The 133,653-nt window shown below is 36.7% G+C and overlaps 4 protein-coding genes and 4 long non-coding RNA genes across 16 annotated transcripts; 2 read left to right on the top strand and 6 right to left on the bottom strand.

Moving 5' to 3' along the window:
- The first annotated feature begins 47,169 nt into the window (after positions 1-47,169).
- On the top strand, positions 47,170-48,102 carry LOC113296226. Of its 2 annotated transcripts, none has more exons than XR_003333003.1 (2): positions 47,170-47,432; positions 47,577-48,102. It is a non-coding gene; the product is annotated as an uncharacterized LOC113296226 (long non-coding RNA). The 2 variants fall into 2 exon arrangements; XR_003333002.1 differs by having other exon boundaries at positions 47,170-47,462.
- Positions 48,048-51,344, bottom strand: LOC113296225. Of its 5 annotated transcripts, XR_003332999.1 has the most exons (7): positions 50,874-51,344; positions 50,579-50,757; positions 49,901-50,104; positions 48,980-49,106; positions 48,617-48,741; positions 48,389-48,456; positions 48,048-48,268 (listed from the first exon to the last, which is right to left on the bottom strand). It is a non-coding gene; the product is annotated as an uncharacterized LOC113296225 (long non-coding RNA). The 5 variants fall into 5 exon arrangements; XR_003332997.1 differs by having other exon boundaries at positions 50,579-51,344; XR_003332998.1 differs by having other exon boundaries at positions 48,980-49,073; positions 50,579-51,344.
- Positions 51,345-70,197: 18,853 nt separating this feature from the next.
- Positions 70,198-72,436, top strand: LOC113296217. The gene is made up of 2 exons (XM_026544540.1): positions 70,198-70,943; positions 71,654-72,436. Exons 1-2 carry the CDS (start codon positions 70,342-70,344, stop codon positions 72,306-72,308), a joined length of 1,257 nt encoding a protein of 418 aa, XP_026400325.1. The 5' UTR covers positions 70,198-70,341; the 3' UTR covers positions 72,309-72,436.
- Positions 72,437-72,478: 42 nt separating this feature from the next.
- LOC113296218 (leucine-rich repeat extensin-like protein 2) lies at positions 72,479-73,984 on the bottom strand. Its single transcript, XM_026544541.1, has one exon. It carries the CDS (start codon positions 73,982-73,984, stop codon positions 72,875-72,877), a length of 1,110 nt encoding a protein of 369 aa, XP_026400326.1. The 3' UTR covers positions 72,479-72,874.
- A 5,279-nt stretch (positions 73,985-79,263) lies between these two features.
- LOC113300622 lies at positions 79,264-81,643 on the bottom strand. 3 transcript variants are annotated; one of them, XR_003335852.1, is made up of 9 exons: positions 81,494-81,643; positions 80,941-81,070; positions 80,643-80,768; positions 80,465-80,547; positions 80,249-80,371; positions 80,063-80,141; positions 79,842-79,939; positions 79,649-79,711; positions 79,264-79,545 (listed from the first exon to the last, which is right to left on the bottom strand). It is a non-coding gene; the product is annotated as an uncharacterized LOC113300622 (long non-coding RNA). The 3 variants fall into 3 exon arrangements; XR_003335854.1 differs by lacking the exon at positions 79,842-79,939; XR_003335853.1 differs by lacking the exon at positions 79,264-79,545 and having other exon boundaries at positions 79,648-79,711.
- A 3,057-nt stretch (positions 81,644-84,700) lies between these two features.
- Positions 84,701-87,867, bottom strand: LOC113300543. Its single transcript, XR_003335829.1, has 3 exons — positions 87,662-87,867; positions 85,526-86,006; positions 84,701-84,918 (listed from the first exon to the last, which is right to left on the bottom strand). It is a non-coding gene; the product is annotated as an uncharacterized LOC113300543 (long non-coding RNA).
- A 3,235-nt stretch (positions 87,868-91,102) lies between these two features.
- On the bottom strand, positions 91,103-92,184 carry LOC113300542 (protein YLS3-like). Its single transcript, XM_026549750.1, has 3 exons — positions 91,801-92,184; positions 91,612-91,707; positions 91,103-91,334 (listed from the first exon to the last, which is right to left on the bottom strand). The coding sequence occupies exons 1-3, from the start codon at positions 92,129-92,131 to the stop codon at positions 91,213-91,215; spliced, it is 549 nt and encodes a 182-aa protein (XP_026405535.1). The 5' UTR covers positions 92,132-92,184; the 3' UTR covers positions 91,103-91,212.
- Positions 92,185-94,459: 2,275 nt separating this feature from the next.
- On the bottom strand, positions 94,460-97,696 carry LOC113296198 (putative F-box protein At3g10430). Of its 2 annotated transcripts, none has more exons than XM_026544524.1 (2): positions 96,352-97,696; positions 94,460-94,755 (listed from the first exon to the last, which is right to left on the bottom strand). In XM_026544524.1, the coding sequence occupies exon 1, from the start codon at positions 97,594-97,596 to the stop codon at positions 96,526-96,528; it is 1,071 nt and encodes a 356-aa protein (XP_026400309.1). In that variant the 5' UTR covers positions 97,597-97,696; the 3' UTR covers positions 94,460-94,755; positions 96,352-96,525. The 2 variants fall into 2 exon arrangements, with proteins under 2 accessions (XP_026400309.1, XP_026400310.1); XM_026544525.1 differs by lacking the exon at positions 94,460-94,755 and adding an exon at positions 94,764-95,704.
- Between the last annotated feature and the right edge of the window lie 35,957 nt (positions 97,697-133,653).

Below are 133,653 nucleotides of genomic sequence, written 5' to 3'. Positions count from 1 at the left end.
TAGTTACTAGATTTCTAAATTGGATGACATTTTGTTATATTTTTTTATTTTATATTTTTTACTTATCCTATGAGTGACGTACCGGGGGTTTGGCTCTGCTAGTCGGGTTGAAATTGACCCGTTAGAGGGTAAATTCTCTGGTCCGTCACAGCTATGGTCTTTTTCAAACGGTGAGCTGCTGATCGTTACTGGAGAGGACAAACTGTTACACGACCCCAAAAATGATAGTTTCAGATTCTTAGAAATTTGTAATGGTAAGCCTGGTAGCAATTGTGGACTTAGCGCAACGCTGAATTATGTAGAGAGCTTAGTTTCACCCAACTACAGCTAGCTAGGGTGCTTTCTCTTTTTTACTGTTTTATATTATTAAGTACCACGATTTTCAGCTACATTTAGTTCATGGTAAAATGTAGCTTTAATCCCCAGCTGTCTGATAAAAAAAAATGTAGCTTTAATTTATTTATGTCAGTTCTCTTTAATGCTTGCTCGTGATACTCATAATAAAGAACATGCTGGTAAAGAACATGATGGTTTGGGTGTTTGTAACCTGAAACTGATGAACATGTGCATGCTTGCAAAATGGTGTTGGAGATTTGGCATTGAAAAGAATAAACTTTGGCATAAATTATTTGAATATGGTGTTGAATTCTCTAGTAGGATACCAGGTAAACCTTCTTGCACTCATGGAGTTTCATGTTGGAAAACTATTACTGAATGTGCTAATCTTATCGATAATAATTCTTCAATTTTCATTCACTCTGGCGAAAATACTTCTTTCTGGAATGATACTTGGATAGGAGATGATTCACTAGCTGCCTTATTCCGTTGTCTTTACAAGTTATCTAGAGACAAAAACATAAGAATTTCTGACATGATTACTCAAGATGGCAGCTGGAAGTTTAACTTTAAAAGAAATCTTTCTGGTGTTGAAGCAAATATGGTTGCCGAGCTTTTTCTAATTATTGGTGACTCTCCTCCTGCTCTAGATGACCTCCCTGATACAAGAAGATGGTCTCTGCACAATTCAGGTGTTTTCTCTGTCAAGTCTTTATACTCAAAATTGGTCGCAGTTTCAGGTATCTCTAATTTCCCTTTTGATTTCATTTAGAAACCTGCTGTTCCACCAAAAATCAACTTTTTAGTCTGGTGTTTAGTGCGTGGCACGCTGAACACCACTGATAATCTTCAAAAGAAAGGGATTGATATGCATAACTGCTGCATTCTCCGTGGTGATGATATTGAGACTCAAGAACACTTATTCTTGCACTGCAAAGTAGCATACAATGTTTGGTCTATGGTCTTGCCTAGCACAAGTTGGTCTTGGGTACTTCCTGCTAATAAAAATATGCTAGCTAATAGTTGGCATCACATGAGTTTCTCAAACTCTGGTAACTTCATCTGGAATCTAATTCCTACAGCAGTCATTTCCACCCTTTGGAATGAAAAAAATTGTAGAATCTCCGAGGAGAAACACACTTCCAAAACAGACCATGATCTAGGTATTGAGGTTAAAACTCAAATTTTAGCTTGGGCAAATGCTGCTGGTAAGAGAGTGCATCTAAATTTCTCTGCTCAATCCTCAATAATTGGGATGCTATTTTTATGCAATCTTCTATTTTTTTCCTTCTTTTCTCTACCTCTGGTAGATTGTATATCTTTTGTATATTCCTTATCTCAATAATATCTTCTCTTCTGATCAAAGAAATACTCATAATAACAATTGATTTGTTATACTATTTAGAACATTCTATCCCCCCCCCCCTCCCCTGAGTAAACTCATCTTGCGGGCCTTATCCTTGAGGTCCAGCCCAGTCCCAATTTGTTTTTGCGGACATGCTTATAGGCTCCAACTTCTGACCCTATCCATCACCAGATTTTCATCTTACCGGTATAGGAGTCGAACTCTGACATTTTACGCACGGAAATTTAGTTAACCATAATATAAACCTCTGGGCATGGGAAAATGCCTCGGTATTGAAAAAACCCAAACAGAACAAATGTTTTCCTGACTTCCTCCCTGTTGTTGTCCAGCATACCGGAAGAGATTCAGGTACACATCTTTCTCAAGTTACCAGTTAATTCTATCCAAATCTGTAGGCGTGTATGTAAGATTTGGTGTTCACTACTCTGTTGCCATTACGTTATTAAGATTCACATTAATCATGGTATTCGTAACCATAGGCTCATGCTTCAATCTGCCAGACGAAAAATGTACAAGTATATATGTTTCGTTTAGTAGATTATGCAATGTTATCCGCAATTTCGACATCATCTAGCAGAACATGCACATGTGTTGGAGATATTCCAATGGGTTATGATCATATCCGAGATTTGTTGAGAAATTCTCAAATGCTGGGTACTTGTAGTGGTCTGGTTTGCATGGCTTTAAATTCGACCAAGGGTACTTCTATTTCAGAAAATATCGTTATTCAGAACCCAACAACCGGTGAATGCAAGGAAATGGGACTTCTATTTACCACAAACCTTTGCCGCTCTAGTCCATATGGGTTTTGTTACGACTGCATTCTCGATGATTACAAGTTGGTGAGAATCATTGACTGTAAGGATTATTATCAAGTTGATGTTTATACACTAGGCTCTAGGTTTCGTGTTTTTTATCATGGGATTGTTGGAGGAATTATTTCTGCGTTTTTAGTGAATAATTGTCCGTTGAAACCACTATGCTCTTTCACAAACGGTGAGTTGCTAATATACTGGAGATGACAAACTGTTATATGACCCGAAGAAAAATAGTTTCAGATTCTTAGAAATCCGCAACGGTAACTCTGCTATTAATTGCGGACGGAGCGTACCATGAATTATGTGGAGAGCTTGGTTTCACCCAACTAGGGTGCTTTATTTGGGAAATACACAGACATGGGGAACATAAAGATTGAGAAAAAGGTAATTCATCTTATTTACTTGCTTATATATCTTTTGTGCTGTTTTAGGTTGGTATTTCCTTTCTAAAAAAATAAATTTGTCTTCTTATTTGGGTATGTTAGAAAAATAGGCTCGTTTCCGTATTTGGAAAGTCAAATGTTATGATTTTACTAGTATGTTCGTAGAGGGACCATTTCTCTCTCTCCGTTTTCTCTCTTAATATTAAAGGGGATCACTTCGCTCTCATTTCTCTTATATCAAATGAGTGGGGACTAAGGATAGATTAGAAAAAAACATGAAAAAAATGGTTATAATGACTGATTTTTTTTAATTTTTGTGAAACAACGATTCTATACAGACAACGATTTTAGATAAGTGGAAAACCGCCACTCACAAAATTTGTGGGGCCCACCACCCCAAAAGCAAACAGGGGATCCCATTAGTGTTTTGGATGAGCGAGTTGTTTTGCGATTGTTCAAAATGGCGATTCATAAATAATTTTTGTTTGTGAAAACCAAACAAGCCTATTTTGTAGAAACGGAGGGAGTAGTAGGGGATTCAGCTATTTTTTGTTCTTGGCAGGAAGTAACCTTGATAGAATCATGTAACTTCTCTTTTAAAATCAACGTTTCGAGTTCTTGCTAGTGCTACGCATAATAGTAATTGTTTTGTTACACTACATAGAACATTTTCACCAGAAAATAAATCTTACTTCACTAATAAGGAGACTACAATCATGGACCGGACACACTTTTCTTTTCTACCTTTTGATACTGGATATATAGTGAGGCCGTTCCCTTGGGTAAAATCATCTCACCGGACTCGTCCCTGAGCACGTGCGGCAGTCCAATACTCGCGAGGGGTTGTGAGATTTTCATCTTACTGGTTGGAGTCAAACACTCTTTATTTTGAGTCCAACACTCGTCGTTTTATGCCTCAATATTGAAAACACCCCAACAAAAAAAAAAACAATATGTTTTCCTGCAAAACCATTTCATTCAGTTAGAAGTCAATTTAACCAACTAAATGTTTTGCTCCTACATGGATTAAGAACTCTTGTCATTCGCAGGCACTAGAAAAGTCATCGTTAACACTACAGGTCCGGTAGACCACTACTGAGCTTGTTCTTTCCATTGATCTGTATTTTTGTGAAGAGGGAGTTTTAAGCTTAAGTTTAGGAGCAACAACAACGTCATTGCATTAGTTTTGGTGTACCCCAACACGGTCTATCATCACTTGTAGCATCCATACTGCTAAAGTTACCCTGAATTGCTAGGTATAGCAACTAAAAATAACAAAATTTTCCGCAATAACCACAGTGTGAAATGATAGCCTAAATGTGACATATTTTCCATCCCAACAGAGTTCTTGCCACTTATTGATAGTGGAAAATATAGTTCTTGGGCTTCGGGGCCAAGCTCAAGCTGAATTGTAGACCCGTCCCTGGTTATAATGACACAAAGTTAATATATCCAAAAACTACTGTATATAATTGAGAGACCCAAAACCTTGTTGCCAAAAAGAAAAAACAAAAAGAACACCGAGGCATTAAAAAGAAAAAGAAAAACACCAAGACATTACCATTTGTAGAAATTTACGTTTAATCCCGAATTAGTTGGGCTTTAGACACTCTAGTCCTGTGTCCTCAAGCCTAGAACTAGGAGGTCCAAATTTACCAAATGTAGAACAAGTTAATCCCTTTCCAAACGATTCAGTCCAAAATGTATTTTTTAGATAACAAAAGGAACCCTCGTACAAAATCTACAGTAGTTTGTTCCTAGCTAATTCATTTCTTCTCTCTTCTCGTTTCTGAAAAGAATTAGGTTTCGTTGACGGAGAAACCTAAAAGCAAATCTCACTAAGTTTTGATGTAAATTAGCGGAGTTAGAATTCGTAAATTGAGTCTAAGAAAACGTAAATCGATTCAATCTCCATCTTCAAAACCAAAATCTGAGTATCAATGCCTGAATCCGACATCATCGACATCTGTTCTTGAAGAATTAGCTGAAACTGTGTGGAAGAGAAAATAAATCACCAACAACAATTGCAACAAAAATGTTTAGGCACAACAATTACTGATAGAATCGATATTTTCTCTTCGTCTTCATCTTCATCATCGATTAGGTTTTCTGCTACTAATCTTTTTAATGGAAATGATTGTCGACGGATTTGTGAGATGACATATAAAGAAAGGTAAACGACGAGCATATCTTGTTGATACATTAGCTCTTGTAATTATTCCTTCGAATTTTGATTTTCTTCATATGATTTTTTATTTCTTTTGTATATTTTAGGGTTTGAGATTCGGTAGGTTTGGATACTTTAGTCCTTATGCAAATTAAATATTTGTGTTATTTGTGATTAGGAATTAGGGAAACAACCTTCAAGGAAATTGGTTGATGAAGCTACACACAGGAATTAGCGTCATTCTGAGGAAGGCAAGTGAGATGATGATGATAAGTTCGATTCTATGGAGCTCTCTGTATCAACACCACATCTTTCATAAATACTCAAATAGACCTTAATCTCGTACTCAAATTTGAAGGTGGTAGGCTTTTAAGGATGTAAGAAAATAAGAGCAAAGAGTAAGCCTACTTGTTAACCGCAAGTGCACGGTGTCGATTGTAGCTTGTGCAAATACGGGTCGAATCCACAGGGACTAGGGTGTGAGTTGAAGTTTCCTAAGCTAATTCTCTAAGCAGTGAACTAACTAAACAAGGATATGAAAACTCACAGAATTAAACAAGACACTAACAGGACATGAAACAACAAATATTGAACAAACTAAACAGTGATGGATTTTTGGATGAAAGTGAGTTTTGGAAACTAGGGATTGAATTCCCCTCTTCACCTAAGCTAAGTCCTCCAACTATGTTCTTATCCCTTGTTAGTTATTAGTGAGCTTCTAGGCTCACTGATTAACTAGATGACAGTTGCGGTTCAAAGCCGGCTGTTCATCTAAGGGTTGGTCTAGAAAGATTACTAAGAACACTAAGATGAATCTAATCCTAGTAGTAGTTGGGGCTCTCACACTGCAACTACCCGCAGAGAAGCTTGCTTAGTGTTTTAACAACCTAAAAGGATATTCAATCCTAGACAGTTCAAGCACAACAATATCAGAGCATGGATGGGACAAATACAATTGAAATTTACAAAATAATTTAAACTAAGAACTAACCCTTGAGGCACTGGCTATTCCAGTCCTCTTGGGTGAAGCACTGGCTAGCCCAGGCATATCTTTTACACACACCTACAACATCTATTTATAGTTACAAGCACTCAATTAGGGTTACAATAATTTTCCCCCAAATCAGAGAAATTAGGGTTACTGATTTACCTAATTTGATGGAATGATAACTACTCCGTGCGTCGACCCATTCTTCTTCTGACTCTCCTGCTCCTCTCCATGCCTTCCAATTGCGTTTCTAACTCGACCTATTCTATTGATTTCTTACCTAGGGTTTCAGAGAGAAATCAGGGAAGAAATCGAGAGAATAGATGGCTAGAAGTTTAGGGGAATGATGGGTTTCGGTGAGGGATAGCCATGATGTCTTTTGGTGGTTGATTGTGGTGGTTGAGGCAGTGGAGTTGGCGGAGTTGGTGGTGAAGGTGAGGCTGTTGCAGACGGAGTGGAGAAGATGGAGGTGGAGTCGATGGAATTAGGGATAGGGGTATGTTTGGTTCTGCGGGTATAGGTGTTAGGTGTTTGGGTGTTGAGCGGTTGCATCAAGTCTCGATGATTCGCGAAGCTGAGCCGTGGGATGCGGAAATGATAGATTGATCTAACGGCTACAAGTGAAAAGGCTGGTATCGACCGTCGGATGCCTGATACAACGAAACTGACGGCTCAAGATGGAGTTAGGTGTTGTAGTGTTAGACAGGAGCTTCAGACTTTGATGTACTGGCGATGATGCGACCATTGGATTCAGATGTGATCCAATCTGACGGCTGACGAAGGAGACGGGTATGGATGTTGGAAATGGGTTTGGGTAACGGTTTTGGGCCTTGGGTATGCCAAGACCATATCTTCTTTAAGAACAATTCTTCCTCTTCAAGCCCAGTTCTAGCCTTTTGGTCTTGCGCACAACATTCTTCGCGGCTTCCTTGTGTGATTCCTCTTGGATTCCACCACTTTTCTGCTCTTTTTGCTCCGTAATTCATCCAAACTTTATTTACAACCTAAAAATGCAAAATTAATTAAAAAAAGTATTTATTCTTGAAAACAATGAAAATACAGAATATGGGATAAAATGGAGAATTAGAGCACAAAAGATGAGTTAATTGCCAACAAAAAGATATAGAAATATGCACTTTTTAGCACTCATCAAATACCCCCAAACCTGAATTTTACTTGTCCTCAAGTAAAACAAAACTAAGGAAATCCTACCTATACCACTGTCGATGGTCTCTCGAATGCATTTAGCGTATGCACTAAGCCTTTTAAACCACTAAGTGTCCCTAGTGGATGAGTTGAATTCTCGTGAAGGTTTGCTTAGAACGTACCTACAAAGTTCTAGGACAAAATATAAGCTCAGATTCCATGAAATGTGACATGTGCAAGACAGTAGAAGCTCACAGCAAAATGGAGATGTCAATCTAGCTATCAAAGGCACAATCCTAGCACTGATAACAAATAAAGACATGTGATAAGAGTGTAAAGTGTATCTACACATGTTTCTAGAATGACCTGAAGTTATGACTACTAATCACCAAGAGATAGTTTTTAGGCTAAGAACCGAATTCTAAGCCAAGCTAGCTGTCCGGCTTTACGAGAATTGTGAATGTTCACCCAATGAGTTGGTGATATTTCAGTTTACCCGCATTATACATCGATGGCTGCACCCTCCTTTCTTATTACAAGACTATTTACAACAAAAAGATGACTCTTTACATGACTCTTATTTACATTGATTACTCTCTTTTATTTTTGGAAAAAGAGAGAACTATTGTCTTTAACATGACAAAACATGGAATAAATAAATACTTGATTTTTTTTTATTTTTTTCTGATATTTTTTTGATTTTTCTGAATTTTTCTGATTTTTCTGATTTTTTTTTTTTTTGAAGAAATAACTTTGATCTTTACAACATAGTGACACTTTTGATACATGAACAAAAATAAAAACATAATTACATGACTCTTAGCAAGAGGTGGCCCTTATCGAATGCATCCGGTCAAATTCTATGGTTGCTTTTCTTAACGTATCCTCCAACTTCTATCCCAGCCAACCAAAGAACAAGCTAGTCAAGTCTCATTCAGTATTCTAAAGTGATTGGCAATCTAACTTCCTATCAAACACCTTGAAGATCGAGGCTATACATGTATTGGTAGATTGTGCGTGTGCAAGTTTCTTATCACATGTGAATTGTGCTAGAATCAGGGTGCCTAAATATCTAGACTAAGAATCCTTATGTTTACATACATGCACAAGAGTCAACATTTCAAGGTAAATGAGCTCCATTTTTATGATTTTTTTTTATTATTTTTTTTTTCAAAAAGAAAGAGTTCTTTTTCAATTATTGCATGCTATCGTGGTATCTACTCTTTACCCCCAAACCTAAACTAAACATTGTCCTCAATGTTTCAAAAGATGAACAAAATTGTAATACAACATACGAAGAGGATCATGCTGAGTAGAGAAAAAGGAAAGAGATTACCCAATTTGACGGCGAAAGCAAGATTAGAACTCCGTTATTCAAGGCTAGAATCCAACATTTTTTAGCCGAGATCATATTGGATTAGCACAATATATACAAAAGAAACAAAAGATTTATCTAGAATATTATCTACTGGATTATATACAAGAAAATTCACCATACACTAACAATCTAAAGAGTTGAGGATCAACCCAAAAGACGGAGTGTAGACATTTCAACAGCTTCACACAATAATAATAGGAAAGAAATGCAAGTGAGGCTGTGAAACAAAATGAGCTACCCCCAAACCTGGATTTTTCAACAGATATAATTTTGGGTACAAAATCTCGCAGTTTTGGGGGTTCATCATGCCCAAGGTCTAGCTCGAAATGAACTTTGCTAGGGACGGGCAAACATGCTAATTCCAACTGTGGCTCCTCAAAGATATTATACTTAGATGCAAAATAGTCCAAAAGGACTTGGGAAGCACACAGTTCCAAACCTAGGTTGGGCATTCTCAGAAAAATTGGTTTGACAATATCGGTACAAACCAAATCTAGGTTGGGTGGAAGGCCATCAGATTGTGACTTATGTAGGACGATAGGCACATCATTATTAATCACATCAACATCTCCTAAGTCTTCTACAAGTGTCACAACATGCTCACCATGCTCACACAAATCAGAATCATCAACATCATCAAAAGAATTATTCTCATTCATCGGCAAATCAGTGGAAACATCACAACGTGACCCAGGTAGAGAATCAAACACAACAATTATATTTTCATGCATATTAGTGTCAATAGAAGATTCTATATTACCTAAGTCATCTTCATAGGACAGATGCACATGCTCAAAATCAGTATCAACATCACATGTATATGGAATACTAGAAGAAACATCATTCATGAAGGTCGAGGCAGAGAAGCCTAATGTATTTGAACCCAAAGGTTCCATAACATTTTCAGTATAGACATGTTCTTCTAACATAACATCATAATCATCATCATCATCATGATAGGGATTTTGCAATCTAGGATAATTTTCAATCCTAAGGTCGGAGCTATCACAAGAATAAAACTCTAACTCATGGGGGTGACTCATACCATGTGGTGTTGTCCCTGTTTCCCTAACAGATTCCCATTGATGGGTTTTCTCTGCAATCTCAGCTAAAAATTTCCATGCATCATCCACAGATTTATCAAGAAATTTACCATTACACATAGACTCAACCATGGTTCGAGATTTAAAGTCTAGTCCCTCATAGAGGATGACGACAAGTCTCCACTTCTCAAATCCATGGTGCGGACATTCGCTCAACAAATCATTAAAACGTTCAAAATAGTGAAAAACATTTTCCTCATCCAATTGGACAAAACAATTGATACTTTGACGAATAGCGATGGTCCTATGATGTGGAAAGAATTTTTTGAAAAATAGATCTGTGAGTTGGTCCCAAGTGTTGATTGATTGTGGTCTCAAACCGTAAAACCATGTTTTGGCCCTTTCCTTTAGAGAAAATGTAAACAAACGCAATTTCAGAGAGTCTTCGGACATATGATCAGGTTGCATAGTCCGACAAATTTGTTCAAACTCTCTTACATGAGTATAGGGGTTCTCAGAATCGAACCCTCAAAATATAGGAAGTATTTGTATCATGCTTGCATTTATTTTAAAAGGGTTATTGGTTTGAGGTAAGACAATACATGATAATGGAATATTTATTGTGGGATACATGTATTCATGGAGAGCACGAGGTTGGCCCATATTGAAAAGACACAAAGCCCACTATTTGGTTTTTTATGGGAAAATTTTGGTTTTGATGGGAATGAAAAACATTTGGTTTTTATGGGTTTTGAAAACTCCTTTTGGTTTTAATGGGATGAGGCCCAGCTAACTGGTTCAAATTTTTTGTGGGACAAGCCCAGCGAACGGCCTAGAGATTTGAGTACACGGCCCAACTAACGAGTTCAGCGAACCAAGCCCAGGTATGCACGAGGCCCAGCTGGGTATTTGATTTTTGGGCTCTCAGTTAGCCAAAATACGAGGCCCACTTGGGCTTAAAAACGTTTTTCAAATTTTTGTTGGGTCAAGCCCACAGTTCAGTTCAAATTACAAACCCAATAGAAAATGGAAGCCACAATTTGGGTTCTCTTAATGGGTTTAGGCTTACTCTTTAAGCACAGCCCAGCTGCTCTGATTTTGGTTGCACATCCCAGTTGGGCTTGGTTCTCAGCAACAAGCTCAGACCAACAACTCAACAACAGAAGAAGGAAAACAGCAGCAGCACCATAGGCTGGCTGTAGCAATGGCCCAAGCACCAGCAGCAGCAGGAAGAAGTAGCAGCAGCAGCAGGGAGAAGAAGAAAGTAGCAGCACAGCTGCAGCAACAACAGCAAGAGCACCAGAGGCTCAGCACCAATTAGTAGCAGCACCAGCAGCAGCACAGGCTCAGCAGTACCTGTCACTCAACCAAGTTCTTAGTTCCATAAGTTTCAATAACTTGAGAGCAAGATATGCAACTGCTACAAGATAAACATGGCCGGAGATGCTTGCACTACACAGCAGGTTACAGAGCTACTAAGATGCAAGAAAACAGATGATGCAGGATGAATATGCAAATGAAAGATGAAAATGCTCCTAAGTTATGCAAATTATGCAATGATATGCAAGTATGACATGACAGTATGCAATGCATCTAAGTTACACTAAGTTACACTACACAGCAGCTAAGTTACACAAAAAAAAAACAAAACAACAAAGTAAGATAAAAAGAACAACAACCACACAACGCCAAGTCCCCGGCAGCGGCGCCAAAAACTTGGTAGGCTTTTAAGGATGTAAGAAAATAAGAGCAAAGAGGAAGCCTACTTGTTAACCGCAAGTGCACGGTGTCGATTGTAGCTTGTGAAAATACGGGTCGAATCCACAGGGACTAGGGTGTGAGTTGAAGTTTCCTAAGATAATTCTCTAAGCAGTGAACTAACTAAACAAGGATATGAAAACTAACAGAATTAAACAAGACACTAACAGGACATGAAACAACAAATATTGAACAAACTAAACAGTGACGGATTTTTGGATGAAAGTGAGTTTTGGAAACTAGGGATTGAATTCCCCTCTTCACCTAAGCTAAGTCCTCCAACTATGTTCTTATCCCTTGTTAGTTATCAGTGAGCTTCTAGGCTCACTGATTAACTAGATGACAGTTTCGGTTCAAAGCCGGCTGTTCATCTAAGGGTTGGTCTAGAAATATTACTAAGAACACTAAGATGAATCTAATCCTAGTAGTAGTTGGGGCTCTCACACTGCAACTACCCGCAGAGAAGCTTGCTTAGTGTTTTAACAACCTAAAAGGATATTCAATCCTAGACAGTTCAAGCACAACAAGATCAGAGCATGGATGGGACAAATACAATTGAAATTTACAAAATAATTTAAACTAAGAACTAACCCTTGAGGCACTGGCTATTCCAGTCCTCTTGGGTGAAGCACTGGCTAGCCCAGGCATATCTTTTACACACACCTACAACATCTATTTATAGTTACAAGCACTCAATTAGGGTTACAATAATTTTCCCCCAAATCAGAGAAATTAGGGTTACTGATTTACCTAATTTGATGGAATGATAACTACTCCATGCGTCGACCCATTATTCTTATGACTCTCCTGCTCCTCTTCATGCCTTCCAATTGCGTTTTTAACTCGACCTATTCTATTGATTTCTTACCTAGGGTTTCAGAGAGAAATCAGGGAAGAAATCGAGAGAATAGATGGCTAGAAGTTTAGGGGAATGATGGGTTTCGGTGAGGGATAGCCATGATGGCTTTTGGTGGTTGATTGTGGTGGTTGAGGCAGTGGAGTTGGCGGAGTTGGTGGTGAAGGTGAGGCTGTTACAGACGGAGTGGAGAAGATGGAGGTGGAGTCGATGGAATTAGGGATAGGGGTGTGTTTGGTTCTGCGGGTATAGGTGTTAGGTGTTTGGGTGTTGAGCGGTTGCATCAAGTCTCGATGATTCGCGAAGCTGAGCCGTGGGATGCGGAAATGATAGATTGATCTAACGGCTACAAGTGAAGAGGCTGGTATCGACCGTCGGATGCCTGATACAACGAAACTGACGGCTCAAGATGGAGTTAGGTGTTGTAGTGTTAGACAGGAGCTTCAGACTTTGATGTACTGGCGATGTTGCGACCATTGGATTCAGATGTGATCCAATCTGACGGCTGACGAAGGAGACGGGTATGGATATTGGAAATGGGCTTGGGTAAGGGTTTTGGGCCTTGGGTATGCCAAGCCCATATCTTCTTTAAGAACAATTCTTCCTCTTCAAGCCCAGTTCTAGCCTTTTGGTCTTGCGCACAACATTCTTCGCGGCTTCCTTGTGTGATCCCTCTTGGCTTCCACCACTTTTCTGCTCTTTTTGCTCCGTAATTCATCCAAACTTTATTTACAACCTAAAAATGCAAAATTAATTAAGAAAAGTATTTATTCTTGAAAACAATGAAAATACAGAATATGGGATAAAATGGAGAATTAGAGCACAAAAGATGAGTTAATTGCCAACAAAAAGATATAGAAATATGCACTTTTTAGCACTCATAAGAATGGTTAGTTCAATTCCTAGCTAGTTCTTCTTGATTGAAATGTTAAGAAATCGTCGTTGTATTTATATATTTTTTTCTTGATTTCGATATTTTAGTATTAGAAATCTGGTTGTACCCCTAATTGTTCTTCTTGATTGAAATCTTAAGACGTTTAGACATCGATTCAGAGGTCCATCTTTGAAAACCCTTGGTTGTTATATTTTTAGGTTTTGATTTTACGGTTCACTTCTTATTTGTGTAATGCTAATAATCTGTATTATCATTTGATATTCAGGTAATTCAATAGCAATGCTAGTTCCTCTACAGCAGTGATAGAGAAGTGGGTCTATGTTGATTACGTAAGAGCTCACACTCATGATGTCAGAGCCTTGACGATAGCAGTTCCTAGTGACAGCAATGGTTTGTTTCACTGATGCTCTGTTTTCTCTTGTAATGTGTTGAATAGGGTGAAACTTTACCGATCAAAAAAAAAGAATAAGATGAAACTTTGATCTCCTTAATTCTTTAAGAGTCGTCAGTTAATTCACCAAATTTGACCCACACGATATTTGTCCTTCACCACAAAGAGTGCGCATGCAATTGGTACAAAATACACTCATTGATGATGCTTTTATGATATTAGCTAAGAAATCCAACTCCTTGGATGTTTCACTTGTTCACTGGCTCTAAAACTAGTGAAAGCAAATCGTTGACCAATTAACTTCGTTGCTTATTCTCTTGTGCAGATAAAAGGAGATTCACTTGAAATGGTAGAGTACGATGGAATGAAAACTTTAATTGATGCTCTCGAGAAGGGTGTCGGGCATCGAAAAGGAAAATTGATATTTGGTTTCCAAGGTTTTTTTCAGCTCATTTTTATTTAATGATAAAACTTGGACTGTTCGCCAGATATACATCTGAAGTCCAACTAAAAATTTCTTGTTCCTGCTCATGTTTCTACGTGTTACCGAATGTGCAGATAGCATGTCCAAAGAACTGGCATGTGGTGAGCTAGATGATGTTGGAATGGGAGGTGTCAGTGAAAGTAAATTTATAATTGAGCATTGCGGAAGTAAAAATAGTGGCCTAACTGGGCTCTTCAAAGGTCTTCACCTGAATAGTCCTCCATTTTATTGATGATTGTCTTCATCTGTTAGTTTATGTGACTACCTTTAATTGATTTCCAAAGGTTACTAATGCTTCTTTTCTGGTTCAGGTGTTCTCTCCACATTCGAGATTTATAAAGTACAAGGATCCTTATTCCTGGTGGCACTTCCCAAGTATATCATTACAAAATTCATTTATAAAACAGGTAGATGTCAAACTTTTGTCCAAGTTGATTGAGTTGGCAATGTTGATACCTTTCTTATAGATCCAAATACATGATTTGTTTCAATTTTTATATTTTTAATTATGGTGACATTTATCATTTTTTATTTAAATGGGTAATTAGTTGGAGACGTCTGATTTTTCCAGAATACTTGAGGTGATTAAGGTTGATCTCAACACTCTGTCATTTTCATCCTTATTGTTTTCTTTTTTCTGAATTTTTAATGCGCGCATGTTTTATTTTTAATGTATACATAATACATGTTGATTTTCAATGTGCGCATATTTATACACCAGTTGATGTTTATGTGCACATAGGTGTACACCAGTTGGTCATTAATTTGTACATAATCATACAACCTTAAATATTATTGTTTTATTTGATGCTGACAGGGGCCCTAGTATTATTTTTCGCATGGAATTTATTAGTCGGTCAGTTTTTTAATTATTGATGTTAATCATAAAGTGACGGAATGAGTTTTCATCCTCTTGTTCAGGTGGAGGATCATAGGAAAGCAACAAAATTATCATCAATAAAATCCGTTGTTGGAGCATTTCATTTGGGTGGAACTTCTTAGAGATATTTGAAGAGTCCTTACTGTACTCTTTTAGATCTACCATCTCAATACCAAATATTGTATTCTTATCATGTGCTTTGAAATTATGATCTTAGTAATTAAATATTCTGAACTAACACGAGCTGTGAGAAAATAAGAAATTAAAACTACTGGAACCTGTATCATCTCACGTTGGATTCTCAAATGATTTTTTTGTTGTCATTTTGTAGCGATTCGTTTCACTTCCAGCTCATAGATAGAAGCTCATATATATATATATATATTCCTTAATTTGTCAACTCACCCAAGATGCTCACCAATACTTACAAGGAAATGTAGACACATGTTGCATGGAAGACTATTAACGCTGGAATGTGTCTAGTCTCTATATTCTCTATCTTGCGTGGTTCATTCTGTAGGCAGTACACTCTATCACTTAGGATGTCGAGTAGTAGATGTCATTTTTGTTCTTTCTAACTTTCCTCTCAAATTTACATCTTGTCAGCATAAACAATCGATGTGTGTTGCGTATGTGTACATAGTTGTACATATGCTGAATGATAATGTGTACATGATTATACACATATTTATTGTCAATGTGTACATAGTTGTACACCTGTTTATTGTTAATCTCTACATAGTTGATATACTGTCATCAATGGTACTCATTATTAACAACAAATGATGCTTACTAGGGGTTGCCATATTCCAGCCGTATGTTTCCTTTTACCTTTTGGACATGATATCTTACATCATAAGATACATGAGAAAATCAGACCGTGGATAAGGTTTGAAGTAACAAAAGGAAAAGGACAGTGTGGTTGTGATCAGGTTTTCGATGTCATCCGGAAACAAAACAGTCCATCCCAAATGTTGAAGCTGCTTGAACTGATTGCAAAGATGAAGCTGAAATGGTTGTCAAAAATTTATGGAGGACATTTCTCTTAGTAAAATATTACAGGTACAAATGACCATGGCATGACATCCCCTGATCATTATTTCTTTCTTGTCCTTTTTTAATCATCATGCTTAGCTAAAAGTACAACTGGGACAAGATGATATGTCGCACTTAAGTTTCATTTTGGCATTTCCTGTCTCTTTTATAGTTTCATTATATTTTAGTAGCAACATTTTACGTTATGATATTGAGATTGTGAATGAATGATCATGTAATAGGTAACCATGTATTAGTAATGTACTGTTCGTAGAACAAGCATTTGAAAATTTGAATGTTGGATGTTAATTTAGGAGGTATAAGATTAATAAGTTGTCAGGACACATCAAGGTGTACTTGATTGTACACTTGTTCATGGTGATGACTTAGGAGAGGAAATGACTTGTTCATTCATATAGGATGTGAACATTATTGTACACCGCAATTTCACTTGGTGATGAATGGAGAAATCAAATTATAATCTTCATTTTGGATTATGAATGTTATATTTTGTTAGTTTTTTGTAAATGTGTACATTTTTGTACACTGGTATGCTCGGTGATGAATGGATCCTTAGATTTATAGGTGTGTACATAGTTGTACACCATTGTGATATCTCAACAATATATGACATATTTTGTGGGGTGGGTGTTAGATTTTTGTAGATATGTACATAGTTGTACACTATTCTCATGTGTACACAGTTTTACACCATTTTGGATACGGAGTTGAGTTAATTAGTTAGTATAGGAAAACCTGAGAAATGTCATGTGTACCCTATTTGGCAGCAGTACACCTTGTATGAAGTTGACTGTGTACTCCTAGTTTCCGAACGTGTAGATTTTCTTTTCTTCTTTCCTTTTTTTTTCTTCCTGTTCTTGTTGTTTTATGCTTATTACTTCTACTTTTGATTTTTTTCTTCCCTTCAGATTATGCTCTGGAAGGAAGTGAAGGCACACCATTGCAGGTATATTAAATGTTCCTACTGTCTAGTAAGAAGATACATAAATTTTCAACTCTACTTAAGGATCCTTGTTGGTCACTAGATCATTTGACATGGATGGCTATTGATCTTTACCCACATCTATCATTCCTGAGTTTTCTTTTTTGTTTATCAAAGGTGGATTCCATCATAAGAAGATTAAGTTTCCTACGGAGTACCCATTCAAACCACCAGGCATCAGGTATTATTTAAGAACAACGCAAGCATAGGAAAAAACATGCCATAAGGGAGGAGAGATTACCTCAGGTAAGACGATGCATTTAGTTCTATTTAACTTCTTACCTACCTAATAATAGTTATTCTTATTTTTTATCATTTTTTTTCAATGGCTTAGTTGTACACATGTCGATTCTTAATGTGTGCATAATTGTACACGTCGATTTTTAATGTGTACGTAATTGTACACGTCAATTGTGTACATAATTGAATGATCTCATATAGACTGATCTGACCATATTCGACATCAGAAACTTTCATTTATGGACATTAGAAACTGCTAGTTTTGTCAAATCGAGTCAGTTCTACTTCTTTGTTTGCCACTCAAGTTTGCTTCCATAATAGTTAAGAGTATAATGTGAACCACTCTCACACTTCTTTTCTTGTACTCTTTTTTTATTGCAGAGCACTGTTTTCATACATTTCTCGTACAACTTTTAATACGCATACATGGAAATGAAAAATGATGTCACACTCTTTTTTTAGGTATATTTTGTCACATCCTTGATGAATCAGGTAGTCGTGCTTATCATGTCACGAAGTGTAAGACAATTCATTAGGTGGGATGGGAAATTGCAACCTCCAATCCAAGAGATGCATTTAATGTAGTTTTTTTGTATGTGTACAGGATATGTGTTGACAACTTCCTACTCAAGAATGATAAATTTTTGCATGAAAATGAATGGAGATGCCACCACATCTTTATGGGTAAACACTGTTGTACTTGTTTGTATAACTAAATGGATATGTTTAGTTTTAATCAGCTATACTTACTTGTTTGTATAACTAAATGGATATGTTTAGTTTTAATCACCTAGACTAAGTCTAGAATGATCTTTATACTGCATGTTTTATAAGGGTGTACATATTGGTGCAAATGTGGAATTCTCATGAAAAAGTAGGCTTGTGTGTGGTTATGAATGGTCAGTTTTATGCATGTTTTGCAGGGGGTGTACACATTGGTGCACCAATGTATTTTCCATGTAAAAGTAGGTTTTTGTGTGGATATGGAGGATCGATTTTAGGCATGTTTCACATGGGTGAACATATTGGTGCACTAATTTAATTCTCGTGATAAAGTAGGTTTGTGTGGGTTTATGAATGATCGATTTCATGCATTTTTTTTGTAGGTGTGTACAAAGTAGTGCATGTGAAAAAATGACTCCATAAGCTTATATAAATTTTGTGTATGTTTACTTTTTTGTAAACATTAGATAGGATAAAGAAAATTATTTTTTTTATAATTATAGTCATATGGGTACTCTTTTCGCAGGTCCCAGAAAGAGCATTAGTGGTGCTTAAGATGGACGATTCTAATTGTATGTGTTGTACAAACTGGTGTACCTTGTCTTGTCTTTGGATTTTTTGGATTTTTGTAGATGTGTATATGTTTGTACACCAGTGTAAATTAAGATTTAAAAAGAAAATAAGAATTATATAGTCATATGGGTACTCTTTTTATAGCTCTCGGAAAGAGCTTTCCGAATATATAAAGTTTGCGAATTTTGGACAAACGGTTCAAAAAATGAATTGTTTTTTAATTATTTTTATATATTTAAAATGGTTGACATCATCATAAATCATTTTGGATTAAACTGTAAATATTTGGACTAAATTGCAAATCATCAAGGTTATATGTGTATTTTCCATATTTTAAATAACTGTTGGATTAAATTGTACCTAGTTGAATGGGTGTGGACTAACTAGTATATTTGGATGTGATTTTGGACTAAACCGTATTTTTCCCTTACCTTTTTGTTGTAAATGTAACTCAAAATCTTTTTTGCAAACGTAACATGAAACCAGTCATATATTGTGATAGTTGCACGATTCTTACGACTCAAACTCTATCATAGTGACCTGCGCCCCGTGATTGGATTTTTTTTTTGTGATCAAAGCCAGCCTTGTTGCCAAAAAAGTTCCCTCGTGAGCCAAAACATTTCCTTTTGTAAGGAGACCCAAAATATACCATGGGTTCCTACACTTTGCACCTCAACACCATCTGACACGGACATATATGTACCCAAAACCCAGATCCAGATCCGAATAACTAGTGTAAAAGACCTACCCATCTCACTATGCTTGAAGAGGAGGAAAAAGAAGCAGCGACAGAAGAAGAGATGTCTTCGTTGTCAAGCCTTCCGGAAGAGATTCAGGTACACATCTTTCTTAGATTATCAGTAAGTCTATCCAAAGTTGTAGGCGTGTATGTAAGATTTGGTCTTCACTACTCTGTAGCCATTACTTTATTAAGACTCACATTGTATTAGGAGAATATATATATCTTTCTAGATTTAGGAATTTGATATATATAGGTAAACAGAGTTATTCTAGGAAAAGAATTCCTTGAGAGTCAAGGCAATGCCGACTATTTTAACCTATGTAAATAGTTTGAGATTAATGAGAAAAGGGACATACGATCCTATTAAGAATTCAACATGGCCTCAGAGCCTGGTTTCAACCTAAATTTTTAAAGCTTCTTTTCAGCCGAAAAAAAAACATAAACCCTAAAACTAGTTTTGAGTAATGGCAAACGTCAAACATGACGAAGAAAGATCTAGTTTATCACCTAGGATCAAGTGATGGTCCGGGTATTATTATTACCCCGATCATATTGAAGGGAACTAATTATGATGAATGGGATAGAGCCATTGGAAGATCTTTGAAAGCAAAGCATAAGTTTGGCTTTGTTGATGGAACCGTGAAGAAACCTACTGGAGATGTTGATCAGGTGGAGGAATGGAGTGATGTACATTCTATAATTGGTTCATGGATTACCAATACTTTAAATTCTTCTATCCGATCAACACTGGGAGATTATGATGATGCAAGTACTCTCTGGACACACTTGAAGAATAGATTTTGTGTTGCCAACTCAAATATTTTCTGAGTGAGTGCAGGCAAGGAAAATCTGAACCTGTAGTTGTGTACTTTGGAAGGCTTAATAAAATATGGGATAAATTGATCACATATATGAAGACACCACGATGTAGTTGTGTCCTGTGTACTTGTGATATTGCAACACAAGTCACTACTTTAAGAGAAGCAGATTATCTTCATTATTTTTTAATTGGTTTAGACAATATGTATGGCTCGATTCGTGAACAATTATTGGCAAGAGATCCATTGCTAACGATTGATGCTGCATACCAAGCTGTAGTGAATGCTGAGCGCTTGAGAATAGGAGAGGTCTCATTTTCTAAAGAAGGACAAGATAATGTGATGGCTTTTAAGGTTCAACCTTTCCGAAAAGGAAATACTGGTAATTCTGTTACTAGTTTAAATGTGTTTAACCACTGTCAGCAATAAGGACATACAAAAGATGGTTGTTTTGAAATAATTGGACACCCTTACTGGTGGGGAGATAGACCACGAGGTGGGTTTGTCTCTAGTAGAGGATCTGGCAGAAGTAACAGGGATGATGGTAGAAATAATTCTGGTCGTGGTGGTTTTGCATACAGAAGAGGTGGAAGAGGAAATAGCAACACCAATCCTTTCCGTGCAAATAACTTGAGTATGTCAACCAGTCAACAGTCAAATACAAGTGCAGGACCTGCAGATGGAGTTGGATTAGTTGGAGTGACAGCAACTCAACTTCAACAAGTACTTGAATTTTTAAATTCAAACAAATCGAAAATAAAATTACAAGGTAAGAAGAATCGTGGCTCTTGGATTGTGGATACAGGGGCAACAAATCATGTCACATGTAATTTCGATGACATGATAGAAGTGAAGAAAATTAGAAATTTTTCTGTTGGTCTACCAGATGGAAAGACAACGATCTTTGATAAAATCGGAACCATTATTCTTCCTGGTGGTTTAAGGCTTGATAATGTCCTTTATGTGCCTCAGTTAAATTGTAACTTGATCTCAGTCACTCAGATGATTGATGAATCTCTTTGTGTTGTGAAGTTTACTAACAAATTATGTGTTATACAGGACCTGTGGACGAGGAAGGTGATTGGAGTGGGTGAGAGACAAGATTGACTATATTTCTTCCGTGGTGTTCCTCCATTTAAAGTGTTAGCAGTTAGTAGGGATTCATGCGAACTGTGGCATCAACGAATGGGACATCCTTCAGAGAAAGTGTTGCAGAAAATACCAGTTGTGAGTGGTTCTTGTAGGAACAATAATAAAGCTTGTGATATATGTCCTCGAGCAGAATATCGTAGGAGTAGTTTTCCTTTAAGTCAGAATAAAGATGGTAGTTTATTTGAATTGGTTCATTTGGATTTATGGGGGCCTTACAAGACACCTTCATCTTATGGAGCTCACTACTTCTTGAAAATAGTAGATGATTTTTCAAGAGGTGTTTGGATTTATTTGATGAAAAATAAAACAGAAGTTGAATCAATGTTTCCTAACTTTATTGCTCTTATTAAATGTCAATTTGAAAAGGAAATCAAATGTGTTAGAAGTGATAATGGAACGGAATTTAATTCTTTGCGTGAGTATTTTAAGTCTAATGGTATAATATTTGAGACATATTGTGTTGGTACACCTCAACAGAATGGAATAGTTGAGAGAAAACATCAACATATTATGAATGTGGCGAGAGCATTAACTTGCCAATAAAATTTTGGGGAGAGTGTGCATTAATTGCAGCATACTTAATTAATAGAACACCCAAACCTTTACTTGGGAATAAGACACCATATGAGATTATGTTTGGAAAATTGCCTCCATATGATCAGTTGCTTGTGTTTGGGTGCTTGTGTTATGTGCATAATCAAAACAGCAAAGGTGACAAATTTGCTAGTAAGGGAAGAAGATGTGTGTTTCTTGGATATCCATTTGGAAAAAAAGCATAGCAAGTGTATGATTTGGACACACACCAATTCTTAGTGTCCAGAGATGTGGATTTTTATGAACTGGAGTTCCCATATGTTGATATAAAAGATGAACAACTTCCCAATAATGCTACAACAAGTAATGAAGCATGTTGGAGTGATGATGAGGATGTGGAGGAGTTACCGTTAGCTAGAAGTGTAACTGAACTTCCAGAAAGTGGTGAAGATATACATGACAGCTCTTCACGACCAATAGAAAGAATAGAAGAAAATAGAAAAGAACATATAGAGGAGAAAGAACAAGATATTGTATCAGATTCTAATGGTGACAGTGAATGCAGTACACTAACAGAGACAGTGGTAGATAACAATGTCAATGAGATGGGTAAGGGACAACGTAAGAAAATTCCTTCGACAAGACTCAGAGGTTTTGTGACGCATACAGTTCGATAAAATAGTTCATCTTCTCCTAAATCTGCACAATCATCTACCTTAGGTACACCTTATCCTTTAACATATTATGTTAGTTGTGATCGTTTTTCCGCTGTGCATAGCAAATATCTTGCGGCAGTTACTGTAGAAAATCACCCAAAGAGTTTTAAAGAAGCTATGAAACATCCAGGTTGGCGAACAGCTATGGATAGAGAAATCAGAGCCTTGGAAGAACAAGGAACATGGGAATTGGTGGAGTTTCCACCTGGAAAGAAAGCATTAGGAAGTAAATGGATCTATACAGAAAAGAGAGATGAAAATGGAAATTTGGTACGCTTGAAAGCAAGGTTGGTGATCTTTGGTAATCATCAAGTTGAGGGTTTAGATTATAATGAGTCGTTTTCTCCTGTGGCAAAGATGACGACATTACGAACTTTTCTGGCAGTTGCAGCTGTAAAGAACTGGGAAGTGCATCAAATGGATGTACATAATGCATTTATTCATGGTGACTTAGAAGAAGAAGTGTACATGAAGATACCTCCATGGTTTGCTAAGGTAAATCCTAATATGGTATGTAGAATGAAGAAATCGTTATACGACTTGAAGCAGGCACCTCGATGTTGGTTTGCAAAGTTATCGACACTTTTAAGAATTATGGATTTACACAGTCATATTCAGATTATTCACTTTTTAAAATGAAAAAAGGGAAGATGCAACTTAACGTATTGGTTTATGTTGATGATTTAATTGTAGCAGGCAATGATTTTCTTGAACTTCATAATTTTAAGACATACTTGGGTCATTGTTTCACAATGAAAGATCTTTGGAAGTTGAAATATTTTCTTGGACTAGAAGTGGCACGGAGTAGACAAGGATTTTACATATGCCAGAGGATGTACGCGCTTGACATTATCATGGAGACTGTATTATTGGGAGGAAAGCCTGCAGAATTTCCACTCGAAACAAATCATCGTCTAGCTTTAGCAAAAGGAAAATTACTAGAGGATGTGGATAGATATAGACGATTAGTGGGTCGTTTGATATACTTGTCAGTGACGAGACCAGATCTTGCATATTCTGTGCATATATTATCCCAATTTATGCAACAACCTAGAGTTGAACATTGGGAAGAAGCACTCCGTGTAGTTAGATATTTGAAGAAAAATCCTGGCCAAGGTATACTTTTACGTTCTGATAGTGCTCTTCATTTGAAAGGATGGTGTGATTCAGATTGGGAAAGTTTTTCATTGACAAGGCGTTCATTAACTGGTTGGTTTGTTCTTCTTGGTTTCTCACTTGTATCTTGGAAAACTAAGAAGAAGCATACAGTCTCTCGTTCGTCTTCAGAAGCAGAATATAGATCGATGGCAGATGTGACATGTGAGTTAAAATGGTTAAAACAATTACTTGGTGATTTGGGGGTTCATCATACTCAAGGAATGAATCTATACTGTGATAGTCAGTCAGCATTATATATTGCAGAAAATCCAGTGTTTCACGAAAGAACGAAACATATTGAAGTCGATTGTCATCTTGTCAGAGATGCAATAACAAGTAAGATCATATCACCATCATACACTCCTACAACGGTGCAGTTAGCAGATATTTTCACAAAAGCTTTGGGGAAAGCTCAATTTAACTCTCTCTTGTCCAAGATGGGCATTCTTTATCTACATGCTCCATCTTGAGGGAGGGTATTAGGAGAATATATCTTTCTAGATTTAGGAATTTGATATATAGGTAAACAGAGTTATTCTAGGAAAATAATTCCTTGAGAGTCAAGGAAACGCCGACTATTGTAACCTATATAAATAGTTTGAGATTAATGAGAAAATGGACATACGATCCTATTAAGAATTCAACACATTGATCATGGTATCTGTAACCCTAGATTCATGATTCAATCTGCCAAACGAAAAAAAAAAAGTACAAGTTTAAGTTTCGTTCAGTAGATTATGATTTAATATTATCAGCTTCATCAGCACTTTCAACATCATCTAGCAGAACATGCACATGTAATGGAGATATTCCAATGGGTTATCATCATATCCGAGGTTTGTTGAGAAATTCTCGAATGTTGGGTACTTGTAATGGTCTGATTGCATGGCTTTAAATGGTTTGATTTCTAGAAAATATCGTTATCTGGAACCCATCAACCGGTGAATGCAGGGAAATGCAACTTCCGTTTACCACGAACCTTTGTCGCTCTACTCGATACAGGTTTTGTTGCGATTCTATTCTCGATAATTACAAGTTGATAAAAGTCTTTGACTGTGAAGATTATTATCAAGTTGATGTTTATACACTAGGCTCTAGGTCATGGAAAAGAAAAGAATCCAAAGCACAAACCACTACATGTTTCCTCTTTATTATCATGGGTCTGTTAGAGGAATTATTTCTGCGTTTTCAGTGAATGGAGCTCTTCATTGGTTAGGCCACGTCAGGGACGGCCCTGAGATTTCGTTGCCCCGAAGCCAAGGAAAACTTGTTTCCCCCTAAAAATACAATTTTGCAATACTAATTAAAAATCAAAAAATCAGATAAAAATTAGATCATCGAATATAATTGATAATCTATATTATGTACATTCATAAACTTCAATTCTCTCATCGTAAAGAGGTGGTGGTTGTTAAAGTGTTTTAGGGCAGCAAGCAAACAGGATGGAAGGAGTTTTCGAGAGACAACGACGAAGAAAGATTGTTGTTTCTAACTTATTAGATATTAACCAATAAACCATTAAAGTAATTTCTTAGTTATAGTATGCCCCTTCTTCTTTTAGGAATAAGACCTCCATTTTATTTTAATCGCGATACAGACCTTCATTTTCTATATATAACACAAAACTCCCCAAAGAGAAATGCGTTTTTGTTGCCCCTGCTTTGTGCTGCCCCGAAGTCAACCTTCGTTGACTTTGCATCAGGGCCGGCCCTGAACTTAGATATCAAATGTGGACTGAGGGGGCAGCTGAATTATGTGGAGAGATTCGTTTCACCTAACTCTGCTGCTTTATGTGGAGAGAAGGATCGGAAATATCATACAAAAGATTGAGAAAAAACTAATTCATCTTACTTACGTGCTTATTTATTTATTTTGACTGTTTTATGTTAAATAGTAGGATTCAGCATTTCAGTCATTTTCAGTTCATCATGGTAAACGCATGTCTAATATAGTTTTACGCAAGTCTTCTTTAAAATCAATCTCGTAGACTATAGAGAGTCTAGAGACATTATCACCAGACCCATGTCCAATTAAGAGTAACAACAACGTAGTGGGCTTCTCAATTTTAGTGGGCCTGAAAACAGTCTATTCACCCTCCCATCTACTACGGCCGGTCTACACCGACTTCAATCCCTGTTTTATATCTGTCGTTATTAATCGGAATTAGACCCTCCCGGAGACTAAATGATTAGATTAGATAATTTTAACACTAACCACATCACATTTCCTGCAATCATATCTGTTTATTTTTAAACGTAGCGGCGCCACTTTGGTGGTGGCAAAGTTTGTTGCAGTGTTTATTTATTGGAGCTTTGTCCTTGAGTGCTACAATTCTATCCCAAAGGATATGTATGTAGACATATATTTTTTGTTTGTCTTAAACAAATTCAGTCAAATAAACCAAACCGCAACCACTAACCAAGAATCCTATAATGAGTAGAAGGCCACACATGAGCTCTTCATTAATTTAAGTATATTATTACGAGTATAATGATTAGTTAAACATGCACATTTGTGGGAGTGTTTTGATTGACATAAGTGACGTTGAGTTATGTAGCTTCTAGTAGTTGTACCATTGATGTTCTTAATGTGAAGTCAACGCTTGATTTGGGGCCTATCCATTCATGACATTAGTAGTGTCAAAGTGTATTTCTTCCCTAATTATGACTAATATTAGTGTTCCAAAGTTGGCCGATTTCACGTTCTTATCGGTTTAAGTTGATCGTTCTTTCGAGAAGTCTACTCAAACTTATCATTTGTTTATCTTGTTTACGTTCAGAGATGATTAACCTACTAAAAGAGTTCAATTAAAGACCTTTCGCGCAGGTCTTTTGTTGTGAAAACCAAGTTCATTTAAAATCAATTTAAAACCACGTCAATATATAACTCAATATCGGATAATTTGTAACATCAATCGGTCATTCATCCACACGAAAAATCCGAACTTATCGGTAGGTAAGAGGTAAGAGTAGGACCACAGCTTGTTCAGACTTTTGAGACATGCATCCGTGGGTGGGGCGTGTGTTGGACTGAAAAATTATCACTCTGTAAATTCAGTGTATTCAGCTAGTTGTGGCATCAAATTCCAAACCATAGCTACCCGTAGTACAGTATGACATCGCTGGCATGATATCTTAACAAACTTGATTATCATTTATTCTCTCAAGATACACAACAAATTAAAGAAATATCAAAAACAACGACACTAGTACATTTCACTATTCTTATTGCAAGTGTATGTTGTCTAGGCCTCTCCAGCAATAAGCCAAAGGACAAGACAGTGTATATACATCCGTGGGGGTGTCTTTTTCTCATCATTTGGAAGGTCAAGTAACTTTCTCTCATCTTTCAGAAGTTTGGCCTGTGGTTTTTTGTTCTAGCATTCGATACCAACAAAACGATACAAAGAGACATAGATTTATCTTAGCTAAAAGTGTTGTCATTGGGCAGGGCCGGCCGTGACATTTGGGATGTCGGAAGCCGACATCAAAATTGTGGCCCTGGCCGTTTGACCGGGTCAACAATTCGTGGCCACTTGTGAAAAGTGTGTATTTTTTTTAACTTAGCTCGTGTAAATTCATAACTAATGACATGCAGGAAAAAAAAAAAAAATCATTTTCCTGATGGTGGATCAGCTCTATTTATCAACCACAACAAAAACTATCAAAATTTACATAAATTCTTCCATGCATCCTTGGTCCCTCCAAGGCTTTAATCATCCTGCTATCCCAGCTGGTTTTACAAAGGGGCTTTCACGCTAAACTTCTCATATATTATTTCAACTTGCAATTTAAATATAACCAGGCCAGTAGTTAAAGGTGATAGTGTTGAATGCATATCAGATATGTTGGGGTATAAATGCTTTAGCGGCAATGATGATGAATGACAAAGCAGAGAGTTGTATTTTGCTGCAACTTGCAATATTTTTCATCTTATAGCTCGACAAAGATCATATATGTTTGGTATATGTCATATACTCCCTACCTGTTATTAGCATCATCAACCGTATTACCATACACATAACCACGTGATCTATGGAAACCCAACTGTTCGATTTGTTTCTATCACCAGATGAACGGCTTGGATTCGAAACGAATACGATAAGATTGAGGTATATATGGACAAACTTCCAATTAGATGTGTATGAAGTTAAGAAGATTGAACAGAAATCTTTATCGTATCACTTATGTTAGTGTCGTATATTCCCTCTCCTCGTTTTTTTATGTGATATTTTTGTCGTGGCTAAAATGTTCTTGTTGCTCATGTGCTTTCAGTAACCAGGGTAGTTGTTAGTTCACTACCCTATTACGGTGTTGCGGAATGCATTATGTAGGATTAAACTGCTTCCAAACTCTTTAGAACAGAGTGAATTCTGACAATTTCGAGCCCCTATTTCGGCTATGGGAGAAAGCATGAAAACCATCAGACGACTTGATGGTTTCCTAACTAAGGCTCACTAATTAATGAGCTAGATTATAGTTCTAAACGCAACCAATCTAGTAATTTTCTCTTCCTCTGCTCTTTATGAATTACTGAGCCCCAATTAACATGTTCTTTTCTACGGTGTTGGACCCGTAAAGATCTTACCCTACCATTGACAGAGTTTAAAAGCTACCTCCAAATCAATAAACACTTTTCTCCGACAAGTTAAAAAGTTGAGGCCAAATTTAGAAGGCCGCTAAGATTTATTAAAAGCCATATGATCGAAGGGGAGATTTTACTTAGTACTGAAGACTCCTTGTTACAATTGCCTGGCAAATGCAACGGAATGCAGCAACAATAATTTTGTGGTGACACCGTTTCATCCATAGATTTGTCATGGTCTAAAAAATCTACCGGTATATTTTGGGGATTGTTAGAATAGGTGTTCGGCTAAATGGGTCCTCCATTTTCCATGAGAATATTTTTGACGCATAAACTTGAAACGGAGAATTCTAATTACTTTTACACGGTTATCATTTTCCATGAGAAGCGAAGTAGAGTGGTGTTGTAAACACCAAATTATTCATATAGATGTTCATAATCTTTTCTCCCCTTTGTAATCTTTTAACCGTAAATATTGCCATCAAGAACTGGTTTGATACTCACTTAGATACCGAGGATTTAATTCTTCCCGATGGTCACTCTCACAGCATGTACCTGAACCCAGTTAGTTTTGGACGGGGAGGGCTCATGGTCTTAACCTGACTATGACTAGTCAGGTGCTGTGTAAACACAAGATGGGGAACATCCGCAGATAGATTTCATTTCCAGCATGTGAAGCCCACAAATAAAACAAAAAGAAACATCTTCACAATTAAAATAATTAAATTACTATTTAGCGTTCATGCATGACTTCATTCCACTGTTCTAGGCAATGGCTGACACAAAAATGGATCGAGTTTTTCTTGTTTAAGATAAAACCAAAAAAAATTCAAGCTTACACTGGTAATGACAAACCGATTTTCATTGTTTAATTAGTTCCAGAAATTGGATAAATAGCTTGATTAACTTATTCAGTTCCATGTGACCGTATCAGTCGTAAAACTAAGCGTCGAAACACTGGATCAGATAGTGTCGTAGATCTTTGGTCAAACTTTCTGATCGGATCCAATTAACTTGTTAATTAGTTTTTTTTTTTTTTAAGTATCACCTGGGTGGTTAATTAATTAGCTAGTACTGGACTAGTTAATAGAATTATGAAACTTGATTAATTATGGAACCACTTACATTTGACCGCCGCTCTATGGACTATTCTAGCATCGGATGATAATATCTGCTATTAATTTTTAGGTTCATTCAATTAAAGTGCGCCATGTGAAAATACCTAAAACTAAAATAAATTTCGTTTTATAAGAAAATGGGAAGAATAATATCCAGCCACATGCAAATTCATGCTTACTTGAATATTGGAGAAATAGCATCTTATTTGAATATTGGAGAAAGAAGACAAAATAGATGTCCTAGACTCCCAGGGGGTGTAAATAGAGGAGTTAAATAAATGAAAATATTTTGGGAGGGTAAGTGAGAAAAAATAATCGCGAGTAGAGAGGATTCCGGAGACCTTTTTTTTTTTTTTTTTAATTTGGGAAAACATGGCAATTTTATGTTAGTGTGAGAATAAGAAGTATCTCTCAAATATAAGATGGTGTGAGAATAAAAATATTATATTTGAAAAGTATGTCTGCAAATTATTAGTTTCAAATCTATTATTATTAAAATTTTATTAAATTTTTTTATCTTAAATACTCCTTCCGTCCTACTTTATTTGTCAAAATTGAGTTTTTTTAATAAAAGTGTACCAAAAAATTACTATATTTCTCACTAAAATTATCCAATTATCAAGAAAGAAATAAAAACTAGGATACAAAAACTTGTATATTAAACAAGCGATTTGAAAGATTGATGGTGTATGTGGAAGTAATTTGAATTTGTTTCAAGTTTTTGCAAAATCCTATTTTGGCAAGTAAACTAGGATGGAGGGAGTATAAGATAGTGTGAGAATAAAAGTGTAAACAGAACCGTCCTCTCACGTAAATGGTGTAAAAGAATAAAGAGAAAGTGGTGAGCGAAGGCAACTAAGTCTGCCAACTGACTTGACTCTTGCAGATGTCACTGTGGTACAGTGGTAAAGTTGTTGGGTGACAGCGACTTGAGTTCGAAACTCGTCGGCATCGAGGTGTGGGGTTTTTCTCTTTCTTTTCCTAGCTACCTGGGCTTGTAGGTCGTAAACCTCTTTGAGGTTTAAACTTTAATATAATCTTTGTGCTTTAAACCAATTTTTAAAAAAACTGACTTGACTCTTATTTATCTTTAGTTTTTATCATTGTTGTCTGATGGTTTTGAAATAGTGATTGTAGTAGATAGTGGTAAAAGGGGTTCTTTTCGAACTTGTGAAGGTAACTCTTTTTTTTAGATTTAAGCAAATAAATAAATGAAGGAAATTAATAGTAATGTCAAGATTTTAGAAGGATTAAGGCTCAGGATTCACTACCGCTTCAAGTTGATTGGTTATAAATAATATTTCGGAAATTATTATTAAGCTCTTTTTCTTATTAAATCACTTTTTAATTTAAAAGGTGTCCAAATATTAAGTTGTAATCCTTAAGCATGATTTATCAAAGAATTATTCTAAGCATAAAACATCAAACTGATTCACAACTAATTAAGAAAACCATTTTCTCCTTTTTTTTATATTTATCCAAGTAAATTAAATAAAGTAAATAATTAAAGAAATTATAAATAAAAATATTACCAATCAAACATGAGTGAATAGATCCTCCATTGCCTTAATCACCAAGAATTTAGCCGCTCATCATGTTGGAAAACCTCTCAAAATATTTCATTGATGCTCAAAAATGTTTTACAATGAAGAGAAAGACAAGAAATTGATGTAAAACAGAATTTTGCGACCCCCGTAAGACGTCAGTGTCAACGACAGAGCTGAAGCGCTGTTGTCATTGAAGAACTACGACCCACAGCGGACAGTCGATGGTACTGTTGATAAACGACCGTCTTGGAGAGTCTGTTCTTCACGTTCTTCCTCCTCGCAGCAGCAGCAGAACCAGAATCTCTGCAACTTGGATTTTCTTGCTCTGTAGTGCTCTAAACCTCTCCCAATTCTCTCCTAAAACTCCCTAACCCTTCTTATGACTCAAACCAACACTTATATAGCTACCAAACCCCCAAAAATCTCGAGTGAATCCGACTTCTTCTTTTTCTCTCTTCTCTGCGCTGTTGAGAAAATATCTCTCTCTGATCTCCCTGTACGCGTTTGTTAGCTATAAATTTGCTACCAAACTCTTATAAAGACTTGAACAGGACCAAGTATAGTTTACTTCAGCGCAAAACTCTCCCAGAATCTCTTGAAAATAGCTTTGAAAGTTAAACAGAGAGTACGTGTCCTGGTTGGACTTTGATCCATTCTCCCGGTCATTCCAGCCCAATTGGTTGGGTCCAATCGATCGTAACAGACTTGTTTACTCAATTACAACCCATTAGTAGCAAATACAGCAAATGAATCTCCAAAAATCACGTCCAAAATTCGATCACCAAATCTGCCAGTGTTGTAACAAGTCTTCCCGCCAAAAACCCATTTTTGAATTTTGAGAAGGAATGCCCCCTATCCTCTGATGGGGTGCGAATAGCAAGTGGGGTTGAAATAAAATTCTTGGGGTGGAAATAACCAAATCTTGGGTGCCTTTAGTAATTTTTCTTAGATGTTTTCCGGACTTTTCCGGGATTCCTCCGGGGTATTTCTGAGTGTCTCCAACATACTTCTGGGGTGCTTCTGGTACGTTGTCTACGGAGGTTCAAATGCCACATTTTGAGCCAATTTCGCCGCAAAACCTTATTCTTCCAAAAACACATACAAATAAATAAAATAACCAAATAAGTACGATATCGAGCACTAACAATATATACAAATGAGCTATATTAGACACATAAATGCGTCTATCAAATACCCCCAAACTTATTATTTGCTAGTCCCGAGCAAATCTAATCTACAAAATAAAATCCTAACTCACTGTCGCAGGCATCGTCGATTGCATTTAGCGTATGCAATAAGCCTTTAAACCCCTAGGTGGCCCTAGTGGCCGAGTTATAGTCTCGGGAGGGCTTACCAGAGATATACCCACAAAACCTGTACTCCTAATTGGTCACGAGTATCCAAAGAGCTATGAGGACATACATATTCTCAACCTATCTCCAAGTAAGTAGAATACCAGAGAAATTAAAGGTGTCAGCTCTAAAGCTGACTGATGAAAAGGGGAGACACATCTGCATGACTGCTAGATAAAGAGATATCCGCTATACAGCTAGATAAACATTGTAAGATGCGTCCGCTGCTTTACAGCTGGATAAGATTAGGAGAGAGATAAAAATGAGAGGGACATCTGCTATACAGCTGGACTAATTACGTGTGATGAGTTAAACCAGTGCTAGAAAGATCTTGTGCCAGATTGAAAGCAGACTAACAAAGCGACCAAATGTATATTTCTTCGACTCTCTCATAGTGCTCAGTAGAAACAACGTCTTCTTTGGTCTTCAACTGTTGATGATAAACTATCGAACCTCATAGAACCCTGACAATTAACTCTTCTCTTCGATTTCTTGCTTGACTTATAAATTTCTTCTTCCCTATGGCCTTATTGAACAAAAAGAACGTAATGATGTTTCATATTTTTTTCTTCTTTTTTTTTTTTTTTTTTCATTTTTTTTTTTTCATTTTTCATTTTTTTTTTTTTTTTAAATAGAAAAAATTACAAGACAAAAATTTACATGGCCATGAGAGAAGGACTTTCAAAACTTAGCTCTTCGCAACTTGTGATGTCTTGGTATCATGGATTCTAACAACTTATATCATTTTCTCTTGTAACTTCTTGTAACTAAATCATTAACTTTGATTTTTGAATTATTCTTTTCTGTTGTTGCTTCTAAACCTTAAAACGTCTTCACTTTCTTCATAGATTTTGATGTCGCTCCGCTTGTTGATGATGATAAGTTTCTACTGAGAGAGAGTCGCAATCCAGTAACTAAGACTACATTGTGAGGTTGCTTTGTCTTTCTGGCATTTCCTGACCTACTTGCCTTTCCATCATGTATGGTTAGGTCCATCACGGTTACCCTCTAAAAAGAACAAGTTCTTCCTGAATTTCAAGGATCTCAATGTCTTTTTCTCTAATGTCTCAATAAGTTGTTATCTGTAGCATTCCAATTTCTATCTTTTCGGTGAGAAACAGTATGTAAACTTAGCTAACCGGATACCATGTGACGCTAGAAGTTTCAAAAGTGCGACTAAAATGTTTCTCCCATACCCCCAAACTTAAATCTAACATTGTCCTCAATGTTCTAAAGATGAAATTAAAAGCATGAACAAGGAAAAACTATTACCACTGGGGGAAAAGAAATAAGGAAGGATATTACCGTATCACATGAACGCGGGAGCCTCCCAGTAAATGCTAAATTTATAGTCATTAGCTAGACATCAAATACCTCTAAAAGAATTGTCACCTTCCAAAGTCGTATACCAATAGTCGAAAAAGTTGTGGGTCCATAATACCAAATAGAGCTAACATCAATATGAGACAACTGCACTGGTTCAGAAAAATGAACAGAAGGAGCACATCCTCATCTAAGGTTTCTTGCAAGACAACCGGATCTATCCAGAGCCTCCAGTTGGGCTTCATAAGAGTGTCTTGAAAAATAGATTCATCCGAAAAACGGGTTTCTAATATATGGATTTCCTCCTGAACAATATCAGGCGGATCAGGTTGTGGAGTCTGAATAGACTCAAGCGATACCTCAGATGCACTAGGCTTGAGTCCCAAGTTAGGGACTTCTACTGGGGATAATTGACAATCTCTACCCCCAAATTTAGGGTAATCACTATTCTCCGTAAGACCTTTAACTATGGCTTGAATTTCCGGATCCGGAGAGTATTTAAAATACTCTAGAGCTTCTTCTAGTTCACTACCCCCAAACTTAGAGTTTTGGGTGTCTCTAGATAAACTAGTCACAATATTCCTAATTTCTAGACCATCCGGTTCCTGAAAAAGGTCAATTGCTTTCTCTGAGTTATAATCAGGTGGTTCATCCTCTAAATTCTTTTGAGGTATACTAGCTATAGGACTTATATGTTTCATATCCTCTATGGTCATCCCTAGAGTTTCCTTATTGTTTGAAGCACAGTTACTGGCCTAATCTCATGATCACTATCCAAATTGGAAGTTATAGGCAAAATCTCAGATGGGCCTACAAATGCATAATTGGGGTCCAACTTAGGAGGATCTTTAGGCTCTTCGAAATAAGGGCTTAAGGTAGATTCGGTAGCTAGTAATGGTTCAAACCTAGATTTCCATCTATCGGTATCTAACATAGGAATAGAATCCAACAGAGCATTTACTTGTTCAATGTTGCTATCATCGTCAAAATCCATGAAAACGGGCTAGACAACTCTCTAATGGATCTTCCGATTCGGTGTTTGGTACAGACTTCGGAACTAAGGTTCCTATCATGTTGACCTCTTCAATGCACGTGTCATCTAGCTCAGAATGTAGCTTATTGACATTAAAAAATTCAACTCAATAGTCATATTACCAAAAGATAGATTCATAATACCATTTCGACAGTTTATGATCGCATTAGACGTGGCTAAAAACGGGCGACCTAAAATCACTGGTATTTGGTTCTCTGGGTCAGGGACAGGTTGGGTATCTAGGATAATAAAATCCACTGGATAAATAAACTTGTCAACCTCTATGAGAACATCCTCGATCACACCACGAGGAACTTTAACGGACCTATCAGCTAACTGAAGTGTTATCTGGGTAGGTTTCATCTCACCAAGTCCTAGCTTAGGTACACATGGTATGGAAGTAAGTTCACACTGGCTCCTAAGTCAAGCAACGCTTTCTCAACACGGTACTTACCTATTGTACAAGCAATGGTAGGGGACCCTGGGTCTTTATACTTAGGAGTAGTGGTATTCTGAATAATAGAACTCACATGACTAGCTATGAAGGCTTTCTTCTGGACACTGAGCTTACGCTTTCGCGTACACAAGTCCTTAAGGAACTTGGCATAAGAGGGAATCTGCCTAATTGCATCTAATAATGGAAGGTTGATATTAACCTGCTTAAAAACCTCCAATATATCATTAAAGTTGGACTCCCTCTTAGTCGGAACTAGCAGCTGGGGAAACGGGGCTCTGGGAACAAATCGCTCAACTGACCCTCATTGGTCTCTTTAGACTCTATCAGTCTCCTCATTTTCTGGCTCAGCAGGGTGAACTACAGCATGTTCACTATCAGGCATGGACCTTGTTGTCAACTTTCTTTCCACTCCTAGGGTTGTGACAGCATTCACATGATTGTACGATTTCTCTCCTTTGGGTTAGGATCAGTATGACTAGGGAACCTTCCTTCTTCTCTCTCATTGATAAACTTAGCTATTTGGCCGACTTGAAGCTCTAATTTAGCAAAAGACTGGGCACTATTCTTAAAATTCTGTTTGGTTTCCTCTTGAAAATTACCCTGGCTTTTTACTAACATTTCCTGGCTTTGTGATAGCATCTCCTGGCTCTTCCTTAATATACTAAGGGTTTCCTCTAAGCTAGCTATTCTATTCTCAGATGGGTTCTGGGTCTGACCTGAAGAGTTCTTAGTATAACCAAAACCTGGGGGAGGCTGAGAATTACTAGACTGGCCTTGATTCTGGCCCTTAGACCAAGAGAAATTAGGATGGTTTCTCCAACCAGGGTTGTAGGTTTCTGAGTATGGGTCAAACTTCTGACGGTTCTCAAACCTAGAGTTGTTATAGACAGCATGGGCTTGTTCTTCACTAACTTGACCTTCCCAAAATGAATTATCGGGCTCTATTCCACAACTAGAGACTTGAGAGGCTCTATTAGGTTCAACAAGGGACCTATTTTTAGACTGACCCATTTCTAAAGCTTCTAACCTTCTGGACAAAGCAGCAAACTTAGCATCTGACGCAAAACTCGTATCTACCATATTGGTGCTACTTCTATTGACCAAGAGTCTTTTAGGGGGTTCAACACAAGATTCCCACTGTTGGGATTTTTCAGCGATAGCTCCTAAGAAGGTAAAAGCATCATCAGCATTTTTACTAGTGAACTCACCAGCGCACATAGACTCAACCATGGCTTTGGTCGAATAGTCTAAACCATCATAAATAATCTGTACAAGTTTCATATTATCAAATCCATGGTGAGGACACTGAGATAGGAGATCATTGAATCGCTCTAAAAACCTATAAAGAGACTCTCCCTCTTGTTGCACACTAGCACTAATTTTCTGCCTAACAGCTGCAGTTTTATGCTTAGGGTAGAATTTCATATAGAAGGCAGCGATAAGTTCCTGCCATGTTTCTATGGATTCAGACGGTAGGTTGTTCAGCCAGGTCTTGGCTTTGTCTCTCAAAGAAAAGGGAAACATCTTAAGTTTCAAGACTTCATCGGTAAGGTCCTTTATCCTAATTGTCCCACAGATTTCCTCAAAGTCCCTAATATGAAAATAAGGGTTCTCATCATCTTTTCCTAAGAATATAGGGATCATATGAAGAATACTATGTTTTATCTCGAAATTAACCGTAGTGGCTGGTGAAGCTCGGTTGGTCCTAGTTGGGAACATGTAATCTTTCAAAGTTGTCATCGTTGGCACAACTGGAGTACTAGGGGTACTTTTGTCACTCAGAGATAAATTCTCAAAACTGAAGTTTCCAAAAACAGGGCTCTCCAAAGAAGAGTCTTCGAGCTCCCTGCTTAAATCATAAGAACTACTAGGTTTTTCACTAATCAATCGACCTAGAGTATCTCTTTTCCAAGCCCTATTAACAAAATCGGGCATACACTAAAAAGAATTCAAAAATAAATAAAAAAAAAAATCCTAACAGGAAGGCTCTAGCAATCACACAGCAGGCTGACTCGACTTTACCACAGCAAACCTAAAGATTTCTAGCAAACAACAAGCATGATGGCTCCACTTAGATTGTTTCTAGACCAGCTTCTAATCCTTCGAAAGGGAATTCGTTACAATTTGAGCAAACCCCTCTGGAATCAATCCGAGTTAAAGCAAGTTGAATCGAGGCGAGGGAAGCTCAGTGGAGCTTTGATACCCAAAACCTCACCGATCCAATGCGGCGCAGTCACGCATTCAACTCGCAGAAACCGTCAAGAACTTCGAGGTGTGCTTAAAAGAGTAACCAATATTTTTCGAATGATTGTCCTGTTAAGCTCGATACCCTATAGGTCTCTTTCTAGTCCAAATTTTAGGCTTAGGTTCGCTTTAGGTTTCGTTTTCCTAAGGCGGGCAAGAAGGGAGGGGTGATGAAATCCGAACCCTTATCTTGTTTAGGCCAGGCCTTGCCCTTTACTAGGAATTTAAAAACAGTCCATATTCAAGTCCTCAACATATATTCACCTTAAGGAGTCCAGTAACCCGCTTGCAGGAGATTCGCGGGTGTTTAGAATTTTACCTCCCGTACCAGACGGGCGAAGAACCACTGAAGTCGACTCGGGCCACGACTCCTATGCCGTGTGCGAACCCGAGGGGCCGAGACGATATCGTAATCGTCGTCCTTCCCTGCAAACAGTTTATATTTAAGGGTACCCTTCCGTAGGGTTTAAAAATAAAAATAAAAATGTCCCAAAATTAATGTCCAAAGTCCCCGGCAGCGGCGCCAAAAATTGATGGTTTTGAAATAGTGATTGTAGTAGATAGTGGTAAAAGGGGTTCTTTTCGAACTTGTGAAAGTAACTCTTTTTTTTTTCTCTCTTTTACAAAATAAAGAAAATCTTCTTCTTTCGCTCCTTTAGATTTGCTTTTCGCTCCCAAACTTTAAGTAAATCACCACAAGCTTTGGCAAAATTGTCTTTCGCTCCAATCTTCAAAAATCTGCAAGGAAACAAAAAAAAAACCCAAAAAACGTAAAGAAGAACAAAAATAATTAAAAAAAAATCTAAAAAAAATGCTAACTAAACACAGGTCCCCGGCAGCGGCGCCAAAAATTGATGGTTTTGAAATAGTGATTGTAGTAGATAGTGGTAAAAGGGGTTCTTTTCGAACTTGTGAAGGTAACTCTTTTTTTTAGATTTAAGCAAATAAATAAATGAAGGAAATTAATAGTAATGTCAAGATTTTAGAAGGATTAAAGCTCAGGATTCACTACCGCTTCAAGTTGATTGGTTATAAATAATATTTCGGAAATTATTATTAAGCTCTTTTTCTTATTAAATCACTTTTTAATTTAAAAGGTGTCCAAATATTAAGTTGTAATCCTTAAGCATGATTTATCAAAGAACTATTCTAAGCATAAAACATCAAACTGATTCACAACTAATTAAGAAAACCATTTTCTCCTTTTTTTTTTATATTTATCCAAGTGAATTAAATAAAGTAAATAATTAAAGAAATTATAAATAAAAATATTACCAATCAAACATGAGTGAATAGATCCTCCATTGCCTTAATCACCAAGAATTTAGCCGCTCATCATGTTGGAAAACCTCTCAAAATATTTCATTGATGCTCAAAAATGTTTTACAATGAAGAGAAAGACAAGAAATTGATGTAAAACAGAATTTTGCGACCCCCAGAAGACGTCCAGTGTCAACGACAGAGCTGAAGCGCTGTTGTCGTTGAAGAACTACGACCCACGGGGGACAGTCGATGGTACTGTTGATAAACGACCGTCTTGGAGAGTCTGTTCTTCACGTTCTTCCTCCTCGCAGCAGCAGCAGAACCAGAATCTCTGCAACTTGGATTTTCTTGCTCTTTAGTGCTCTAAACCTCTCCCAATTCTCTCCTAAAACTCCCTAACCCTTCTTATGACTCGAACCAACACTTATATAGCTACCAAACCCCCAAAAATCTCGAGTGAATCCGACTTCTTCTTTTTCTCTCTTCTCTGCGCTGTTGAGAAAATATCTCTCTCTGATCTCCCTGTACGCGTTTGTTAGCTATAAATTTGCCACCAAACTCTTATAAAGACTTGAACAGGACCAAGTATAGTTTACTTCAGCGCAAAACTCTCCCAGAATCTCTTGAAAATAGCTTTGAAAGTTAAACAGAGAGTACGTGTCCTGGTTGGACTTTGATCCATTCTCCCGGTCATTCCAGCCCAATTGGTTGAGTCCAATCGATCGTAACAGACTTTTTTACTCAATTACAACCCATTAGTAGCAAATACAGCAATTGAATCTCCAAAAATCACGTCCAAAATTCGATCACCAAATCTGCCAGTGCTGTAACAAGTCTTCCCGCCAAAAACCCATTTTTGAATTTTGAGAAGGAATGCCCCCTATCCTCTGATGGGTGCGAATAGCAAGTGGGGTTGAAATAAAATTCTTGGGGTGGAAATAACCAAATCTTGGGTGCCTTTAGTAATTTTTCTTGGATGTTTTCCGGACTTTTCCGGGATTCCTCCGGGGTATTTCTGAGTGTCTCCAACATACTTATGGGGTGCTTCTGGTACGTTATCTACGGAGGTTCAAATGCCACATTTTGAGCCAATTTCGCCGCAAAACCTTATTCTTCCAAAAACACATACAAATAAATAAAATAACCAAATAAGTACGATATCGAGCACTAACAATATATACAAATGAGCTATATTAGACACATAAATGCGTCTATCATTCTCTTTGGCCCTGGTACAGTTATAAGTTATAACTACTGGCGCTGATGCAAATGATTGTTACTTAATTTTTGCTTATATTGTAATCCTAGAAAACTTATTTTTTACAAATCAACTGTTAAATGTTAGACGGTGAAAACGATTATTTATTCATTCGAGGTTCGCTATGTCTTTATCCGACCCTGGATATCGGTTGTAACCCATGTAAACTTCAACTTAACCATTTGTAATTTATGGTACAGTGTGTTTCATAGTTTTATGGCGTTATTCGTTAATGAAAATTCTAGAAAAACGAATACGATCTTGAAAATAGATTTTTCTTAATCAATAAATATGTGAGAAATTATGTGAAAATTTTTTGGACGATAAAAAGGGATAATCATGGATTGTCTTTCGACGAACTAGTGAGTATCTTAATAAAAGAATTCTTTTTTGTAACGAATCACTTTTATTTCACTAAAACCGTATTAACTTTTTTTTTTGCTTATAACTAGAGCTCATTCCAAATTAGTTAAACGCAACAGAAAAATATTTAAGCATGATGAATGCTATCAACTCTATAACATTCGTGTTCAAGGATTTAATGTTGGTTAAGTGTTATGTAATAATATCGTTATGTAAGGCGATTGGGTTTTTTTAATTAAATACTAGATCTAATTAAAAGTTAATGAAATATAAAACCATTTTGTATTTTAACACTAACTTTAAGATAAATTTCACAAATAAAAAGAAAATAATTACATTCATCAACTACCGATTCTCCTTACCGTTAAAGATCCATACCGACAGGTTTTCTTGTTCAAGCGATGTGTTCCAGAAAGCATAGAACTCGTCGGTTTGAGTTTCCCTTGGTGGCTGAGTCTCATTAAAAGAATCATCTCCAAACACTTGAAAAGTAACATGAGGGGTATCATTTCGGAGCGGAACGCAATAGCAATCTTGAACTGGGTTAAATGCTGATATGCTTGAGGCAACAGGGTATAAAGAGTAGATTGCCTAGCTGCCTCAATGTTCAAGCCACCACCAGGAATCATTGTTTTAGTTGTAAATAGGTTAGATAAATCTCCAGGAGTTGTTTCCATGTCAACGACTTCACTACTTGGTGTTAATTGAGTATTTGTCGCTATATTTGGAGTCAAACGACGACTTCTTTGAGTTGCCTGACTTTCACAATCGAATTCTCAAACTTCGTTGACTTGAACGTACACCACCAAAACTTGAACATACACCATTAGGAATTGAATGCACATCACCGTGACTTAAAACTACACCACCATGACTAGTACCTACTCCACCATGACTGGAATATGTCGGAGCATGGATGTCAAACATCGTGTTGTCCATAAGTATTTGCATCTCACCCAAGTGGAATCGCTGAAATCCTTGTAGTATACCGTTATAGTCGTTCAACTGGCTCTGATACTTCTCTAGTGTAGTGTAGCGCCCCCTAAGCTAGCAGCTGACTAATCCAAGAGATTAACTATAAAATGAGGCACTAACGATCGAAAACATCTATTTAAACATTAAGAAAGAAGTTCTAAACAAAGATTAACCCGAATATAAACCCTCTCTGAAATAAATACAAGAACTCCTCTCAAGTGATACATATTTAATAGTGAGTTGATTTACAAACAGAATATAAACACAAATTAAACATAGCGGAAGCTAACCAACTTACGAAACCAACTCCTCGAAGCTTTCATTGCCACGTGCACAACTTGATCTGTTTCTGAAACTGAAAGTGGGAATTGATAATGAACTCTCTTGTATTCATTATTGTTTTATAAATCTATTTATATTGTGAAGCTCATGCATATCTTTGTTACTATTTGATATGTGTATGCATGTATTATTTGTGTGTAGTACAAACTAGTTTTACTTTATATTTTGGGATGGGATTGGATCTTTATAAAAAAACTAATATCTGTGTTTTGGGAGTATTTAATTATTTTCAGAAAGTGATTCTTTCCATTGACTGGAAAGTGGTTATATTCTTTATTTATTGTTAGCATGAAAGGGAGAAGGTTTCCTTTTGATTGGTGTGAGATGTGTGCCCCAAAAGTTATATCTATATTTATGCGCTAAAGGAGTGAAAATTTCAGCCACTAGTAAACTATTAGGTGTGTACTCGTGTCACTGAATATTATTTTCCCTATTTCTGTAGGGGCAACGCATGTCTCATACATGGATGTTTGTTATTCTTTTAAATTACTTTCAAAAGCTATTATATTGTGTTTTAGTGTTTAGAGAGAATGATATATGTTTAGAATCTTATATATGGTTGTTGGATTTACGTGTGGGATGACTGAGCACTCCACTGTGTAAGCACTTCGATCGGATATAATGTTGTTACCATTAATTTCTTTGGATACTTGCTATGTAGAGTGCGCGTAGAATAAGGTACTGGTAAGGTACTTATCGTTTATGACTTGAGGATGGAAACCTAAGGGAGGCTTTAATGATCATTGAAGATTCCGCAATAGTCATGCCTTGCTACTCCGAAGGATTACATCGCTTAGATATTATTACTGTTGTGAATGTGTGCCGCAAGATTGGTTGATAGATATTTATATTTCAGTACAACTTATATTTTCAGTACTACTATTATTTTAATATGTTTTATCTGTTTTCCGTGTTTTATCGGTTTTTCAGTAAAACCTGCATTGTCTTTAAATCATTCTAGCGATTACTTGAAAGTTAGTTATTATTTCTACTGGGCACCCTTCGAAAAAGTTATCTATTATTTAAATCATTATATTTTGTTCCAGTATTTTAGGAAAAGAATGTTGCGAATATTGTGTTGTTGGACTTGTTTTATGGGATGTGATGGCATCCATAAAATTTAGACTTTCAGTTTCAGAGATATATCAAGATGTGTACGTGGCAATGAAAACTTCGAGGAGTTGGTTTCGGTAATTGGTTAGCTTCCGCTATGTTTAAATTTATTGTATATGTATCATTTGAGAGGGGTTCTTGTTTATATTTCAGAGAGGGTTTAGATTCAGATTAATCTTTGTTTAGAACTTCTTTCTTAATGTTTAAATAGATTTTTTAGATAGTTAATGCCTCATTTTATAGTTAATCTCGTGGATTAGTCAGCTGCTAGCTTAGGGGGCGCTACATGTAGCTTCTACCCCCAGTATGGACAAGTCTGTTCGAGACCACCAGGAACAATTGGAACAGGAATAATATCTTCTTTCGAAGATATAATTTTTTTCGTCCTAAGAAAATCATGTCATAGTCGACGATGAACCTATTTGAATACTAGGATACGAAAATACGTTTCCCCTAGCTCTCCGGTGGGGGGTTTAGAAGGAAGATAACCATCATCAGGTGGAATCCTACCTAAATCTCGGGAAATTTTGCGTTTGCGTAACAATAATGTATTTGTAAATCGTGTCAAACCAATAAAGGTAATCAACTTCATCACAAGCCTCCTGGATCACATATCCATCTTATTTCCAATGTGAACCATCCCTTGTCAAAACCAACCAATCATTGTAAGAAATGTCTCTACTTGAATAGAGGTTGACATCTCTTACCTTTCTTCCTTACAACTGAAGAAGGTGTCTTTTGCCGTAGTACCAAACACCATTCCCGGAAATAAGACCTTATAACACAATCCGCTTACGGCTTAGCTATAGCTTACTATAGGCTTTGTAAGTTTCGTACTCTTGGATTGATAAATACAGCGTGACAATAATATATTACTTGTTCTGCGCATGTTGCATCTTATGAACCACCACAACATGTTGACCATCTTCAATCTGACTTGGCGTTTAACTATTGATATTGTACTCCAGTTTGACTGGAAAAACATCAGTATATCATGAAGATAAAGCACACAAACACAAAAGTAAGTATACCACAAAAACTGAAAACAATATCATTATGGGGTTAGTATATTTACCATTTTAATTTTCTTAATGATAATAAATAAATGATGAAAATATGTTGTGGCCCTTACCTCCAACGCTCCTTCAAAACCATTTAGACTTTCTTTGGAATTAACACTAGCGCTCAAAGAGGGTTATGTAAAGTTCCGTTAAAATTACAGATCCCCAGTCATATATTGGTGCTTTCTCTAATTATTTTAACGATTCGAAAAAAACCAAGTAATGTCATCGGGCTAGCAATTGGAAATAAAAATTTTCCTACTTTCCAAAACATGAACAAACTTTCGAGATCCTCATAATGTTTCGGGAACAAATAGGTTTCTTGCGCTGTCCTATTGTCATTCGATTTCTCAGCATAACGCTTTAAGAAACTTTCAACCCATGACACTCTTAATCCATGAGCTTTTGGGTTTTTATAATCTGGATTTCTGTCAGCATTATTTGAGTATAATTCAAGTTGGTCTTTTCATCTTCCTTCTTACTCTCACTTTGATTTGTCAAATAAAAGTATATGTCCGTCACATTTAATTTTCGTCATTATATATAAATTTAACATGTAACACTTATAAAAAAACGTATTTATAATTAAAGTTTGTGTATGATGATAATTTCACATGTACCTAAATTGAATATAAATAAAACTAAATATAAAAATTTAATTACATCTGCCACAAAAGATATGTTGGAACTTTTTCTTGAAAAATCGGACAAAGGTACTCGAACATCATATTGATCTCATACCACCCAACTCTTAGATTGGGTGGTCTGAAATACACCAACACCAACTAGTTGTCTAACATTTTGAAACCCGTACTCTTTATCCTGCTCATAGTTTAATACACTATTTGGGGTGTTGATTGATTCTTTGAATCTTATGCTTCTATTTTGTTTTTGGATTATCCATTTTGAAGAAAAAAATTGAAAATTTGGAGAGAAAAAAGAAACAAGGGATCGATAAAACTTTTTTTCAAATTTTTTTGGAAATGAGAAGGTGTGAAAAGGAGTAGTACAAGATATGGTTATTTATATACGGACGTGAGCCAACTTTTGGCATCATTCTTTAATTCGAACGACATTGCCTAAATCTCCAGCGACCAAATCTCTATCGTTGGCGCTCTCCACACGATCGCTCGATAGAGAGTCTACTGCTCCATATTTTTCCATACTGATCGACGCGGCTAATTTTCCATGCCATATAGCATGCAAATTAAATCTTTTGCTAGCCACCACAAGAACCGTCCATAGAGACTAATTACACATGGAACCAAGGATATACCCTAACTGTTACCTATTGGCTCACAACATTTTCTGCCCGACTCCTTTGTCTTTATTAGTACCCCGATATTTCTTTGCGAACACTTTTTTTTTTGATGCAAACACATAAGGATTTTATTAACTATGGAATAAAAGATTGTCTGACAGAAGCGAACTTTCAACTACATAAGGGGGGCTATCAAGACAAACCTGTGTTACGCTAAACTTCCTGCTAAACTTTGCAAGTTCATCTACAGGTTTATTACATTTTTTTAGGAATAAAATGACATTTCCAATTTGGAAATAATTTTATAAAATGAATAACATCATGCAAAATGTCTTCGTTTTCCCATGCTATGACTGGTGATGAAGTGTTGATGAAGCTTTCAATGTTCTTCAAGTCTGTCTCAAACATTGCGTGTGAGATTTGTAGTTCCCTGCACCATACCACAACTTCATGGATAGCTAAACATTATGCTCTTTCCGAGTCTGATACTCCTGCATAATGTTTTGCAAGACATCCCTTCCAATTTCCTGCAAAATCACGCAAAATCACACATATACCTATTAGTCATGTGTTTTCATCATAAGAGGCATCACAATTAACAGTAAAATATGGACTATCATAGGGTTTCCATATTGCAGTTTAATATAAGAGAGTCGAGGTGTCATGACTGCAATATCATGCTTTGTGAGAGAGAGAGGATAGATAATGTGCAAAGCTAGTAGCTTTTATAGCAGTGCCTTTAGGGTTTTCCTTCTTGTTATGAAATATCACCTCACATCTTTCATTTCATATACTCCATGCAACAACCATGGCCAGATTTAGACAATTACTTTTACTTTGCTGTTGATTTGAATGCATAATCCAGTCTTCCAAAACTGCAGCAATATTACTAAACCTCCCTGTTAGTACTTGACTTCCTCCTGGTACCTCCATCCATACTTCCCTTGAGAAAGAACAATGAAATAAGATATGCATTGTGCTTTCTTCATGTTGATTACATAGTGCGCACATTTTATTTATATCTCCACACTGTCTTTGTAATCTGGCTCTAGTTGGCAAAAAATCATTTAAACGTTTTCAGAAGAAATGTTTAACTCTTGGCCAAGTATTGATTCTCCAGAATTCCTTCCATTTTATAGTGGTACCTTGTATGAAGATTGAGAACTGCTACTACACCATTTTAACGATTTGTAACAGCATACTTCAGTTGCAAAGCGGGGTTGCAACAGTTTTTGTCTGTTACGAAAGTCGATGTTGCAAATTTTCGCAACGGCTCATAAGCAGTTGCGAGTTTTCGGTCGCAACATTTCTAGCTGTTGCAACGTAAAATTGTCGCAACAGAAACAGTTGCGAAATTAGGAGGTCGCAACAGCATATTATAGTTGCGAAATTTTTGCAGCATAAAAAAAATAGTGGTTTTGACCGGTCAAATTTAATCAGCTTAAAGCAGAGTTTCCCTGCAACTTTTTCAGCAAGTACTGAAATTCACTGAAACGTTTCAGATTTTAGAGGCAAAACAAACATGCATAAATTTCTACACCACATAATTGTTTATTATTGAACAAAGAAATCTTACAATTCAAAAAGAGAAGGCATACATGGGTTTGCTCTTCAGTTTATAAGAAATGAGAAAGGATGTAACTAATAGCAATATTTCCTAAATTGTTTTTCTTTCAAATAATGACAAGTAACAGCCAAATAAAGAAATCTTAGTAGAGAAACATACGGGTGAGCAGAGAGGGAGTGTTATAGTCTAGTTTCCAGCTGAGATTCCCTCCTAACTCCCAACTATACAAAGGAATCACCCATACTTTATCAATCTGAGATTCCCTCCCAACTACTTGTAGCCCAGATTAGGTTAGAGACCGAAAAAAGTTGCTTAGTCAAGTGGTGTACAAACACGCATCATTGTGTAACTATAATATGTACCTTGTTGCGATGGCGGTCCACGTAGCTTATGTATTCCAAAGGGACTCAAGCACCCCTAGACATCTCAAACGCTACACCAAATATGGGGTTTAGCAACTCAGATTAGCAACAACTTACCAGCTGTTGCGAAGTTTCAGTTGCTAATTTTTGTTGCAAAAGCTTCGCAACAGTTTAAAACAGTTACGAAACTCGCAACTGTTTAATTCAGTTGCGATTCGCAACAGAATGGAGTTGTACGCGTGCGACTCGTGTGTGTGCTAGCCCACACTTTCAATCCGACTCGGTTTCGTCCCAATCAGATACTCGGAGTCAGCTTAAAAACTGACTAGGGATTTATCACTGATTCATTCATTATCGAGAAGACCTCTTTCTCTTCTATTCTCTTCTCTACCTCTCATTCTCTGGTTCTCTTCCTCTCTTCCTCACTCTCTATGATTCAGTAGATTTTTTTTCTCTATCATAATAAATCGCTTGTATATCAGTATTAGGTTTAGCTTCCTCTTCGTCTGCAAACTCAGTATTTAGGTTTAGCTTCATCTTCGTCTACAAATAGATCCATCACAAATGAAATTCTTAGACCCAGTTTTGAGATTTCTCTTATCCGAATCAGTATGAAGAAAACTAAGGTTCTTAGAAAGATTTCTCTAGTTTGCTAGGTTTGTTTGCTATAATGGAAAGACTTACATATGGGTTTTGTTTAATTTTTATTTTGATTATTAGATTTGGGTTTTAGGATTTTTGATAATGAATAAATTGATTTTTTTTTTCAGTTTGGTTGGTGCTCAAAAGGATTTTGAATGAACGGATCCAACAACTTCGTGAGAAACAACTTTTACGGTATGCAAACATCATTACTTCTTCTGATTTCAATTTCTCAAATTAGGGGTTATTTAATTTTAATATGTTGTTCTTGTTTGGAGTTCAAATGCGTAGATTCTGGTATTTTTGATTGATTTTAATTGTTTATGTCGTAAGTAGTCATTCAATTTTGCTAAACGTAAAGGTAGTGATGTGTGATCTTGGATCAAGTTCAGAGCTGAAGTCGGCATGTAATTCTGCACTAATAAAAGCTGCAGATGAGAATAGATTCTATTGGCCATGTTAGTGTTCGTGTGGACGGTTCTAGTGATTTATCTAGAAATTTATTGTTGCTTCTAATGGTGCGTTAAGTTGATGTAGTTATCCGAAGTTGTTTAAATTACTGTGTGCTAGCTAACTCAGAAGCAAGTCTACTGCTCGTATTTATAGCTACTTAAAGTAATTTATATTTATTGGATTCATTTGATTTCTGGTTTATTGTTCGGGTGTACATTGATGCGGATCATGGTCATAATCTTTAACTGAAAACGGAAACCAGTCTTTGTTATGTCTTGACTCTTGACCTGTTAGATGTTTTATGCCAACTTGTCGAGACATGCTGGCTCCTTCGGACGATGCTCGAGACATGCTTCAAACTCCGTTTCTGTGACATTTTAACCAGATGTTAATGTTTTATGGGATAAGGCAGCACCAACAAATTTAAGAGTGGTTGAACCCATACACTAGGCTTCTTTTTATCACATGTTAGTGGACTAAACGATACCTGCAATTCGTTAGTGGACTAAATGATAATGCAATCCTTTGCAAGGAGATACTCGGAAAATCAACTTCCTGGTTCATTAAGAACAACAAGCACCGTGTCAGTAAGAATAACACAGAGATGATAATAAAGTGAGTTGAAGACATGGAGCATGCATAACTAGATGAAGGGCCAATTGTGTAACTCATCATATGCACGTAACTAAATTTATGAGAACTAGCAGTTATATACCTCATCATATTCGATAAGGATGGCGGATGAAACATCGCTTTGAGACATCTTCCCATGAACATCTTTCTAACCGGTGAAACTGCAAGGAAATATTCACCGTATGCTGATTCATCCCAGATATCATCCTGCAAAACCAATAAAAAAGTTAAGCTTACGGTTGTTAAAGATAAATATCAATATAGCCAGCAGCTTTACTAAGGAATCTTAGATGTGAATTTCTGTAAAAACTTATCAAGCAATACCATTTACCAGCAACAGATTGAAACATGTCATATAAAATGTTTGGCTATTAGACAAGTTAAGTCTAGAGGAGTTGCAGGACATCTGAATCAACTAAGTTACTTCAATTGAACGTGGACATACCATGGAGCTAAGGTAGCAGCTGCTGTAATAGTTGTTCTGGTCTTGAAATCAGTTCTAAGATGGATGTTCTTCATTCCTTGAGCGTAATTAGCTACTACAGGCATAGACCGATAACGGTCAAAAGTGGCTATAACACAAATGAAATCCAAAGTAGTTACAGGATAGTTTCAAGAAACTGAGATTATTTCTTTTGCAAATACCAAATTCAGCATTCACAAATAACAATCAAAGTTGAATCCTAAGTTATCATTCACATGAATGTTATGCATTGGGTCTTTAAGATCAATACTCGTATATAAGTATTCACAAACTAGATTCTGCTTGCTTGAGTTTGCCTATCTCAACATGTTTCATGATGTTCAATTCTAATGATGCAAGCTAATACAGTAAAAAGCCAGCGAAAGTAGAATGAAGTAAAAAATACAAGCAAGTTTTATAAGAAAAATTGAAGTAACCAACATGAGACCATTTGTACAAGAGATTACTAACAACCTTAAGAATCTTTTAGATCTGTAGTACAAAACTACAGATCTGTACTGTAATTTTGGTAAACTGGAAATAAGAGCATGACTGTAAAACAAATAATGAGACTAAAAAAGATAAAGAAAAATTGTAGCACCTTATATGCATCTAGTACATCATCCATATTTCCAGAGAGTGCCAAAATGATGTATTTAAGAGAAGCTCGAGACCAAGATATAAAAGTACGAGCACCCGTAAACATGAGAAAAGCAGGAATAAGCTTGAACCAAAACTTTTTAACATGGGGTACAGGGGAAAAAGGTCATCAGCAAGTCAACCTTATTTGGCTAAAAATCGAATGACCTACTACTAATATCACTTGATTTTGGTATAATTATGAGTAGACCATGACAAAAATGCTTCACACAACAAGTATGCAAAAGAGTCTCTAGAGCATACCTGAGAAAAAACTCCAGTTATTTGTGGGCCACTTCCATACTAGAAACGCACCACCTCTTCTTAGCACAAGGAGCTAAGTACTCGGCCAAAAATTTCTCCAGAATTCAATATTGTTATCCTGTATGAACAATACAAATACCTTCGCAGAATTCATAAACATCAAACAATCGCTGTCCGATCCTTATAACCACCACAACCTTGTCTCTACAAGCAAAGCAACTAACCAATCAAATATCCACTGACAAAATCTCAATTAAACACTAGCAGTTGTCTAAAACCGAAATCACAGATATTGAATCAAAGCATGATATAGAATTATCAATGAAGATCAATTTTTAGAATCCCATTAAAATCAAACCCAAAATTTCAACCTAAACTCCACACCAGATAAACACATATTTTTCCCTAAAATTTCAATTAATCCATCAGGAAAAATCATAATAGCAAATGCATTAAAAACCCACTTCTCTAAAAACAAAAACCCATCAAATATCATATTAAAAAATGTCAAACTAATCACCTCTAACACACTCAACCCATCAAAAACAAACACCAGATTTAACAAAATCTCTATAACTTAAAAAGATGCAATCTTTAGAACAAAACACCAGATTTAACAAAATCTTTATAACTTAAAAAGATGCAATCTTTAGAACATTTAGAAAGGTTAGAGATTACCAGAATTAGTCCAATTATGTTTGTAGGCTGCTCATAAAATACTGGAAATATGCTATGGCATTTTCCCATCATCATCAAGCAGGACCATAAACAACTTCATACATCATCATCATATACCACAAATTCTTGTTCCTATAACTCCAGATCAACTCCACCATCTTCACAGCCCTGTAACCTAACTGTAGACTCAAAATTGAGGAAAACCCAATCTCTTAAACCCATTAGAACTGATATTCATGCTTCAATCACCCATCAGAACATATTGAAAAAGAATTTAAAAGAGATTAGTTTCTACCTTCAAATCAAAAAGAGAAACATGAAAACCCTAACTATATTTACTGAAGTTGATTCGCGGAATCCACAACGAAGAAGATGAAACGGTAGATAAAAAATCATTCAAACGAGAAGAAGACGAAGTTTTCAATATGGTCATGACCAAATCTAGGGTTTTCAGTTGAGATTTAATTTTAGGGAGTCTAAGAAATCATAATAGCACTGCCCTCTCCCTGTACTGCTAGTTTGAGTCCTAGAGATTGTGTTTTTGTGTTTATCTAAATAATCCAGATCGGGTTAAAGATTTTGAAGGGGAAGAAAAAGCTCTGAATCTAGGTTTATTTCATAAAAGTGAAATGAAAAAGGAGAAGAAACAGTTCATGTGCTGGTATGAGGATAGCTTTCTTATTCGACGACAACAATGAAGGCTTGAATCTGATGAAGATGATAACGATGGTTGCTATATTAGGAAGAGGTAAATTAAAGTGAAGAGTAAGAGAGAGAGATGAGAATGAGAGAGAGAATAGCTTTTCCCGATAATAAAAGAGAGATAAAAATACGAGTCAGCTTTCCTAACCATCTGAACGGGCTGAATAGTGAATCAGCTAAAAAGTGTGGGCAGCCACACCCACGAGTCGCATGCGTACAAATCCAATCTGTGGCAAATCGCAACAAAAGCAGACAGTTGCGAGATTTGAAACAAATGCACGCTGTTGCGAAACATTTGCAACTGAAATTCGCAACTAAAAATTCGCAACAGTGGAAAACTGTTGCGAAATCTAGTTACTAATCCTTGAATTTGGTGTAGCGTGCCTTGAGCCTAAATTATCTTCAAATAACTTCTTATAAGAAGATTTGAGAGTCAAAATTCCATTCTTGTTGAGCTTCCAGATCAACTTATCTGTTGCATAAGCTGATAATCTCATTTTTAGAATCAGTTCAGCTGTATGTTGATCAAAAAGGTAATGCACCAAATCAACATTCCATTCCCTGCCATCTGAAAGAAAAGGCTCACTGACCCAGACAAAATTTTCATTGTCCACAGCTTCCAGTCTTGGAGTTAGTGGCACTTCCATGCCTATAATCCAGACATCTAACCAAATTTTTATATGAGAACCATCACCTACCTGCCAGCAGCTGTGTTGCTTGATGAAATCCATGTTTTACTGCAATCCTTTCCAATCCCAGGAGCAATTTTTCTTTGTTGTAGCATGTAACATACTTGTTCTAGGGAAATATTTTGCTGCCATACATTTGACCCAAACTTCATCTGAATTTGTACAAATTCTCCATGCATCTCTTATGAGACGAGCTTGATTCAAGATATTCATATCCTTAAATCTTGTCCTTCTATATCCTTATGCAGATTCAGATCTTTCCATGAAGTAATATATGTACCCCTTTTGTCCTCAAAACCCCACCATAAGTCCCTCTGCACATCATTATACTCTTTTATGATATCTTTAGGAATTTGAAAGCAGCTCATTGTATAAGAAGGAATAATTTGAAAGCAGCTCATTATACTCAATCCATAGTTTTACTGCTATATACTGATAATCTATTTTTCACCTTATCAAGCAAATGTGTGAAGCATTTTTTCTTACTTTTCCCAATCAACAGCACCAAATTCTTCAATAATTTGAAGCAGATTGTTGACATTATGAAGATCAGCATTAGCAAATAACAAACAGTCATCTCCAAAGAAAAAGTATGAAATAGAAGGAACACCTGGTGCAATTTTGATACCTTCAATCTTGTTATTTTGTTCAGCCATAAGCATTTTCCTAGAGAAAGCCTTCATAACAGTGATAAAAAGGATATGGAGACAAGGGATCTCCTTGTCTAATACCTCTTGTAGGTTTATAAGCAACACATGGAGCTCCATTTATAAGAATAAATATCTTAGTGGTGCTAATGCATTGCATGATGAGATGACACCATTCATCACAAAAACCCATTTTTTCCATGACATCCAAAAGAAAGGACCATTCAATCCTATCAAATGCTTTTGACATATCTAGCTTAAGTGCAAGAAAATTTTGCTTTTCCTTTTTGTTCCTCATGGTATGAATTATCTCTTGAGCTAGTTGTATATTATATGAAATCTATCTACCAGGTACACAGGCAGCTTGAAGTGGAGAAATGATCTTGTTCATCACCTTCTTCAATCTTGTAGAGAGAATTTTTGAGATCATCTTGTAAGAAGTATTGCAGAGAGCTATGGGCCTCAAATCAGATGAAAATTTCTTATTTTTAGTCTTTGGAATAAGAGAAATATTTGTGTTGTTTAACTCATTGAGCATGAATCCAGACTGAAAAAATTCAATTTGAATAACATCTAAGCCCACAATATCCCAATGAGAATGGAAAAAACCAGGTGGAAATCCATCTGGTCCTGAAGCTTTCCATGGTTTCATTTCTTTAAGTGCTTTCCATATTTCACCATCTTCAGGTACCTTGATTAATTCAAAATTATCAGCTGCAGTGATGACTTGAAGAATGTTTTGTAATAAATATTCATATTTACCAGGAGAAGTAATTGTATGGAGTGCACTATAATGCTGTGTGAGTAAATTTTCCAAATCTTCTCTACTTGAACACCAATTTCCATGACTATTTTTCAGAGCTTCAATGGTGTTTCTTGCCTTCCTTCTATTAACATTTGTATGATGATATTTAGTGTTTCTATCCATCTCCAAGTAATATTGATCCCTAGACATTTGACCCAAGAATTCACTTTGTATTTGATGCCAATGATCAATTTCTTTCTCCAACTTTTGAACTTGCAAAGTATTATTGTCTTAAGGATGGGAATGTCGTTGTACAGATTCCATTTGTTGATGAAGAAGATTTATATTACTTTGAATATCACCAAACTTGAGTTTATTCCATTTTGATATATAATTTCTAGCTGTGTTCAGTTTTCTTGTGACTTGGTAAGCATAAGAACCCTGTATTTGATTGTCCCAAGCAGCAACAACTTCAGCTTAAGTGACTCATCTCTTTCATAACACTGAAAATATTTTCAATTCCTTTTCTTATCACTTTTAGATGAGGCAGTGTCCAACATTACGGGACAATGTTCTGAACCAATTTGAGGAAGATGTAGAACTTTGGAGTCAGGTAAATGAAGCATCCATTCAGCATTACTGAGTGCCCTGTCTAGTCTTGATCTTCTTACACCAGTTCCATATACGTTACTAGACCAAGTGAATGATCTGCCTGAATATCCCATATCTTCTAAACCAGCATCACTTATCATTTTAATGTAAGGGGAGTCCCTTGAAGAAGAAGTAACATGATTTGAAGTAGAAGAAACATTGTGGAAGTAAGCTCTATTCTCATTATTAAAAACGAGATTCAGATCTCCAATGATAACCCAAGGCTGAGTTATTGATAGGCCTCGAAGAGATATTAAATTTAAATGCAAGATATTCCCCGGCAGCGGCGCCAAAAACTTGGTAGGCTTTGAAAAGGTCCTAAAAATTATCCCCGGCCAAAAACTTGGTGGGCCCGGAGATATGTATAAAATTATGCGCAAATAAAAACGGGGGCCTACAGTAATACCGCAAGTGCACGGTCGTCGGTTGTAGCTCGTGCAAGTACGGGTCGATCCACAGAGATCGGGTGTGTTTTGAGTTTTCTAGCTAATTGGGTTCCTAAATTGCTATTGGGCTATGAAGCCTTTTGGCTTAAACTGGGCTTTGAGTACTAATGGGTTTGATAACAATAAAATGGACTGAGCTTGGGCTCAGTAAGTCTTTGAAGTGAAACTGGGCTTTGGCCTTAGACTTAGGCTTTTGATTAAGCCTGAATTGGATTGGGCCTCAGTGAACTAAACCTTGGGTTTTTGTTTTGGTCTTCTGATGAGCCCAAGTTGTGCTCTGGGCTTTTGGGCTCAATGGGATTGAGCTAAAAGTGGACTGTGGCTGGACTTAGTGAACTGTGGGCTTGGGGAGGAAGCAGCAACAGCAGCAGTAGCAGGGCAGCTGCAAGGGAAGTGGAGTGGCAGCAACAGCTGCAGAAAGGCAGCAGCAGCAGCTGCAGGGGAAGGAAAGCAGCAGCACTGCAAGTGTAAGGGAGGCAATGCAGCAGCAGCACAAGGCAGTGAAGAAAATGCACAGCAGGAGAAAATAGCAAACAAAAGCAACACAGGGCAAAAACAAGGAACAAAGCAGGATGAACCAAGGCCTAAGGCCAAGGGCAGGGATGTGGAGAAACTGAAAGTGAGCAAAACTAAGGCAAGAATACAGGCAAACACAAATAGAATGGGAAGAAAACTAGCTTGCTATGAGCACTAGTTTCTCCCAATGCTCAATCAACAGTGCAACCTAAGCATACACAAAGAATGGCAAGATAATCAGCTTGCTATGAGTACTGATTTCTTCCATTCCACAATCAGTTCAATGCTTCTAATGTATCTAGCCTATCATTCCATCAATTGTGACAGCAAATTAAACACAACATTACACAAACATCAACAGGAGCATAAAGCATTAACAGTGAACAACACTAACAGGGACTGAAAACAAGAAATTGAAACATACACATTTAACATATGCAGTGAAACAAACATTAACAATGAACACAAACATCTAACAGTAATAACACACATTAACAGGATACATTTAACAGGATATGAAAGTCTAACATGAACATGAAACTGAACTGAGCTTGTAAATTAACATTTAACAGAACTTGAAAGTTCTGGATGCAGGCTAATCCAAGCACACCCTCTCACACTCACCCATTCTCTATTTATACCCAATTACACATTTAGGGTTTTCCCCCAATTTTTCCCCAAAACAGTGAAATTAGGTTTTTCAAATTACCTAATTTGATGGCACAATCTCTCCCCCATGCGTCGACCCATTCTTCCTCTGACTCTCCTGCTCCATTCCACGCGCCAATTGCTACTCTAGACTCGCCTAATCGATTGATTTTTCTTCTAGGGTTTCAGAGAAAGGGTGAAGAAGAAATCAATCAAATAGGGGGCTAGAAAGAGGGGGTGATGATGGGTATTGATTTTATGGAAAAGGTAGAGTGGTTTGGTGGTGTTTAGTGATGAAGCGGCAGTGGCAGAGGTGGTGTTCTGGTGGTGGCAGGACATGGTGTCTCTGCAGAGGGGGTGAGGTCGATGGAGAGGAAGGAGGAGATGTTTGGTTGAGGTTAAATGATTCGGTTGCTAGGGTGTTAGGCGGGATATCAAGGTTCGATGTCCAGCGAAGGTAAGCCGCTGGATGCGAAGATGGTAAGTGGATCTAACGGTGAGATAGGAGCATATAGGAGCGACCGGAGCGACCATAGGATACAACAAACGAAGTACTGATGAAGGTACTGTATGTAACGTAGTATCTCGAGAACACAGCAAGGGAGCGACCGTCGGATGCTTCTGAGAACTGATCTGATGGCTGAGAACGGAGGCGTTTTTGTATGTGGAAAATGAGGTTGTGCGCACCATTCTTCGCGGCTTCCTTGCGTGATTTCTCCCGGCTTTTCACTACTTTTCTGCTCTTTTTGCTCGCAAGTCATCCAGACTTTATTTATTACCTAAAAATGCAAAATTAATAATAAAAATATTTATTCTTGAAAACAATGAAAATACAGAATATGGGATAAAATGTAGAATTAATGCACAAAAGATGAGTTAAATGCCAACAAAAAGGATAAATATATACAATATTTGGCACTCATCAAATACCCCAAACCTGAATTTTACTTGTCCTCAAGTAAAACAAAACTAAGGAAATCCTAACTATACCACTGTCGCTGGTCTCTCGAATGCATTTAGCGTATGCACTAAGCCTTTTAAACCACTAAGTGTCCCTAGTGGACGAGTTGAAGTCTCGTGAAGGTTTACCAGAGGTGTGCCTACAAAACCTAAGGACAAAATATAAGCTCATATTCCATCAAATGTGACATGTGCAAAACAGTTTAAGCTCACAGCAAAATGGAGATGTCAATCTAGCTATCGAAGGCACAATCCTAGCACTGATAACAAAAAAAGACATGTGATAAGAGTGTAAAGTGTATCTACACATGTGTAAAGAAAGATCTGAAGTTATGACTACTAATCACCAAGAGATAGTTTCTCAGGCTAAGAACTGAGGTCGAAATCTAGCTAGCTGTCCGGACTTTACGAGAATTGTGAATGAGTTGGAGGTATTTCACAATTACTCGCGTTGTACATCAATGGCATACACCCTCCTTGCTTATTACAATGAAACAACAAAAGATGACTATTTACATGACTCTTATTTACATTGACTACTCTTTTTATTTTTGGAACAAGAGAGATGGAATTGATAAATACTTGATTTTTTTTTATTTTTCTTTTTTTTTTTTTTTCTGAAATATACATCGTTTTTTTTTTTTTTTTTTTTTTTTTTTTGAAGGAAACACTTTTGATACATAACAAAAAAAAAAATTACATGACACTTTGCAAGAGGTAGCCCTTTTTGATGCACCCAGTTAAATTCGATGGTTGTCTTCTTAATGTAACCTCCACCTTCTATCCCAACCAACCAAAGAACAAGCTAGTCAAGTTTCGTTCAGTATTCTAAAGTGATTGGCAATCGTAACTTCCTATCAAACACCTTGAAGATCGAGGCCATACATGTATTGGTAGATCGTGCGCGTGCAAATTTCTTATCACTATGTGAATTGTGCTAGAATCAGGGTGCCTAAATATCTAGACTAAGACTCCTAATAAAAATACATATTTGCACAAGAGTCAACATTTCAAGGTAAATGAGCTCCATTTTTATGATTTTTTTCATTTTTTAATTTTTTTGAATTTTGATTTTTCAATTTTTTTGGAATTTTTCAATTTTTTCAAAAAGAAGAAGGAGTTCGTTTTCAATTATGGCATATCATGGTATCTACTCTATACCCCCAAACCTAAACTAAACATTGTCCTCAATGTTTCAAAATATGGAAAGAATTAAAATGCAACATATGGAAAGGGACATGCTGAGTAGAGTAAAAGGAGAGAGAATACCCGATTTCGGCGAAAGCAGAATTAAAACTCCGTTATTCAAGGCAAAAATCCAACATATTTCAGCCGAGATCATATTGGATTAGCAAAATATATACAAAAGGAACAAAAGGGTTTTTAAAATTTTATCTACTGGATTATATACAAAAAATTCACCATACACTAACAATCTAAAGAGTTGAGGATCAACCCAAAAGACGAAGTGTAGACATTTCAACAGCTTCACACAATAATAACAGGAAAGAAACGCAAGTGAAACTGTGAAACAAAATGAGCTACCCCCAAACCTGGATTTTACAGAAGATATAGTTTTGAAAACAAAATCGCGCAGTTTCGGGGGTTCATCATGCAAAAGGTCTAGCTCGAAATGAACTGTGCTAGGGACGGGCAAACATGCAATTTCCAACTGTGGTTCCTCAAATGTATATTTTGGAAGCAAAATAGTCCAAGAGGACTTGGGAAGCACACAGTTCCAACCTAGATTAGGAATTTTCAGAAAAATTGGTTTTACAATATGGTACAAACCAAATCTAGGTTGGGTGGAAGGCCAACAGATTGTGACTCATGTAGGAGAATAGGCATCATTATCAATCAAATCAAAATCTCCTAATCATCTACACATGTCACATCATGCTCACAATCATCAATCATTAGCAAGTTCACACTCAGAATCATCAACATCATCAACAAATTTATTCTCATGCATCGGCGAATCAGGAGAAATATCACAATGTGACCTAGGTAGAGAATCAGACACATCAAATATATTTTCATGCATATTAGTGTCTACAGAAGATTCAACTATTCCTATGTCATGCTCATCTTCACAGAATAATTGTACGAATCCCATGTCAATATCAAAATCATATGAATTACAATGAGTATTAGAAAGAACAACATTCATGAAGGTCGAGGGCGAGAAGCCATATGTTTTGAACCAACAGGTTCCACAATATTTTCATGTTCTTCTAACAATCATCATAATCATCATAATCATCATCATGGTAGCATGCATATTGGTCCTCATTAACAGTGGTGGTGTCATTAGTCGATTCATGTTCCTCTAAATTAGGTTCATATTCAACATTATTTACATGAATGGGACTAGACACTTCATTAGGGACAACATACATTTCCTCATGAATTTCCTCCTTTTGTCGGTGAAGCAAAATCTGATCTAAATGTGCATGAATTCGTGCTGTAGATCTATCATAGTCTTGCTTACAGAGTCTTAAAGCTTCTGTGGTGGAGTCTAAATTCATGGGAGTACAAAATTCTTCATGTTCAAATTGTGGTGAATGGTACATGTGTGCATGTTCATAGGTCTACAAAATATTGATCGCAACCCTCAAAGGATTGATTATGGTCCCAATGACTATCATTCTCACAATTCATGGGCATTTCATACATTGGATTTCTCTAGATGGCCTAAATTATGCAAAATATGACAATGCTCAACAGGGTGGTCTAAACTACCACATGCGGGACATGCATAGATTTCAGGTTGCCTAAGAAAATTAGATGTGACAAATTCCTCATGTGATTGCATTTCTAAAGCTGTGATTCGAGCTTCTATTTGATCCATAAGTGATGATTGTGTGAGTGAGGCACTAGCAAAATGTTCATTTTCACGTTGCGATGAATGATGCATGTATGAATAGTCATTAGGGTTCATGTATTGCGGCTCGGGACTTTGAAAATGTCCATAATAATTCCTATGACTATTGACATCATGGTCCGTGGAAGGTTCATAACGTGAAGTTTGTCCATAAGCAAGTTCTCTAAGAGTTTTATTTTCATCCCCAGGAGCAGACCAAAATCCAGACATGATTGGCTCAAAAGCTAAGCAACTATGTTACAAAGCCCAAAATTTGGTTTTTTAAAGGGTTTGGATTTTTGGGAAAAATTTGGTTTTGGTGGGAGACATTTGAAAATTTGGTTTAAAATGGGAGTAAAAATAAAAATTTGGTTTAAAATGGGAGCAAAAGAATTTTTTTTTTTTTTTTTTTTTTTTTTTTTTTAAAGAAAGAAAATAAAATTTGGTTTTTGAAATGGGAGCAAGCCCACTGTGCAAGCCTCTAATGAAATGGAAGGAAGGCTGCGGGCTACGAAACACTAAGTTTTAATTTTGAAAGTTTAATTTGGCCCAGTTGGTTAAGGCCCGACGTTTGTTTTAAAACTTTGGTTTCGAGGTCTACTCTTGAGTGGAAGCAATCCCACAATCGGTTACAAGCTCAGCTGGGTTTAAACCCAGAGTCCAAAATACAAGTCCAATGAAAGAATTTAAACAAGCCCACAAATTAAACAAACAAGCCCACAAATAAATTATTACAAACCCAACAGAAAATAAGAGAAGCCCAAAAATTGGCTTTAATATTACATGCCCACAATTAAAAAATTGGAAGCCCACAATTCGGGTTCTCTTAAATGGGTTACCTTTTAAGCACAGCCCAGCTGCTCTGATATTGTTGCAAAAACCCAGTTGGGTTTTGGTTCTTTTCCTTGGTGGCGTCCCAGCAGAGGAAAAACAGGTTCAGAACAGCAGGTCCAACAGCAAATGAAGTGAAGCAGATGCAGATGCAAATGCTATGCAGTGAAATGCAAAAATAGCTAATAAAACAACAAGAAAAACACAGCACCAATCCCCGGCAACGGCGCCAAAAACTTGTTCGATCCCCGGCAACGGCGCCAAAAACTTGATAGGCCTCGAAGAGATGTTAAATTTAAATGCAAGATATTCCCCGGCAGCGGCGCCAAAAACTTGGTAGGCTTTGAAAAGGTCCTAAAAATTATCCCCGGCCAAAAACTTGGTGGGCCCGGAGATATGTATAAAATTATGCGCAAATAAAAACGGGGGCCTACAATAATACCGCTAGTGCACGGTCGTCGGTTGTAGCTCGTGCAAGTACGGGTCGATCCACAGAGATCGGGTGTGTTTTGAGTTTTCTAGCTAATTGGGTTCCTAAATTGCTATTGGGCTATGAAGCCTTTTGGCTTAAACTGGGCTTTGAGTACTAATGGGTTTGATAACAATAAAATGGACTGAGCTTGGGCTCAGTTAGTCTTTGAAGTGAAACTGGGCTTTGGCCTTAGACTTAGGCTTTTGATTAAGCCTGAATTGGATTGGGCCTCAGTGAACTAAACCTTGGGTTTTTGTTTTGGTCTTCTGATGAGCCCAAGTTGTGCTATGGGCTTTTGGGCTCAATGGGATTGAGCTAAAAGTGGACTGTGGCTGGACTTAGTGAACTGTGGGCTTGGGGAGGAAGCAGCAACAGCAGCAGTAGCAGGGCAGCTGCAAGGGAAGTGGAGTGGCAGCAACAGCTGCAGAAAGGCAGCAGCAGCAGCTGCAGGGGAAGGAAAGCAGCAGCACTGCAAGTGTAAGGGAGGCAATGCAGCAGCAGCACAAGGCAGTGAAGAAAATGCACAGCAGGAGAAAATAGCAAACAAAAGCAACACAGGGCAAAAACAAGGAACAAAGCAGGATGAACCAAGGCCTAAGGCCAAGGGCAGGGATGTGGAGAAACTGAAAGTGAGCAAAACTAAGGCAAGAATACAGGCAAACACAAATAGAATGGGAAGAAAACTAGCTTGCTATGAGCACTAGTTTCTCCCAATGCTCAATCAACAGTGCAACCTAAGCATACACAAAGAATGGCAAGATAATCAGCTTGCTATGAGCACTGATTTCTTCCATTGCACAATCAGTTCAATGCTTCTAATGTATCTAGCCTAGCATTCCATCAATTGTGACAGCAAATTAAACACAACATTACACAAACATCAACATGAGCATAAAGCATTAACAGTGAACAACACTAACAGGGACTGAAAACAAGAAATTGAAACATACACATTTAACATATGCAGTGAAACAAACATTAACAATGAACACAAACATCTAACAGTAATAACACACATTAACAGGATACATTTAACAGGATATGAAAGTCTAACATGAACATGAAACTGAACTGAGCTTGTAAATTAACATTTAACAGAACTTGAAAGTTCTGGATGCAGGCTAATCCAAGCATACCCTCTCACACTCACCCATTCTCTATTTATACCCAATTACACATTTAGGGTTTTCCCCCAATTTTTCCCCAAAACAGTGAAATTAGGTTTTTCAAATTACCTAATTTGATGGCACAATCTCTCCCCCATGCGTCGACCCATTCTTCCTCTGACTCTCCTGCTCCATTCCCACGCGCCAATTGCTACTCTAGACTCTCCTAATCGATTGATTTTTCTTCTAGGGTTTCAGAGAAAGGTGAGAAGAAAAATCAATCAAATAGGGGGCTAGAAAGAGGGGGTGATGATGGGTATTGATTTTATGGAAAAGGTAGAGTGGTTTGGTGGTGTTTGGTGATGAAGCGGCAGTGGCAGAGGTGGTGTTCTGTTGGTGGCAGGACATGGTGTCTCTGCAGAGGGGGTGAGGTCGATGGAGAGGAAGGAGGAGATGTTTGGTTGAGGTTAAATGATTCGGTTGCTAGGGTGTTAGGCGGGATATCAAGGTTCGATGTCCAGCGAAGGTAAGCCGCTGGATGCGAAGATGGTAAGTGGATCTAACGGTGATATAGGAGCATATAGGAGCGACCGTAGGATAAAGGAATACAACAAAACGAACGGTACTTGATGGAGTTAGGTACTGTAGTGTAAGGCGGAGATATCAAACTTCGATGCACAGCAAGGGAGCGACCGTCGGATGCTTCTGAGAACTGATCTGATGGCTGAGAACGGAGGCGTTTTTGTGTGTGGAAAATGAGGTTGTGCGCACCATTCTTAGCGGCTTCCTTGCGTGATTTCTCCCGGCTTTTCACTACTTTTCTGCTCTTTTTTTTTTCGCAAGTCATCCAGACTTTATTTATTACCTAAAAATGCAAAATTAATTAATAAAAATATTTATTCTTGAAAACAATGAAAATACAGAATATGGGATAAAATGTAGAATTAATGCACAAAAGATGAGTTAAATGCCAACAAAAAGGGATAAATATATACAATATTTGGCACTCATCAGTTATACTATGACTTAGGTCTCTAATGTAAGACCATTGTTTTTCCTTGTTGTGTGGATAAGAAGATCCATACATACAAGTAAGAATCCATTCAGGCTTGGAGGGATCATCATGAACTATACAGTTTATGATCCAGCTATCTGCATTCACAATTTTAAACTGGAAACCATCTTTCCATAAGAGTATTAGACCACCAGCTAAACCCAAAGAAGAGATAAGTTTATTATTTGGGAATTTAAAAGGCTTAATCAGCTTACTCGTTTTATCTATCCCTAGTTTGGTCTCTGAGAGAAAGATGATATACGGATCATATCTACTTATTAAATCTCTAAGATGGTCTGTAGTGGTTTTACTAGAAAAACCTTGACAGTTCCAGACTGTACCCTCATATTCAGAGTTTCAAAAACATAAATATGATAATTAAAACAATAAAAGATGCAAAGACACTTTGAAGAATCAAAAGAAACTAGATGTTTGTAATTAAATATATGAAAGTAAAAGATAAGATAGTTGCTTACACTGAAAGCGGTGCTCCCTTGATCCTGTATGATATTCAGCTCTGAGTTAGCATCAGGTTCCTTCTGAACATCCATATCAATCGCTTCCATAAATACAACTTGAGTATTATTGTTGTCGGTATGATCATTACCAATACTGATACCAGCATGGTCAGCAAGAGTAGGCTGTTTAAGAGAAGGGTTATTGCCAGAGGTTTGAACAGGTTGGTTCCTAGCTTTTTTTAGAGGTTCTACTATCATCACCATCTCTTGTTGAATTTCCTCCGTATTATCCACAATTACAAACTCAGTATCCATATCCTTATTTTGTTCATTAACAGTTCCATCTTCATTCTTTTTCCTACAATGCTCTTCATATTCCTCCAGAATAATATTTCTTTGCGAACACTTGAGACAAACCACAAATAGAAGACGTGCGTGTAATTCCCCGTACCTTTGTGAATTGAGTTTACAAAGAAATCCATTCTGTTCTCAAACTCCACAGTCCACATAAACGAATTATTGGTCGCATTAGTGTCATATCAACAACATGGTTACACCAATCAAACAAGTATATAGCCATCCGTTTTCCTATAATGTATGCAAGTAGCTCGTCTCTCTTATCCAAGTAATGAGTTGAATTTTGAATTCTCTAAGAACCACATGCACCTCTTGGTGGCCAGGTGCATTTAAGGAGTAGATTTTCAAAGGGTCCCTAGACTCCCTAATCTCTCCCAATCTAAACTCTCTTGTGATAGCGTCTACGACTCTCTATGCTAACCATCTAGCACTGAAATTCCAAGACTTCTTCTAGCTTGCAATGAATTCAATCATTTTCTCGAAATATTTAACAGTCATCTTTCATGTATATCTACGTGTAACTTCTATAGCTCGGCCGGATCCGGTACCACTAAACATCTTACTAATATAAAGAAAAGACTCCTTTGTTTGGTGAAGCCTTTTCACATGACAATAATACCCCCATTAACTAAACCCGTTTAATCAATATTTTTATATTCACAAGAATGTCATTGTTTTAAAAAATTTCAAAAAAATTAAAACTTAGATATCTTTAAAAATACATATTGGATTTTCGCAAAATTAATATATTTGGAAAGCTCTTTAAATTATCTACGTTTTTCTTCATTATCGAATTTGGTGTTGTTAAAAGAATCCAATTCGTCTTACTAGTTTTCATAAAAAAAAACAACATGAACCCATTACGAGAAGAATATCACACTGCATCACAAGATTAAGCAAATCAACTATATTTGAAGAAGAGGTTTAGCCACTGCAATAGAACAATAGTTGTAGTCTAAACCTCGTGTGGTTATTTTCGAAGTTATGTGCTCCGAAAATACTAGTTTTTACCCGAAAATGGTAAATATCCCCAGCAAGCATATTTCCTCAAAATTCCTTTTAATATCTCGCTAAAATAGTAATCCATGGATATTAAGGAAAACCGGGAATACTAAGAAATTTGACAACTCATTCCGATTTTGTAGTAATCAAACGCCAAGCAATTATCCTTGTAAGCCGCATATGAGATTGGAGAGATACCACGTCATTTTGGAGTGTACAACAACCCTCACAGAGCCTCAGCTGTATATATTCATCTTCCCATACCCATACTCGACGTCGCTGACATGGAACGTAGATAAAGTTCCAATTAATTGGACCCCACTCTACCAACTTCAATCGATACATCGTTTTGGCGCCGTATCGGAGGTTCCGATATTTCCGCCAAATCATGACACCTTCTTGACAGCCTATGTAGAGCTGTATAATACCCTACTTTTGGGTCCCACTTATATATTTGGGCGTGCGATTCGATGCTCCCTTGAATTTCTCATCTCGTTTCATGAGAATTCGCTACAGTCATGAAACAGTTGGAATTTCAGCCTTGGAGGTAGTTCTAGTGGAACTGAAACTTGGCCTTGACCATTAGCTGTTAAAACTTCTTTTTACCATACCTACCAGTTATAGTATAATGAGATTGTTTTTGACCCTTGGTTTGATAATTAGATTCCATTTATAGCATGGGACATAAGAATCAATTCCCTTTCCGATGAGTGGTATACGTCTGATAGATCCGATTGTCACAATATCGAGATCTTACTGATGGGGCTGTTAGTGGTCATGGTTTTGCTGGGTTACTGCTGGAACTAAAATCTGACCCAACTAAAACAGCTGGGTTTGGTTCCTAATGGATCCGGGAACCATAAAATAACTCGCTGTAATTTTATTCCCTCCGTTTAAGATGCGTTCCCGCACATATATTTTTTGTGTGGTACATTTTTATTTTTTGACACGTATTCAACTGGAAAACCCGTCCCTTTTTTCTTTATCGTTTTATTTTTCAAGAAAAAGTAGGAAGTTCAACAAAAAAATAAAAATAATTTTCTTTTTAAAAACATTATTAAACCTAAGAAAATATGAGAAACAAAAAAAGGAATGTTCTAGTTCTTTATAAATGTTCTCCTTCAAGATAAACCTAAGAAAATATGAGAAACAAAAAAATCGAACTAAGGCAAATCAGTGGATTTTGGGAAAATACACAAAAAAGAGAGAGTTAAATATTAGGGTACGCAGGCATCCCGCGAGTAAAATCTACTCGAACCTCCAAGCTTATTGATTCTAAATTGGTCTACCATTTGGTTCCTACAGATATTGTTAGTCGGTCTAATTTTGGGATCCCTACACATGCTTGAACTAAATAGTTTTATATTCGGTTTCAGGTAATTGGGTACCCACTAATATTCCTGTTTATGAATTATAAATTATTTTGATTAACCTTTTTGTGATTATACTGCTTTGTTATCTTGAACCAACCATCCAAAAAGACCTATGAATCATTTCAAATATCAAACATTCTCATCGAAATCCGCTTATTCTTATTTGCGTGTTATTATACTATAACCTGTCAAAGAGTCACAAGAAAATATAAAATTGGATTGTTAAAATCTTTGTTATAGTCCACCTGTTTTACGTGGATATATGATATTTGTTAGAATATTTATGTGAAAATGTATGCGTAATTGCAGATTGAATCATCTTTATCCTATGTGCTTGTCCAAAGACGAATTCGTTATGCATGATCATGTTACATGTCTTGTGGTTGCCCGTTTTTAGTTTGCGAGTTTTCCAAATAATCTATTTTAGTTTTCTATAACTTCGTCTCCTACAAATGATTTTTTTATTTTTGTGCTTAGGTTTGAATCTTTATCCTCGAGAAGACATTTCTATTCATTTGAAACCATGAGTTGGTTCTCATACTTGAAGTCGAAAATTATAATGTCCATTTTATAAAAAAAATTGATTTCTTTTTTTCCAGTAATTTTCTCTCTTTTCAGCTGGCTTGTTGAAATTAGGGTTGGAAATTTGATGTAACTTTGACAAACCAGACACTAATAAGGTAGAAAGTTTGGTTGTTCATTTTTCTTTGGGGAAGTGGGTATCAAATAGTCTCAGCACCCTATAGAAGGATATAATGGAGTTTTGTATTAACTTTCCTGATCTAAAAAGTGGTCTTTCAGGAATAGGTATCAGACATGTAAAGTGCGTCAGTACTTTATTTTTCAATAAAAATTCCACATATATTTGTTTAAAATTGGTTCTCTGCATCGAATGAATTTAGAATAACAATAAACATTTGACTCATTTCTATTTTTTTGACAGTTGTATGTTTTTTGACGGGCATATTAATGAATTACAATATCACGTTGATTAATCTTTTTGTGAGTATATTTTTTTTGATTTTCTTGAGCCACATATATTTGTTTAAAATTGGTTCTCTGTATCGAATGAATTTAGAATAACAATATACATTTGACCCATTTCTATTTTTTTGACAGTTGTATGTTTATTGATGGTCATATTAATGAATTACAATATCACGTTGATTAATCTTTTTGTGAGTATATTTTTTTTTGATTTTCTTGAGCCAACTATCCTCTCTTGAAGAGAGACCTTAGAGTCATTTTAAGTACAAAACACTCATTTAAATCTACTTATTCTTGTTTACGTCTTGTCGTATTACAACCTGTGATAGAATCAAGAGGAATCCACTTGTTTCAGTTTTCTGTAACTTTTCCCGTGTTTAGTTTGCTAGTTCTTTATTTGGTGAGGTTTAGTTCTTTACTCTTAAAAGAGGAATTTTGGTGCATTTTAACCTAAGAATTGACTCTCATACTTGAAATAAAAAATTATAATACACATTTTTATAAAAAATTTGAATTTTTGTCCACCAATTTTCTCACCTTTCAGTTGGCTATTAGTGTTAAAACTAGGGATGGAAAATTGATTTGAATATGACAAACCAAACACTAATAAGGTAGAAAGTTCTCATGTTTATTTTTTTTATTCTGGGGAAGCGGGCATTAAACCCTATTAGCACACTATATATTAGATATAATGGATATTTTTTTATTCACTATAGTGGTTCTAAAGACGGATCTTAAGGGAATGGGTTTGACCTGTAAGGGTGCTTCAATACTTTATTTTTCGATAAGAGTTCCATGTAAATCAGTTCAAAGTTGCATGATTTATAAAGGGGGATACCAGTTCTACTAAGTGTTGATACCGTTTTATATAGGACAAAAAGATCCCACCGATCCTAATCGTTGGATCGATGAAATGGTATCAGCATTTAGTAGGACTGGTATCCACCTTTATAAATCGTGCAAAGTTGGTTCCATATATCAAATGAATTTGGAATAGCAATGAATATTTTTGATTCACTTCTCGATTTCTCACGGCTCTATGTTTCATTAGTTCGGTATAAACTGGTTAAAAATTGTGTTCATGTGTCAAGTGAATTTGGAATAACAATAAACATTCCTGACTCGCTTCTAAATTTCTGACAGCTGTACCTTTCATCAGAAATCATTTAATCATATTTATGAAAATACTGGTACAGTGATTAAGTTGATTTTCTGTTAGATAATAAAGATGTCACATATCCTATATTAATCAATTATGCTGATAAATATGAAATTTCTTGATCATGGTTACAAACTTTGTTATGGTACAGATTTTTCAGATAATTTAAATTTGAACTTATGAATTCCAGTAAAATTCAATACCCCACTTTAAGATTTAGTGGTAAAAAATTATAAATAACAATACAACTCAACAACCAACATTAAAATCCAAGATGAATCACTCGTTACCTGAATATCCATATTATATTAGAAAATCTTCTAGAAATCGTATAATTACGCTAACCAATACTTATCATCATTAAATTAGTATTACACATTTCACTCTTATAACTATCTGTAATTTTTGTATTAACTATGGACTGTAGTCTACAATGGTTCTAAAGAGTGGGCCTTAGGGAATGGGTTTTGAGACCTGTAAGATGTATCAATACTCTATTTTTCAATAAGAGTTTCACATAAATCAGTTCAAAGTTGGTTTCACATATCGAATGAATTTGGAATAACAATAAATATTTCTGATTCACTTTTAGATTTCTCAAAGCTGTATATTCATCGGTTCCATAGAAATTGGTTTAAAATTGGGTTCATGTATCAAGTAAATTTAGAATAACAATAAATATTTCTAACTCATTTCTAAATTTCTGACAGCTGTACGTTTCATCAGAAATCATTTAATCGTATTTATGAAAATACTGTTACAATGATTAATTCAATTTATCGTTCGATCAATAATGATATCATATATTAATTAATAAGTTATGCTGATAAATATGAGATTTATTATTCATGGTTATTAACGTCTCAGATGATCCTTTATTTTCTGGAGAAGCTTTATTATGGTACAAATTTCTCAGAAAACCTAAATTTTGACTTCTGAATTCCAGTGAAATTCAACTACCTCATTTCATGAGTTAGTTGTGAAAAATTATAAATACCAATATAAACTCAACAACGACATTAAAATCAAATATGACTCAAACCATTAGAAAATCTTCCGGAAAACGTATAATTACAGTTAACCAATATCATCAGCATTAAATTAGTACTCGCTCCGTTCCCAATATATAGTGGAGAAGTGAGTTTCTCTTAGAATAAGAACTTTTTTTTTATTTCCTACATTTCCATCCTCTTTCCCGTTTCACCCTTTCTACAATTTCCAAAATTAGAGACATTAACTTAATTATAATGATAATTACATATAATAAATAAGGGTAATATGTGGAAAAATCCATCTCGAAATTGAAAGTCCGTCTATCTAATGAGACTACAAATTTTTACAACTCCGCCTATATATTGGGGACGGGGGAATTATTACACATTTCACTCTCATCACCACCACTGGAAAAAGAAATCACCATTAAATACCAAAAAAAATACTCCCTCCGTTCTTTTTTAATAGGTCAGTTTTGTTTTTAGCGAAATTTAAGGAAATTAAGAGAACTAATCATTGAAAGTGGTCCTCATGACACTTGTCAATAAAAGAAGTGAAGTGAAATGGTCTCCATGACACTTGTTAGCAAAAGAAGTAAAGTGAAGTGGTCCACATGACACTTGTCATCAAAAGAAGTTAAGAGAAAAGTGGTCCCAAAAAATTAAAATAACATTTGACTTTCCCAATTAGGAAACTGACCTATTTTTTCGAAACTTTTATTTATAGAAACTGGACTATTAAAAAAGAACGGAGGGAATACCATTAAATACCAAAAGAATCTTTCAAAACTGGTTCCCACTCAAGAACAGGTATTATCCTATCCACTTTGTTTCCTTAATGGTCTTTCCCAATGGTTCAAATATTACCTCATCCCACCAATTTCTCAGAACAAAAGAAACAAACAAAAACAGCTGACATTCTAAATAGTCCACCCATGAGAACAAACTTATATACTTCTTTCTCACACTTTCTATAACTTCCATATATCCCTCTCTCTTTCCCTGCTCTCTCTTTCTCCTAAAAAAACCCTTAAACTTTTTCTTCTTTATCTTCTTCTTTACATCACTGAAAACTGATCAAGATCAAAGAACATATATACAAACAATGGATCCATGTCCGTTTGTTAGAGTGATAGTAGAATCCTTATCACTATCACTGCCAGTAGCTGCAAAACATGCCGGAACAGGTATCCATCCAACCACAACACCATGTTTCTGTAAAATCACACTGAAAAACATCTCAAATACCCAAACTTCCCTTCTTCCATTATCATCAACACCAAGCTCTAATGATTCACCACCAGATTCTACAACTTCAATTCCTGGGTTTCATTTAGATTCCTCAGTACTTCGGAGATTTTCAGGAAAACCTACAACTTTACAAGTTTCAGTGTATACGGGTCGGATGGGTCAGAGTTGTGGAATGAATTCTGGTAAATTGCTTGGCCGGGTACGGGTTAATATTGATCTGAATAAAACTGAGTTTCGTCCTTGTACGTATCAGAATGGTTGGATGAAATTGGGGAAGGAACCACAAAAACCATCTGCTCGTATCCATTTGGTTGTTCGGGCTGAACCTGATCCGAGATTCGTTTTTCAGTTTGGTGGTGAACCCGAATGTAGTCCAGTTGTGTTTCAGATTCAAGGAAATATTCGACAGCCTGTTTTTAGTTGCAAATTCAGTGCCGACCGTAATTCCCGGTTCCGGTAAGTTCTAAAAACCGTTACGCTTTTTGGTACGATTCTCTACTGTAAAAACGTTTTTATCAGGTGTGAATGAAATCTTTGAAAATGCACTTTCAGCTTATTTTAGTATATCTGCATGGTATCTGCTATGTTGCGCATAGGATTTGCTGGATGATGACAACAAACATCCAGATAGATTAGTTTTGTCTTAGCTGTCACCTCTTGCGTATTTTAGCAGTTTTATATATAGAAATGCTAACCAGTGCATTTTTGTTTTTTTCATAATATTTTGCTTTTTTTTCACAATATAAAACGAAATAATAGTAGAATCTGTTAACTAACAACAATAATTCACAAAAATAAAATAATAATTTTGGTCAAACAAAGCCAAAATCTTTGCAAGTGATATTGTTAACTGTCATACCTACCAAAGGAAAAAAAGAAAAGACCTTCCATGTGCACTCTCTAGCTTGTTTTTTCATTGCTATAGGGTTTTGTTTTTATTCTTCTTGGATCGATTATCAGTTTTCACTATTTACAATAATTGATGTTTTTTTTTGTCATTTGGATCACCAATAATTTCATTTGTTTTTTCTGTCGTGATGCCTCGTAGACAGTAAAGTGGTAAAGTCATTGGGTGTTAGTAACCTGTAATATGTACTAGGCTTGGTTTAATGAGTTTTGGATTTTTGATGTTTAGTGTTTGATATTTTCTTTTGTTTGATTTTCAGGTCATTGCAAGTAGACCCATCAACTAGAGGATATATGAGTTCATATGCAAGTGAAAAAGAAAGACCGGTCAGGGAACGAAAAGGATGGATGATAATGATATACGATCTTTCCGGTTCCCCTGTAGCTGCTGCATCAATGATCACTCCATTTGTACCTTCACAAGGATCAGACCGTGTCTCGCGTTCCAACCCTGGTGCATGGTTAATTCTTCGGCCGAACGGGTTCTGCGTCAGTAGTTGGAAACCATGGGGAAGACTCGAAGCATGGAGAGAAAGAGGTCCTGTTGATGGTTTGGGTTACAAATTTGAACTTGTTTCCGACGCTGCTCCTAATAGTAGAGTACCCATTGCAGAATCTACGATGAGTGTTAAGAAAGGTGGACAATTTGTTATCGATACTAGTATTATCGGTGATTCGTCTTCGAAATCTGTCCCGTTTATTCGAGGTTTTGTTATGGGTGCAACGGTGGAAGGTGAAGGTAAAATCAGTAAACCATTGGTGCAAGTTGGTGTGCAACATGTTACGTGTATGGCCGATGCTGCACTCTTTGTTGCACTTTCTGCTGCTGTTGATCTTAGTATGGATGCTTGTCGACTATTCACTCATAAACTAAGAAAAGAATTCTCCCTGGATCAACAGGATTACCTCTCGTGATCATGGAGAAAAAAACATCTCCTTTTAATCATCAAATGCTGTGATAATCAAATGGGTTTTCTACTCTATCTCGAGTAAAAGAATCGTTGGGTTTGAGTATTAACATTCTTTTTTCTGTTCTTCTTCTATTCTTTTTCTCCAATTCATTCAATTCTTATTTCTTCTAATTTTTTCGGCGAGGCTATACAGAGATTGAGATAAAGAAAAAAAAACATGTTTTAGTTTCATAGATTTCATACAGTTTGGAAATGTACAGACAGAAAAGAGAATTGATTGTTCTTCTTTTTTGTAACTATCTATAAATTTGTTCATTCTCATATTTCGCGTTTTTCATATACAAGACTACAAGTAACTAGCATTCTGATAATCAGGGGCCGAGCAAATTGCGAGCCAGTTGTCTCCACTTGCCAAAATCACCGCATTTACATTTTTATTCATTTCTCATGTACAAGTAACTAGCACTTTTCTCTTTGATTTTTGTTGCTCTCTCTTATCTTCGATCCTGGTTCGACCACTGCTCTGATTCAGTTTCGAGTCTTAGAAAGCACTGCTGATATTTGGCTCAATCAACCACAACTCAATAGTGTTATGAGCGGAATTTGTACACAATTCATTCCGCTCGGTAACAATGAACATTCAGGTTGAGATTTTTGCTGATTTAAACCTGGTAGACAATTCGCCGAGAAGTCACAACCAATAGAATTCCCTGACAACGACAAGTTCTTGCAACTCGGGCTAATCCCGGAAAAGAAATTACCCGAAACAGTAAGATTAACAATACTTCTCAAAGAACAAACAGTGTCAGATAGTACACCAGATAACTTGTTATGGCCTAAGTTTAGAACCTCAATTTGTTTCAAACAAGATAAAGAATTCGGCAAGTGACCTGTGAACGAATTGACGCTGATATCGAAGACTTTCATTTCTGTTAACCTTCCAATTCCTTCAGGAATACAACCATTTAACTGGTTATTAAGAAACACGACTTCTTTCAATGAAGCACCCATGTTTCCGATACTAGCCGGAATATCCCCGCTGAAGTTGTTATTAGCAAAAGTAATAACAGAAGCTTTAGAGTTCCCTAAACTTGACGGAATTCGCCCAACAAACTGATTATCATTAAGAAAAACCGCATCGAGCTGCTTGTTAGTAAAGAGATTATCAGGAACGGGTCCTGAGAATCCATTGAACCTAAGGTCTAAGTATACTAATCCTGGAAGAGAAAGAACAACCGAAGGAAAAGAACCCGAAAACAAGTTATTACTTAAATCCAATTCTGCAAGATACTTAAGACCTTGAAACGTATCCGGAACGTTCCCGGTGAGTCTATTGCTGTTTAGATGAATGAGAGTTATATCAGAAAGAAGTGAAAGTTGTTTCACTAACGTACCTTGAAGATTACCAAAGTTGAGATCAATTCCTACCACAACAAGATCACTCGGGAGTGTTGAATTTTGAGGGTTGCCGCAAAATACACCATTGTAGGAACACACATTGTTTCCCACCCATGTTTTTAACACCCCTAATGGATCATATGTTATTGCAGATTTCCATGACTGAAGAGCTGTGTATGCATCTTTTAGCTTTGAATTCGAAGAAGAAGTCCCGTCTTGAGCTTGTGTTGTTTGAATGATTGGAAATAGTAGAGCCACAATAACTAGCCAATTTTTCTCCATATTGTAGGCAAAATTGCTTGTAATGCTTATGCTTATATACTTTGGAATATGAAATCTCAAGGATACCCAAAAGAGTGACTAGTGAGTAGTATTTCTTATTTTAGAAGCCAACTTATCCTATGATCTCTAATGCGTCACATTTTTTCAATTTCAAGCAACACATATCCCAAGAACTTGGTAAAGTAGAAAAGGGACTACTCTAATACATGTGAATAAGATATGGTTTTTGTAGTAAAAATCCGGGGTTTTGAGTTTCTGTGTTAACACAAACTTCCAGATGGTATCAGAGCAGATCATTTGTGATTCATGAGGCTTATATGATCATGCACATTCCACATCTCCATCACTCGACGGACTATCGAGGAAGAACTATTTCTCGGATGATTCTTGTCTGATTTTGTTAGAGAATCCGTCCTACTAAATACAACATAAGATCAAAGGAAGATACAACATGTCGACTCTTCACTTGAAATAATCAATCAATCTTTCTTGGTCTATACGCTCTCGTAAGGATTTTGGTGATAACTATAATTTATCTCACTAAATATGTATATGTGTGTACTTAAGCTTAGTTGAGTGAATTAATATGGAGTTAATAAACCCAATGTATGTCTTGATTCATAGTAATAGTTGAGAAGTACATGTTCTTATTGTTTTCTTAATTAGGTTCCTAATCATGGAGTTTCTGATAAGTTATCTCTTAAGTAATTTACCATTACAAAAATGAAGTCGATGTTGACTTAACTGTACTACCTTAACTTGCTTAACCAAGAGTGTGAACTTTAATTTTTCTCACCAAAAGAAAAGAAAAAGAAGAGGGAAAAACTTCTAAAAGCCACACTTTCCCACACTACCATCCAAATCGAAACTTCTCCAGTATCCTCAACATAATTTTTTCTACTTCTACTGCTTCAAAAAGAAAATGAAATAAAATAATTCCTACTAAACCAAATCTTTATCACGTGTACGCAGTTTCTTACTGTTATTTTCGGCCGAGGGCCAAGCAAAAGTTCCTGCCATCATTGTTTTTAAAGAGACTCACTCAACTGTTGCAAGAAATAATAATCACATTCTAGCTTTGATGAGAGATAATTTTTAAGCCATATGGTCAAGACTTTGAAGATGGCATACCTGCTGGCCTGCTTCTCTAACGGTAGGTTGTTCACCGGTTTCATTGCTGATGCTTTAGGAATCAAACCATCTATACCGGCATTTTTCTGGAGCCAAGGTTTGGTATAGAAGATTTTGCAACTGGCGTCACCTTTGCTTCTGCTGGAACATGATATGATAATTTAACCCCACGGGTACTAGTTAGTAGGTTGAAAGCAATTGAAGTTAGCTTTTGATAACTGATAAGCATGTTCTCTTATTTGAAAACTATGCAGCACGTTCTGCCTCTATGGAAGCAGTGGAATACTTCCGAGACTACTGGGCCGGAGAAGTTAACAAGGTTTCGAGCTACCAAGACACTTCGCATTTGTATATGATGAGTGCAGGAACAAATGATTTCTTTGTAAAATATTTTCTATTTCCGATATGACGTGTAGAGTACAACATCCATCAAATGAGAAGTTTTTCGCACAATATGCTACCAATTTCATTATGGAACATTACAATCTGGGTGCGTGAAAAATACTAATAAGTGGGTCACCTCCCATGGCGAGCCAGTGGGCAGTTACCTATCCTGCTGGGCTTTCTCCCAAGCCATACTTTCCCCAAATTTCATGAATAGTAACAGTTGAGTGAGTCTCTTCAAAAGCAGAAAATGGATCATTTGTCCAATTTTTTTTTAAAACATGGTTCTAATGGACGAGTAAAAATTGGTATGGATAAAATGTACACCAAAAAAATAGCAAGAATGAAGCTGGATTCATCTTGACTTAAACTTAAAAGCAAGGACGGACCCAGGAAGGCTAAATTTCCTTGTAAGGTCCGGGCTAGAAGCCTTGGTGGAGTAGAATATATTTTTTTTTTTTGGCTTGTGGACTGGGAGGACTACCCGGGCTAAAACCCCCTTTAACCCAGCTGTAGGTCCGTCGGTGCTTAAAAGAGAGCGAGGATGAAACTAAATGCATCCTGATGTAAATTAAAAATAAGAAAAAGTATTTCAAAATAAGTAAGATGAAACTGATTACATCCGGGCTATTTTTACATTTTTGTCCATTTAAACAGTATCAAATTTTACATGTCTTTTTTACTCAGAAACTATTGATTTTGGTCTTTTTAACCAATTTTGTGTAAATGTTGGCAAGAGATTTAAATAGAAAGATAGGAAACAAGCAGACAAGTTGATGAGATTCCACCTGTGTTATGAGATATTTAAAATCCTTCAGAAAATATGACTCAAAATCCATAATTATACGCGAGTTACTCCTTGTATTACTTTTTCAGTGAAGGTGTTATGCGCATTCTTGCTTGTTTTCTCTTATATTGATAGAAAAAACAACAATTAAGTATGAAGCTTGAATAACACAACAAATAGAGAATATGTATGACAACCTTGCACAAGCTAATTCGTATTCGCATTGTTTTCTGATTATTGCTTGCTAGATTTACCGAGTAACGTTACAATCAAAGAGTAAATTCAGACAATAAAAACATTGAGCGTGAGAAGAAAACTTCTCTGACTCGACGTTATGCAAGAAACGTAGAGAGAGAGAGGAGAGGGAGAGATACAGAGAGAGATCTAAAAGGCTAATTGGCAATCGGATAAGAAATATCTGTTGCAGAAGACATAGGGTATTTATAGCCAGACAAAGCAAAAGTACCCGTTACAACGGACTGTAACGAAATTGTACAAGAAATAGAAAAACAAATATAAAACCTTTAAATCTTAGTCACACTTCAATATTCCTAAACTCCTCCTCAAGTTGTGTAAGACACAAATACATCAGCTTGCTAGCCAAAGTAGAAAAGAGATGATGTGTCGATCCTTTGGTGAAAGGATTAGCAACTTGAAGATGTTAAAGAACAAATACAAAATCAAGATAAGATGTAATGATTAAATCCCTCATGAAATAATAGTTTATTTCAGTGCGCTCGGTCTAGAAAAAAAAAAGGATTACTAGCCAAACTAGCTGCAAACATATTGTCACAATAAAGCGTATTGGTGTAGTAAAAGGATACCCAATTCTGTGATAAGAAAAAAGATCTATAACATCTCAGCTAATGCCACTGGCAGAGACTTATATTTTGCTACAACTAAAGATCTGAAGATGGTAAGTTGTTTTTTTGGGACCAGGAGAACTAGTAAATGGCTAAAGATGACACAAAAGGCAGAAGTAAACCGTTGAGTATCAGGGAAACCTTCCAGTATGAGTCACAATAAGCTAAGAGAGAGATGCAATCACTAGAAGATATTGTAATTCCAGAACCTAAGGTACATTTGAGATACCTCAATATTCTTTTAGCAAGGAGAAGGTGATCTTTAAATGGCCAGTGCATAAACTGAGCAACAAAATTGAAACCAAAAAAAATATCTGGCCTAGTCATAGTGAGACATTGCAAGCCTCATCTAAATACAATATCAAACATTTCCAACAACTCCAAGATATATAATTTATTAATGAGAAATACTTAGAATAATTGATGAAATGTAGCTTCAATACCCAATAAATAATGCAAACTAAGGGCCCCAAGGATAAGAAGTTTAAAGAAAACTAATTAAAGTATCTTGTAAAAAAATATAAAGAACTTAAGAGAATGATATTATCTATATATAACATAAGTATCACCATATCAATATCAAAAGCATAGATGAACAAATGATGATCACATATAAATATGGTGCAACCAAAATCAAATAGAGAAGAGCAAAATCTTTCAAACAAGGCCCTACGGGCTTGTTTGAGTCCATAGAGAGATCTTCATAATTTGCAAATGTGTATAGTTATTTTTGGATCCAAGAGCCAATAGGTTGCTACATATAGTTTCCAGGAATAAGGTTTTGAAACATCAAGCTGCCTGAAAGTCCATTTTTTAGCCAGAGCAATAGATAAAACACATCTAACAATAGTAATTTTTGATAATAGAACTAAAAGCATCACTAAAGTCAATACCATTTAATTGATCATAACCTTTAGCAACAAGCCTGGCCTTAAAACTCTTCACCGAACCAATAGAAATCAATTTAATCTTGTAAACCCTTTTGCACCCCAAAACATTTAGTGAATGATCAAAAAGATCTAATTTCCATGTACCATATGCAACCAAAGTTGTAAATTCTTTAAGCGTAGCCTGTACCCATTTTGGATCCTTACAAGCAGTTTTGTAACTCTTGGGTTCAATAAAAACAACAAATACAGAAAAGATGAGGTATTTGGCAGTAAGATGAGACAGAGAATCAGTCGGTAGAGGCTTAGGTTCATGAATATAATAATAATAGTAGAATTAGTGATATGAGCTGGAGCTTGAGATAAAAATATATCTTCTAAGGGTACAATAAAAATTTAAAGAAGTAGGCGGTTTTAATTCAATACAAGTAGATGGGCCGGAGTCAAGGAAATGGATATTATTATATATAGATAAACAAGATGTCTTAGGTATTGAGATAGTGACTGGTAACAATGTAGTTGTAGGCAGTGAGAGCTCAACAGTGTCAGGGATATAATAAGGAGGAGGAATAGTAGAGCTATTTGATGGAGCAGTAAAAAGAAACATTGTCCCATCAAGTAAAACAAGAACAGAAATATGCACTTCGTAAGTAGCAATGTCATAATGCTTGTATACTTTATGAACAGGATTGTAACCCAAAAACAGACTAAAGCTGATTTAAGAGTCACTCCACCAAATCCAAGTTTTTGTAATAGAAATAAAGTGTTAGGGAAAAATAAAAGCTAATTTCCCTAACTAAGAAAAATGGTTATGGATAAGCAGTTATATAATGTGTTAGTATTCTATCTAACTCTTTTAATCCATTAGGAAAATTAAATTGGCTAACACATTGTTTCCATTACAATATTTACCCTAACTATTTCCATTTTACACTTCATATTTACTTTGTAATGTAAATTTTGTGTTATTACCATTGCTAACTCTTTCTATTACTATTAAAATGACCACTAAAGAGATGACAAGTGTTTAGTTTTCCAAAATTCAGTAACACGTTTACTCCATTAGGAAATTATTATATTTTATTAAAAAAAAGAGGCCCTTTCAGGTGATTCCGGGCAGGGATTTCACCTGTAAATGCCCAGTTCCGGTCACCTGAGAAAGCCAGGTTCCGATCACCTGAAACTGTCAGGCAGTATATTCTCAAATTCGAACTATGAAACTGCAAATTTATAATCATTCTTGTTTGTGAAATTACAATACATCCATATATTCATATTCATATCCAGTGAATTTATGCAACCATTCACTAAATTAGAAGGTTGATACACTAGGAAAATATAATGAACAACCTACTTCTATCAGTGTAATTCTATCTAAAGGTTACATCATGCATTAATAAATCAAAAGTACACTACATATGACCGCTCGGATGGTGGGTGTGCAACATTTGAGTCTCCATGTGATCCTTGCGTTCAAACATTAAATCTTTTATGCACAGGAAGTTTTTCCTGAAAATAGCAGCAACAAACAGCTTGGTAATCAAACATGCAGCTAAGACTAATTTGCAGGGGCATAAGTACTCAAATTAATATACAAACTGAAATCGGGTACCTTAGATATCTGATAGAACCAGGAATTAGCATAGAAATTTGCAAGCCGTGGGATGATGTATTTCTACATCAAAGACAACAAGGTTTGCGATATCAAGAATTCCTGACTTGTCAATATAAACAAGATAAATCTTTTAAATATGATATTCTGCGTAGACTGAGTAGTTGATTCGAATTAAAATAATGTATCTTACCTCCTGCCTTAAAATCTTAACAGACTCCCTTAAAGGATCAAAATATTTAGTAGAGTGCTGCAATCATTCATTCGCCAGCTTTTTAAGTACACCTTGTCCTACAGTCACACATGTTTTAGAGAGCCCAATATCTCGGATAAACTAAAACCAAGTCACTATTAAAAGTAGAATGATCAGTTAGCAAATTGATACAGACTGCAGGAGCAACAAGAATTCCTTACCATTATTTGTAAATATCTGTGTTTTGACTCAATGACCATAAGCAAACACCAGCAGCTTCTTTAGATAATTCAGGAGCACCTATGTAACAAAAATGATCAGAACCCAAGCACATTATGCAGATATCTAGATAGTGAAGTTTGTACCCTATTGAAAGTAAGTAATCTAAGCGAGATAATTTAACTCACTCTTTCCTACAACTTTGAGCAACAAAGTAAATATATGTTGGGTAACTTGCTTCTTGCTTTGCATCCAGGTGAACAAGACCAGCAAGAGCCATCTCTCTTAGGACAGGGCGTACTGCCTCAAACCTCTCAGTATCCAACAAAAATAGATAAATTATCATCAACACATCTAGAGTAGCATCACATAACATATAACCATGAAGCATGATTGATGCTAACCTTAACTCGAGCTGCGGACGCAGGAAATATAAGTCGCATTTATAGCTGAAGGTGGAACCATAAGCTCACCGTTTCTATCCGTGCTATTTAATTTAACAAGATAGCGCGAAAAATTTTCAGGTACATAACATAAAAAACAACAAGTAGTCAAAAACAGACACTTCAAGTCAAAACCAACCTCTCCGCTAATTGCAATATGTCCATATCAAATCCATCGACTGGGGATTAAATGATTTTGCATTGATGATGAGTAAAAAACCTTATCTCATGCATACATCCCGAAATCCAGGTCTCCGTGACAGGCCTACACACAGCAAAAATGAAATTGCAACTTAACCAAATCCCTAATGCCAATAAACAACTAATGAAAACTAGTAATTATCCTAAAACAGAATGAAACAAAACGAAAACAAAACAAAGTTGCAACAACTATGTAAATTAACCAAGCAAGAGAAGAAATAATAATGTTCACTTACTGTAATGAAAAATAAGTAATTTCCCTAGATACAATCCATAAATTACTTGCTGCAAGTCCAGTCAATTTATTCACTAATTCCCCGCTTAATGATGCACTTCCAATATTCGTCTTCTCTGACCTAGAAAAATCTAAAATCCAAAAACCCAAGAAATCAAATTACAAAAGCGAAGACGAAAAATTGAAATTGAAACTAAAGATCTTCAATCAGTTTTATAATTGAATCAAACTTCATCCTCCAGTTAAATCTTCAATCGAAGATCCAGATTCAACAAATTGAAAATGCATAAAGATTGAACACAACTGTAACATAAAACTCAAAATTGAGCTAAACCCTTTTACTGAATCCAACTCAAAGCCCGAATCCATTTTTGGTTTTGAATGAATCTAATCAAAACTAGAAAATGAAAAAAAAAATCTATAATTAGCAAACCCGAACACCTGTAAATATATAGACCTATCCTAGCTGGTTAACATATTATGTGCATTAAGATATCATGCTTGCTGCCATGACTATGGTTGCAGTACTTGCGTATAAGGCCAAGCATACTCACATTTTTCTCAACTGCTAAAGGGTTTACTTTTCCATCTTTTCTACATTTCCATCCATCCAAGCAAGTCCTCGAGCAGCCTCGGCTACCAAACCTTCCTTTTTATCCTGTGCATACATTATGCATAAGTATAAATAATCAATAATTAATCTATTGAGTCACGCATTTTTGAATGGCAAGGTATTTACCTCTTTAAGTTCTAAAACTGCGAAAGCAACTCCATAATTTCCTGCCAAAATCAAACAAATACTTTGTTAGTGAATAAACAAAATATAAAATGAACTTTAAAACAGGAAAGAGAGCATCATATGCAGACCTGCAACCATATGTTTCACTGAAATACACTTGAATAGAGTTTCATAGGCAAATACAGTTGCAACATCCAAGAAGATAGACAAAAGTTATGTCCTGCACATGATAGTAATACAGGGAAATACAGGAAACAACATCAAATCCATGTGACATTGATTACTAAATCACAAACGAAGCTCAACAAACACATATTTTATGCGTTTAAACAGATATTTGACAAAATTAGGAGGCCAACAACAATTACTGGCTTTATCTACAAAAATTGATTCATCTGAAAGCCTACTCTGCTCATCACCTTCTATACAGGGAGTGAGAAAGGTTAAGTAGCAGAAAGACTCCTTAATCCTACAAGCAACATCTTCCTTAGCCCCAAGCCATTTTACCCCAAATGATTCCGCAAAAGACTCGTACTACATCTGCACTATTCAATAAACTAAGTCACCACCAGAAACCCTAGTTAATTAACCAGAACTAATGGAAAAAAAAAGTTACCAGAAAATCCCAATTCCTTGATGTCGACAAAACCTGGTATGGAAACCCATCTTTAGAAATATGAAATTAAATGTTAAAATCCGCATAAAACACACTCCAATAGTTCAAAACTATGAAATAATAATGAAAAAAAAAGGTTAATTTGTACAGATTTAATTTAAGAGAAGATTATACAAACCCTAGATCCGGCTTAATCTTTGTGCTTTAAGTCTTAACGACGCCCAAATCATTCTCCATTTGCCATCGCTAAGCAATTAAGTAATCTATAGTACAGAGTGTGTGAGAGAGATTGATTCATTGGTGGTGGTCACTGAGTCGTGAAGGTGGCGGCAATGGTTAGGGAGGCGGAGGAGAAAGAGGAAGAGAGAGTCGTAGAGGAAAGTGATAGTTATTTGGTCATACAGATTATGGAAACCTATGGATGGTGCAGATTTCGTGTGGGGTTTTCATACGGATATGTGGATGGTGCGGATTCCGTTTGGCATTTTCATCCGGATCAAGGAAATTGTGTTTTTGTTGGATAAATTTGTGCTTTCTGCGTAACTCTGATTTGCCGGCAACTTCTTCGTCCGAACTCGGAATGATCTTATTCTTTTTGAACTCTCTTCAATATGGTAATAAAAAATCATGAATTTGAATGAGTTAATCTTAGTATTTGTCCCGTCTATTGCTTTTGAGAACTTTTGCTCATTTTTGTTGGACTTCTTCCACTTGTCTTCGACTTGGGCACTTGGATACTTGGAATATTTCTCTGGTAGGGTTTCGACTTCAAACTTAGTATGATACATCATTGAAATCGATAAATATGAAGCTCAGTGTCGATTCGAACTTCGAATGTGGTATAACGTCATACAAACTATGAATCAGGAAGTTCTGGGAGGGTTCTGGCTTCAAAATTAGCATGATACATCATCGAAATCGATAAATATGAAGCTCAATGTTGATTCGAACTTCAAATATGGTATAACGACATATAAACTATGGACCACAAAGCTCCGAGAGGGTTCTGACTTCAATCTTAGCATGATATATCATCAAAATCGATAATATATGAAGCTCAATGTCGATTCGAACTTCAAATGTGGTATAACGGCATACAAACTATGAACCAAGAAGCTCCATGAGGGTTCTGACTTCAATCTTAGCATGATACATCATCGAAATCGATAAATATGAAGATCAGTGTTGATTCGAACTTTAAATATGGTATAACGTTATACAAACTATGAACCACAAAGCTCCGAGAGGGTTCTGACTTCAAATTATCATGATACATCATCAAAATCGATAAATATGAAGATCATTGTCGATTAGAACTTCAAATGTGGTAAACTAAGAAGTTTCGGGAGGGTTCTGACTTAAAAATTAGCATGATACATCATCGGAATCGATAAATATGAATCTCAGTGTTGATTCGAAAATCATATATGGCATAATGGCATAAAAACTATAAACCACAAAGCTTATTTTTGTCTTCAGTTCACCAGAAGGAGAAGCTCAGGTCCAAATCGAGTAATCTTCGAACCCGAGATTTTAAAATATGATATATTTGGTCTTCGGTTCACCATAATAAGATGCTCAGGTCCAAATCGAGTAATCTTTGAACCCGAGATGTTCAAATCTGATATATTTCGTCTCCAGTTCACCAGAATAAGAAGCTCAGGTCCAAATCGAGTAATCTTTGAACCCGAAATGTTCAAATCTGAAATATTCCGTCTTCATTTTACCAGAATGAGAAGCTCGGGTCCAAATCGAGTAATCATTGAACCCGAGATGTTGAAATCACACCATTTACGGGGCTAGTTTCATACTTTGGCGCTAGTTTTCATACTTCAGCGCCAGTTATTTCGTTGGATAACAACACAAACTTGTGGCTTTAGAACGTTATCAAATTGAGATACTTGTCTAAACCAAATAGTAGGTTTCAAATAACAAGGTCAATCTAAATGAATTTTCGGGAATCCATTTTTAAAATGAGATTGAGGAAATGGAATTAACTACACAAAATCAAATGATTTCAAGTCACTAATCAATTTCTGAGACACAAATCCGATTTTTTCTAAATTCCTAATATTTCGTTCAACGACAACATAAACTTGTGTCTCCAAAACGTTATCAAATTGAGATACACTTGTCCAAACCAAACAGTAGGTTTCGGATAACAAGGTCAATCTAATTTCATCTAATTTCTTTTCGGGAATCCATTTGTAAAACGAAATTGAGAAAATAAAAGTAAGTCCACAAAATCGGAAGATTTCGAGTCACTAATCAGTTTCTGAGACACGAATCCGAATTTGTCACACTCCTGAAATTTAACTAGAATGTTGCAAATCTGTCAGCACTGACAAAAGAATTTAACTAAACAAACAAAACAAAATTGACAAACAATAACTAAAACAAAAAGAATAACTGCCAACAACTTAAACAAAAAGATTAACAATTGTGAAATCAAAGCAAGGGATGGTGGTATTGATATAGGAAGGAATGTAAAGTAGATAGCCAGAATTGCTACTGCCACTCCATGACCATACATCCGTAACCCGATATTTCCGTTTCTTAGGAAGTGTTCTTTACTTTAGTTCGTGCGCAACAAAATTTCATGCTCCTAACGGAATCACCAGTTCCTGCACGAAGACATAAATGGAAGCTTCATTAGAGTTTAGTTAAGATGAACGACTTTTTCCATGTTCAAATCTTTAGATATTTGTACTTCAAACTTGCAATACGTGAATAGAACTAATTAGAGCACTATTTAGAACCATGAGCCCACGGTATAGCATGAGGAACGCACATTACATGGCTGACAAGGAAACTAATTTAAACAAATCAAGAGGATTATGCTTACAGTTACAGATCACAGTATTCGAAATTATAAGCTGACACTTAAAAATGAGACAGGGGATACCATCTATGGTTTTGCAACAAGTGAATAACACTAATTAGATAATGGCGAAAACGTTAAACGGATGCTCATCCAAAGGTAAACTGCATCCTCTTAACCAACCTAATCACTAATCTTTATATGCCTTTGCAGCTTCAAATCTGAGTTTGATCCATATGGTCAAAATCTCTAATATCTCTTAACCAACATCGAAAATATCCCTTGCACACAACAATAAGTTGCTAGAATGAGACAGTAGGTATAGTAAAAGGATAGGGCTAAAGAATCTTTACTGAAGAGCGTAATGGGAAAAATAAAATTGAAGATAAATCTTCTCAACCAAGACATACCTTGTTCTGTAACTCCTCGAATCTCAGGAAGTATGCAGTAAAGACCAATCTTCTGGCTGATGACATCAACTACCATAAAGTATCCACTACTCTCAACATATCTGTTATAGATTACACAATCACCCAGAATAACGGCCAACACCCTAGTGAACCTTGTTTCAGATGAGATCAGTTCAAGAAGTTTGTGAGTCTAGAAAGGATTCAACTGCATTTGCTCAACAACAATGTAGGATAGACAAGTTTACATAGCTAGGGGACACAAGTGTAGTAGTCAGTCATCACATATAAACTGATAATAATAAAAGCATACTATACAAGTGGGAGTTTTGAGCAGAAAAGGTGAATACGACTACCTTGATTTCTTTATAGAGCTTCTCCTCCTCACCATTGATCTTTTCAAGTGTGATGAAATGAGAACCAAGTTTGCAAGGCGCGTTCGGGTCATCTGAATCCATACCATCTCTGCTCGAACCTAAAATCTCTGCGCGTTCTTTTAGCATACTTTATCAAGTTAGACAAATCTTGATAGTCATTTGATATGCTTGAACCTAAAATCTCACCAAACGCACAAAAAAGAACTGAAATGTTGTGTTTTACAGTAAGATAGTCATTTGATATACTTATGCCTAAAATTGCCGCGAACGCACAAAAGATGAGACGAACAATTTTACCACAGGAAAGATGAGACGATACTACAACAAGAAAGAAGAGACAAAGGAGTATTTAGACATTGTCTAAGAAAAAGTATTACTGCAATGTAAAAAGATTACGAATCCTACTCTTACAACGATGATGGTAAAATGAGAAACCGCGGTTGGTAGATAGATCTCCATGGTACCACAGTGATGTAATTCATCATCCACAAGAGGAACGTGCATCATATGCCGTTGCACACAAGTCTGAATTCAAAATTAAATTGTTTCGCAGTGATAATCTCAACTGTTTAGCAGAAATTTTAACAAACCCCCTAGATTTATTGATAATAAAAGCTAAGAATAATCAAAAGTTCCAAAGCTATAGAAAACAATTCACATCATTCTGCAAAACCTAATTCAATATCACGAGTAAGAGCTAATTAGTTATCGGTATTGCGGAGCATAAAAGAAAAATCCATATGTAGTTGATTTTCGCATTGAATTCAACTAAGTAGCTAACTCTTCATATTTTTTTTCTCTGTTCTTCTCGTGGACAAAACTGCTGGTAAACTTCTGTGCTTGGTGAACTAAAACGATCATCCTGGTGGACTAAACTGAACTTTTATGTTTTGTATAAGGGTAAAACCCTAACTTGGTGAGGTTTTGAAAGAAAAAAGGGGGGACTACAGCCAGGTTTAGTCAACCTGTGCTTCCGCACCTGATTTAATAAAATCTAGGAGGCCACCGATCAATGGCTTCACCAACATGAATTGATTAATCCAAAAAAATACTCAGCTCATCACCTTCTAATGTTTCAAGTCTGGTTTTAGAGAGGGAGTGAGAGAGGTTAAGTAGCAGAGAGACTACTTAATCATACTACAAGAAATATATCCCTCAGTCACAAGAAATTTTCTCCCAACTGATTCATCAAAAGACTTGGGCAACATCTGCGCACATCATACAACAAACTAAATCACTACCAGAAACCCTATTCTGCATCATGACAGAGTCTGCAAACCCAAACTAACAATGGAAGTTTACAAACCCAAACTAACAATGAACAAGAACAATGACCAGATTTTTGAATTCTTGTACAAACCTAGCTCTCTCTGAAAAACTTACTCACAAGAAAAGGGTTGTTGGTATTCGATATGCTTCACAAATCCACATTACCTAGCCATTATGGACTACTCTAATTCAATAGAATTTCATCAAATTAGCAAATAAATACAAACCAAAATGTTGCGAATTCACCAAAACCTAAGTTTTCTCCATCGAATTAGATACCAAGAACAATTTACAACAAAAATTAATGAATACCCACGAATTCAAATACAAATTAAAGACGAACCGTGAAAATAGCGATAGCTATTGGCAACAATCACAATTAAAAACTCTCAATTAAACCCAATGTTTTTAAAACCCTCATTGTTTAAACCGTAAGTTCACAATTGAAGAACTGTAATATGTAATCGAATAATAAAAAGAAGGGAAATCATACCAGAAACGATAACCAACGAATTTCAATCACCTTCATCGTTATTATATCTCTTCAAATTCCCTGAAATTGATGAGTATATAGAGAAATCATAAGAATGAGATTGGGTTTTCTTTGATTGGAGTTTGATTCAGAAAAGGATCATTTGAGTTTGCTTGGGTTTTTCTCTTCCGATTGGTTTCGATCTGAGGTGTAGAAGGAGATGAAAAATTTGTCAAGTCTATGTTGAGCTCGAGTTTAGTTTGGTTACTTTGGTTGCGTCGATAGTGGTAGGAAATATATGGACTGAAATTTTTGGTTCCCAGAATATTTGTTCCGGGTTTAAGTTATTCCATGGTTCTAGCCCCATTAGTTGGTTCCAAATGAAAGACTTATAAAATCTTAAAATTGTATTTTGCATTTTCTAAATTTCAAAATAAACCATTGTGTTAGCTATGTACATGTGTGTTAGTAATAAAAATGCTAAATAGTTATAAAGATGGGGTTGATTTTAGTAGACATCTAATATGGGGTAGGAATAGTTGTAATAGTAATTTAGTAAAAAATGTGTTAGGGATGTATAACTAATGATCTCACACTTTGAATAGTTATTTAGTTTTTATGAATTAATTCCTAATTATGGTAACTATTTCTTAGTTTGCTAACTCCTTATAACGGTTACTAGAATCATAATGGATCATTTGAGTTAGCAAAATAAAACTAGTTAGGAAAGTCATTGTTACAAAAACCTAGATTTGGTGTAGTGAGTTTGTCACTTATGTAAGGATCAAGATTTAGATAGAAGAAACTTCCAGAAGTTCTGAGAAAATTGTAATCCGGTAAATAATTGAATAACATATAAAATTGAGAGTTGAAATGAGAAACCCTAGTAGGGAGTCTATTTATGTTATATGTTGTTGACAAGAAAGAATCATAGCAAAATGGCTTAACTAAATAATCTTGAAAAGCTAAAGTATTACCCATTTCAGTTATATGTTTATGTTTCTTTTTTTCCAATTCATTTTATTGGTGGAGATGAGGACAAGACACTCAATAAGAAATTCAACATTCACCCAAGAACACCTTAAATTTTCCCTTGACTAATTCTAATGCACCCATAACCGTGAAACATTTTACTGATGTAGATAACAAGTTTTCAATCATATTTTTAAAAAGTCTAAAACAATCAACATTTTCGTCTCTTGTCTTTAAAGGATAAATCCAATAAAATCTAGAAAAATCATCAAACAAAGTATAACACTTGAAACCTAATGAGGATGCAACACGAAAGGGTCCACGTATGTTAAAGTGAATCAAATATAAAGGTTCTGTGATGACTCTATCTGAATGATAAATAAGAATCTTATGATGCTTATCTAACTGAAAAGAAGTACCCAACTGAGTATAAGAAGGAATGTTGACAGAAATATCAGCTGAAGAAGACATTTTATGTAATATAGTAGAAGAAGTATGTTTTAACCTTGTGTGCCAAAGATCAGAAGTGTGCAATGCAGCAGAGTGAGTAACAACTTGAGAAGCTTACAAAGACGTCATTGGATACAAGTTTTCTTTCGTAAATCTTTCAGCTAAAACCTCTTTAGCGTCCAAGTCCATGATTCCATATCCCCACCCAAAAATTTCAAAAAGACAGTTTTCTTTAAAAAAATTCAATAAAATAAGGTTTTCATTTATACTAGCTGGGAACATAAAGAACATCACGAAGATGAAAATTAGAGGATTAATATCCAAAATTGCATAACTTGTTTGTAGAATACTAAGAAATTAACCATCAAATAAGATGAGTTCATCATTACATGTGTACAACTTAGGGTTAGAAAGACATGAATTATTGGTTATCGGGATTGCAGCTCTAGATTCAGTGATCCAGCAAGAGGCTACACTTGGATCTTGGAAAACATCTGCTGAATTGAGCTTAATACTATGAAAATCTTGCTGCAAATTATCAGCAAGAGTGGTAAAAGTAGATGATGATGATGAGCCACTCTTAAATGAATCCTTAAAAGTATTTTTGGAAGTAGGAGTATAACCTACATCAATTTTCTCTATGGATAGGAATATATCTTAAAAATATGACAAACACTAGAACTAAAATCATGCTTTGCAAAAAAAATCTTCATGAGAAATATGCTCAGTTTAGAATGTTTATTAATGTAAAAAAGCAGAATTCTGAAAATCCAATATAGATTTAAAATCAAGTTCTTTAGCCTTCAATTGTTTCTTGAATAGTAATAATAAATTGACTATACTTAGTACCTAGTCCATTTAAGGTATACATAACAAGGTCAGAGTCATCCACTGAATGATCAATACCAATATATGGTAATCAACAAACTAATTTGAGTGAGTGAATCTGACCTCGAACGAGTACCTCTTCGAATGTTACGAAATTTGAAATCAAAGAGTCATCCACTGAATGATATCAAGATAGAACGAGTACCTCTTCGAATTAAGTGAAGCTGACTTCAAAGAAGAGATTCATGAGCAGAAAACTGCCAGATAATCGATTTCTCAAGATACAGCCAGATCCCTCTGGTGGTTAAACAACCGATTGAAACTTTGCGAAACTCGATATTATAAAGTTGTATTTAAACATGACATAACAGATCGATGAAGCTTACGCCTAGTATAATACTCAGTATTCAAAGTCATTTCACCAGAAATCTGAATAAACATAGCACGCTTTTGAATATATCCATCAACACAATCACATAGGTCAATAGAAATCAAAATCGACTCTAATTGATTCTTCCCGACCAAATAATTTGATCCATCAACTTCAAGTCGACAGAAACAAAAGTTGTGATTTTTTGAAAACATAAAGATGTATGAGGTGTAGCATATGAATATAAGTCTTATGTTGAATTGAGTTATTTGAGGAGTAGTGATCTTCTCGAACAATGTCGGAGTTTATTTTCTAGTTCTTGTTCCTTTAAAATTATGTATATTAGGCGTCTGAAAAACCTACTAGCGGATCGGCTTGCACGTCGAGCTAGAAAAAATAGTCTAAAAGGGTCTTTGGGTCTCATTTCCTTCATTTTTTGGAGTCTCTTATTAGGAAAGAGAACTTGAATGTTGTCTGTAATTCTCTTCTTTGTCGGTCCCGTGGTGTGTTTCTTATTCAAAAGAAAAGTTATTTAAAGAGTTGTTTAAGATATCTTTGATTGTGGTTGTGGATGTATTTGGATTTCTCATTAGGTTTCAAAAGTGAAAAGCAAAAGTTAATCAAAAGAGATTTGAATTTGAAAAATTTGAATGAGATGATATCATGAAGACACACAAAGAAAGAAATCTAAAGAGCTTATTGATAAAATGGGATAAAAAAAAGAATATGTTACAAACAGAGGCTATTTATAGCCAGAAAAAGCAAATAGCCAATACATTAGACGGCAACGGAATAAAAAAATAAAAAAAAAACGGATAAGAAACCTTTACACCTCAATTACACTTCAATATTCTTACATGTTCCATTTTAACATAAAGAGGGATGTACATAAAATTCACAAAACACTCAAAATTCTCGATACAACAGATACCATGATCTTAGACAACCAAGATCAATAATATGATGTCAAACACCATAAAATAAATCCACATACCACTTTCAATCCCAAGCAGTTATTTATTCTCAATCCACCATCATTCTTCACTTGTGGACTTGATCCCGCAGTTGGAGTTTCTGTAACAAGAATGCGGAATAAAATTAAAGTAGTACAAAAGAATAAGTCAGAAAATCTCAGCTTCCATCAAATACTGCGTCGTTTTCATCGCCGCTAAAACAACGTTATGAAAACACGGATAACCGGAGAACGTTCCCAAATACTCCGGTTTGAAATTAGCAATTTAATTCATATACAGTATACTTTGTTCTGCATCTTATGTTACGTAAAATTTTGAGGGGTATACTTGCCCAAATTAGCAATTATAAATATTATTACTAAAGATAGTGAAATTACCCTTGGATGCTGGTGCAGTAGTAGTACCATTAGCCACGCTATCAAAATCTTTGAACATTTTGGCATCAGTTGAATTAGGAGGCAAATTTAACAGTGCTGATTCCATCATCACATATAGCCCAAATTAAAAACCACAGACAATGTAATAGTAATAAAAAATCAAAATCAAGACTCAGATAAGTAACTTACCGGGGCACTCAGAAATTTTATTAGCGGTTTTACAAACAGAAGGAAGTCCTAAAGCAAGAGTAGTGTTGATTTTGAGACCAAGAGAAGGGTCATCCCTGTCTTTAATAAGAACACAAACACATTTCATGCTAGTAGCAACAACTTGTTTAAGGCCAGTACAACAATCTGGTGTTGGAGATTTTCCTGTACCACTAACATAAGATAAACATGTCGATATCCCAGCTAATTGCGTGGAACACTCTTCTTTATCTTTTTCAATATCTGATTTCACAAAACCCACACTCAAAACCATCATCAACATGCATTTTAACAACACTATCCCAGTTGCCATTGAAACTAAATGGTGCTAGAGACTTTGATAAAAAGAACTAAACACTAACGAAAGAGATAGATAGAAATAATAGAGACCTAAGAACATTTATATATATAGACACTAGATATTAGCACAGTTGTGGAGTTGCTGGTGACGTTCTTAATGAGATGATCCTTTGCTTTCAAGGCTGTGCGAAGAAATGGGGTCTCTAAGAGCGACGGTTGTGGGATCGAGTGTTTTAAAACACTGTCCCTTTCAAAACGGTTGGGAGGCTATATATTTGAAGGAGTTAGGAACCGACTTTTGGGGTTGGAGGGAAAAGAGAGTATATGTGAAGGATTAAAGGAAAAAGACAGTATCTGCATATGGTAAAATTTTGATCCAAAAGGCAAATGATCTGCATATGGTTGATTTCACTCCGTGGTCCTTCTAACTTGTACACAATCGTAAGTATTATTTCAATTTATCAGGATGTTACTGATAGAAGTGTGTGGGCTTCAAACTCAAAACCAATTGGCAATGAGTGGAGTGGCTCCACACCTTATATATTAAGATCTAGGCTAAGGAGTTAGCTATGTGGAACTATCTTATAGTTTCTCCAACATGCAACCGCCTCCACGTGTAGGACGGGGATTAAGCCACTACAACGTGGGGCCCTGTACGGGTGGAAGGGGAGCCTTTTGGGTCTACTTCTCATTCCACTCTCATACAGGCCTAGCTCTGATACCATGATAAAAGTGTGTGGGCTTCCAACTCAAAACCAATTTGGCAATGAGTGGAGTGGCTCCACACCTTATATATTAAGATCTAGGCTAAGGAGTTAGCAGTGTGGGACTATCTTATATTTTCTCCAATAGAAATGATGATGAAATATGAGATGAGTGACATGGGTTTGCTCAAGTACTTCCTTGGTATAGAAGTTCATCAAAGTGAAGATGGAGTGTTCATTTCTCAAAACAAGTATGCCGAAAAGGTGTTGAAGAAATTTGGTATGCTTGATTGTAACCCCACATCTACACCACTTGTAGTGAATGAGAAACTCAAGAAAGATGATGGAGGAAGAAAAATTGATGAGACTTACTATAGAGGTCTTATTGGAAACTTGTTGTATCTTACACATACAAGACCCGACATCATGTTTGCTTCAAGTATGCTTTCTAGGTTCATGAGTTCACCTAGTCATTTACATCTTGGCGCGGAAAGAAGTTGTTTAGGTACATACAAGGAACAATGAATTTTGGAATCATGTATTCAAGAAATTTGGATGTCAAATTAGTTGGCTATTGTGATAGCGACTTGGGAGGGTGTATTGATGACATGAAGAGTACATCGGGGTATGACTTTTCTCTTGGTTCAGGCATATTTACTTGGGCATCGAAGAAACAAGAAACCATAGCTCTATCCACGGCGGAAGCGGAGTACATTTCGGCATCAATAGCTACATCTCATGTTGTATGGCTAAGAAGAATCATGGAAGATATTCAAGAGAAGCAAGAAGGGTGCACCGAAATTTTTTGTGACAACAAATCAACAATTGCTATGTCCAAAAATTCGGTTGTGCATTGTAGAGCAAGGCACATCAAACTCAAGTATCACTTCATTCGAGAAGCGGTTGAAGATGGTGAGATAGAACTCAAGTATTGCAAGACGGAAGACCAATTGGCGGACATATTCACCAAGGCACTTCCCAAAGGCAAGTTCCCAAACTTTAGGGAATTACCTGGAGTTGTAGAACATCACATTAAGGAGGAGATTGTTGAGCGTTAATGTAATGTTCAAATGTAATAGGAGTGTAAGAATATAAGTAGTAGTAGAATTGTATGGACAATAGATGTCCACATGTATCTTATCTCTATGGTCTTATATTGACCATATGTAGAGAGAGAAATCATTATGGAGAGAATTTAATCAAAAACAAAAAAAGAATGAGCAGAAACTATTAGTTTCCCACTCCATTATCAATCAAAATCCTTCTAATCTTCTTTATAAATTCAACCAAATATCTAACAGTTACCAACGCTAGTGTTGTACTTGTACTGTCTGGGTTCTTTATTAAACGTTATTCACTCTCACTTGTACCATATAGTGGCATGTTCTACATGCTGTGTGTATAACTAAGTTGCAGGTGGGAAAAACTTAACAAGGCTACTGCAGGAGTTACCAGGTTATCAACCAATGGATCTATAGTGGTGATGAATTTTCTGTTGTCCGGTTCGGCAAGTCTCCTACGACAAGTAAAACGAAATTGCGGACATAGAAAGGATCAGACATTATTTGGTTTATGTACTGAGTTACTGATATCTGAAACGGTTTGGGCAAAAGGAAATTGAAACTTCGAGTGCAAAATACAGAAATCTATTAGAGTGATTCATTTTCTTTTTTCCTCTACTTTCACTAAAAACTATTCTTAGCAATACAATCAGCCATTTGACCTTGCTTGCCTTGTGACAAACAACTATTTAAAGACCCAAAATAGAGCTAAATAAGGTTCTACATTCTTTAAAAGATTTAAATCCTCCCGTGTGTAGAAGTCATGGATTTACATAGAAGGTCCATTCCACAGCTTTAGGCAAAAATTAGAACTTCAGTCTGTTTTAGATTCCCGGTCCTTGTTGAGACTTCCAGATTTGTTAAGCGATCTCCTGCACAATTTTGTAAAATTAGACCCCTGCCTGCAACATTAGTATTGAAGAAAGTATGAAACATCCGCATTAAGTTTGAGGCAGTTGGGTGGAAGTGGTATCTGAATGATATGACTGAGTGTTATTTTCTATCACAGCAAGGTGATTGCTGCTGAGAACCTGCAGTATTAACATGAAAATTGGCTAGTGTACCTACTACTAGCCATGTTGTGAGAGAATGATAGTGGTAAGGAGATTGCTAAACAGTACAATTGGCTCCAAACCATACAGTATTTTCATAGAGACAATGAGTTCATACAGGAACAAGAGTTTCTACTGCTTCATCACAGACCGGACATTTTAGGTTTTGTAAGGGAATATCTTCCTAAAATTGCTCCAATAGTAGAAAATAGAAATATTATGACAATAGTTCCATAGAATTAGAAGTGTGATGCAGTTTTGTGCTACTTGAGAAATATGACTACAGCTGCTATGTTGAGTAACAAAAGCTAGCATAGACAAAAATAAAGGATACCACAGAAAACGGAAACATAAGTCGAACACATTTGACCTTCACATAATTCCAGGACTTTTTGGAGGAACTATTAAAAACCGTAAATTCATATAAGCAGTATTTTTGGGAGAAACAAATGCAACGGCTAGTTTGCATAACTTCAATGTCCGAGTTACCAATCCTCATGTATCCCCTTCAGAATAAGATGATACCGTTCTTAAGATGAACAAGAGAAAAATATATACTGATGTCATTGTTGTCAGACTCGATGACATCTCCAGTAACTCGTGTTAAGAAGAAAATGCAAATTAGAATCTAACTGACCCAGCGTTAAACAGTACAAGATTAATACAACTGATGATGCAGGCAGGATTGGTGTGGATATCTACAATTCTAAGGAAAGCCATCAATTAGTCAGAAGCTGACAAAATTGCCACTGCCAACAGAATTATTGCCCTGCATCCCGGTAATAGTACTATGTAAGGTACCTCAAAATGGAGCTTTTTAATGCATATGGAAAAGTAGCATTTTATGAAGAAAACCAATTAGCTTGGATGTAGTTAACGACAGAGTTGAAATGTAAAGCATGATTGCTATCAAAGATAACTCTGCCTACTTGATACTATTGTTCTTATAAAATTTACTGACAAATGATGACAGACTTTAGTGTTTCCTATTCAGACTTGCATATATATGATATGAAGGTAATTGCACCTTAACATAATATGAGGAAGTTCAAATTTGGATTCCTAAACTATCTATTGATTATGCTAAGAAGAACAAAATAGACTCCCTCGTACTGCTGGCAAATATCTCACTTTCCACAATCTGGCTTCCATTTACTTATTTGACTCTAATGAATAATAAAGAATAGTATGCATCGGCATCATATTTTAATTTCCAATTCAATTAGACCGAGTAGGCAACGAGACGCACATCAACAAAGCAATATAGCTTATCTAAGACAAAATAAAAAACTGCCATAACGTTTGGACTGATGACATACATGATACCCACCAAAATGATGTCAAAATGATTATGCAATCTCAAGTTAAACCCATGTAGGTATAGCTAATATCATTTCAAAGTTCAGCAAAGATTACCAGTTGATAAACGTATCCAGGGATCTCATCTTGCTTGCTAGACTGTCGACAGATCACTGTTTTCTATCTCCTCAATTTTAGCTGACTCGAACTTTTTTACATTTTCTTCCCCTAACTGTTTCAGCGAAACTAAGGTGATCTGATGAGGATATATTCGATCAAAAGATTCAGATTTCACAAGCTCTTTCGAGGTTGAAGATACGGGGTCATAAATATCGAGGGAGTGATAATTGTAAATAAAACACTGCCTCTCTTGGTAAAGGCTAATGGTTCTCTTTTGATAAAACCAAACTCTTTACTCCAGCCCAATGACTCATTTTCCACCTGCTCTTTCATGTCAGGGATATCGTTCTTCTTTCGAAGTAGCCATATGTCCAAACATCTGTCTTCAATGATTTTATAATCATGGGTGGTGACATAATATAAAACCCCGTCCAAGAGCCCTACAGTACCAAAAGGCATCACTCCAAGACATGGCGAAGGAGGTGGTGAAAGAGGTTGATGAAACTTCTCCTCAGTCAAATCGAAAGTTAACACCCTTCCTCCTTCTTTATCCACCCAATGCAGGGCTCCATTTCCAAACACACCACCATGAGCACCAAATTTGCAAATCTTATAATCCAACCTCCCAACAATTCTCCACCCCTTACCACTGCCAAGAGTGTACACCCCAACCTTTATAAAACTAGTATTTCTCCTTAGCTTATACAGTTCAACAACCTTATACTCATCAGCTAAAGAATCGTACCCAAATCCGCTCCCAAAATGAATATACTGATTAACACAAAAGCACCCATAGCAAAGATTACCATACTGATCATCACTAGTTTTTGGAAGCATAACATATTCTCTTGTCACGGGGTTACAAATATAATACGTATGAACTCGCCATTCATAAAGATAGATCAAACCATTAACCGAACCAAGAACGTAATAATGATAATTTTCAAATTGAGGGTTTATGTTGATCCTTCTAATACAATTGATAGGTGTCTCTTTATTATTCTCATCATACTCAAAATAGTGAAATTTTTTATCAGCTCTATCAATGAAACTTAACTTACCAGAATCCGTAGAACGATTAAGATGAGATAAATACATTTGATAGAATGATGGATGATGAGAAACCAGATCCCTCCATGGTCTGCAAACTAATTTGCAGTTTAGAATTGAATCAGCTGGTAAACGAGTTATCATGTCTAGTATAATCTCTGTGGGGAGATGGTTGAAATTGAAATTCCGCATAGAAATGCAAAGTTCTAGGGTTTGGAAGAAATTTTTGGATAGAGTAAAGAGGGAGGGTTTGGGTTTTTTCGACAAAAATGAGGGGAACCAAATTTTCTGTTTTTCGTGAATGGACACCCTTGTTACTTGTTAGCCCGTTTTGTTTTTTACCCAAGTCCTTGTTAGCCCGTTAGGATAAGAACAATAAAAGTTAATTCGGCAAATTACGAGAATTATTGAGTGGTGTGGTGATTCTCACGCTCTTTCTTAGAGCAAGTCTTATGGTGGAATCCATCCATCTTTCATCTTCCATGCCACCTCAGCACTTGGAACTGTGGATGGAAGCGCAATAGTAATGGTGGAATAGTAGAAACGTTATTTTTAATGGAGCTAAAAAACACAATTAAGAATGGAGCTAAAAAAATGCGATTAAGAATGGAGTTTTTTTTTTCAGCCGTTAGATTTCAACAACTCATTTTAAATCTACGGATAAAAAAATGCAACTAAGAATGGAGCTAAAAAAACGCAATTAAAAATGGAGTTTTTTTCAGCCGCTAGATTTCAACAACTCATTTTAAATCTACGGATAAAAAAAACGCAATTCTTAATTGCGTTTAACGCTATTCTTATTGGAGTTCAGATGGATTCCACGAACCCGTGGAACCTTGCTTGGATTTTCTGTGGAAGATCCCAACTTGGAAGCCACTAGACTTGACATTCCATGATTTTTTCACACTTGGAATAGTTTGGATTCCACCATAAGACTTGCTCTTACAGCACATGTTGAGGTTGAAATTCTTGTAATAGTCTAAAAATACAGAAATAGTCTTGGGGCCACTGTTCTATTTAGTAATAAAAAAACAAGTTGGGAAATTACAAAATGATTTCTACTAGTAAACTGGTTAATTTTTGTAAAGCAAATTGTTTTTGTTTGTAACTTCTAGAATTGACTTCTCTTTATGTCATCTGAATACAATCTTACCCCTAAATCAAACGCCATAGCACGAATTAGACATCTAGGTTATACTATCATGGTACCAACTTTTACAGAGTTAAGGTTGTTTAGAACTTTTACGCTCTACAAATACTGAAGTTCTAGTCCACATGTAATTAGTTCTAACAAGAATTCAGGTACTGCTAGACAGGGTTTCCTGATCGATAAAATTTTTGGTACCAACGAGTTTCGATCTCAAATGGATTTGAAGTATCAGCACATAATCATAATGATTTTAGTTGTGTATTACTGTGAAATCGGTAATAATGTTATGCAATTAATAGTACTTCTACAAAGTGGTACTAAATATTTCGCCATGATAAAATGATGAGTGTAAAGTAAAAAGATCCAGGGTATGTTTTTATAATTTGGTTTTGCTTGGATATATACATAAGTTACACCTTGGGATTTGTACCCACATATTTGCGAAGAATGTTAGGAGTGCCTCTATTATATAATCTATATGTTATGCACATATAAATTATTCCCTCCGACCCATAGAAATGAGTCTTTCGTTTTTTACAATTTTGCTTATTTATAGTGTACGAATAGAGGAAGTAAATGTTTTTTGGAGTGTCTCTTTGTAAAATTACATGCATCCTTGGTGAAAATTGAATCAATCGAGTTGATAAAATTTGACCTCCAAGAATTTAAACAAAGAAACTTACAAAAATAATCGCATTGTTGCATATTAGCAGAATCTGGAAGTTTATTTCTATTTGGTATACAATTATCACATGTTTTCCATCTCCTATTTTCCAAACATAATGCCTTTTACCAATATCGAGTCCCTGTCAGATGCCTTTCCAGAAAGAAAATTTGTTGTTTAGTCTACTAAACCCGACCCGGGTTAATGGCTAGTCCAGCGGAATGTTGTTTTATCCGGTAGTCCAAAAAGGTTTAAAAGCCTACGAAATTACCTCTATACCCATAACACATACGCGTTTTTGTCAGTTACTTTTTCAGTTTTCTTCTTCTCGGTTCTCTCTCTTGTTTCAACAGTTGCAGAAAAAATTCTAAATAAATTCATCAGGTATAGGAAAACGAAATCGAAAAACTCATCAACAACAATTACAGAAAATCAAAATCGAAAAACTCATCAACAACAGTTACAGAAAACCTAATTTTCAGACCTAATTTTCATTACATTCAATTGAAGAGAGAAAATGGGATTGAATAGAAAAATTAAGAGGACAATTACAGAAGAAATCGTAGAAGAAAACCCTTCTCCAGCAAAAAGAATAAGAAAAAACGATGATGATTCACTAACAACAAACCCAAAAGAAAACCCTCCTGCTGCTACTCATTCACCAATAACAAGAAGTAAGAGTAAAGCTGTTACTCCTTCACTAACAAAGAGGAAGAAAGCAAATGTACATCAGAATCACTACATCTTTGTATGTAGTGTCTGGTTTACATGTTTTCACTTGTTGTATATGCAATTTGACACCACATATTGACATGAAGTGTGCGATTCATATGTTCTATGCTCAATAGAATCACTACATCTCTGTATGTAGTGTATGATTTACATGTTTTCACCTGTTGTATATGCAATTTGACACTACATATTGACATGCAGTGTTTGATTCATATGTTCTATGCTCAATATGTTGTCTAGCGTGTGTAATTTGTCCCTACATATTGAATAACCAATAATAATATGTAGTGTTTGTAGTGTTAAAACCAAAATAGAAATTTATTCATGCTTCACCAACAGTTAGTAAGTCTTAATAACGAGGGGAACTTTCCCCTCGACCCCCGTAAATGATGATACATATTGCATTGTTGTGTTTCTTTATGAATATGTAGTGATACTGTTTTTGGTTTACAACAGCAAAAAAAAACCAAAACAAAGGAAGCAACGTCTACTACTAAAGCAAAAGCAAAAAAGGCGACAAAGGCTGCTACTCATTCACCAAAAGCAAAGGGGAAGAAAGCACTTGTCCTGAGAGCTGCTACTCCTTCACCAAAAGAAAAATGCAAGAAAGCAATGAGTGTGAAGCGCCTCAACAAGGAAAATCATCAGACTTCCTACTATTTGTGTTGCATTTTATGAAGATGAAGTCGAAATGCAAATATGTGTGAGTACCTTTGGGAGATGATGATGAAGTGCAATTGAAGATTCAGGACAAAAGGATTACTTTATCATGCAAATTGCTGACAGCATCTCCACCAGAAATCAGTTGGAAACTGACACATTAGAGTCCTAATTGCTAAAAGTAGTCTGACAGTATATATTGTGTTAGACTTATTGTGTTACATATTAAACATAATTTATTTCACTCATTTGAATTATGTCTTAGACTTATTGTGTTACAAATTAAACATATCTTTTGGAATGTTCAAAAATAGTTTATCCTTTGTTAAAAATATCTTTTCCTTTTATCCTGATTCAACAAGATAGTGTATATGTAGTGATATTTGAATTGTGTTATTCTCTAACTTATTAGTGATTTTGTCTTGGTGATACGAGGGGGCAGTGCCCCCTCGACCCCCGTAGATGGTGAATCAACTCGGAAACCACGAAGTTTAAACTTAATATTATATGATGGTTTCAATTTGTATTTAATGATGAAAGATGGTTATCAATATACTACTACATATCAGTATGTAGTGGAAGATGATTACACTACAATCAGTACGTATCAGTATGTAGTGGAACATGCTTAGGCTACAATACTGACATGTAATATCAATAGCTACTACATATCAGTATGTAGTGGAAGATGGTTACACTTAAAATTATTCGAAAGATCAATATAACACTTAACGACATATTTCATTATTCGAAAGATCAATATAACTACATATTGATACCCTTATAATGTCAGAAAACCAAAAGAAGTTCTAAGAAACAATAAAAACAGTAAATTCAATGCACTTATAATGTTTGTACTGTAAAGAAACAGTTATTAACCAAATACAGTTGGTACTGACGAATCAAAAACAGTAGAATAGAACAAGGACTACATGTTGATAACTGGTGGTGATATTTTCAATGCTAATAACTGGTGGAAAAGAATGGAAACGTCATCGGTATCACATTACGCTGCATGTTCAAGCCTGTGATAAAAGAAAAAAAGAAATCAAAACACTACTTACTTAAAAAATACATTGTACTGTATCATCCTACCCCAAGACATATCTTTAATATGTACTGATTGAAACACATACGTGTCACAAATCATTCTTCAAAAAGTTCATATTGACGGATAAGAGTGCATGTTGCCTTGTTGTGATGAGTTTTGAAATTACAGTTTGAACACTTGAAATATTTTCTACTAGTCTCCCATGTACCTTTAATACGCTTCCCCTTTTTCCTGCCTGGTGGATCTCTAATTACATCTGGTGGGAGAACGGTATCGTCTATGTGATAGTCATCAGGCCTGTGAGAACAAACAGTATCGTAACTAAACAATAATATGTACACAGTATATTGTTCCTCAAAAACAATATCAAAATGTAATGTTTAAAGACACGTACATGTCGTAGTTAGGAACATGCCTAATAGCTATTGAATATAACTTACCAAAACAGGTAACTTTGAAGTAATCGTCGACGTAATCAAGCATACTTCTTATAGATTTAGTAATAGCTGCAGTAGCGTGCGAGCATGGAAAACCATAAACGCGCCATCGTTGGCAAGTACAAGTTTTTTTCTCTAGAACTACCATATGAGACCTGCACACACAAAACACACCATATTATCTAACGAATATATACACAATACATATTCATCTATTATCTTCAGTACACCTAAGATACTAGTTTGGTGGATATCACATCACAGAGCATGCTACTTAAAAAGAAAAGAAAATAACTAAAATTCAGATGATAAAGATTAGGGGTAAATGCTAACCTAGGAGAATGCACTTCATAGTAGTTAGCATCTGACTGGATAACTTTCCAGGGACGACCAATTTGAATGTGTAGTTCAAGTAAGGCTTGATACACAGGGGTCAGCAGTTCGGGATTCATCAAGACACTCTGTTCGCGACGTTCTGACATCAATTCCATAATACATAGCCTACACGATAAGGAAACAACAAGTCTATTATACTACATTATACGTAGATTAACAGAACATACATGCTTGTACTGTTACAAAAGAAACTAGTAAAATCTTAACCTTAACACTACATATAAGATTGTACTGTGACTAAGGAAACTGATACAAACCTAATCGAGTCAACGAACGCACACGCAGGTAACTTCTTCTCGCGGTTAATCCAATTATTGAACGATTCAGCAACGCTTAAAGAAGTCTGACCATACCTACAGCCCTTGAAGAACCAACTTGAAATGTTGTGACAGTATTTAGCAACTCAAGGCCTTCCCAAATTAACCATTTCTTGAACTGCTTCCTCGTATGTTGCAGGAGAAAGCGCATATGTCGCCTTTCGGAAAGCATCAGTCACTTCTTTATACTTTTCGTCAGACTTTGCGATAGGTAAGTTTTTGTCCAAGTGGAAGTAGAAATAGCTTTGATGAGAATTAAGGAACACTTTGGGAATATATTTAACCAACCTTTCACTTCAGTCAGTCATAAAAGTGATTGGGCGATCATCATCCAAAGCATCCTTCAGATTCTTGAAAAACCACTCCCAACTGTCATTAGTTTCACCAGAAACTAATGCATATGCGAGGGGATAAAAACCTGCAAAAGGAATTATTAATTATGTTAAGCAACTACTAAAAGGAAAACAACCAGTACATGTTGATATGTAGTCTTTTTTCTGCTAAAAGGAAAATAATAACCAACTGCTTGAGTATGTGAAAAGCTGACACTACATATTGACATGCAGTATGGTTTACCTCATACTCAGTAAGGTCAATACGTAGTAGTATCCTCATTGTCAGTATTGTAGTAAAATGAGTGATCTAACTACCAGACACTACATATATATATATATATATAAAACCATATGGATAAAAAAAAACCAGTTACCTTGATTGCCATTAAGACATGTCGCCGCCATGAGACCTCCTCAAAAAGTCCCAGTGAGAAATGTACAATCACAGAATATCATCGGACGACAGAGTTTATAGCCCTCTCTACAAGCTCCAAAGCAAATAAATAGTCTATTGAATCTCTTAGTAGCATCATTGAAGTGGAAATCAATAAATAACCCGGGGTTTGTCTCCCTAATTGCATTCACCCACCAAGCAAGATCAGTGTAAGACTTGACATTATTACCAAAAATCTGTTTGTGCGATAACTCAAGTGCATGATATGCATGGTAATACTAGATGTCGATCCCTCCAGCAACTTTAACATAATCTACGATCTCTGCTGGCTTTATGCGAGGGTTGTTCCTGACACGCTCATGAATTAAATTATTCATGAGTTTTCTCGAAACTTTTGGATTCTTCAACATATAACCACCACCACAGGTGTGCCTCCCCTCATATTCCTTTATCTTAAAAAACATCAAGAGAACTACCAACAGAAGTTGCATGAAGCCTCCATGAACAACCTTTAACGTTGCATACGGCGGTGAATCTCTCAAGGTCATTCTTCTTCTTAATTACCTCATATCCAGTTCTCATGCAGCATTTTTGGCATGCTATACGTACGACATCAACACCATCATAGGATAATTGTTTTGTATCATCAAAAATCTTCTCCCAACCATTTGAAAAAAACACATTTGGGACCTCTTTTCCATCTTTCAAATAACTGTTTTTTTGCACTGACAACTAAGTCTGCATTACTGTCAACTTCCATACGCCTAGAAGAACTAGATGCGCCAGCTGAAATTACATCCACCTGCAAATGAAAGAAAGCCGATTTCTTTGTAGAATGTAATGCAACGATGCTCTGGAGCGTTACGTCGGCAAGAATATGAACTATCGCTTGATTCTGGAAATATTTAACCAGAATAGTCGATGGAGTCAACCAGCTCCACATATTACAGATGGAAAATTTCAAATCCTTTAGAGTGGAAGACGATGTAACCAAATATGGAAAATGGTACTGCTTATGGTATATATGAGAATAGCAAGCGAAATCTGATTCGGGAGCAACGTCAGATATGTTAACCCTGTAATATACATATTGATAATATACATGTTAAATGATCCAAAAATTAACTATTGGTAATATACATATTGATATGATACGTATTGATATCATACGTATTGATATGTACTGAGTCTAAAAAAGAGTCTCTGTATGGATATGTGTTGTATCATTTCGTTATGTATTGACATGTTCTATGCATTACGTATTGACATGTACTGAGTCTCTGAATGGATATACGTTATACATATTGATATGTATTGGCATCTACTGTAGGATGTAGGATTCAAAAGAGAGCATGTTATATGCAATACATATTGGTATATAACATGTCGGATAAATAACATACATTTTACAACATATCAATATGTACCGTGCCTATTAATAAATATGTTCCATATATTTTGAGAATCATCATAATATTAAAAAAAAAACATTCTAATGAAACTGCAGCCATATCAAAATTACTAAGAAAAAAAAATACTACATGATCTGTTTAATGAAACAAACCTATATCAAAAAATACAAAAATCAGATTACAAAGAAACTAAACAGAACAGCAGCAGAGAAAAGGTGATTACAGTAACATACCTTGTTCGAATATGAGATAAACCTAATTCGAATCTGAGATACCTAATCGAAACAAACAAAAATCACTTAAAAAATCGAATGGAAACTGAATTGAACAATGTAAATCATCATAAAACTGAAATTATAAAAGAAAGATAACAATGTACATCATATACAATTATTCTGATAAAAATTGGATCAGAATAAACCTAATTATTCATCAAGATTCTAAAAACAGCAGCAAAGGAAGATGATTAAAAGATAAATACCTAGTTCGAATCTGAGATAAACCTAATTCGAAGCTCAGATGAACCTAATTCGAAGATGAGATGAACCTAATTGAAAGACACTACCAGAAACTGAGATGATCCAAAACGCAGCAGCAGAGAAAGCAAGAGACTGGATCTGAGATTTAAAAAAAGAGAGGAAAGAAATTGAGTTTGAATTTGATTTGTTCGTGATATATAGTTGCAGAAGGGTATGTTTGATATATTGGAAAGTATGTTTTGTGCCAACCGCACGTGGCTGGACTAGATAATAAAAATTCTGGTCCAAAGACATGTTTTTGGACCAGCGTATTATTTTGTTGTAGGGGTGGACTACACATTAACCGGTCATGGGTTTTCTGGACTAAACAGTAATTCCTACTTTCCAAAACCACGAACCCTGTGAAGAAACAACACCATTAAGTGGATTAGTATCACTAAAATACTTGGAACTTAAAATTTTTACCCACAACTCATCCCTACGGATTAAGCATTCTCCGAGCTAATTTAGTGAGAAGTGCTAGATTCAAGATATATGTCCTTCTAATATTCAGGCCTCCTAGAGCTTTAGGAAGAGCAACATCCAACCATCTTTTAGGATAAATACACATCCTTTTTCATCTTTTCCCCACTGAAAATTCATTTGAATTGAGTCCATATTAGCAGTGATCTTTTTAGGAATAGGAAAGACAACACGATGATGATTAGCCATATTCCCTAAATAGATTGTATGAGAACAGTTCTACCAGGTGGAGCAACAAACTTACTTTTCCAAGTGGCCAAACTAACCCCATAACTATCAATCAGGTGAGAAAAAGAATAAGACTTATCCCTTTGCAGAAGGAGTGGCACACAAGATATTTCTCTTGTAATGCCATTCTCTTAATTTGTGGGATACTATATATCGTATTCTTAACATCATATGGGACTCTAGGGCTAAAAGCAACAACAGATTTGTCAAAATTGACAGTTTGACCAGAAAATTTACTAAATTGTCATTAATAGAGTCTAAGTGATTAGCTTCTCTAATTCTAGTTTTTATGAAGACTAAACAATCATCTCTAATAAGTCATCTAAAAATCCATTATGTCTAAATTTTTCTAGTTTTTACATAAAACAATTGATAGAAAAAATAAGTGAGATGTCGCCAGGGATAGATTATGTTTATGCATCCAGGTGACAGGCAAGGTATCTATAAAAGCGGGGAAAATGAAATTATGAACATGCTGAGAGAAAGGAGAAGGAAGAAGAGAACAATGGTTAACTTCAAGCAGCAACTGGTTCTAATGACAAGGTTAAGAAGAATGCTTAAGTATTATGTTAGATAAAAGAATGTTATAATCCTTTCCTAACTAGAACAGTTTAAATAGGTCTATATAGAATCATTTATGTACGTAGGTGTTTATTTTCTGTTTATAGGTTCTGAAGCTTAGTTTTCTCAATAATTTTCAGATATTTTCTATATTATGATGTTTCTCCAACTTCACCTGAATCCAAGATTTGGCACTCTCCTAACTTTTCTTTTTCCTCTTTTCTCATATTACAAAATCGAAGAATTTAGCCTGTTCAGGATAAAGGAAGGCCTCATTATAACAAATTTTACATATAAAATAGTGAATTCGATGCAGATGATCATCTCTGCATCACATGAACTTAGTTGAAAAAAATTCTAGCATCCTTAGAGCAAGGGCTATGAGTAGTGTCACCCTTTAAAATGAAAGAGTGCACTACCAATTTGAGCAAATTTGGCTCTCCTATGGGTAGGTTTCAACCCACTTTTCCCCCAAATCCTTCCACACACTAGTTCAGAGGAACGAATGGTTGGGAGTGTCACACTAGACGGGGGACTCTCCCCCGTAAGAAAAAATAACAACAAACGGGAGACAATCTCCCGTTTTCTTTTTTTTTTCTTTACGGGGGACAGTCCCCCGTTTATATTTTTTTCTTTTTCTTTACGGGTGACTATCCCCCGTTTCATGAGTTTTTAAGATAAAAACGGGACACTGTCTCCCGTTTGGTATTTGAATTTTGTTCCCCCAACAGCTACATTTGAGCCTATAAAACCAACCCATAAAACTGTTTTCTCTTCATTCCACTTCAACTCCAACTCAATTTCATTCTACTCCATTTTAGTTTTGAAGTTCTCTTCTTCTCTTTATCCATGTCTTCTTCATCAACACCGACCCCTTCAACCCAAAAAGCTCAAAAAACTCGTAGGAAACAAAAAATTAATTTTTATACGGAGGAAGATGTAGCTCTTTGCGAAGCACATATAGCAATAACGGGTGATGGTAGTGTTGGTGTGCATCAAGGAAAAACCAAATATTGGGATCGTATTATTCCATTATTTATCGAGAAAATGAAAGGTAACCCAAACGATAGATACAAAAGTGGTTTAGAAAACCGAATATATGCTATAAAGAAAGACATTAAGCTATTTGTCGCCGTTCTTGGAAAATTATTTCTAGGAGGACGAATAAGTGGTTACGAAGCCGAGCACACGGTAAGTATTTTTGTTTCGTACGTATTGCTCGTTATGTTTGTAAAAATGAATACTCATATGATAAGTTTACATTGTAGATGATAGTGGTCGGGGTGACTTCCACAAGCTACATGGGAGACCCATCATCCTCGATGAGTGCTACGAGTTATACAAGAATGAACCCGGTTATGATTACACCAAGTATGTTGAAGTACCCTCGCTACCCCCACCACCCGTGGTCCAAGTTTTTGATGATGATGGTGCCGAGGGTGTCGATGGTGTCCAACGTGTCAATGGTGTCGAGGAGGAAGAGACGGGAGTCGATTTTAATACAAAACAAACGAGTGATGCTCAAGGGAAAAAAAAAGGGGGACCCGGGAAGAAAGCTCTTCAATCTCAAAAACAAGCAAAATATCAAAGTGGTACTCCAAGTGATTCCATTAAATCCAACTTTAGTGAAACCAATAAGAGAATTTTAAGTTATTTGAAAGATCAAGAAGAACAACTAAAACAGGAGAATATGAGAAGGATCAAAGAAAAGAAAAAGGAACGTGTAGAAAGAATCATGATGACGGATATGTCTAAGCTATCTAATGCCAGCCAAATTTGGCTTGAACGTAAACAAAACAAGATAATAGAGAAAAGGAACTTGATGGAGCAAGATAGTAGTGAGGATGAGTAGTGTTTAATATTTGGTGTTGTTGTTTTCCTAATTGTAATTTCCTTTCAATTAAAAGATTGTTACCATGAACAATATGCAATATAATGACTTTAGTAGGACTCAATATTAATGGAACAAATTTAATATAACTACTACTTTTCTTAGTTTCAATGTTATTTAGTCATACAAATTAACAAAAATAAACACATTGTCCAAACAACCAAATGAAACTAACTTTTAATTACCTTGTTCTTTACGGTTCATCCATTTATTGTGCTTCCTCCGCTTGTTCCGGTGCCATGTTGTTACCAAACATATCCCACACATGATTTGTCAATCTTAGTCGAAGATCATTATACAAGGGTTCATGTTTTAACTCATGATAGTTAACGGCTCCGCGAGGTACAATATCACGGTATACCCTATAGTCTTCATCCCCAAAGGTTCTCCATGCCCCATCTCGCCTCTCATGTTCAATTATCATGTTATACAATATCACACAAGCCAACATTATGAATTTTAAGTCTTCTTCATCCCAATATTCAACCGGACCTCTAGATATATGCCATTTTGCTTGTAGAACACCAAATGCACGCTCAACATCTTTCCGCCCCTTCTTGCATCTTGGTAAAACATCTTTGTCTCGGGTTTGTTGGTTTCTTATAAGCTTGCACAATAGTGGATAACTTAGGATATATCCCATCGGCCAAGTAGTAACCCATATCAAATCTTCCACCACCTACTTGAAAATCAACTTTTGGAGCATCTTCATCGAAGATACCATCGAATAATGGAGATGTGTTAAGTACATTAAGATCATTATTTGATCCGGGAATCCCAAAATATGCATGCCAAAACCACAAATAATAAGTAGCAACCCCCTCCAACACTATCGTCGGTTCACCTTTATAAGATGCATAATATCCCGCCCAAGACAAAGGACAATTCTTACAAGGCCAATGCATGCAATCCACACTACCAAGCATACACGGAAAACCCCTTGCTTCATTCTCGGCTAAAATGCGATTAATATCATCTTGGTTTGGTTGCCAAGTACTCCCCGCTATAACGCCTAACTATGTTTCTAACGAATCTCTTCAAGTACTTATATAGAGTTGTTTTACCCATTCTCACATAATCATCTATCGAGTCGGCCGATTGCCCCGTAGCAAGTAACATAAGACAAGCTAGCGTTTTCATATGTGGAGAATGACCCGGGATTCCAAGTGCATCTATTCCTTGGGGCCACTCCAGGTCCATTTCACACAAATCATCTTTAATTTTAAGAAATAATTCTCTTTTCATACATAGACGGTCATGAAAATTCTTTTCCGAATAAGTGGGTTTACCACCGGTAAAATAATCACGCATCATAATAGTATCATGAAGAACCCTATTCCTAATGGAATAACGTCTTCTTTTTACCTCAATATGTTCGGGTTTTTGAGCCATGAGAGTGATTGATTGTTGCCACATTAATATCCTCACCATCATCGTCGCATTAGCTCGTCTCCTTCTATGGCATCTAGAAAAGTAATCTTCATCCGAGTCCGTGTCACTCATTGTACCTGTAAAAAAATTTAAAACAAATTAGGACCACGAAAATTTTGCAAAATAACCAACTTAACACGTAAATAAGCAAAACAACATGTCACTTAACCAAAATAACATGTCAATCCAAAATAACTTGTAAATCCAAAATAACATTAATTTTTAAACAACCAAGTGGCAGATAACATTCATTTTTAAAAAGAAAAACTACAAAATGACATTCAATTTTAATCAAGAAAGTATCCAATTGCTCTAACTCATTAAGTATGTAAACCATTGTCCATTCCAAGTAGTATTAGATGGATTAGATGGTTGAGGAGGATCTTGAATTTCATTAACAACATCCGGATAAACTTGACTAGATAACCCCCCAATAATTGGAGCATAACACTCTTGTGAATTGAAGGAGCTTCGTAAAATTTGATTCTCACTTCGAAGCCCTACATTATGATTTTCAAGGATTACAACCCGACTTCGAAGATACTCAAGATCTACATTCTCATTCTCATTTTGAGCTCGCTCATTTTCATACACATATGAACTTGTTTGCATAGGAGGAGGATATGGAACACGAAACTGCGCTTGAGATGATGAGAAAATTCCGTCACGATTCTGGCCTCGAACCAATGTTGGCTTAACCCTTGCAAAGTATGGACCAACAGAAACTTGAGACCACCAGCTTTCATACTCCTCAACAGTTGCAATCGTATTGGGTTCCCTACAAGTCTTCAAACCTTTGCACTTCTCACATTCTCTTTGATCCATTTGTACCATTTCATGTTCAGGAGGTGGGCGAGGCGGAATACCTAATACACCGGTTACTTGAAACGAACATCTCTCACCCAAGTACCCATAGCCTTGATCATCTTAAATATCCAAGAAAACACATCATTTCTTTGACAACCTATGCGAATATCTTAGGACTTCATTATTAGTATGCTCACTTCCTCGCCATGGCTGCCATGTTGTTCCTTGTATTGACCTATTCTCCATTTGTTTACGAGCAATAGTAATTGAATGTCTTCCCATATCCCTTTGAACCTCTGCTAAATTATCCTTGTTAAACACCTTAATTTTTGGCCACAAATCATCCCAAACCGGTGCGTTCCCATCAATTTTGGGAAACAAAGTGTGGAAATAGTAGTAAAACCAATACTACAAAAAAAAAAGTGGGGGAAATTAGTATATAACATTTTTCCACAAATATCAATATTAAATGGGTTTAAGATATAAAATGAGCCATATGTACACACCTCTAAGCTCATCCACATCCCGTTGAAAGTCTTCAATTTGCTACTAGCCTCGCCCAAAGATTTATAAAGACAAGCCAACGTCGGAGATCCCCAATCAAACCTATTTATGTTTTCTAAATCCAACTCCTCAAAGTTACATAACCATCCTACCTTTGTGGTGGATACACTATTTGGCATAAGCACTTGACCAATCATCCATAAAATAAAAACCCGAAAAATTTCATCCCAATATGGTTCCGTAGCCACTCCACCCTTTCCTTTAAATGTCTTCAACCAATCACACATATCTACACATTTGATACCACCACTCATCTTGCTCAAATAGGAGGACACATCAAGACCATGAATTATGTTTTCCCCATTCTCACCAATTTCTTCTTCACTATCATTCGGCTCCAAATTCTCATGAATATCTTCTTCATCATCACTTTTTTGCTCGGTTGCTTTGGTTTTCCCTTTCCCCCTTTTCTAGTGCTTTCTTATTTTCCGCGGCTTTCTTTTTCTCGGCTTTATCGAAAATAAGTTGAGCTAAATTGGGCAAAAGGTTTTCAACATACTCCAAGAAAGTTTCTCTATGTTCCTTATAACACCAATTTACGTAATCTAGCTTTACTCCTTTTCCTACTTCTAAACCCGTCAACCAAGAGAAGTCATTGGGTGTGATCCCTATTTCAAATGTAGAAAAATGAAAAGTATTTGTAGATTTCCAAAACCGCTCAACAATTGCGTGTGTGAGTTGTTGATCATCTTTCGAAACATTTATCTCAAGTAATCGACCCAATCCACATTGGTCTACAAACAACTTACATTTTTCATTTTTACATACAATTTCATACAAATTATTCATATTGCTCCATCCACCTCTAAATCTAATTGAATGTTCACCATCTACGATGTCAAAAGTGTTGTATATATGATTTTCTTCACCTTTAGAAGACAAAATAGTATAATCCATTGTTCTCTATATGAACCCTAAAACAAGTGTCATTAACCATCTATCAAAATTAAGCTATAAATCAATCAAATTAAAACAATGAAACAAGAGGTAAACAAAATTAATTCGCTCAACATTAAGATTAAGCTAAGAATCATACCTTTAATTCGCTCAATTATCCCAATTAGCTCAACACCTTTAAGAATTTAAAAAAAATAATCAAATTAGGGTAACTTTTAACCAAAACCTAAATAAGATGATGAAATTAATATCAATAAACGATTTTTTTTGTTAGAATATGATTTACCTCTACTCGTTAATCAATGAGATATATTTATTTTTACAAGAAATCAGATTGCTTATCGTTTTTGAAGATTATAGTGAAGGAGAAGATGAAAAAACCATGAAAATGTTGAAGAAGAATGAAAACATCCAGGAGAATTGCTTCTGATATCGACTTCCTACACAAACGGCGGACCGTCCCCAGTTTGGATTTTTTTTTCTTTTAGACGGGGGACTGTCCCCCGTCAAGATTTCTTTTTATTGACTGTCCCCCGTAAGGTTTCATAAAAACTATTAAACGGGGGACGGTCCCCCGTCTAGTCCTTCTTTTGTATTTCCCCACAGTGGCCATACTCGTTCATATGGGCGAGTTAGTCTCCAAATGGAGACTACCCTTTGCTCTTAGGAACTTTACTTTGATCACAAACCATTTTCTCTTTAGGCAGGACAATTATGTTTGGCTTTTCTTTAAATCATCCGCTCTGAATCCTCTTCTCTAGAAAGCAATTTAAATAGGAAGTTGGGCACACATTTACTCATATAGATTAATGTTCTAAGCGAATCCTTACCTATTCCCCTCTTAATCCTTTCTCCTGCGGAAAATCTGTTCATTTCCCCGACTTGTGATGTCTGTTGGCCTAGTGGCGAACTCTTAGAGCGAAATGATCTACACGACTGCATTTAAAAAAAAAATTAAGTCCCAATTACATGGAAAATAAACTAAGACATATCAAGAGGGAGCTTAATTTCGGTTAGACTACTTTGACTTAAGTGATAATTGGAAAAATGCTCCAAAATTGAATGCCCCATTGGGAAAATGTCCCATCAAATAAAATTTATGGGAAAATTCCCCACCGTTACATTTTCCATCCAATACCGGTTAAGAGGTCAAACTGTTGATACATGCGGAATTGCATGTGGAAAAAAAGAAACGTTTCATTGTAATCCAACGGCTATTGGTATGCCACCTAATCTGTCTAGTGTTGATGAATAGCACGAAATCATCTTCTTCTTCGTTCTTCTAAGCCCCCGAGTAGAAAACTGAATCCTGAAATCCCAAAATTTTATGAACCCTAAAAATCTATATCCATTACAAACCATTGAAAAAGTTGATTATATAGGTTTTACAGAAAAAATGAATCGAAATCATTTATATCATCGTCATTGTCATCAGTAATAGGTGTAGTTAAGGTTTGAGGAGGAGGCCAAAGGATAGGAAATAGATGCAATAGAGGTACATGTGATGGATTATCGGGGGTTGATGAATTGTTTTTCATTCTCAATCAGGTTTGAATGTTTAATGGAGAGACACAGTAGAGAAGAAGCCCGTCGGAGAAGATATTGACTAATAAATGTAGCGAGTTTGCCCATTTAACTGAGATTGGATGGAAAATGTAATGGTAGGGCATTTTTCAATAAATTTTATTTGGCAGAGCATTTTCCCAACGCGGCATCTTGTATGGGGCAGTTTCCCAATTTTCGGTTGACTTAACAAATTTTCTTTAAAAATATGTCTTTAGTTTATTTTCTCGTCACCCGTGTTATGACTTATCTGTAAGGCATAAAAGACTAGTCTTGTTGACTAAACTTTCAAAACAAAATTTAATAACATAGAGTAATTAATTCATCGATTTTGAGGTTTTAGGCTAAGTCTTTCTCATCCAAGCTTTTCTTTGACAACCTATCTAATACTAGGTTGATCCATCTCCCAAAATTTAGTATAGTCATATATCTTTTCGGTGGAAATCGGTAACTCCGTATCCCAAAACCCAGTATAGTCATATATATCTTTCCCTGTAAAATATCTGTCACAGTTCTCTTATTTGTTTAATTAATTTTGAATTCTTTAACGTTGTCGGCATAGGATTGACCCTAATTATATAGTCTTATTTTTCGATCTTTGTTATGGTTCACGGGAGTTCGTACTTTTCTCCTCTTATATCTAGTGATTTTACCGTAGTTCTATTCCTGTCTCTTCTCCTCCTTTCTTCTCATTTTTCCTCTGCTCTTTGGTCTTTTTCAACCCTTTCTTAATGAGAGAACCATCAAACCTTTACAAACATTTAAGCGGATTATCTTTAGCTCAACGTTGTGCTAATCATAACAACTCTCGGTTATTATCATCTCCACCAATTCCCATTAGGGATTTTGGTATTAAACAACATAGTATTTTAGTTAGAATTTTCTCTACAGATATTCTTAAATCTTGAGAAGTTAGAGGTGTGCTTAGTCACTTCTGGGAGAGAATAATGGTTTTCAAATAAGAGAAGTAGACCCAAATTTCATCATCACCACTTTCCGATGCAAAGAAGATTTCTCATGGATTTCTTTCAATGACCATGGTACCCATTTGGAAATATCTCAGCGGCAACAACTTCATATCAAGGAATGAACATATCAACCGATGAAGTTAAAGAAATACCCTTATGGACTAGCATTTCTAATGCAAATCATGAGCATGGAGGTTGTCAAATGCTAGGACTTATAACAAGTAAATTAGGGCAAGTGTAAAGTATGCACAACTAGTGAAATATCAGCTTTGGATCGTCTACCCAGAGTTCTGATATGGGTTATTGTAGAAAAACCTGTTATAGATAAGTTGTTAGTAAAAGTTGGAAAGTACTCAGTGACTGAAATTCATTTCAATTACCTTAACCTTCCCTAAAATTTCTGTAGTCACTGTCTTAGGTTTGGTCATAAGATTAGTAGTTGTGCCATTCTGTAGTGTCTTCCTTTGGAAGATAATTATGGTACACCAGTAGATTCTCCGTATCCTGGGGATAATATCCTTTGGAAAAATGATGAACCAGTTCAGATTTGGAATCCTAAATATAATTTCGATCATCATGGTGTTATAGTTCCATCTGAATCTTATCTTAGTTTTCCAGGGGTGCGAGAGACTTATAATGAATTGTTTGGACATTCTAACCCGATTAACTTGGAAAATACAACATCAATAAGTCATTAATTGTATGAAGTTCTTCGTCCTATTTTTATAGATGAAGAGATGCCCCGGACATCTAATTCCATCTTAGGGAAAAGGACTTTTCCCTTCAATACCCTTGAAAACTTCATTCCTCTGTCAGTTTTTTAAACTCTTACCGTTCCGCTAACTCAGAAACCCACAGAGTTTTGAATCGGCGAGAACTTCTGAATCAGAACTGATTCTTGGTTCTGGTTTACTTCAAGACATTCCTAATCCGGTTCATTCCAGATTAAAGATATCTTCTCCGATTTCAAGTAGAAGGTTCTCTTTCTCCCCTTATGATAATGTAATACCCTGATATTCGGCAGTGGTTGACCGAATGAAATATAAGTAATGGTTTGTCCTTTCCTAACACCGAGGCCTGATGGATTCACTTGACTGAGTTATGGGAAAAACTTCTCAGTTAAGTGTGATTAGCCGAGAGTAGTCACATGATGGGTGACCTTTTGGGAAACTACTGCTGGATATCCGCAGTAGTACCGTTAAAAATCTCACACTGCTGGTTATGGATAACCGCAGTGGGTAAGTGGGAATAATATCGGTGTTAGTTGGGATACAACTAGGGATGGTTCTCTTGTATTCAGGTGGGAGAGTATGCTAGGGTGTTACGCCTGATACTGGTCTCACAAAAGGAAGGTGGGAGAGTATGTTGGGGTGTAATGCCTGATACTGGTCTCACAAGAGGCAAGGAACGTCTACATTATACCGAGGCCTTTTCAGAACAATTGGATCCAGACTTGACATAAAACTTTGCAGTTAAGCGTGCTCGGGCGGGAGTAATCCAGGGATGGATGACTATCCGAGAAGTTTCTGCTGGATTACCGCAGCGATGCCGTTGAAAATCCAACACTGCCAGATGACTGCAGTGGCTAAGTGAGAACAACCTTTTCAACATAATTGGATCCATAGTTGGCATAAAACTTTGCAGTTAAGCGTGGTCGGACGGGAGTAATTCAGGGATGGGTGACCATCCGGGAAGTTTCTGCTGGACTAACGCAGCGATGCCCGTTAAAAATCCAACACTGCCAGATGACCGCAGTGGCTAAGTGGGGACAATATCGGTGGAGGGAAGGGTCATTACAAATAGTATCAGAGCGGACGATAGGTCACTTTCTGAGGGTGGGAACGCACGCTAGACGGGGTTGTTCCAGGTGCTTCTCATGAGGGACAGGGAACGTCGGAGATCCGGGCTTGTACATATTCCGGAGACGAGGACGGCTCCATTTTAAGGTGTTGGTATTGTAATACGCCGATATTTGGCAGTGGTTGGCCGAATGAAATATAAGTAATGGTTTGTCATTTCCTAATACCGAGGCCTGATGGGTTCACTTAACTGAGTTATGGAAAATACTTAACAGTTAAGCGTGCTCGGCCGGGAATAGTCACATGATGGGTGACATCTCGGGAAGCTTCTGCTGGCTATCCATAGTAATGCCCTTAAAAATCTCACACTGCTGGATAACCGCAGTGGGTAAGTGAGAACAATATCGGTGTTAGTTGGGATACAACTAGGGACGATTCTCTTGTGCTCGGGTGGGAGAGTATGCTGGGGTGTTATGCCAGATACTGGTCTCACAAGAGGCAAGGAATGTTTACATTATACCGAGGCCTTTTCAGCATAATTGGCTCCAGAATTGACATAAAACTTTGCAGTTAAGCGTGCTCGGGAGGGGAGTAATCCAGGGATGGGTGACCATCCGGGAAGTTTCTGCCGGATTACCGCAGCGATGCCCGTTGAAAACCCCACACTGTAGGATGATTGCAGTGGCTAAGTGGGGAAATAATTATGGAGGGACGGGTCATTACAGATAATGCTAGGGATTCCTTAGAATCTCCAATTCCAATCTCTTCTGACTCTCCTTTAATCCACTCTACTTTTTCGCCTCCGATTCGTATTTGTAACACCCAGTGTTTTTATCACGGCGCATGCTAAAAGACGCGCCATGGCCTAAGATGAAGCTTCATACAAAGATTTGGTTGTTTGGTAAGAGGTAGATTGGCTTAAGGCCAATACCACGCCAAAGTAGCGCATTATGTTTGTCATTTGGCTAAGGGCCAAATCTCGCATCAAATGATGCATTACGCCAGTTCGGTAGGTGGCCTCAAGATTGCAGCATAATCATTGCGCATTATGAAAGCTATTGGCCTAGAGCCAATGCTGCACAATCATTGTGCATCAGGACAGAGAGGACTGGCCCAACGAATGTCGCGCAATCATTGTGCGAGAGCCAGAACCAGTGTTGCACAATCATTGTGCAAGGAAGAAGCCAGTGGCGTGCAATCATTGCACGTAATCATTGCGAGGAATAGTGAAGCAGGCATGTCATTTAGGTACCCTTTCATACTTGTAGAAATTCCATTAAGACAAGACATATATAGGGAGGGGTACTCGGTTGAAGGTGCATATGCGGACTATGCACCAAGTAAGCTTCATAACTTAGCCGGAAGAGTATAAATGATGCCTAAGGATCATTATAGTTGCGTAGCCTTACGAAGAGGGCATTTGATGCTTAGCCATCACTATGCCATATCGAGGACCCAACGATGCATAATCATTGTGCATCTTGACGGAACGGCCTGTACAGATGATAGACGCATTTATGTGTCTATTTTGATCTCTTTTATGTATTTTATTAGTACCCATTTGTTCTCATTATGGTGTTTTTATGTTTGTTTAGGTGTTTTTGGAGAAAATACCCTTGTATGGAAAGAGTTGCTCAAAAAATGATGATTTACACCCCGGAGAAAAGTACTAAAGGCACCCCAGAAATGTCCCGGAAACGTCCCAGAGGAAACCAGAAAAATTACTATTTCAACCCAAGAATTAATATTTCAGCCCAAATTACTAAGGGGACACCAAGATAGGATAGGGGGACACCCCTCTTCTTCATTTGAATATCGATTTTGGCGGGAAAAATGTTCACAGCACAGGAGAATTTTCGATCGAAGAAATGAAGTAGTGGTAGGTCGATTCAATGGCTAAATTTTGGTATAGAGATGTGATATAGGTTGAGGAACACAGTATGGGTGACGAAATCGGTCAATTTTGGCTAAAATTCCTGGTTCGATTCACCAAACCAAAACAGAGCAACACGCACTGTAAGCAAGCTCAAGTGTGTTTTTGCTGTGCATGGAGTGATTTGGAGGTGCGCGAAAACTTCTGAGGCATGAAAAAACTAATTTGGAGCGTTTTGGGAGCGAGTTAACGTGTGGAAATTCTATAAATGGTAAGTATTCTCATTTTTGGGCAGCAAAAAATAATCGAATTAAAGAGAAAATATACGCAATCAATGGTCGGATTTCTTGCTCCAAAACACTATAAATACAAGTATCGGTCATTGGGAAGAGGCTGTCGAGAGTTGGAAGTGAATAGAGGCGTAAAATCGAAGAACCAGGCGCTGAAGGAAGAAGTTGTTCTGCTGGTGCTGCTGAAGAACACGAAGAACATCAACCCACGCGCAACAGTCGCAGAATACTGTCGTTGTTCTACAACACTTCGCTATACGGCAGTCTTATTTCTTCTGTGTCGTTGTTTCTGGACGCCTCCTGTGGGTCGCAAAATCCTGTTTTATAACATTTACTTATCTTTCTCTTCATTGTAAACACTTGTGAGCATCAATGAAATATTTTGAGAGTTTTTACAACATGATGAGCGGCTAAAATTCCCTCGTAATCAAGGCAATGGAGGAAGCTATTCACGCAACATAAATGGGTAACTATTTCATTTAATTATATAATTCACCTAATCGCTGCTTTTGCAGAGTTTTAAATTATTTGAATGATTGTCTTAATTATTTGTTATTCAGTTTGATAGGTTATACTTGGTTAAATCTCTTGATAATCTATGCTTAAAGTTTACAAATAAAATTTGAGAATATGTATGATTGATAGTGAATTAAAGATAAAAGAAGACTTATGAATAGAATAGAGTTTTGAAATATTTATCAATCAATTTTGCGTAATAGTGGAATCTAGTGTCTTGGTTACCTCTCGCACCCATTGTTAATATTTTTGTATATATATTTTTAAATATAAAAATCCATTACCTTCACAAGTTCGAGTTTGAACGATACCCCTTACCACTACAACTACAACCCACATTAAATCTTTAATCAACAGACAAGGCCATTACTATTATTGCTCAGCCACGGCTTTGCAAACGACTTTGGCTTATCTTGCTGTCCCTTAGGATATTTACTATGGTCTGTGCTTGATCCCTTTAGAGTAGGGAAGGTTACGTAGGCATCCGCAATGAGTTGCAGCATTTCCGGTCCAGCACGTTGTCCCCTCATATCATCTAAGTTCGGTAGCTCAACGCAAGAGATGATTGTGGACAAGATTGATGAGGCTTAGTTGCATGCCAGAAAGTAGATGCTCATACTTCCTATCAAGATACAAGAGTCGGTAAGCGGAGTAAGGAAATGGCAACAGGCTTAGAGCGGTCTATGCCTAAGTCCATGGCATATGCCCTATATATGCCTGGTCAGGACTTGGGAGTTGACGGTTGCTCAGATAGATAGAAAATTGAGTCATGAAAGTCCTACGGTGAGGCAAAGCCAGTGATGCATGCAAAATGCATTGCCGTTGGCCTTATGGCCTTACACCCTTTTGCAGATAAGGGTAAGTCTGGAACGGTGTGAAAGCTAAGTTAGTTGCATCATGCTCCACGAACATGATTGCAACGGAAAATGAACGTGCATTTGCCTATCTTTGAGGCTCGTATCTTAGCTTCATCATGGCGCATCAGGGAAGTTACGGCCTGCGGGGCATCGCGCCAAAGGCGTAATTTTCCGGTCTGTCACAGTTGGTATCAGAGCAAGTTCCGAGAAAACTCTAGGGATTGTGCGGAGTGGACTTGTCCACGAGTATTGTACTTAATGGAAACTTAAATTAGGAGAGTGGGCCAACTTTTTCGCGAAAACGAGTTTTTAACTGCTATGCCAGTTACTTTGCGAATCGAGTTGAGCTTGTTTAATTGCTGTGAGTTTGCCTGGCCTAAGTGGCACCCCAATTACGAGTGAAAATCCGAAAGATTGTCTGGGACGGTGGGTAAACAATGGGACTGATCATCCCCACACGTTGGCACTGGCCAAGGGTGTGTGTTGTCAGGCCCGGCTAGCATCCCACTTACGAGTGGCAAACTAGATGACCGTCAGGGACGGTGAACAACTGGAAACTGCTTTGCATAGTACCGTGTTAAAATTTTGTCATTTCGATGACACCTTTCAACTTATGAACCTTAGGGATTCATGGGTGGTAGTATGGGATACCATTTAGGATACCTGGTCGACATATCCTCTTGGCACTGGCCAATTGCGATTCTTGGTATTATTGTGGGAACTTTTGGATCCCTTGGCAGGCGGTATGGGACGGTTTCTCAGAAGGTCTAAATTGTTGTTTACGATAACTTGAAGAAACCCGTGATTTCTGAGCATCTATTATGGGAATTTTTCTCATGAAATCCAAACCGAAGAGTTTGTTCACAATAGTTTTTGTTTTGAATTTCGGGGAAGAAATTCTTTAACGTGGTGAATAGTGTAACACCCAGTGTTTTTAGCACGACGCATGCTAAAAGACACGCCATGTCCCAAGATGAAGCTTCATACAAAGCTTCCGTTGGTTGGTAATAGGCAGATTGGATTAAGGCCAATACCACGCCAAAGTAGCGCATTATGTTTGGCATTTGTCTAAGGGACAAATCTCGCATCAAATGATGAATTAGGCCAGTTGGGTAGGTGTCCTCGAGATTGCAGCGTAATCATTGTGCATTATGAAAGCTATTGGCCTAGAGCCAATGCTGCACAATCATTATGCATCAGTCCAGAGAGGGCTGGCCCAACGAATATCACGCAATCATTGTGCGAGAGCCAGAATCAGTGTTGCACAATCATTGTGCAATACGGCAGAAGCCAGTGGCGTGCAATCATTGTACGCAATCATTGCGATGAATAGTGAAGCAGGCATGTCATTTTGGTCCCCTTTCCATACTTTTAGAAATTCCATTAAGACAAAACATATATAGGGAGGGGTACTCGGTTGAAGGTGCATATGCGGACTATGCACCAAGTAAGCTTCATAGCTTGGCCGGAAGAGTATAAATGATGCTTAAGGATCATTATAGTTACTTAGAATTACGAAGAGGGAATTGATTCTTAGGCATCAATATGCCATATCGAGGACCCGATGATGCATAATCAATGTGCATCTTGACGGAACGGCCTATACGGACCAGGTCATTACCATTATTGCTCAGCCACTGCTTTGCAAACGAGTTTGGCTTAAGTTTCTGTCCCTTCGGTGATGAACTACGATCTGTGCTTGGTCCCTTTAGAGTAGGGAAGGGTACGTAGGCAGCCGCAATGAGTTGCAGCATTGCCGGTCCAGCACGTTGGCCCCTTATATCATCTAAGTTTGGTATCTAGACGCAAGAGATGATTGTGGCCAAGCTTCAAGAGGCTTAGTTGCATGCCAGAAAGTGGATGCTCATACTTCCAATCAAGCTACAAGAGTCGGTAAGCGGAGTAAGGAAATGGAAATAGGCTTAGAGCGGTCTATGCCTAAGTCCCAGGCATATGCCATATGCCTGGAAAGGACTCAGGAGTTGAAGGTTTCTCATCTAGATAGGAAATTCATTGATGAAATTCCTACGGTGAGGCAAATCCAGTGATGCATGCAAAATGCATTGGCGTTGGCCTTACATCCTTACACCCTTTTGCGGACAAGGGTAAGTCTGGATCGGTGTGGAAGCTAAGTTAATTGCATCATACTCCACGAGCATGCTTGCAAGGGAAAATGGACGTGCATTTTCCTATCTTATAGGCCCGGATCGTAGCTTCATCATGGCGCATCGGGGAAGTTACGTCCTGCGGGGCATCGCACCAAAGACGTAATTTTCCGGTCCGTCACAGTTGATATCAGAGCAAGTTCCGTGAAAAGCCAAGGGAATTTGCGAAGTGGACTTGTCCACGAGTATTTTCCTTAATGGAAACTTAAAGTTGGAGAGTAGAAACTTAAGCGTGAAAAGTTGTTTGTAACTGCTATGCCAGTTACTTTGCAAATCGAGTTGATCTTGTTTAAGTACTGTGAGTTCGCCTGTCCTAAGTGGCACCCCACTTACGAGTGGATATCCGGAAGACCGTCTGGGTCGGTGGATAGACAATGAGACTGATCATCCCCACTTGTGGGTACTGGCCAAGGGTGTGCGTTGTCAGGCCCGACTAGCATTCCACTTACGAGTGGCAACCTAGATGACCGTCAGGGATGGTAGACAATCGGAAAATGTTCCACACAGTACTGTATGAAAATCTTGTCATTTCGATGACACCTTTCAACTTGTGAACCTTAGGGAATAATGGGTGGTAGTATGGGATGCCATCTAGGATACCTGGTCGAGATATCCGCTTGGCACTGGACAATTGCGATTCTTGGTATTATTGTGGGAACTTTTGGATTCCTTGGAAGGAGGTATGGGACGGTTGCTCAGAAGGTCTAAATTGTTGTTCACGATAACTTGAATAAACCCATGATTTCTGAGAATTTAGTATGGGACTTTTCTCAGGAAATCCAAACCGAAGAGTTTGTCCACAATAGTTTTTGTTTTGAATTTCGGTGACGAAATTATTTAAGGGGTGAAAAATGTAACACCCAGTGTTTTTAGGACGGCGCATGCTAAAAGACGTGCCATGTCCCGAGATGAATCTTCATACAAAGCTTTCATTGCTTGGTAAGAGGCAGATTGGCTTAAGGCCAATACCACGCCAGAGTAGCGCATTATGTTTGGCATTTGGCTAAGGTCCAAATCTCGCATCAAATGATGCATTAGGCCAGTTGGGTAGGTGGCCTCGAGATTTCAGCGTAATCACTGCGCATTATGAAAGATATTGGCTTAGAGCAGATGCTGCACAATCCTTGTGCATCAGGCCAGAGAGGGCTGGCCAAACGAATGTCGCGCACTCATTGTGCGAGAGCTAGAACCAGTGTTGCACAATCATTGTGCAATACGGCAGAAGCCAGTGGCGTGCAATCATTGCACGCAATCATTGCGATGAATAGTGAAGCAGGCATGTCATTTTGGTCCCTTTTCCATACTTGTAGAAATTCCATTAAGACAAGACATATATAGGGAGGGGTACTAGGTTGAATGTGCATATGCGGACTATGCACCAAGTAAGCTTCATAGCTTAGCCGGAAGAGTATAAATGATGTCTAAGGCTCATTATAGTTGCGTAGCCTTATGAAGAGGGAATTTGATGGTTAGGCATCACTTTTCCATATCGAGGACCCGATGATGCATAATCATTGTGCATCTTTACAAACGAGTTTGGCTTAAGTTGGTGTCCCTTCGGTGATGAACTACGGTCTGTACTTGATCCCTTTAGAGTAGGGAAAGGTACATATGCAGCCGCAATGAGTTGCAGCATTGCCGGTCAAGCACGTTGGCCCCTCATATCATCTAAGTTCGGTAGCTCGACGCAAGAGATGAGTTTAGCAAAGATTGATGAGTCTTAGTTGCATGTGATGAGTGCCAAATATTGTATATATTTATCCCTTTTTGTTGGCATTTAACTCATCTTTTGTGCATTAATTCTACATTTTATCCCATATTCTGTATTTTCATTGTTTTCAAGAATAAATATTTTTCTTAATTAATTTTGCATTTTTAGGTAATAAATAAAGTCTGGATGACTTGCGGAGCGGAAAAGAGCTGAAGAGTGATGAAAAGCCGGAAGAAATTACGCGAGGAAGCCGCAAAGAATGGAGCACAAGACCAAAAAGTTAGGAATGGGCTCAAGAAGGAAGAATTGTTCTTAAAGAAGATATGGGCTTGGCATACCCAAGGCCCAAAACCCTTACCCAAACCCATTTTCTATAACCAAAACCGCCTCCATCTTCAGCCGTCGGATTGGATCCATCTCATCATCCGATGGTCGCTCCTTCATCGCGCATCAAAATCTGAAGCTCCTGCAAAACACCATAGTGCCTAAATTCCAAGCCTTCAGATTAGATTGTAGTTGAATCCAACGATCGCTTCTTTGCCTGCGCATCAAACCCAGATACTTCCGCTTAACACTACAACACCTAACTCCATCTGGCGCCGTTAATTTCGTTGTATATCTGCATCCAACGGTCGCTGCCAGCATCTTCACTTTTATCCGTTAGATCAATCTTCATCTCCACACCCCACGGCTCAGCGTCGCAGATCATCAAACTCGATACGCCCGATTAACACCATAGTACCAGAAACATATAACCCAAACAAACTACCCCTTCTTCTTTCTTCCATCGAGCTCTCCTTCACCACCATACCCTGTTTGCAGAACCACCACCACCTACTCTGCCGTACCAGTTCCATCGCCACCTCCTTCTCCATCAACAACTCCCCACAACAACCACAATCCTTCATATCCCTCAATACCCCCATCACCTATTAATCTATTTCAACAACTCCACCATCCTCATCACTGTTAGGGTTGGATTTGGTGAATTAGGTTGATAGATGAAGCAATTGGCGCGTGGGAATGGAGCAGGTGAACAAGGAAAATAATGGGTCGACGATTGAAGTGTCAAATCACATGTTTGGTGAGTAAAATTCGAAACCCTAATTTCAACTGTCCAAATTAGGTTTTTGGGGATTTTTATAGAAAACCCTAATTTCTGTTAGGGAAAGCCTGGAGACGAATAGAGAGAAACATGGGTTCAAATTGTACTATCAAATTAGGTAGAATCAAATACCTAATTTCTGTGTTGTTTGATTTTGGGATTTGGGTGAAGAACCCTAATTTTGTATTTTGGGGAAATGGGGTCTGTGGGTATAAATTGGGACTGTGGGTGTGATGTAAAGACTCATGTTGGAATAGCCGGCGTCCAGGACTTTCAAGTTCTGTTAATGTTCAATTTTAGTTCAATTTTAGTTCAATTTTCAATTTCAGTTCAATTTCATTTCTGTTAATGTGTGTGAAGTCAATTTTAGTTTTATGCTGTGATGTTTAGTTTCTTCAATTCTCCTAGTGTATAATCCTGTTAGTGTTAATCTTAATGTTAATGCATGTTTAATTCCTGTTATGTTTTGATGTGTTATGCCCTGTTTAGCTTATACCCCTGTTTTGTCTAATGTTTAGGTTTAATTCCATGTTAGTTCACTGTAAATGTTTAATGTTAGGTTTAATTCACTGTTAGATAGTGGAATGCTAGGTTAGAGCTTTGAAGCATTGTTTTGATTGAGCAATGGGAGAAATTAGTGCTCATAGCAAGCTAATTCTCTTTCCATTCTATTTGTATGCTTAGGATGCATTGTTTTGATTGAGCAATGGGAGAAATTAGTGCTCATAGCAAGCTAATTCACTTTCCATTCCATTTGTATGCTTAACTCTCTTGCATTGTCATCACTGTTAGCTTCACCATCTCCCCTGCCCTTGGCTTAGGCCTTGGTTCATTTGCATTGTTCTCTGCTTGTTTCCTTCATTGTCTTCATTGTCTTTGCTTCACTGCCTTTGCTTCATTGTCTTCATTGTCATTCACTGCCTTGTTGTGCTGCTGCTACTTCTTCTCTTGTTGCCTCCCTTCCACTGCTGTGCAGTACTGCTGCTGCTGCTGCCTTCTTTGCCTTGTGCTGCTGCTGCTTTCTTTGCCTTGTGCTGCTGCTGCTTCCTCTCCAAAGCCCAGCTCATAGTTCACTTTCCAAGCTAAGGCCTGTCACTGTCAAGCCCAAATCCAAAAGCCAACTGAGCCCAAGCTCAGTTCATTTCATTGTTAAAAACAAACCCATTAGACCCAATTTACTCAAAGGATAATTTAGAGCCCAATAGCAATTTAGAGCCCAAATAGCTAAAACACTACAAAACACACCCAGTCTCTGTGGATCGACCCGTACTTGCACGAGCTACAACTGACGACCGTGCACTTGCGGTATTACTGTAGGCCCGCGTTTCTTCGCTTCATTTTTATACACTCCTCCGGGCATACCAAGTTTTTGGCGCCGCTGCCGGGGATTGGTGCTGTGTTTTTCTTGTTGTTTTATTAGTTATTTTTGCATTTCACTGCATAGCATTTGCATCTGCATCTGCTTCACTTCATTTGCTGTTGGACCTGCTGTTCTGAACCTGTTTTTTTTCTCTGCTGGGACGCCACCAAGGAAAAGAACCAAAGCCCAACTGGGTTTTTGCAACAATATCAGAGCAGCTGGGCTGTGCTTAAAAGGTAACCCATTTAAGAGAACCCGAATTGTGGGCTTCCAATTTTTTAATTGTGGGCTTGTAATACTAAAGCCGATTTTTGGGCTTCTCTTATTTTCTGTTGGGTTTGTAATAATTTATTTGTGGGCTTGTTTGTTTAATTTGTGGGCTTGTTTAAATTCTTTCATTGGACTTGTATTTTGGACTCTGGGTTTAAACCCAGCTGAGCTTGTAACCGATTGTGGGCTTGTTTCCACTCAAGAGTGGACCTCGAAACCAAAGTTTTAAAACAAACGTCGGTCCTTAACCAACTGGGCCAAATTAAACTTTCAAAATTAAAACTTAGTGTTTCGTGGGCCGCAGCCTTCCATTCCATTAGAGGACAAACAGTGGGCTTGCTCCCATTCAAAAACCAAATTTTATTTTCTTTAAAAAAAAAAAACCCAAAATTTTCTCTTGCTCCCATTTTAAACCAAATTTTTTCTTCTTTATCCCATCTTAAACCAAAAGTTTTATTTTTCTCCCATTTCAAAACCAAATTTTCAAATGTCTCCCACCAAAACCAAATTTTTCCCAAAAATCCAAACCCTTTAAAAAACCAAATTCTGAGCTTTGTACATTCTTTACTTAGCTTTTGAGCCAATCATGTCTGGATTTTGGTCTGCTCCTGGGGATGGAAATAAAACTCTTAGAGAACTTGCTTTTGGGCATGTGCCACGTTATGAACCTTCCACGGACCATGATGTCAATAGTCATAGGAATTATTATGGACATTTTCAAAGTCTCGAGCCGCAATACATGAACCCTAATGACTATTCATACATGCATCATTCATCGCAACGTGAAAATGAACATTTTGCTAGTGCCTCACTCACACAATCATCACTTATGGATCAAATAGAAGCTCGAATCACAGCTTTAGAAATGCAATCACATGAGGAATCTGTCACATCTAATTTTCTTAGGCAACCTGAAATCTATGCATGTCCCGCATGTGGTAGTTTAGACCACCCTGTTGAGAATTGTCATATTTTGCATAATTTTAGGCAATGTAGAGAAAATCCATGGTATGAAATGCCCATAAATTATGAGAATGGTAGTCATTGGGACCATAATCAATCCTTTGAGGGTTGCGATCAATATTTTGTAAACCCTAATGACCATGCACACATGTACCATTCACCACAATTTGAACATGAAGAATTTTGTACTCCCATGAATTTAGACTCCACCACAGAAGCTTTAAGACTCTGCAAGCAAGACTATGATAGATCTACATCACGAATTCATGCACATTTAGATCAGATTTTGCTTCACCGACAAAAGGAGGAAATTCATGAGGAAATGTATGTTGTCCCTAATGAAGTGTCTAGTCCCATTCATGTAAATAATGTTGAATATGAACCCAATTTAGAGGAACATGAATCGACTAATGACACCACCACTGTTAATGAGGACCAATATGCATGCTACCATGATGATGATTATGATGATTATGATGATATGTTAGAAGAACATGAAAATATTGTGGAACCTGTTGGTTCAAAAACATATGGCTTCTCGCCCTCGACCTTCATGAATGTTGTTCTTTCTAATACTCATTGTAATTCATATGATTTTGATATTGACATGGGATTCGTACAATTATTCTGTGAAGATGAGCATGGCATAGGAATAGTTGAATCTTCTGTAGACACTAATATGCATGAAAATATATTTGATGTGTCTGATTCTCTACCTAGGTCACATTGTGATATTTCTCCTGATTTGCCGATGCATGAGAATAAATTTGTTGATGATGTTGATGATTCTGAGTGTGAACTTGCTAAACTGATTGATGATTGTGAGCATGATGTGACATGTGTAGATGATTTAGGAGATTTTGATTTGATTAATAATGACGCACCTATTCTCCTACATGAGTCACAATCTGTTGGCCTTCCACCCAACCTAGATTTGGTTCGTACCAATATTGTAAAACCAATTTTTCCGAGAATGCCCAAACTAGGTTTGGAACTGTGTGCTTCCCAAGTCCTCTTGGACTATTTTGCTTCTAAGTATAATACATTTGAGGAACCACAGTTGGAATTAGCATGTTTGCCCGTCCCTAGCACAGTTCACTTTGAGCTAGACCTTGTACATGATGAACCCCCGAAACTGCGCGATTTTGTTTTCAAAATTATATCTTCTGTAAAATCCAGGTTTGGGGGTAGCTCATTTTGTTTCACAGCTTCACTTGCATGCCTACCATATTATTATTGTGTGAAGCTGTTGAAACCTTTACACTTTGTCTTTTGGGTTGATCCTCAACTCTTTAGATTGTTAGTGTATGGTGAATTTTTGTATATAATCCAGTAGATAAAATTTCTTAAAAACCCTTTTGTTCCTTTTGTATATATTTTGCTAATCCAATATGATCTCGGCTGAAATATGTTGGATTTTTGCCTTGAATAACGGAGTTTTAATTCTGCTTTCGCCGAAATCGGGTATTCTCTCTCCTTTTACTCTACTCAGCATGTCCCTTTCCATATGTTGCATTTTAAGTCTTTCCATATTTTGAAACATTGAGGACAATGTTTAGTTTAGGTTTGGGGGTATAGAGTAGATACCATGATAATTTGCCATAATTGAAATCAAACTCCATCTTTTTGAAAAAAAAAAAATTGAAAAATTCCAAAAAAATTGAAAAATCAAAATTCAAAAAAATTAAAAAATTGAAAAAAAAAACAAACATAAAAATGGAGCTCATTTACCTTGAAATGTTGACTCTTGTGCAAATATGTAATTATTAGGAGTCTTAGTCTAGATATTTAGGCACCCTGATTCTAGCACAATTCACATTGTGATAAGAAATTTGCACGCGCACGATCTACCAATACATGTATGGCCTCGATCTTCAAGGTGTTTGATAGGAAGTTACGATTGCCAATCACTTTAGAATACTGAACGAAACTTGACTAGCTTGTTCTTTGGTTGGTTGGGATAGAAGGTGGAGGTTACATTAAGAAAGACAACCATCGAATTTAACTGGGTGCATCAAAAAGGGCTACCTCTTGCAAAGTGTCATGTAATCTTTTGTTTCTTTTTGTTATGTATCAAAAGTGTTTCCTTGTTCTAAAAAAAAAAAAAAAAAAAAAAAAACGATGTATAATTCAAAAAAAAAAGAAAAAAAAATCAGAAAAATACAAAAAATCAAGTATTTTCAATTCCATCATCTCTTGTTCCAAAAATAAAAGAGTAGTCAATGTAAATAAGAGTCATGTAAAGTCATTTTGTTGTTTTTTGTAATAAGCAAGGAGGGTGTATGCCATTGATGTACAACGCGAGTAATTGTGAAATACCTCCAACTCATTCACAATTCTCGTAAAGTCCGGACAGCTAGCTATTTCGACCTTGGTTCTTAGCCTGAGAAACTATCTCTTGGTGATTAGTAGTCATAACTTCAGATCTTTCTTTACACATGTGTAGATACACTTTACACTCTTATCACATGTCTTTTTTTGTTATCAGTGCTAGGATTGTGCCTTTGATAGCTAGATTGACATCTCCATTTTGCTGTGAGCTTAAACTGTTTTGCACATGTCACATTTGATGGAATCTGAGCTTATATTTTGACCTAGAACTTTGTAGGTACGTTCTAAGCAAACCTTCACGAGACTTCAACTCGTCCACTAGGGACACTTAGTGGTTTAAAAGGCTTAGTGCATACGCTAAATGCATTCGAGAGACCAGCGACAGTGGTATAGTTAGGATTTCCTTAGTTTTGTTTTACTTGAGGACAAGTAAAATTCAGGTTTGGGGGTATTTGATGAGTGCCAAATATTGTATATATTTATCCCTTTTTGTTGGCATTTAACTCATCTTTTGTGCATTAATTCTACATTTTATCCCATATTCTGTATTTTCATTGTTTTCAAGAATAAATATTTTTCTTACTTAATTTTGCATTTTTAGGTAATAAATAAAGTCTGGATGACTTGCGGAGCGGAAAAGAGCTGAAGAGTGGAAAAGCCGGAAGAAATTACGCGGAAGCCGCAAAGAATGGAGCACAAGACCAAAAAGTTAGGAATGGGCTCAAGAAGGAAGAATTGTTCTTAAAGAAGATATGGGCTTGGCATACCCAAGGCCCAAAACCCTTACCCAAACCCATTTTCTATAACCAAAACCGCCTCCATCTTCAGCCGTCGGATTGGATCCATCTCATCATCCGATGGTCGCTCCTTCATCGCGCATCAAAATCTGAAGCTCCTGCAAAACACCATAGTGCCTAAATTCCAAGCCTTCAGATTAGATTGTAGTTGAATCCAACGATCGCTTCTTTGCCTGCGCATCAAACCCAGATACTTCCGCTTAACACTACAACACCTAACTCTCATCTGGCGCCGTTAATTTCGTTGTATATCTGCATCCAACGGTCGCTGCCAGCATCTTCACTTTTATCCGTTAGATCAATCTTCATCTCCACACCCCACGGCTAAGCATTGCAAGACATCGAAATCTGATGAGCCCGCCTCACACTAGAACAACCAAACCCTATACTACCCAACCAAACAGACCTTCTCCCAAAACCATCGACTTCACCTCCCCCATCCCTCTCTGCAACTTCACCACCTTCTTCAACAGAACCGTACCACCACCTTCTTCACCTCCACTGCCACCACCACACACCTCCCCCATCATCACCCCTATCTTTCTCCATCATTCCCCCCTTGTTCTAACCTTCTATTATATAGTTTTCTTCCCTAATTTCTCTCTAAAAACCTAGGGAAGAAATCAATAAAATAGGACGAGTTGGAAAGATGCAATTGAAGCATGGGATGGAGCAGGTGAACAAGGAAAATAATGGGTCGACGATTGAAGTGTCAAATCACATGTTTGGTGAGTAAAATTCGAAACCCTAATTTCAACTGTCCAAATTAGGTTTTTGGGGATTTTTATAGAAAACCCTAATTTCTGTTAGGGAAAGCCTGGAGACGAATAGAGAGAAACATGGGTTCAAATTGTACTATCAAATTAGGTAGAATCAAATACCTAATTTCTGTGTTGTTTGATTTTGGGATTTGGGTGAAGAACCCTAATTTTGTATTTTGGGGAAATGGGGTATGTGGGTATAAATTGGGACTGTGGGTGTGATGTAAAGACTCATGTTGGAATAGCCGGCGTCCAGGACTTTCAAGTTCTGTTAATGTTCAATTTTAGTTCAATTTTCAATTTCAGTTCAATTTCATTTCTGTTAATGTGTGTGAAGTCAATTTTAGTTTTATGCTGTGATGTTTAGTTTCTTCAATTCTCCTAGTGTATAATCCTGTTAGTGTTAATCTTAATGTTAATGCATGTTTAATTCCTGTTATGTTTTGATGTGTTATGCCCTGTTTAGCTTATACCCCTGTTTTGTCTAATGTTTAGGTTTAATTCCATGTTAGTTCACTGTAAATGTTTAATGTTAGGTTTAATTCACTGTTAGATAGTGGAATGCTAGGTTAGAGCTTTGAAGCATTGTTTTGATTGAGCAATGGGAGAAATTAGTGCTCATAGCAAGCTAATTCTCTTTCCATTCTATTTGTATGCTTAGGATGCATTGTTTTGATTGAGCAATGGGAGAAATTAGTTCTCATAGCAAGCTAATTCTCTTTCCATTCCATTTGTATGCTTAACTCTCTTGCATTGTCATCACTGTTAGCTTCACCATCTCCCCTGCCCTTGGCTTAGGCCTTGGTTCATTTGCATTGTTCTCTGCTTGTTTCCTTCATTGTCTTCATTGTCTTTGCTTCACTGCCTTTGCTTCATTGTCTTCATTATCATTCACTGCCTTGTTGTGCTGCTGCTACTTCTTCTCTTGTTGCCTCCCTTCCACTGCTGTGCAGTACTGCTGCTGCTGCTGCCTTCTTTGCCTTGTGCTGCTGCTGCTTTCTTTGCCTTGTGCTGCTGCTGCTTCCTCTCCAAAGCCCAGCTCACAGTTCACTTTCCAAGCTAAGGCCTGTCACTGTCAAGCCCAAATCCAAAAGCCAACTGAGCCCAAGCTCAGTTCATTTCATTGTTAAAAACAAACCCATTGGACCCAATTTACTCAAAGGATAATTTAGAGCCCAATAGCAATTTAGAGCCCAAATAGCTAAAACACTACAAAACACACCCAGTCTCTGTGGATCGACCCGTACTTCCACGAGCTACAACTGACGACCGTGCACTTGCGGTATTACTGTAGGCCCGCGTTTCTTCGCTTCATTTTTATACACTCCTCCGGGCCCACCAGCATGCCAGAAAGTGGATGCTCATACTGCCTATCAAGCTACAAGATTCGGTAAGCGGAGTAAGAAAATTGCAATAGGCTTAGAGCGATCTATGCCTAAGTCCAAGGCGTATTCCCTGTGCATGTACATGACTCAGGAGTTGATGGTTTCTCGGCTAGATAGGAAATTCAGGGATGAAATTCCTATGGTGAGGCAAAGCCAGTGATACATGCAAAATGCATTGTCTTTGGCCTTATGGCCTTACACCCTTTTGCGGACAAGGGTAAGTCTGGAACGATGTGGAAGCTATGTTAGGTGCAGCATGCTCCACGAGCGTGCTTGCAAGATAAAATGGACGTGCGTTTTCCTATATTTGAGGCCCGGATCGTAGCTTCATCATGGCGCATCGGGGAAGTTACGGCCTGCGGGGTATCGCGCCAAAGGCGTAATTTTTATGTCCGTCACAGTTAGTATCAGAGTAAGTTCCGAGAAAACTCTAGGGACTGTGCGGAGTGGACTTGTCCACGAGTATTTTACTTAATGGTAACTTAAAGTTAGAGAGTATGCCAACTTTTGCGCAAAGAGGAGTTTGTAACTGCTATGTCAGTTCCTTTGCGAATCGAGTTGAGCTTGTTTAAGTACTGTGAGTTTTCCTGTCCTCAGTGGCACCCCA

This window comes from Papaver somniferum, chromosome 7 (assembly GCF_003573695.1).
Source record: "Papaver somniferum cultivar HN1 chromosome 7, ASM357369v1, whole genome shotgun sequence".
NCBI classification, from domain to species: Eukaryota; Viridiplantae; Streptophyta; class Magnoliopsida; order Ranunculales; family Papaveraceae; genus Papaver; species Papaver somniferum.
Note: the sequence above shows the minus strand (reverse complement) of the source record. Positions and strands in the feature narration are given on the sequence as shown.

Coding starts and splice junctions, on each gene's coding strand:
- LOC113300542 (XM_026549750.1), bottom strand. CDS start 92,131: ATGGCAACTGGGATAGTGTTGTTAAAATGCATGTTGATGATGGTTTTG. Junction 91,708..91,800: donor TAAAATTTCTGAGTGCCCCG/GTAAGTTACTTA, acceptor TGATGGAATCAG/CACTGTTAAATTTGCCTCCT. Junction 91,335..91,611: donor TACTGCACCAGCATCCAAGG/GTAATTTCACTA, acceptor TTCTTGTTACAG/AAACTCCAACTGCGGGATCA.
- LOC113296218 (XM_026544541.1), bottom strand. CDS start 73,984: ATGGAGAAAAATTGGCTAGTTATTGTGGCTCTACTATTTCCAATCATT.
- LOC113296217 (XM_026544540.1), top strand. CDS start 70,342: ATGGATCCATGTCCGTTTGTTAGAGTGATAGTAGAATCCTTATCACTA. Junction 70,944..71,653: donor GACCGTAATTCCCGGTTCCG/GTAAGTTCTAAA, acceptor TTTGATTTTCAG/GTCATTGCAAGTAGACCCAT.
- LOC113296198 (XM_026544524.1), bottom strand. CDS start 97,596: ATGCGGAATTTCAATTTCAACCATCTCCCCACAGAGATTATACTAGAC.